Consider the following 142,544-nt stretch of genomic DNA (forward strand, 5'->3'; position numbering starts at 1 on the left):
GGCATTCTTATACCCCAATCTCTCTCTCCCTTTTTCTCTCTCAGTAACAAAAGCATTCACTGCTGCCAACTCGCATTTACTGGTCCTGCACGATGTGCCCTTAGATGGAAACCTAACTCCCCAACAGCTCTGCTAGGAAAACCACCAGTAATGTCAACAACAGTCCATATTCAGCTCATCTACAAACAAAATAGCAGAATAGGTTCATTAATCTGAATTCTTCATAAAATAAGGAACTGCTTATTTCTTCTTTTTTATCTTCTTCTTGCAAAGAAGATAATTCTGATCTCCAAAGTCTACATGTCATGCTGACTGGCACGGTCCGTCTGTGCGTTTTCCTTTGGTACAGGCTCAGTTTTGCTTGGAGACCATTTCAGGAACCATAGCACAGGGCATGCTCTGTAAATCTCACAGTACACACACAACACACTGCAAAGCACAATTCAGAATAGTTTGTGCACCAGCAAACCCACAGTAAGGACAAGCAAATGCAGGAAGAATCTGCAAACTCCATATGCACCAAGCCAGGGTTTGGGCTCAAGGCTGTGAACATTAAGTGTGAAGCCACAGTGCAACTCACAGAGCCATCGTCCTGCCCTCTCTTGTAATAACGCTGATGTTTCATATAAAAAGAGAAAATGTGCAGTTTGATGAGACTCACACAGCCCCTGTGTACATGATTTAACTCGCACTGTCACCCCACAGAACGTGGGAAGACGCTGGTGCAGAGGAAGCCCACCATGTACCCAGCCTGGAAGTCCAGCTTCGACGCCCACATCTACGAGGGCCGCGTCCTGCAGGTGCTGCTCATGAAGACAGCAGAGGAGCCGCTATCTGAGGTCACCGTGGGCGTGTCTGTGCTGGCAGAGCGCTGTAAGAAGGCCAGCGGGCGTGCCGAGTTCTGGGTAAGTGTCTGTGCGTGTATGTCTTTGTGTGTGACCTGCTTTTGTTAAGCATTATTATGCAAAATTGTTTTTGCCTGTTTTAGTATTAATAGCTTGTCTGCATGTTCAGGTTGACTTGCAACCCTCGGGGAAGGTGATGATGGCAGTGCAGTACTTGGTGGAAGACTCAGATATTGGTAAGATTACGGAAACAGACAGTCTCTCTCTCTGTCTTTCTCTGTCTTTCACTCTCATTCACAGCTGCACGTACAGACGCAAACCTTGCATGAGTTCAGTTAAGGTCTTCCTTGCTCCACCAGCCTAATTTTACTTTATTTACCTTTATTTACTCTGACAAAAATTTTTGAATACTGTGTTTTGTGGCAGATTACTTACAAGCAGTACCATATACAACAGAAAAGGTACAAATGGCAATTAAGGAAAAAATAACATATGTAATACATTTTTATGGAATACATAATTACATAACCAATGTAATTAAAAACTGAGCTGCACTCATCAGTGTAGGCACCTTTTGTACTGATTACAGCTAAATGAACTCTAGGCATTGTTGTAGGGACTTGCCCACACACCATCTGCGTAGCTGGCCATGTAGCCGTAACCTTTCTGTTCTTTTTATCCCAAATCACCTCAGTGGCATCAAAGATCAGATGATCATACAGGCTGTATCATGACTCTCTTTCTTCCTTTTGTTTGATATAGTCCTGACAGCGTATTTACAATGAGTGCATTGTTAGTTTAACCAACAACATTAAAATGTAGGGCACTGAAAATGTGTTGACTGACAGTGTACATGGCAAATTTTGTATGCTCACTCAGAAGAAAAACTTAAGCTTCTTGATCTGAATCAATTCTACCTCATTTTTACTGTATGGGACACGACTAGAAATAGATACATTAGATGAAAATGACTCCATAATCAGAAATGCAGATCTGTAAGGATCTTAGTTTGTGCACTGTAAATGTAAGCATGCTGCTTACAAATATTCCCACAGCCTTAAAGTTTGCTGACCCATTTCTGTTCTGACTGGTATTCATTTCTCGATAAAGTCATTGCCACCTCTACAGAGCAGGGCCAATCTTGGTGGTTCAAACATGAAGCTGGTACACTATCCAAAAGTAAAAGAACAAATTGGATTCAGTGAGTAAAGGCACGCTCACTCCCTGGGGAAGGCAAGTTTCCGAACCAAATTCTGACCAACTCCTTGAGTTCGCTGTAAGCTCAGGAACTCTGAGGAAGGCCCTCAGCAACGTCAGTGACCGGCAGCTTTTTCTGAAATGCGGCCCAGACTGGTATTTTTAGACCCCTGTGTGTGAACATGCCCGGGTTGGCACCTCCTCTGCATGCAGCATGTTTTGCATTGGCAGGCCACTCCTAGTGGACATTAAGCGTAGGAGTTGTGTGAAAAGACCTACTACAGCAAAAAGGAAAATTAGTGTCTCACACATAGTCTAATCTCACTTAACTGTTTTCTTTTTTTGCTTAAAATTACAGTTTATGTTGTTCGTGTAACTTTTTTCTTTTTGCAATACGCCTTCCCTTCGCCTTGTCACCTTGTGTTTTGCCTACTGATTTCAGTCAGTCAATTTGTTTCAATATCAGCTATTCGTTTTAAGCTCCATTAGTGCCAAATAAGTCTTTAGTCCTTGTGTCATGGGAATCGTGGTGGTGGCTGCGATATGGCCACCAAGAAGGCTGCGACCCAACCATGTTGCTGTCCTCAGAGAACAAGCAGCCTGCCAAGGAGCAGGAGGTCCTGACGCTGAACCGACGTCGTGGTGCCATCAAGCAAGCCAAGGTTCACAACATCAAGAACCATGAGTTCATTGCCACCTTCTTCCGGCAGCCCACCTTCTGCTCTGTGTGCCGCGAGTTTGTCTGGTCAGTTTCAGATCTGGCAGACCTGATCATACTCACAAAGTTAGGCTTTTAATAAAGATTTTTTATTTTTTTTTGTGGAGGTGGGGAGAGTGTGTAGGGTATATTTGGGCGGTATACCACAGTGTTTTTATGTGGCAAAATTTATTGTGGGTGTGGTATAATGAATGGACGCTATGAAAAATGAGGTACTGCCTAAGGTAGAGGGCTAGAGACAGAGGTTGAGGGGGTGTTGGGGCAGCAGTGATCAGATAGGTCTGGGGAATACATTGTTGCATTCCAACAGCATGTAATTTTTACTTGTGCTCTCTCATATCTGCTTATACTGAGATATTTCACCTTCATTTTCTGATAGCATTGGGGAAGCAGGGCAGCTAACATTTCTCCTGTATTTCTTTTTCTGTAGGGGGCTTAATAAGCAAGGCTACCAATGCAGAGGTAGGTATTACCCACAATGTACCCGTAATACAAGTCAAAATCGTGAAGTAAGATTGTTTCCTCTGCAGATTTTATACAGCTGACGTAAATACCCATATCAATTTATTCCACTTACTCAATTTTTCCAATATCATCATTAGGCCACAAACACAGACTGTGCATTACATACAATCCATAAGTGAAAAGGGGAACAGGAAGAAGAAAATGGCAAAATAGTTTAATTATTTTAAATGAAACTTATCTAACTTGCGTGGGGATCTCTGTTTCCAGTGCCGGCATAATCTATAGTATTATCTGTGTCACAGTCTAGTATTTCAGTTGCCAGTGTGAGTGAAAATGGTTTTCTCTATCTCAGAATGCAATGCAGCTATTCACAAGAAGTGTATCGACAAGATCATTGGGCGGTGCACTGGAACCGCGGCGAACAGTCGGGACACTGTGGTAAGCAAAGCATAACACCCACTGTGCAGTGAGGACATTTTAATATAATGATGTAAAAGATACTGCCACAGGTGTTTTTATTGATTGGCATGTTTGAAGCACTATATGTGGATTTTTAGGTGTAAACCTCCAGTTTTTATTATAGTACAATGAGGTTAGTATGTATCTTCTACAAAACATTGTTTTTAAATTACTATTTTGAATGAGGATTGTATTTTTCAGTGCTTTAAACTTGCATTTTCTCAAGAGAGACTGCAGTAATTGACTTTGCCTGCACATCTATACTGGGCTCCCCTTACATTGAACTTGCTGGTAACAAATGTCAAATGAAACAATGGAGATAGCTGTGATGTCGTCGGGGGAATGACATCACTCAGTGAGTGTGAGATGGAGCAGACAGGATGCTCTGAAAAAGCCCCATCAGGGAGGCCAGATTTCATCAAGACAATGGAGATCATTATGTGTGTGTGTGTATAATTTTATATATATATATATATATATATATATATATATATATATATATATAAATTCACACACACACTGATGATATTATGACCACCCCCACATGAAGCAATTCACGTTGACTACATATTAGCCAGTAAGCTAACGTTTGGTATTCATAGTCGACGTGCTGATTGCAGAAGAAATGGTCAGGGATTTGAGTGGCTTTCATAATGGCCAAAGGGCCAGAAGAGTGGGTCAGAGTATCACAGCAAACCGTACTACACAGAACCATGAAGCTGCTAAAACCAGCAGAGAGTGGGCTGAGATGCCAAATTCCAGTAGCGATTCGGCTGCTCTGTCCAGCTGAGGCCTTGCACATGTTTTCAGTTTCAAAAGGAGCGCTTCAAGATCGACATGCCACATCGCTTCAAGACCTACAACTACATGAGCCCAACTTTCTGCGACCACTGTGGCAGCCTCCTATGGGGTCTGGTCAAGCAGGGCCTCAAGTGTGAAGGTAAGCAGGCTAAGTGTCAGGCTGCTTCACAGCTTCTCCCAGACCCAGCTACTCATAGATACACTTGCATCACATTGGGTGTTCCACACTCTGAGCGCATTTAATGTCCACTCACACAAACTGCTTGTTCCCCACTCACAACCTCTGCGGTCTCTTACCACAGATTGCGCTATGAACGTCCATCATAAGTGCCAGACGAAGGTGGCCAATTTATGTGGGATCAATCAGAAGCTGCTTGCTGAGGCCCTGACCCAAGTCAGCCAGGTGGGTGACCGGCAGCCCACTCCTCCATCCCAGGGATTCCAGGAGTATTCCTACTTGTAATCCTTTGAAGCAGAAGTACATAACAAATGGGGATTATTTTTGTTTGAATAAATGAAGGTTAAATACTACAATCACTGGAGCATTTTGTGTTACATTTTAAATGTATTTTTGACAATGAATTTATTATTGTTATGGTTACACTCAGAGGCCACAGTACTTTTGTTTATTGAGCCACCATAGTGGGATGAGAGTGGGTGGGGGAAGGTGAGAGGCCGGTGGGCCTCCGAGGGCTTCCACACAGCCTCCTCCTCAGCTCCCCACGAGCACAGCACCCTCCACTCCGTGGCAGAGAGAACTGGGGGAAGCCTCATTATGGCAAGCACTGGAAATATGTCTCAGTGATGCTGCTGCAGTGTGATGCTGCTGCAGTGTTCTCTCAGTTATGAATACACATGACTGAATTCACAACAGACTCTTCAGGGGTGTAACGGTATAAACAGTACAAACTTCATTTTTGGGTTCACGGTTAGGTGCAATTTCGGTACAGCAATGAAAACAAAGTTTGTTCTGAAATTATTTATTGCTAAAACCGCAAACACAATTAGGGATATTTGTAAACCAAAGACAATGTGTCTGTGAATGTGTAGGAATAACACAACCTAAGGGATGCTTATTTTTACATTGTAAAGATAAATATGTGTAATTTAAAAATCAGAAATATAACATCATAATCTTAATAATCTAAATCCCTTGTTCTCTACTACTAAGTGTGGTCATATCTGCAGCGATATAGCCGTGATTATTATTGTTTTTTAGCTCGGACTGCATTTCCTGGCAAAAGCATCTTAAGTTCCACAGAGAGACTAACTTGCAGAGACTACTGCTACTTTGCTCCAGTGGTACAAACACTAAGATGATATCATCTCAAATGAGTTAGCACGTTGTATGTGTTTCCAGCAACATATCCGATTCGGTATAACACAGGTCTTATCAAATACTCTCTCTCCAGTGTTGGTGAAATATATTGGGAAACCAGAATGTTTTCCGTGTTGAACACCTGCTTGTGAATTTAGGTTCTGTCCAAGTCAGTCAATGTATTCATCCGTTTCACTGTGCATACCAAATCTAAAACGATGTACTGAATGGCGCGCAATGAATATGTGTATCATTGCAGCCTTAATTTAGATTTGCTAAGTTTTCAGACCTGGACCAAATTATTGCCACAAAGCCATCCCTTTTTGTCCAAAATCAGAACCATTGGTGACTTTACTATGTGCATGTGCATGACTCAGTGTCTCCTCTGCTCTTCCTCAACCCATGTGTCCCTGAGATTAGAAGCAGAATATAGTGGTAAGCCATAGTGTGTGTGTGTGTGTGTGTGTGTCATTTTGATGTTGTGAGGACCACTTTTTCCAGTCCCCACAAGGAGAAACTCAATTTTATAAAAGATAAAAAAGCGGAAAATGGCAAAAGTCTTGGATTTCATTTGGTAACTTACAGTTAAGGTTAGGCTTGGGTAGGGGTTAACGTCGTCATTGTTGGGATTCAGGTTTTTCCCATAGAAATGACGGGATGGTCCCCACAAAGATGTGTGTCTGTGTGTGTGTGTGCGCGCTCGCGTGGTGATTGCTTGATGTCTTTTGTCTGCCTCTGCAGCAGGAGAATGAGCAGATTCCCAGCAGCATTTGTCTTCCCTTCCCCGCAGCCTCCTCCCTAACCTGCTCTGATTCACAGGCGTGCGTCCAGAACACACCTTTCTTGGTGTTTTGGTTTAATTCTCTGCTTCCCCCCACTACAATTCCCCAGAACTCTCTCTTTCTCAGCCTCTCACTGAACAGCAGGAGAAAAGAGGCTGAGGGAGGGACAGGATGAGCTTGCGTGTGTGTTGAGTGACATGGTTTAACAAAGCATGCCATATAAAACAATACATATCCAATATGACAGCGGATGGAATTTCTTACAAGATTTAATTTCTTTTCAGAAATCCACTAGGCGCTCTGACCCTAACCTAGCGAACGATTGTGGGATCTACCAGCCTTTCAACAAACCCCCTGGTCTGGATGTCAGTGGTGAGTGCTGTAAGCGGTTTCATTTCCACGGGCAAATAGATTGTCACAAAACACTGATTTCGTACTAGTCTCCCCTGGCTTTATTGGGGAGACTTCAAGGTCACATTTTTAACAAAGCTGAAGAATTCTGAAGAAGTCTAGCAGTAGTTACAGCTGGGGTCTCTGCATGAGCTGTGGAAGTGATTTAGGGGGATGTGCTGTGAGCAGCAACTCGCTGCCGGGCCCCGGACACATTAACCGCTGCTGTCATTGACGACGGCAGTCTGCCCGATCCTATCCCGCTCTTCTCTATCTCCATTCGTGCGTGTCCTTTTAGCAGATGGCTCCCAGTATTGCAAGCTGTGGGACAGCACCACACCCCCCCGGCCCCCCTCCCGCATCACGCACCAGACACGAGTTAACGTGGAGAACTTCATCTTTCACAAGGTGTTGGGAAAAGGCAGCTTTGGGAAGGTATGACTTGGCATCTGCTTGTTCTGCGTGGTACTGATTACTGTTACTGCGCAAGGAAATGATGTCAGATAGCAGCAGTGTGTGTTCAGTAACTTCTGGCTTCTTAGCACATTCTGGATAATCTAGGTCTCTTGAAGGTGACTTGAAACAGCGCTTAAAGATCCCCCTCATCCTAGGTGCTGTTAGCAGAGCTGAAGGGGCACAGTGAGTACTTTGCCATCAAAGCACTGAAGAAGGACGTGGTACTGATGGATGATGACGTAGAGTGCACCATGGTGGAGAAGAGAGTACTGGCACTGGCTTGGGACAACCCCTTCCTCACACACCTGTACTGCTCCTTTCAGACCAAGGTAACCTTCCTCCCTGTTTGGCACAGGCCCAAGGTGTAGCGGAGTGCGCTGGACCCTGTCCCCAAAGCAGGTGTGTGTCCAGCTGACTCTCAGTCGCACTGTCTGTATCCGCAGGAGCACCTGTTCTTTGTGATGGAGTACCTCAATGGAGGAGACCTAATGTTTCACATACAGGAGAAGGGACGCTTTGATCTAAGCAGAGCCACGTGAGTACCCTCCCCAGCCGAAATGAGCCCAGCTCCTCCATTACCTCTCTATCAGTCAATAGGACCTGATCTAGTACTACTCTACTCCTGTAGGAAGGGGTGTGGTCTGGTCTGAGAGCCGTATATCAACTTTATCCTAGAGCAGGGGTGGCCAAGCTTATCTGCAAAGGGCCGGAGTGTAGGCAGCTTTTTGGAATAACCTGTAGGTCAGCTGTTCAAGCCCAGGTGTGAGGACTCTTCAGCCAATCAGTCCTCTAATTAGCAATCTAGGGAGTTGCAGCAAAAACCCACATACACACCGGCCCTTTGCAGATAAGATTGGCCACCCCTGTCCTAGAGTGATAAGAAATAGCGATATGGTTAGTGTTTACATAGCTGCCAACATTTTGGTCCCCAGCTATAAAATTTGCCGAGGGGGCGCATTCTCAAAATCATAAACGTGTAAATGCGGAATCTGGAGTTTATCAGGAGAAATGGTAAATTAGGAGCAGGGATCAACACACTGTCAGAATTTGATGGACTTTTAGACCAAAATGTATTTTTTTTTTTTTTTAGAAATACATAGTTTTTTTTTCTCAATCAGAATGTTTTGGCATGGATACAGATCAGTGTTGCATATGGACATGTTTGTCCGTTAACGAATAGGTTGACTATCCCTGATCTGGAGAGGGTATGGAATAATATGAGAAACCCATGCTGGCAGGTATGATGTTTGGTCAGAAGATTATGGTTGTGGTCATCTATCCTCTAAATCAAATTAAAATGTCTATAAACTCTTTCCACAAAAACAAGTCTAGAGAAACAAAATAAGATATATGGTGTCTGCTTCCCTTTACCCTCAAACCCATAAGGATACCAGCCCATTTTCCAGTCTGTCTCTCTCCTTCCATATTAAACGTTGGAGCCTCTGCACTTACAGTAGCGACTGGAAAACCTCTCGTCTTTTGTCCTCTAGCTGTTCTCTAGTCTGGTAAAAGATGATGTTTCAATATATTCACTAAGAAAATTTGTTTCTATTCCTGTCTTGGAAAATCCCATGTTTCTTGGTTTTGGGTTTTCTTTTGTGTCTTCATCAACATTGTGATGTGCTGACCTCTAGAGGCAGAAGACATAATGACCTCAAATCTTGTTACCAGTTGTGCGGGTGAATGCACACATTCTTTTTTCCGTCTCACCTCTTTTCACCTAAATATACAACTTCTGACAATTGTTCACCCTCACAGATTACTTGTTTTTAATTTCACCTGACTGGCAAATGAACGCAAGGCATTACCTGTCCAGCAGGTGGCCAATTGTGCGCCCATTAACAATGCTCATTGTCAAGAGAAGTCTTACCTGTTCACTGGAGGAGATAAACACTCTCCTGAATTATTCATCCCATTGGGGTCAAACCCGACACCAGCAGTGGCCTGGTTGCTTTCCTCTGCTTCTCATGTCTTGCATGTGGACTAATCTCTCCTCTTCTGTTAGGTTCTACTCAGCTGAGATCATCTGTGGTCTACAGTTTCTCCACTCCAAAGGCATCATCTACAGGTGAAATGGCTATGTTTTTGAACCTTTGGTGACATATAAGTGCATTCTTTGTGTTCAGCCTAGTGTGCAGGCACACCACACTGTGAACAGCAGGTCTACATCATACTCATTTATTGTCTGTTTCTCTGTTACTGTTGGTTTCAACTTCCCTAATGCATCTACTCAATTCAATTAGGCACCAAACAGCTGCACTTCTGAAAGTCTGTTTGTCTTCATTTTCCTGTTCTTTGTGTTTACTCTGCCCTCTCTTTGTCTCTTCCCTTTTCTTCATCTTCTTTCCCTCTCTTTAGGGACCTGAAGCTGGACAATGTAATGCTGGATCGAGATGGACACATCAAGATAGCAGACTTTGGCATGTGCAAAGAGAATGTGTTTGGGGAGAATCGGGCCACAACCTTCTGTGGAACACCAGATTATATTGCTCCTGAGGTGAGGAAACGTTTTATCCTTGAAATATTCATTTACAAACGTGCGCTGAATATTTTACTTAAATAATAAATTTGTTTCTGCATTACGCATAATGTAAATTGTCAAATAGTTCCATGATCCTGCCATGTCTCAGGAGTCTGTAAATCTGTTACCGTGGAGATGTAAGAAAGACAGATTATGCTTGTGTGTCGTCAGATCCTGCTGGGACAGAAGTACTCCTTCTCAGTGGACTGGTGGTCATTCGGTGTGCTCATGTACGAGATGTTAATTGGCCAGTCCCCCTTCCATGGCGATGATGAGGATGAACTGTTCGAGTCCATCCGCATGGACACTCCTCTGTACCCACGGTGGATTACAAAGGAGGCTAAAGACCTGCTGGAGAGGGTTTGTCCATTTTCTGTTTTTCTCTTCTGCATGCTATCAACATTATATGAAATAGCTTTTATAAATCAGCATCTTGGTTTCTACTCAGTTTGTCTTTTTTTTTTCCTTCCCCAGTTGTTTGAGCGTGATCCCACTCGAAGACTTGGCATTGTTGGTAACATACGTGCCCAGACTTTCTTCAGGACCATTAACTGGTCTGCCTTGGAGAGGAGGGAGATTGAGCCCCCCTTCAAGCCTAAAGTGGTACGTTCCCTTTTATTTGTATATTTAGAAGTCACATTATTGCAATCTAGTTTGAAATCGATAGACCGATGTGATTCAAAACAGATGTCACTCTTTTACTATCAGTTTAAAATCTATACAGAAAAAACCCTCACATTTCTTTTATCAATTACAGAAAGCTCCCAACGACTGCAGCAACTTCGACCGGGAGTTTCTTAATGAGAAACCGCGCCTCTCTCACAGTGACAAGAACTTCATTGATTCTATGGACCAGGCTGCTTTCTCTGGCTTCTCATTTATCAACCTTAAAATGGAGCACCTGCTGGAGAACTGAAGGATGACCCAAAGTCCCATTGTAGCACTCTGTGTTTCAAGAGAAACATGAAGCCGGTGTTCCAGTCAATCTGTCAAGGTCTCCTCTCCTGTGATCAAACTTTCAGCTGATGAAAATGTTTAGTGTACTCTGTTTCATCATGCCTTGACACACACACCCTCCCTGTTACTTCAGATAAGAAACAGGACTTTGTACAGGTAGCTGTTTCATGTTTATGTTTGGATGTGCGACGTTTATGTTTCCTATTTGTATTCAGGCATGTGTGTGTAAGGGAATTGGGTGTTAGAGAACACCGCTTGAGCAAGAACTGTAAGGGGCCCGTATCTGGGGAAATGGCTGACCCCAAGGTGATGATCTCCCAGGTCTCTGCTGGGAAAGCACAGGAGTATTCAGTATAACTGTATTCACCACATCATGTAAGGAGGCCATCAGGCCATGTGGAGCTCTGCATCATCAGGGGCCCTATCTTTTTCCCCCATCATGCCTCTTCCCCATAACAAAACAATGCAGGCTATCCAAAATGGGATATGTAACAAGCCTCTTGTTTACAAACCTGACACTTTCTGTACACAGTGGATCGTTCCTTTCCAAAACTTTTAAAATTACACCTGAAATACCAATGTTTGCGACTTGTGAAATCTCAAGCTAAAATTTATATATAAATGTGGTTATTTTTTATAAAAGAAAAAAAATTAACTATTTGCTACTTTCATGTAGCAATGTGCAATACCCCCTGGACAGAACCTGGAGTTAGACTTTGTGCTTGGGATATGAGTATGTACGTACATTATTACTTGAATGTACTTATTTTAATAAGATACAGTATAATATGTATATATGTGTTCCAACATGTATTGTTTACCTACAGATGTTCTTTTTATTATTCCCCATCTTTTACATCTTAATAAAAGTCTAAACTTTAACTTGTTCTTTTGCTTTTAAAAGCCAACTACAAACTGCGGTTGTATACCATACCCAGTCATATAACCGCAGGGACTTTCTAATTCCGAAATTTGACAAAGCCTAAAACAGGCTATGACTGAATGTGGGGTAACATGCAGACAGCCATATGTACTTCCTTTTGTAAAACGTTCATTGTACGGTTCTCTCTTCAGGATGGATGGAAAGGTTATGATGACTGGTCAGAATCTGCTCCAGTGGCTAATGGAGGGAAAGTGAAAGCCCACAATTTATGAATCGGTGTTTAAATGCAGTGAATGTCCTACCTGCCCAACGGTATCAACAACTGTATGACTCCAAAACGACCTGACAGTGCCCCATCATATGGAAAATTCAGCAGTGCAAAGCGTTATTCTAAAGCCCTACCTTGCACTGGCTGGTGGACAGCTGGTGCTGGTTGCTCGTTCCTTGAGTGTTCATTCGTGGACGTTCTGCCCCCACCCTCTCACTGCCATTCTCCTTTAATACACACAGGGGTGCCATCAGGATAGTTAAGACGATTTCAGGGGCCCTAAAGAAATTGTAAATGAACTGGATTCGTCTGGACTTGGGGGCCCAATATAATATGCCTTCATGGGGCCCAAAATTTTTAGCGATGCCCCTGAATATCGTCGCACTGAATAATGCTGCGTGTTAAGTGAATAAAAACGGCTGGAGGTACATCTATGGTAAGTATGTTGTTGAACTGGCATAAAGGATGATGCCAGCAGAGAGTCTTAAAGTCCAGGCTCTGCATGTAATGCTGTCCAGCTGCAGGGTCTGAGGGTCGTTAGTCCACCAAAACTGAGACACTTCGCATAGCCAACAGCATCAGTTACCTGAAAGAAAACGTATTACTAATTTCAAAAGCCAGATGAGACGGGAACCTCTACAGATGTGTAATCTAAATAAAGAGGCGATGGAATTTAAGACCTTTTTTTAATTAAAAGAATTGCCAGTACCAAGTACAGAACTTAAATTCTTTCACTTAATTTACATAATACCATCACAGTCCCACATGGTGTTTCTATATAATGTGCCCACAACTGCGTAAATGAACATCACATGTTAGTGTTTCTAACATAAAAAGTCATGAAATGAAATTGCTAAATAAACCAATAAATGGTTCTTTACAGCGGCTATGAACCTCTGAAACAGGCCAGATAATGGCGCTGTAGAGCAACACGACGCGCATATGTGTGGAATAAACGCGGACTCCCTTCGCTAATTTGTTTCGTCTTATCCGCCGAACCATCGAATTTCTAACCGCTTTATTTGGTCAGGATCGCGGCGTGTTTCGTGTTTGTTAATTAAGAATCTGCCGTTTACTGTTAATGCCCATTAAGAACAAGTTGTGAAAGATGAAAGCTGTAGTGTTAAATTAATGCAGACCAAGGACACTGTAAATAAAATGGTTCTTAAGGAGTGTCACAGCATGTGATATACATGGAAATACTAATAGGATACATGCTACCCTTCGTCACAAAACCCCGTAAGGAAGAATATCGAGTAAAGAAAATGAATAGATGTAGAAATTATGTATAATTTAAAAGGAGAACTTAAATTTTTATGTGGTGGCTACAATTAAAAAAAAAAAAACTATTTTATCCAGATCATGCTGAGACCGTATACGGCAGTTTGTAGGCCAGTAATCAGAGTTAATGCTTTTATATTTGCACACCTCTATCATTTGCATCCTATAATTAATGTATTATAGATGCTTTGATTAAATGAAATGTAGAGGTCGAAAAGAAAGATGCAATCCATTCTGTGGTAAGTTTCTGCTCATAGGCTACTCGTGTTTTGTAGATGATGACCAGGACGATTAATCTTTCTGAAAATAAGATTACGTTTTTGCGTGCCACCATTGCAAGTCTAAATACCAGTACGTCATGCTAGTATCTCTGCCAGTTATATACTGCGTATATTATACCATATACATTATTTAAAACATTTACAGAGTGCTGATATAGTATGGACAAAGCGCAGCATTCTTGTACAATGGGAAGCAATATTTATTGTTTTGAATCAATGAGCAGCGCGGCATCACAAGTCTGCAGATTTCCTTCCAAAATCGGTTGCATAAAAATGGCCGCGCGCTTCTTAGTGTGTTTGTCATGATTAAGTTAAATCATTCATTTTTCTCTTCTTAAAAACTGTCTTGCCTGCTGGTGCAAAGTAGGGAATAGGTGGTAATAAAGACAACACATCACGCGGTACCAAAACTAGATAATATTAACATTATTAAGAGACGATGTTGCACTTTACTGTAGTTGAACATAAATATTTTATCAAATACTATTGCAGGAAGTTAATTATAATAGATGAATGTCAGCAAGATGAACTATTACGATTGTATTCTTGCCTGAAGCTAGGCTACATTTGTGGATTGTAATGAATTTCATGTCTTTAAATTTAAAATATTACTTCTATAATCCCCGGCCGTGGGAATAGACTGTGTCCTATATAACACAATCCAGAACACTCCATTCCAGGGATAAGATTAACCGCAAAATTTCAACTATTGCTGCAGTCTTTACTCCTAAAGAAATAACAGACCCCTGAAACAGCCTAACAATGTAGGTCCAAGGTGACAAAAAACATTTCAAATTGAATTTTACACCATGGATGTTCCCTAGGCCTACATATCTTCAGCATTTATAGCATTATACTCCAACCATTTGTGGTGCATTTGATTTGGTTTAAACAAACCTACAAAGTCTCTGCCGTTAACCCTTGGTCTGTAACTCTCAGAAACCAACATCTGATGATGCAATCCTGACTTTGAAGACAAACAACCTAAAAGCTTGGATGCCTGCCCCCTGTTCACCAAGCGCAGCTGCCCTCAGCAGCAACAAACAGTTGCGGTTCTAGACCATTTCAACTGGGGGGGGAGGAGGAGGCTGGGGACACTTGATTGTTCTTTTTTGCGGGGGGGCAGATTCATTTGACCTTAATGTCCTCCAAGTATTACTTAATTACCCTAGATTGCCAGCATTAAGAAGCAAAACCGATGTTATTTATGCAGTGCTTTGCAGTTACATTTTACAGTTTCCACAAGTCGTCAAGTGTGTAACTCAATCTGATTTCTTGTTTAGACTGTCGTGCTTCTCCAAGCTTGATTACCTTGCCTCTCTCGTTAACTTCGCTTTCCACCAACTGAGGGCACTTGACCACCCGGCGCACCCGCATTAAGAATCCGTCAAGAAAATGTCCTTAGAGTTCGTGTTTCGCCTATTCCCAGCGCACAAAATGTTAGCCCACATATAAAATGCATGCATGTTGTCACGGAGGCACTGCCCGCCCCCCAGAAACCTATGTATATCATAGATTTATAAGACCAATTCTTTATTGTGTTTCCTCTGAATATAGGGAAAAAGTACATTAAATTAAAGCTCACGAGCCCTAGGCGCGCATAACCGCCCCCCTTCCGTTCGCTGAGTGAAACTGGCAACCAAGTCGGCACCCACTCAGAAGATGGTGCCCTAGGCGGCCGCCTTTGTCGCCTATATAGGTTATAGTCGCCCTGAGACCATAGATGAGGACAAGGAAATGAACCCCTACAGTTAATAATAAAGACTAGCAGTTGCCAACTGACCGTTCACAATTGTCTCATATACGAACATATACGACGCTGTGCAGACAAAAATTCGTATATTGCAGTTGTGGCATGCAGACATGTTTTTTTGTTGTTGTTTTTGAAATATCTGACAAAACATGTTTATGGAATTTACTGCGCTTTGCCGTTTTCGAGTGTAAAGATTGTTTTAGTAAATGTATGTATAAATGGTTCTGCAGGGGGCGGCGGTGCACGGTGGAGCAGTGATTGGCTCTGTTGCCTCACTCCTGTGGGACCAGGGTTTGAGTCTCCGCCATGGCTCCAGGCGTGGGGGGTCTGCATATCCTCTCCGTGTCGCTGTGGGGTTTCCTCCGGGTAATCGTAGGTGTGCGTGTGTGACTCTGCCCTGTGATGGGTTGGCACCCCATCCTGGGTTGTTCCCTGCCTTGCGCCCATAGGTTAGAGAAAATAGATGGATGGGTGATTCAGATGCAAACCACGTGCGTCGTTTTTGGATCTGCTAATTCCATGCAACGTAATGGGCTGGCTTGTGCAGCAGTGTATCTAGTTTGACAGCAGGTGGTGTTGTCTTTCTGTTCGCAAGAGATCGCCATTGAATAAGTAACGCTGAGGGCACAGACCAAAAGTTTGTGTACCCTGAGTGTAAATTTTATGGCTGAATATTTGAGTTTGTGAAACCAATAAATAATAAATAAAGTTGACATACTGTACAACGACATTTTGGATCGTTTTCAAAGATATGACTGATTTTTCATTTGTTTCTGAAAATTTTCTGAAAGTTTCCATAATAGGCAATCAATTTGATAAATACCCGATTCTCATTTATATTCACCTATCTTTCAGCCATTTCTTCCGCTCAGTGTCACGGGGGGTGTTCTAAGCAGCATAGGGCAGTAGCCTAGGCTGAAGGCCAGTTCTTCACAAAAGGAAATATACAAATGATCATATATTTAAACCTATTCACCTAAATGCATATTTGTGGGACTGCTGGAGAAAACACGCATGACACACAGAAAACTTGCAAACCCAATGAAGTGGAAGAGGTCCTCACACCTCGAAGCCAGGATGTGTGCTGCAACAGTGCTGCCCACTGAGCCGAAGTCCTACTCCTCCTCTATCTTTTTAATCACTATACACTTGTAGTAAGTTAAGTTGCCATGCTGCATAGTGTTGAGAGAGCTCATCTGGCAATATGCAGAGATCTGGCCCGGAGAGGTTTTCAGTGTTGACAAATTTCCTGCGTGAATCAGAGGATGAATCAGGCGTGTTGTTGTTTTTTCAGTCAAAATTTGATTTTTTCCCATCAAATAACTAAGCAAAATAAGATATGCATTCACCTGAGCTAGTACAAGGTGACAGTCAGCCTATATCATAAAGGACAGAGTACAACACACACTGCATACCAGGACATTAACGAGCACACATCCAACTGCTGCCAGCGGTGTGGAGACTCTCCTAACTGCATGTTTTTAGACTGTAGGATGAAACCAGAGTATCCAGAGGGAATTCACAGAGGAAGTACAGAGAAACAGCACACACAAACAGGGGAGGGATTTGAACCCAAAGCTATTTGGGTGTGAAACTGCAGTAATACTTTATGAGTCACAGTGCTACCAAAAGACATTCCTCAATTAAATTGATAGCTTTGAGACCGTATTAGCGACCCAGTTTTTTTTGGAAAATATATGACCATGAAACAATTTTAAGCTATTCCGCCATAAATTTGGTAGTAAATTGTTGCATATAAAAAGTGGATGGCATGCCTAGGGAACAGGGTTGAATATAAATCATATGACCCCAGGAGACCTGTACACACGACGTTCGTGTCGTTAGGGATCCGAGATATGTACGCAAGGGTTAATAATGCTAAGTAGTCATACCTTTTAAAATCGACATTCAACCTTACCTAGTGCAACATAATTTTATGAATGTTTAGGTTTTAGTTATGCATTCACACTAAAGCATTTCATTTTTTTACTATCTGAAAAATTATCTGAATTTTTAATGTTTAACTAAACGGGGATATTTATTTTGGCGCAGAAAGACAGAAAAAAACCGGAACACAGAAAACGGTTTTGAAAGAGCGGTGCCAGAATTACTCATCGTTCAGTCTAAGAAAGTCTCCAGTATAGTCACATTTATACCACTGAAGATTATATATGAGCATTCCTGGCCCGATCTGTAATTGCTTGTATACCTGAAAGTATTCGAGCAATAAATGTATATGGTAGTTGATTTCTAATTAATTATCCTGTTTATTGATCCCATTGTTCTGCTTAGCAAAATATTACAAATGAAATAGATATAATAATCCTTAATGTATAATAATGTGTTTTCGGTGCGAATAAGTTACCGTTAAAGCTGAATTGATGAGCCTGTTTCATGTTTGGTGTGAACTGGGAGAACAGGTGCTGTGCAAGGCGATGCACGCGCGGTCCTGCTTGTTTGAAATAAATAAACTGCATAATGTGCAGCCAGCAGAGAAGATACGGGACAGCTGCTTGCGTTAGCATACCTGGGAGTGCACGGTGCTGGGGGCAGCAATTTACGGGACACCTAGCAGTCATCCGTTGGCCTATAGGTGGTGATAAGATCACGAGTTCATTTGTGGGCGATCCTGCAATTTGTAGCGATCTGAAGTCTGCCAGTTCTCCCGTCTTTATTAAGTTTCCCAAACCATGTCGTAGCCACTGACTTCGCAGTAGGTATTGAATAGTTATAAGTGGATCTATCTGAACAACCTGCATTAAAATTCACTTGGCTGGATGAAATACTATATTCAAAACAATAATGACACCCGGCCTATGTTTACAAAACAGTTTGAATTGTATAATATTTTGAACAAATGTGGCCAATTGCATTTTACACATAAGGCTTTTGATCTTATTAATGAGTGATTTGTATACGTGCAACCTTACATTTTAAGACAACGACAAAGAGATAGGCCTACTTTTTCTGCCAGACATATCCATTCATCTAACTAAAATGGTATTTCCATTAAAATGCCACGTTATTATACTGGCATATACACATATCCTTAATTTATTTTGGGGGATAGCCTGTTTAAATACTGCAGTTTCATTATTATTAATAGAACTAGCCTGAATAAAAATGTTCAGTTCTCAAGCATTATTGGCCTAAAAATAGTGACAATGTGAAATATAGGTTATTCGTAAAATGGACTATTCCATGTGCGAAAAACGAGATTTGGTTATGAATTAAATTATTTGTAAATAATCCTTTTATCACCTTATCCCCGCATATTGGTTACCCTGAATGATCGGAAATTGTTTGATTGAATGGAAATTCAGTCTCTAATTAATAATTAAAATGATACCATAAGTCACCTCCCACCTTAATTAACTTCAGTGATTCAGATATTTGGTCATTTTAATTAAGAAAAAAAGGCGTTTATGTATGCTTCACGATTTTACTAAGAGGTGCGGTTATTGTCTCACGACAACGGCAACAAAGCGGAGAAGTACCGCCGGCACGCAGCGCAGCCTCGAGTTTCCCGCCTCCCCCACCCCCAACACACAGTACTGCTCATGATGTGGTTGCCATGGAAACGGAACGGTCAGACCTACTTCCGCTAATATCTCTCCAACTGACAGTGTGCGGGACTCCATGAAAAAGAGTGGAGGGCTGCAGTCTTTGTAAGTGATAACGAAAAACAAATTATTAGATTAAGCACTAAATAAAAATGCATGGGTTATTTTGGAAATAATTAGACGCACAGCTGGGTCCAGGTTTATTATATGCAAAATATATCCCACGCAGTAATGGTTTCAGTAATAGTTCTATAATACCTGCAGAATGTACCATTTGGGTTATCACAAATGAATGTTAAAACCAATTACTCACATCATATGATAATGTTTGACACAAAAGTACAGTACATCAATGTCTTTATCAGAATTTGGCAAACAGTGAGAAGCAGTATGCTTCACTTAAATATTTCCATATAACAAAATATTGTGGTGTTCTTGTGCATGTAACTTGGAATGTTGGAACAGCTACTTTTAATGATTGAATATACATTGTTTTAAAATTGGACAGGTGACACAAAAATCGAGCTGCGAGTGAATGTGTGAGTATGCGTGCATGTGTGTGAAACTGACAGACACCCCATCTGAGCTGTAGGTTTGTGTGTGTGTGCGCTGTGTACCTTTGATATGAAAGAGAACCAGTTATGGCAGATTTTGATGTTTTGTTGTGTGTTTTATAACTAGCTTCTTATTGCTTTTCGCTTGATGTTTACATATTTAATTGTAACACACCCACAGTTATGTGCCGTGCACACCAAGACAACCTGTCTCCGTGTCTTTGAACCTGACCAGAAGTGGATACGCACATACGATCCAAATCGATTTCCGCGAGCCTGATGACTATTAAGTAATCATAGCCTATTTTCTAAGGCTGAATATAAAAAACTAAATAAAGCCCCCTCAAATTCACAAGGAAAACCCGACTTACTCCAAAAGTATTTTTACAACATATTCATCTATTCATGTTATTTGTCAACAAGTACGGACGTTCTTTTGCACGTTTGCATACGGTGCGTAACATAAGTCAAGTAGGCTAATGTTTTGTTTGTGCCTGTATAAATTTATAGACGTTCAGAATACTTATAATGGCTTTAAGTGATTAATGTTTGTATGTTACATTAAATCCCTCTTCAAAGTTTAATTTATGACATCTGATATGCAAAATGCACAAACCAACATGGTCAATAGTTACGCGCTCAATTTTTCCTTGTTTAAGTATGCAGTACGGATTCTTAAAGCATAGTTGACCTGTACGACAAAAACGTAATGAATCGAAGGTTCTAGAGCAGGGAAAAAACGAGCGATTATAGTGAAAACGAAACACGAATAGGATCTTCGAGACACGTGTTATGCTCGACCCACATTTTCGTGTTTGAATAGTTAATCCCTATAGTCTGCAAGCGCGCCGTAATTGCATATGACCTGTGTGTAATTGTGAGTGTGTGTAATATATATATATATATATATATATATATATATATATATATATATATATACCGTATTCACAAGCGATGTAGTACAATGGGGAAAATATTACTGGCGTATATCATCCATTATGATGATTATAGAGAACATTTGTACATTATTGCTATTATTCACGAATTGCACCATGAGAAACGAAAGCACTTAAGTCATGCGCACACTCGCCTAATTTAGGCTGTATTGGACAAAATGAATTTTAAGTTGCTCGTTTTATGACTTTTCTAAAGATTTATTTTCAAATATTCCGGGAGAGGCTGGCCAATGCGGAATTGAAACCAGAACTTAATGACAATAATAATAATAAATGAAAAAACAAAAAACAGAAAGGAAAAAAGGAACAAAACGCCTTGCAATATTTTTATTCACCAAAGAAATAATACTTTACATGTAAAATGTTGTTCTCTGACTAGACAATCTTAATTATATCGTGCAACACAAGTATGTGTTAAAATTACGGTGGATCTTGCATTTGTTCTTAGTAGAGCAATGCACTTGACGTGTGCTTTAGGAATAAACGACACTGAAAGACAGTGCACTTGTTTTTTTGTTTTTTTTTACTTCAAAATACATATATGCCCTGCCACAAGCAGTGGGCATCTTTTTCCCTTTGTTTAAATATGGCTTACTGATTTGCTGTTTTATTGTGCGTAATTGGACGTAAGGAAGTCCTGCTCTGCCGCGCGAAGCGGAGTGTGTTCCTGGCAGCCCCAGTTTCGGAAAGTGGCTGTGTATTAGAGGTTGCCCATGCGCAGTGACGAATTGTGCCATATTGAAACGAGGCAGTCATCGGCGAGGCGAGCGGAGATACAGCATCTGAAATCTACTTGGAAAAACTCAGAGCAGGTCAGACACGCGTCGGAGACGTAATTATTTCACTAGATCACAATACGTGCTAACTGGCGAAAGCGATCTTTAGCGTTTTTTTTGAGCGTCGCGTCTTTTTCCCCCCGTTCATAAATTAACGATGTTTGGGGTTTAAGCGAGAACAAGCGCCCCTATCGCCAAAAGCAGGAGCTCTGACGTTGTAGTAAGTTGGTCATAAGCGCTAACTGTGAGCGGTGTACCGGGGGGACTCCCCATCCAGCCGCCGCAGCCGCTCCCGGCAGTTTCTCGGGTTGCGATGCACGAACAGTCATGTGGGAAAAAAAATCATAAAAAACGCCAGTCGTTGAATACGCGACCATTTTTTCTTTTAATCGCTTCGTGCACGTTGCTTGTAGGAATATTATGGTGTGAAAGTTGCGCGATCGCTGTCTGTGTAGCTGCTGTATGGCACTGAAATCAAGCAGCCGCATTTACGCTGTTACACCCCGAATGTGTCATTATTTACCAGCGACTGGATGGTTTCTGTTTTTCCAAATTTGTATTCAATTTTACTTTAAATCCTCCGAAATAATTTGATAAACGGAGTGCGGCCAACCAGCTACGCTGCCTACTAGCACGTCTGGGTGACGAATAGAATAAATTCCATAGTATTTCACTTACTGGCATTTCGGGTCGAGTAGTTTGTTGACTACTAATGATTTAACTTTTGATATCACACCTGCTACGTATGCACTCTGTGCGTGTTATGCAGAAGCACCGACAGCCAACATGAAATAACTTTATCTTATGTTGTACTAGCATTAAAATGGCGGCGTAAGATATTATTTTGATAGTTTATCGCTGAGAATAGTGTGTGTTGAGATTAGCGCACCGTGTCAAGATCTTATCATCGTGTCTTGTCGATTCGTGCAGCCTTTGAGAGCCAGTAAACTTCTTAGGGACGAGACAGTATCCTGCGGTAATTACCGATAGAATCAAGCGCTTTTCCTGTAAAATTATACAAACACTTGACACAATGCCATGTCATTAATAAAGGAATTAATAGTTTATAAGAATAATCGTTGTTTCTTCATCGTTACAGTTAATATTAGGTTATTAAGTGAACGTTCGGTAATTTCGGATTGTATGCATTTTTGGATCTTACTGTCATGTTACTGTGTTGAATCGACATGTTCACTCCTTGGGCGGAGGACAGATTTGGTAGGACGTTAATTAGGGCAGTAATTTGGATCGTCTATCTGCGTCGGGTCCTGCTTCACTACAGCTCAGCAAACTCCGTGCAAAGTTCGTCAGTATTTATTGCACCGAGATAACAGACATTTTCACGAGCTGCGAGTTGAACAAAAAAGATTAAGATTACAAAAAAATTCGTAACGTATAACAAAACAAGATTTTACAATCTGTGAGCTAAAGGTTATATGTTTGGTTTGTTCCACTTGACACTCTTGGAGTCTGAAGAATCATCGAACAATTTCACTACTTTTCCCACAGTCTTAGATTCTCTGACACATTTCTGAATACCTTTTGACAGATTTTTAAAGTAATGATTAAACTTTAAAGAAATCAAAAATAACTTAAAATAGTGAACATTCTCTAATGTAAATATGATGTTTCTTTTTAGTGTATATCAACTGAAGAGTTAGATGACTGAATTATTGAATGATACTTATTAATATCAAAGTGCACTGCCTGGATGTGAAAAATTAACCAGATTCCGTTAATGGATTGAACTTCTAGTTCCATTGTACTGGTATTGCTCTTTTTTTTATGGCACTTATTAGTTACAGTATTCTGCATCATTATTTCTTATTGTCTCAATCAAATCTCATTAAAGTGGAACATAAGTCAGGACACTACATGTGCCAAGTTTGAGAATTGTGGCCTGGGTCACACGCGTGACTTGTATTTTGTGTGAAAAAAATTATTTTCTCTAAAATATTCCATCTTCATTTGTGTGCTTTTGTAGAAGTATGTGTTTCAAGTATTAGTTTTGTAGGCACTATGTTTACATATAGGGCGACATGGTGGTGCAGTGGTTAGCACTGTTGCCTCATGCCTCTCGGACCCGGGTTTGAGTCTCCGCCTGGGTCACATGTGTGTGGAGTTTGCATGTTCTCCCCGTGTCATTGTGGGGTTTCCTCCAGGTACTCCAGTTTCCCCCCAGTCCAAAGACATGCTGAGGCTAATTGGAGTTACTAAATTACCCATAGGTGTGCATGTGTGAGTGAATGGTGTGTGAGTGCACCCTGCGATGGGCTGGCCCCCTGTCCAGGGTTGTTCCCTGCCTCGTGCCCGTTGCTTCCGGGATAGGCTCTGGACCCCCCGTGACCCAATAGGATAAAGCAGGTAGGAAAATGAATGAATGAAAATAAATTAATGTTTACATATAGTTGAATTACAGTTGGCAGAATTATTTAGCATTTCCATGCAATTTTAAAGCATTATCTAAACCAGGGGTAGGCAGCCCTGATCCTGGTGTGCCGCTGTCCAACAGGTTTTCCATCCTACCTGGTCTCTGATGAACCACACCTGATCTCAGGCAGTAACTCATCAGATAGGCTGGAAAACCTGTTCGATACCAGCATTCTAGGATCAGGGTTACCTACCCCTGATCTAAACTAATTATTTGGAATATATTGTTTGGAGATACAGTTTACCTCTCTATCAATCCATATTGTTTTTAGTATTAGGTTACAATGTTAACCTATTCTAACTCTGTATGAATGCATGAAGGTGAATTGAGTTAACTGACTGTGGCAAAATTCAGTAGTTTAATGTGTTCACAATGGCCCGATTCTTTGGTAAGCAGCAATGTCTCAATGACTATAATGTAGCCTTAAGGTTACTAGAATGCTTACACTTCTCATAAACTTTAGGCTGAACAGTTGGCATCCATTTTGATCAGAATATTAGCAGTTAGAATATCAGGAAGTTCGTCACACAGGGAAACTTCAAAATCAAATCCGTAAATGAATAAGTGCTTTCAGAAAATCCCCCACCTTTCGTAGATTCTTTTAGGAACTTCTCCTTCATGCTGAAAATCATTTAAGCTCACTGTCTTAGATTTGCTGATCACACATATATTTTCTGATGTTTTAGATAAAGTGGATTTGGTGTTACTGCATAAGGCTGTTTAGCCTACCTGTCATTCCACTCCTTCCATATAAATCATACTGTCCTCCCTTCTTAATGAAACTAAGTTTTGTCTGGTTCTCTTTTTGGTGAACCTGAGTAAACAAGCTGTTCCTCACCTGTGACACATTGCTTATTCATCATACCATAGTTATATCTTATCATGTCAGATGTAACTTGGTTAACTGTTCGATGTTAACCTAACCATACCTAATTGTAAATGCAGTCCTTCACACATCACTTGGCATGATGTTTGACCATTTATGCTAATGTCCTGAGAAAAAACAAGGTTTCAAAGAAAAAAACTTGACTCTTGGTCACAAAAATCAGTTAAATAGGCAGGCCCCAGGTAAAGAGAGCCTGACATACGGACAACTCATACTTATGAATGGACTATCATAAAGCCTATTATATAAAAAATTCAGGTTTAATAAAATGGTTCATGATAGCGAACGCACACGCTACTTTGTGACGCTCGAGAAAACATTGTGTGGGTTCAGCAGTTCGTCTGCTCGAGGTACAGTACAGTGCCGTATGTGGATTTGTTAAATTACTGTATTCATTTTTTTATAATAATAATAATAATAATAATAATAATATACATTATAATTTTACCAACTTACTTTCAAGTTTGACTTAAAGACCGACTTGGTGATTGGATCTCGTTCGTAATCAGTCGACTGCCTGTATCTTTCCCTTGATATATGAGTTTAATTCCTTCCTTAAAATCAGGTCGAAAAGTTGAAATATTTATATATCAGGAAAACTATTATTGTTATACTAAGGGGGAAAATTGCTGCCCGATTCAGCTTAGCCATAGGTTCATTCAAAAAATAAACTTAAAAATATACAACCATTACAAAGGTTTTGCTGTCCATTGTAAAGAGTGTTATTCCAGTAAAACTAGCAAACTAGTGATACGAGTTCAAAAAACTGGTCCCATGGTGGTGAAGGGAGGGGGGACTGAGGCAGTCAGCTGGTATCGGGGGGGTGCGGAAAAGATTTCCTTTTGGAATTGGGCCACTTTCACACAAAATTTCAGACATTTGAAACTTGCATTCAAAAACACAGAGGTTGGATTCTGAGTCTTCTGCTTCAGATAAAGGAAAATCAAACATTGTGAATGGCGTGTATACCATTGCATGAGAGGCAGTGTATTAGCCATTTGTGGAATATTTTAAGATAAGAAGGAGATTTGCATATTGAAATCTGAGTAACTGCCGGTAACAGTTTTAATAGTAATATATATGCATTTCATGGGCAGAACGCAGGATTCTCTGCGGTTGTGAAATGTTTGATGGAATCGCCTGTTTGTCTGCATCTCCGTTCCTCCTTTTGTGTTTTCTGCAATCGGAATGGGGCCTAAGTTTTGAGCACAAAGAAAGTTTTCCTGATGTGGTTCTGTTGTTGTTTCTAATCCTGGCTCATTGTTTCGAGAGGATGGGTTGAATGAGAGGCTAGCAGAGACAAGCTGCCTGAGGCTCATTTCAATATTAATAAAGATATCAGCAGTGACAAAGACAGCCTGACAGAGAGCCTGAATGGAGCAGGTCTGAGCTTTACATGCAGCCTGTGACCACTGGCCTCTCTCCCTCCTCCCTCCTCTGCACGGGAGTGTGCTGTTGCATAAACACTCCGTCCCCCCCCCCCCTGCCTTTTTTTTTTTCTTTTTGTATTTACTTTTATTTTTACTGTGGTTGACGGGCAGTGTTTTACGTTTGTTCTGATGGCTGTGAGTTTTCTGTGAGTGAAAAATGGAGGTTGATGTGTCAGGGTATGATGGATTTGTATAGGGGAAATTCAAGAGAATGAGTGTCAGTCTAAAACCTTACGTAAGTCAAAATGTGCTCTTTCCGAAAGTGCTGGCATTAACTGTGGCCTGTGTCACAAATGTGCCTTTTTAAATCTAATAGTGTGACCCTAGTTTTTGAAGGGGGTGGGGTGCCTCCCTCTGGCTTTAGCTCTCGCTTTCCTATAAGAATGCCGGGGTCTCTCCTCTTTTTAGACAAGAGGTTTGGGCTGGGGTGACCCCTCCCCCCCCCCCCCTCTGGTTTTGGGTATTTCACGGGGTGCCTAAAGACCCCCCAGAGGGCTGAAATTAGCAGAAAATACGGACATGTTAGTTGAAGCTCTGGAAATGAGTCAGTGGTACCTAATCCTGTTCCTCTTACTCTTAGAGCAGGGGTACCGAACTGCAGTCCTGGGGGGCTGCGGCCCTGTATAGCTTAGTTCCTTCCCTGTTCCACCACAAATGATTCAGCTCAACAGCTATGTGGTAATTAGCACAAGAAGTTGAATCAGGGGAAACCCAAAAATGTGCAGGGCTCCGGCCCTCAAGGACTGGAGTCTGACACCTGTGTCTTAGAGGATGCTGGGAAATTGCAAAAATAAAAGGTATCACTTGTATTCAGGTGGTCATCAGCCCCCTGCTCACCTTCCTGTGTCGTCAGGCCCAGCCTTCTCTCCTAGCGTCCGTGCTCATCCATCCCGCCTTTGTTGGTTAAGTTGCTCGTAGCCCCTCAGATTTCGCTGGCCGCCTTTCCCCATGAATACTAAGCGTATGCTCGCCGCACCCCCTTTCCTCGGCCCGCCTGTTTTGTCTGCACACCCATGCTTCTGTCCCACAATGCTCAGCCCAGGCCTGGCGGGACCGTGCACCTGTTGCGTTTGTCTCCCCAACCCATGTCTGTGGCTCGCATTCTCTGTGGAGTCTTCCGCCCCCCTCCCCCAGGGAATTGAATTGAACTTGGAATTAGTTATTATTTCTATTATTTCTGTGGAAGCTCTGGGGGGGTACAAGTAGGAGTGTGACTGATGCAGGTAGCAAAATATGTTTTGACAAACTGACCTGCAGTTTGTAGGCTGCAGCTGGCAGCGAGATTCCCTCTCATTCTTTGGTATTTCCAGGTTCTTTATCTCTGCATTAATCCTGACCCTTCATCCCCTTTCAGCACTGCTCCTTGGCGACTGAAGCCCAGGGTCTAGGCTCTGGTTGCCACCTTCTCTGTTTAGACCATTTTCCCTGCTTCAACTCAAGCAGCCATTTGTGTATTTCAGAGCATCAGTCACATGACTATAAAAAACTACAGCTGTGGGTGACAACTTGACAGTTTGGCACTAGGGGCAGGTTTGTGTATAACACAGAGTTTTTAATTCCACCACAAAAGGATTAGAAAAAGGTTAATGGTGATAGAGTGTACCAGCATTCTTTTCTTGCTGGTTTGTAGTTGCCCCTTCTATCAGGCTAAAGTGCACGTGCATCCTGGGAGCGCCGATTACCCCGGCTGCCAGGTTAAGCGGAGCCTTCCTGTGCTTCTGTGCAGGCTGCTAAGCGGGTTCTTAATCCCCGCACTTTAGGAGATGGGCTGTCTGCTGATCGGGCCTGACAGTGAGAGCAGCATGTGTGCCACCTGTAACTGAGGGCCGGCCTGTTTCCGTAAAGCGGCCTGTTTCCGTAAAGCGGCCTGTTTCCGTAAAGCGGCCTGTTTCCGTAAAAGCGGCCTGTTACCGTAAAGCGGCCTGTTTCCGTAAAGTGGCCTGTTTCCGTAAAGCGGCCTGTTTCCGTAAAGCGGCCTGTTACCGCAAAGAATCCAAGGTGCTCTAGTCACGCAGGGTCAGGACGTGATTTCTTACCGATGACAGTAATTGACGCTGAAAGGGGGTCAGAAACCATGAACTGATCATGCAGCCTGAAAGGCTGGAAGGACACACCTACAGAAATGGCAAGACAAGACGAATGCTCCTTTAGCTCAACAAGTACAGCTGTAGTGTTAACAATGCAATGGTTATGGGCCCAAATCCTGAGGAGCGCATATAAATTGTAACCCTTTCCTCTACAGTGAGTGGCTTTGAATAAAAGTGTCAGATAAATGAATAAAATGTAAACATAAGGCAGGTGGAGGTTTACAGCCATGACTAACTCCGGTAACTTGTTGATTTCTCCTTCCAAACACCTGGAATGACCACAATGATTGGATGAAAGGAAAAATGCACCACTTCTTTGTTCCTCTTCCATCCCTGTAGCGGTCAGCTGTCTGTGAGCGCACTGCTGAGCCAGGTGTGAGGGGGAAGGGGGTGCCGCCAGGCCTGGAACAGTAAACATGACCACCAGGGGGCGGGCCACCATGAACCTTGAACTACTGGAGTCTGGTGAGTAAAGTAATTAGGGCTGTCGCTATCAGTCAAGTAATTTGACAATTCATCTGACCATTCATCGAGAAATTGTTTATATACATAATACAGACGCTCCTCTACTTACGACTGAAATACGTTCTGAACGGCCGTTCGTGACTTGAAATGTTCATAAGTCGTTATTCAACATCATTTTAAGGGCATACGCAAGTACAAAGAACTGGGATGCTGGGAGTACGCACGCTATGCTGCTGCGCGGTGGGAGTAGCGGCCAGGAGTCGTACTAGGCGGAACTGGCACGCAGAAAAAAAATTTGATGTTGCGGACAGGAAACAGGAGCCCAAAGAACACATTTTTGACTTTCAGTCCTCTTCGTTCGTATGCCTGAAAGTTCGTAAGTTGAAAGTTCATAAGTAGAGGAGCGTCTGTATAACATAATTACATTGTATTTGGCACTAGGCAGGAACCAACTAACCAGGGTGCACATTCAGTCTGACACATACGGTCAGTTTAGGCACTGCAGTTCACTGAAGTTGCACGTTTTTCAGCAGTGGAAGGATACGCCAAAAAGCCACACAAACACAGAGGAAACTTGCAAACTTAGCTGAACATGCAAACACACACAAATTCTCGGCTCTGTTCAAGCCATCAATAAGTTGTGTTAAAACATTTTTACTCTGTCATAGGAAACAAAAACTTTAGCAAGCTTTGCAATTTTAATGGTTGTTCCTTTTCAACATTATCTAGTTCTATGTATCTATGTTAAAAAACGAAAAATCAGTCTGAAGTTTTCCATTACTGCTTATGCATGAGCTCTGCACGGGCTCTCCAAGACAATCATAATCATTCCCGTCATTGCTGTTGGGCTCACAAAAATGAGTCAAGAGGATGAGTGAATGAGTGAAAAGCGAACAACTGGTTATGAAAAGACATTAATCTACCGATGTATGGAAATATTTTCTATTCTATGGAGACGATATTGAGCAAAGCAGGTGATTTGTCGGCATTGCTTTGTGTCTATTGGCACAGCTCACAGTGACACCAACTTATTTGCAGACTGTTGACAGGGAATGAGCTCTGTTTGTTTATATGGTCAATGTTTAACTCCTGAATATCTCAATGTGAACTTTTTCCAATATCATTCAGCCTCACAACACACAATATGTTCACGGAAAATAATTACTATTATATGGTTATTATGTACAATACCATGCAAGCAGCTAAGCTAACCGGGTAAGCTAACCTTCATTTTTGCAGATTATTTTAAGTACAGGATTCGTAGAAAGTAAATTAAGCAAAATGATTTAAGTCAAAGTGATGACAGACAGGCTAAGCTACTGCGAAAGGCTAAATGGCACATATCTGTGGCTAAGCTCACATTATTGGGCGAGTCTGTCAAACCTAAATGTCGTCTTTAAAGATAGAGTTGCGTTGCAGTCCCGCTGTAGTGATATTTAAGGTATGCTTTGCGATACTGAATTTGGAACCTCATCCTCTAAGCACCATCTTCCTTCTGTCATATTGTCGAGTAACCGAGAAGGAAAATTTGAATTTATGCTTTTTAATAGAGTCATGGACTTTAGCTGAGTAATTACCTGTTTCTGAAAACAGTGAATGCTGCCAGTGTTTTAGTGCAGTGCTCATTGGTGCTGCCCCCATAACACACCCCCCCCCCCGAACACATCCTTCTTATTTTGATCACCCAGTATAAGCGATTAAGCGTATATGACCATGTTTGCCAGATGAAGAGAGTGTGAATTCTTGTTCTCCTGTTCCCTCAACATGGTACTTTAAGCACAATCCACCATATATGCAATAAACACTAAGTAAAGCATTATAAAACAAAGCCTTCTTTAATACAATAAAGTCCAAGTTCATACGATAAAGGCAGACTGTATTATGTACTATATATGAGCAAAATAATAGTGGAGAACAAAGAGTGTCAGTCTTTGTTCAAGTTTTGGACTTTAAAGAGGGTGGTCTGGGCTGCTTGAGATATTAAGAACTACATTTGCTGTTTGCCTGCGTTTGTGTCTGAGTTTGGCTGAGTGTTTGCATGTGAGTGATGAGTTTTGAGATGGCACTGCTGCTCCTGGGATGAAAACCGACTTCTCTTGGGGGGGGTGGTGTCTGTTTTAGACCAGGGTTCCGGGCAGGATGACTCCGACTTCAACTGGGACGAGTACCTGGAGGAATGCGGCCTGTCGGCGGTGCCTCACCACGCCTTCAAGCATGTGAGTGGAGCGCCACGGCACCACGTGCTCACACAGGGGCCGTTTATAACGGCGTGTCAGGGCCACGCACAGCCTGATGGGGATGTTGCCCAGAAACTGCAGTCTTTGGCTGCCGTGCTTCATGCTAACTTCTGCCTTACTGGCTGCTCCAGGGCAGCTGGGCGGTGCAGTATGTTGGGGACCAGTAATGGAGAGCGGATTTCAGTAAGGGGCGGGCACAGCCTCGCAGAAAGGTCCCCCTTGCAGTTATGGGGGTTACACTCTCCATCTGAGAGAGCTGTATGCTGAAACTCCCTGGCCGCCAGCCAAGCCTAGCTAGATACCATCCAAATTGCACTTTTTACAAGATTCTGAGTGAATTACAGTATCACACTGCTGGAATTTGTAATACCACTTGGCAGAAATGAAAGGACCTTCCTAGCTCACGCTGCCGGATCTACCACTAGGATAAACAGATTAGGCTTTTGTGATAAACAAAGAGCTCGGTTAGTTTCCCCTAAATTTGTTTGTGAGCGACATATCTTTGTTGATTACCACAGCGAAGGACCTTACAAAGTTCTGTGGAGAAGTTTGAAAATAAACAGTCGTCAGGGATTCATGAATTGACAGGTTTATGTTGAGTTTTTGGTAAAACCAGTTAACTGTGCTCAGCACTCAAGCTTTCACTTGATTTTACACCTTGTTGTGTAGCATATCCGGGCATTACACAGGCGTTGTACTGCTCATGCTGTGGAACCTTTGCCCTCTCACCAGGTTGACCTAAGCCTGCACACAGGCCTCAGTCCCGGGATGAAGCTGGAGGTATGTGTACGAGGCGAGCCGAATGGCAGCTACTGGGTGGCCACCATAATCACCACCTGTGGCCAGCTACTGCTGCTGCGCTATGAGGGTTACCACGACGACCGCAGGGCGGACTTCTGGTGTGACATCATGACAGCAGATCTCCATCCTATTGGCTGGAGCAAGCAGCATGGCCGAATTATGAAACCACCCGAAGGTACAGACAAAGTTTCAGTTATTTTATTTAACCATAATTTCCATTATAGCCTTAATGAAGAAATGTGACGAGTAGGGATGGGTATCGAGAACCAGTACTGAATTGGTATCGGTTCTGGACTGGGCAATACCGATACTATCGATAAGCTCCTGGACAAACGGTGCCACTATCGGTATTTTTGCCGTTAATTCATTCTAAGAGCGCTTTTCTACTGCACCAAGTACCATACTTTTGGTACTTAAAGAATGTGTTGATTTTCCACTGGTGTAAAAACTGGTACCGGCACTGAATAACATCAACACAGGGCGGGGTATTTTGTACTGAATTTGAAAAAAAGGCTACATTAAATTAGATGGCTGGACAGTGTGTGATATTAATATCAGATGCACATGTAATTCTTACATCGCTAGTCAGGCTTTTGTTTACTTTCAGTTCTGTACGTTCAATATAGAGTAGGGAGTTTGTTTCGTTAAAACATTTTTACTTTTCATAGGAAAAAAACTTAGCTTTGCAATTTTAATTATTATTCCTATTATAGATGATCTAGTATAGGTTTAAAAATCAGTTTAAAGTTTACCTCTGCTTTTGTATAAGAGTTGCATGTGTTCTTCGAGACAATCAATCATTTCCTTCCTTGCTATTTAAATCACTCCTAGATGGATTTGTGAGAAATTTATGTCAAACTCCTTTTTGCTTTATAAATACCCCAATAATTATTACAACAAAATACTGTGCCGCCCTAGTATATTATACAAAGTACTTTATTTGTCCTTATTCTCTGACTTCGCAACTTTCTTCAAGACTGAGGTTGTATTGTGTTTCAGAGGCAGGGGTATTTGCATAAACAATCAACAAAGAAAGCATTTCAAGTCCCTCCTCAAAGTACCAAAAAAGTATCCCAGTTTAGCAGTTTCGGTACTGGAACTTTTGGTACTGGTGCGCGACCGGTCAATGGAAGCCAACAGAAAAGGGAAAGTACAGAAAGTACCGTACCATAAGTACCATAAGTACTGTACCTGTTGCAGTGGAAAAGTGCCCTAACATATAGTAACGAATAAAAACATATTGCATTCAATAATACTTGAACATTTTGGGGTTGTAATTTAATGTGAATGTACATTTAAACATTGAATATTTCAATTGACAATATTTCTATTGTAAATTCATTGGGAAAATAATCAATGCAAAAATATTTGTTCCAAAATATACAGTTTATTAAGTTAATTTTTATAGTTTTGTCACCTGAATTCAGCTCATTTACTTTCGCCGCAAAATAAATTTCAAGGCAACAAATTCAGTTGTAAACACTCAATGTGTATTTATGTCATCTTCATAATTCAAGAGGTAATATTCAGTCCCTTTGTTTTCGCTTTGCAAATACGCTGCCAAAATTTCAGTGGTTTAAAATACGGTCTGAAATTCAATCCTCTACATCCGGGACTAGCAGGATAGTGAAGCAGCACTACAGGAATACAGGAAAGTAATTTTGCTAAAAAAATTATGTTAAAATAACTGTTAAATCTCTTCACATTGTGTCATGTCTGTTTTTTGCACCACATTATAGAGAGTATCTATAATCAGTATAAAAGAGTATCGATAAGCAGTATCGGTATCGATGTCTGTATCAATAAAATCCTAATGATACCCATCCCTAGTGACGAGTATCTTTTACTATAGATATTTCCTTTTTGTGGATGTGAACATTTTCTCATAGAACCTAATTATGATTCATAATAAATAAATCACCACAGAGATTTTTCAGTCTCCCTGGCACACTTGCATTGAGCAAATACAGTTGCCCATCTGTAGTCAGTCCAACAATTCCCTTCTACCCAGAACACCAAATGATAACTGTAAAAAAAAAAAATGTAAATGTGAACACGGTTTTGTTGTATCGTCAGTGGGAATGTGAAAAATAGGGATATAATTGCTAAGCTGGCTTTGCTCTTAGCTCTTACATTTAATTCATAAACAGCACGGCAAGCAGGCACTAGCTACCTCACTGTATGGCGGCCAAATCCTTCGTATTCCTGGCTAATTTTCAGTGCTACAGTAGAATCTTTGATGCTCTTTTGCTGCTTTTTTTAGAGTTAGGTGTTTGTAGACTTTATCAGCTTTAAAGGGTTTTGGGTGAACCTATGTGGCGTGAAAACCATCTCAGTTCCCGTAGTGAGAAAAACAAGCTTTCAGCTTTGATCCAGCTTCCCTGTTAGCAATGTTCTGCTTCACAGAAGTAGCCCTCACGTTTGAAGTCTTGGATTTTAAACTAATTTTTATTGGCTTGTTTCTTGATACCTCTCGGTTGAATATGGTGACAGTTGGTTTGTTTTACATTTCGGTCACACATTTCATGCTGCGTGAAACTGTCTCTGCTCACACCAGGACTAAGGGTGTGTAAACCTGCAAAAGTTGGCGATACATTTTCAGATACAGTTAGCTAGCTGTAAGTCTCCCTTTCTTCCACCCCCATGTGACATTGCGTGCTGTTTTGACCAGAGCAAGTTTTACAGGAGTTACCCTGGATGACATTAAATCATTAGTCAGGATGCTTTGGTGGTTTTTGCAAACTGGACACTAAAATTTTAGCCATATGTGAACAAGGATGTTGACAACGGTTGTCTGCAACTAAAAATTATATGCCAATGCAACAATGTCAGCTTCACTCACACGTAGCACCTGTGTGACGTGTCTCCCTCCATCTGCAGTATAAGGTGAGTCGTGGGCCTTGTATGGCCAAGAACTTTCCCCGTTCTCAGAGCTGGGCATCTGCTCAGGCTCCAAGCACATTTGCAGTTTGTAGTTTCCTCATCGCCCTCTAGCTGAAAACCAGAGTCACTGATGCCTTGAATCAGGTGTTGCTGTTTATTAGCTGCACTCGCGGGCTGCTGAGCTCTTACCCTTCAGCCCTCCCCCATCATTCTCCTAGGTGTGCGAGAGAAGCATGAGAACTGGGAAGCTCTCCTGGAGGATGGCCTACTGGAATCCTGTAGTGCACCGGCCAACCTACTGGAAGGGGTGAGTGAGTGAGTGAGTGGGTGAATAGGTGAGTGAGTGAGTGAGTGAGTGAGTAAATAGACGAGTGAGTAAATAGGTGAGTGAGTGGGTGAATAGGTGGAGGCTTTATACACAAATTAGATGAAAGTGTCCGGATTGTACTGATAAATTCTTCATCCATCCGTTCTGTACCTGCTTATGGAGTTCTGGGTCTGGGAGGCGGTTAATGGAGCCCATCTTAGACATCAGAGGTTACGAGGCTAGAGAAGACCATGGTGTAAATGGCAGGCCATTGCAGGGTGCACATGCACATGATCATGCACTATTAGCGGAAACCAGAGTACTCACAGGAAGCCGCTGCCGCACATACACTGTGGGGGGGGGGGGCTTTGAATAGCGGCGGTGCTATCTGGTGAGCCACAGCATCACCTTAAGTTATCTCTCTCTTAGCCGCACCGTGGGAAGAATCTGTTGGACCTCCTGTGCCCGGGTACGAGTGTGGAGCTTCAGGACAGCGAGGATCCTGGAGTGGCCTGGGGGGCAGTGATTGAGGAGAATGTAGGGGGGCGCCTGCGCCTGCTGTACGCAGGAGCCGAGGGGCTACCCCAAACGCTTGCCAAGCACTGGGTCTTCTACCTGCACCCATTCCTGCACCCTCCTGGCTGGGCACTGGAAAGTGGCTGTACACTTGCCCCCCCTGCTGGTGGGCATCACATTTACTTAAAATAATATTCAAACGTGATCTTCTACTGTAAACATTTCCTTTATAATGTGATTATAGCTAGACTCTGGCAAACGTATTTTGTGGGTATCTTGATTGTTGCTAATTTGAAATGATGGCAAAAGGTGACCATCACCCTTCTGCTCTCACCCTGTGTGAAACATGTCACTGCAATTGTATACGCTGCTCTGACTCGGTTTCTCTGTCCGTGTCCGCGTTTGTGCTTCAGCGATACGTGTTTTGCGGAGTGAGGCGGAGTGGGGTGAAGTCCGACAGGGAATTAGCTGCCAGGCCACCGAGGAGACCGTCCCTGAAGACTTATTCAAGGTACTCATCTGAGGCCATGAGCTGCATAAAATATGTCTTCTCACTGTTTGTTTCTCTGCATCCAGCTCCTGAATAGTCACAGCACAGGAAATAAAGTAGATTGTAGCTTGGTGATGTTTGTTAAAGTCAGCTGGATTTCACCCAGCCAACTGGAATCGAGGTCTCGGTCACTTTTAACTACTGTTGCAAAGGTTCGGTCATTGTTGGCCATTAAGTAGGATTTGACTGGTCAGCACCTACCTATAAAATGCTGTTTGATCTCTTCCGCCTTGCTTTTCCGCAATAAAATTGGCTGTTGACATCAGAGGAGTAAGTTGACCTGATGTAGCCCAAAGCATCCCTGTCTGTGCTTAGGACAAGCCCACAGTCTCCACTCACTGCTTCAGTGAAGGCATGAAACTGGAAGCTGTTAATCCCGCTGCTCCCTTCTGCATAAGCCCCGCTACCGTCACCAAGGTAACCCTGCGCTGTCTGCCCGAGGCCCTATTCTGAGAAGCATGCCAGTTGTATAATATATCACGTGTCAATAGATCATCGAGTTCCTTACAGCATTAAATCTTAATAAGAGCATTGTATGTGTTTTATATGAAACGCTGTTGCCGATGGTGACTGACCGTGCCTCGCCAGGTGTTCAGTGATCAGTACTTCCTGGTGGAGATGGACGTCCTGCAGGGCAGCGCGGTGTGCAGGGGGGGCAGCCGCCCCTTTGTGTGTCACAGCGACAGCTCTGGCATCTTCCCTGCCCAGTGGAGCCTCAAAAACGGGGTGCCGCTCAGCCCGCCGCCAGGTCACTGACTCCGCCCTCTGTAGCCAGTTTAATGTGCGTTGCGTAATAAATGAAAACAAACCACTGCTTTTATTTCCATGTGCACAACAGGGACAAGTGCTTTTTCTGCTCATGAAATGACTGTCTGCCTGTGTCTTTCTTGGTCTGCCTGTGTCTGTGTCTTTCCTGGTCTGCCACTGTCTTTCCTGGGCTGTCTGTGTCTGCCTGTGTCTCTCCTGGTCTGCCTGTGTCTGCCTGTGTTTTTCCTGGGCTGCCTGTCTCTATCTTTCCTGGTCTGCCTCTGTCTTTCCTGGTCTGTCTGTGTCTGCCTGTGTCTCTCTTGGTCACCTGTGTCTCTCCTGGTCTGCCTGTATCTGTCTGTGTTTTTCCTGGCCTGCCACTGTCTTTCCTGGGCTGTCTGTGTCTGCCTGTGTCTCTCCTGGTCTGCCTGTGTCTGTCTGTGTTTTTCCTGGCCTGCCTGTCTCTGTCTTTCCTGGTCTGTCTGTGTCTGCCTGTGTCTCACCTGGTCCGCCTGTGTCTCTCCTGGTCTGCCTCTATCTACCTGTGTCTTTCCTGGTGTTGTCCGTGTCTGCTGGTGTCTTTCCTGCCCTGTGTATGTGCGTACCTGTGCTCACAGGATACCAGGGCCAGGACTTCGACTGGGCCGACTACCTGAAGCAGTGCGAGGCAGAGGCTGCACCCCAGCACTGCTTTGCCCCAGTGAGTAATCTCAGACTGAGGAGCAGTGTGCTGGCTTCCTGTATGACACACACTCCTTCTGCAAAGCCGCTCCGCCGCGCCTCACAGATACCGCCTTGTGCTGTCCAAAGTGCTTTCGCACTTAATCAGCAGAGGCTTAAGTAAGCAATTTGCTAAATGTTTGTATTCATTCTCTGCCAGCACCTGTAGCACAGGGCAGACCGAAAGCATTCACAGGCTGGTCTCTTGTCACAGCTTAGGACACATTTTTTTTTGGGTAACTCGTGCTTTTGTTCTATTGTGAGCGGCATCACTCATGCTCACAGTTGATAGGTATGCATCATGTTGCACATTTCCAGTCCTTGATGAGTTTGCAGTGGTACAGTTTGCTGCCGCATTAGCCCGTGAACATAGCCCGTCGCGGTGGTCAGAGGAGATCAGCAAATACTTTTTTTTTTTTTGCTTTCAGATTAGCGGCTATAAACACTGATTGTGGTTTACCTTCGCCCTTAACCACAATTGAGGAAAATAGCTGCAGAAATCAGCGCGACCAAATCTCCTGCTCTTTGCTTCTGTTTTTACTTTGCAACTTCCAGCTGAATTTAATAAGTGATCAGCGGATGACTCAGGCAGCCGAACATATTTTTGGAGAGGCAGAGCCAATGCAATGGTAGTTTAAATTAAACAGCATTATGTAATGGCAGTAAGCAGCAGTTATCAGGAAAACAATAACAACAGACTGGTTGTCACATATGTGATGTTGCATCATGTTTGTAGAGTGTAATTTACTGTTTAGCAGCTTTCTGAGGCTTTTATAGCTGAAACGCAGAAGGATTTGAAAGGCTGAAGCTCAGACGGATCACTTTGCTCATTTCACTTTTTAACCTTTACTTAAAAATATGGATCCTCTGCAGTCACCATGTGTGTCAGTGTTTAAACTGCTGTTGTATTCATGCCCTGTAGGAGCTGCGTGACCATGACTTTGTGGCGTCCATGAAGCTGGAGGCGGTGAACCCGCTCTCCCCCGAGCACATCCACGTGGCAACTGTCACCAGGGTCCGGGGGCAGCACATCTGGCTGCATCTGGAAGGTGGGGGGGGGGGGGAGTGCAACTGAGACGCTGGAGGAGAATCGAGATGTTACACATCTGTGTACTATCGAGCCCTGGAGGGTTTTCTGTTAATTTTGTGCACACAATATACTCAATTATGAGCATAATTTTCCTTAACGTGGCCACAGAATACTAAATTGAGGTCACAAAATCCCCTCAAAATTTTTTTAAGAACAACCGTTTGCGCTGCCTCCAGGTTTCCATAGAATTCATTATTGAAAATGTCTTGGTTACTGACAGCCTCACCCCTGGCTCTGCTTTGTGCCTCCAGGGGTGAAGCAGTCCATCCCAGAGGTCATCACGCATGTCAATTCCATGGACATCTTTCCTGTCAGCTGGTGTGAGACCAATGGCTACGTCCTCAGACACCCCAGTAAACCTCAAGGTGGGTGGGTCACACCAGGGTTGTTTCCCCCAACATGGATGTAAAGATCAATTTATTAATGTTTTGGTCCTGTTATGTATGCTCATTGCCAACTTTCCCGCACAGAAGCAAGTGTTCCTCTACCAGCTGGTAACATGTAAAGCTGCACCTGTCATGTTTCGTCGTTTTTTACTCTCCATCCAAACAGGTGGATTTCAGTTCTTGTTTCTGTTTTATGTTTTCAGTTCAGAAGCAGAGGCGGGTTGCAGTGGTACAGCCGGAAAAGCAGTAGGTATCTCGGGGAAAAGAAAAAAACTGTGAACAGCAAGCGATTTATGTTGGGGGGGGAAAAAACTGACCTGTTGTATGTTAACCCTGCAGCCGGACTCCAACCAGAGCCACGCCCACCGATGCCCTGAAACAACAGGAAAACAACCAATCAGAGAGCGGTGAGTGCCGTGTCCCTGGTGACCAGCACCTCTGAATAAGTCCCTATTGTACATTTCTCCCCATTGCTGTAGGCAGTATTATCTGCATTCCCGAGTAAATTTCTGTGTATTTGAGGATCATATGTAATTTGCATTCTAATCCCGTACCTGCTGACCCCGCAGGACAAAGCAACGGAAAATACTCCTGCCCCAAGATCTACTTCAACCACCGCTGTTTCTCCGGGCCGTACCTGAACAAGGGCCGCATAGCAGAGCTGCCGCAGTGTGTTGGGCCTGGCAGCTGTGTTCTGGTCTTAAAAGAGGTGCGATCTCAGCCAGGCTGAAGGCAGAGGCTGCTCTGCGTGACTCGATGACTCCAGAGAAACGTTACTCTGCCTCCGAGCCGCCCTCTCTCTCTCTCTCTCTCTCTCTCTCCTGCTCGCTCGCTCTCTGTCTCTCGCTCGCTCTCTCTCCGTCTCGTCTCCCTCATCTCTGCACGATCTTCAGACGCCCACCTGTCCTTCCTCCCCAGGTGCTGACGCTCCTGATCAATGCGGCCTACAAGCCGAGCCGGGTCCTGCGGGAGCTGCAGCTGGATGAGGAGTCTCGCTGGCAGGGCCACGGGGAGACGCTCAAAGCCAAGTCAGTGCCGCTAACGGGGGACCCGGAGCGCCGCATGCTGCCGTGTCATATCGCAATGTGGCGAAATAATTATACACTGGGCTGAGGCTTCACCTGGTCTGCCTTAACGCACGTCACGTGCTCCCGACTCGTAGGTACAAGGGCAAGAGCTATCGAGCCACGGTGGAGATTGTGCGAACGGCAGATCAAGTGGCAGAGTTTTGTAGGAAGACCTGCATCAAGCTTGAGTGTTGCCCCAACCTGTTTGGGCCGCGCATGGTTCTGGAGCGCTGCTCAGAAAATTGCTCCATCCTCACCAAGACCAAGTACAGTGAGTGGCTCGCCGTCTGCCCTCGCCCAGTGTGTCTCTCTCTTCTTATCACGAGCTGCTGGGCATCTTATAATCATTTGGCTTTTTCTTGAAAGCAAATTAGCAAGCCGCTCGTTATCAGTTTACCCGAAATGGAAGTAATTCTCATCACAAAGAGATTCATATCTCCATCCAGGTTCCATGCATCTTTCTTATGTATTAATAACATGCTGTGATATCAAAATCACCAGATCTTGGTTTATGGCATGTGGAAGCCAGGCTAAAATTCACAAAGATGTAGCCAAATATGACTGAGGGGTTAATCGCAGATCTCCATTAAAATGTTGCCATTTTAAAGTAACAATGTCTTTAAAATGGCTTTGAAGCTTGTTATCCACAGTGAAGTTAAGGCAGCAGATTTGCAGTCATCAAAGTCAAAGTATCTATTATCATCTTTAGCTGTAGGATCTAGGGGTCATACACCGAGATGAAATTACAATCTCGTTGGTCGTTGGTCTTATTGCTGTGTGTGTTTTTTGGGAAAAGCTTGTTTGATCTTTAAAAATATCTGATTTTCCCCAGGGAAAATAATGTAGTGTTGGATTATTGTAGAAAGACCATTTTAGAGCTTTATTAATTAGATGGACATGGGCTCATAAACGAGTTTGCTGAATTCAACAGGCTCCCCCTTGTGGTGGTTTACTGTAATACTGTTGAATAAGGTTCTTACTCTAGTGTGAGCATCCATCCTCAAACTTCTTATCCTGGTCAGGATAGTGAAGGGACTGAACACAAGGCTGGAGTACATCCTGAACAGGATGCCAGTCTGTCACAGGGCACATACATATGGGCATTCACACTCTATGGACCATTTCGAGCCACCAGTCATACTAACTGCGTGTCGTTGCACTACAGGGGAAACCGGAGAACTCAGGGGAATCCCCCACCCATGGAAATGTGAGCAAAGCCTGCCACCCTCTGAACTAGCCACAGTGTAAAATATCCAGTGACGGATCATGCGAGATAACAGCATTAGCAACCTTCACATATAACTGCTTATAATGCACAGGCAAGAATAATGCAGAAATTGCAGGCGAGGCAGAAATTCTGTACGGATAACTAGGTTTCATTTCACTTTAAACACATATCATTGTACTGGCTGATTGAAACACAGGTGGTCTCTGTTCTCAGAAGTGTGACCATCAGTCTCAGTCATCAACTGGTTTAGCGTAACACCTGTTCGTGGCGGGATGTGACAGGTGTGCATGTGTTCCACAGCCCATTACTACGGCAAAAAGAAAAGCAAGCGGATTGGCCGACCCCCGGGGGGCCACACGAACCTGGAGGGCGGCATGAAGAGGACGGGAAAGAGGAGGAAGAGGAGGAAGCACTTCTTCGTTCACAAGAAGAAACGATCAAGCTCCCTGGATAACACCCCTGCCGGCTCACCCCAGGTATGTCGAACATCGAACATGTGACTCCTCGGTAGATAGAGAGTCAGCTGATTCCCGACTCTCTCACTTTTCTCATCCTCAGGGCAGCGGTGATGAAGAAGACCTGGATGAGGAAGACTCCCTGAGCGAGGACTCGGGCTCAGAACTGCAAGACGAGCTGCTGGATGACTCGGAACACTCCGAGAAGAAATCGCAGCCTCCCTCGCCAACGCCCAATGAGACGGTCCGAACCCGTCGCAGGCGCAAGGCCCGTTCGTCCTCCTACTCCGACGATGAAAACCGGCCCCCCTCCCCAAAGGTTAGCGAACAGACGCCCTGCAGGGTGTGAACCCTCCGTGAGAAGCCTGGCTCCTTGAGAATTGCGAATTGGCTGCATCTGCTTTAGGCTGATCTTACCGAATCGATCCGCTCTCAGACGCAGCGGGGAGACGCACCAGAGAAGCTGCGGCTGGACAGCAGCCCCCTGGAGTGGAGCGTGGCGGACGTGGTGCGCTTCATCAGGACCACGGACTGTGCCGCCCTGGCACGCATCTTCCTGGACCAGGTAGTGCAGGAAACACACCAAAAAATGCGACATTATGTGCATGTACCTGTTAGTCGCTTGGTTGAAGCTTGCAGCCAGCACTTTTTTTGTTATGTTATTCATTTGTACGGCTGCATCTTTCATGCAAACAAACTTGTGATTCCTGGACAGCCTTCAGGTTACCGGTCTGAGTCATTCACGCCCCCTGCTGGCCCATGGAAAGAACTGTCTGTTTATGTAGTGTTTATTTTTCTAAATTTACAGCTGAATCCACATTTGTATTTCTAGGAGATTGACGGACAGGCCCTTCTCCTCCTGACACTACCCACCGTACAGGAGTGCATGGGTCTTAAGCTGGGACCGTCCATCAAGTTGTGCCACCATATCGAAAGGGTGAAACTGGCCTTCTACCAGCAGTTTGCTAGCTGAGATTACTGGAGCGAGTGGGAGGATTAGCTCAGACTGTCGGCCAGGAGTGGCGAAGTGTTTTCACCGCTCTACAGACTACAGCGTACATGCACTGGAGCTGCGCACTTGCAGCTAAGGTCACTTTCATCCATGGCGTCGTGGATTCGCGAGCAGAGTGGGCGTGGCCGTAAGGTATCTTTCTGTCTGCAGTATGAAGCCTCTTGTATCAGGCTTTTCTCTGTTTGGTGCGAGCAGCTGATGGCTTCTAATCAGCAGTCAGTTTTTTATTATTATTTATACAGGCACTGCAGGTGTGGATTTCATATTTATTTTATGTTTAATCAGCTTTGAAGTGTGAAAAATAAATAAAATGCAAAAAGCCAAGCACAAAAGCGTACGCTGAAGCAGGTAATATATTCCTGTGAAGGGAAGATCTTTGGTTTGTTTTTTTCTTCAAATCTGTATGTATTTGTTTGTCACTGTAAATATATATGCATTGTACATTTAAGCCGATATTTAATGGTAGAAACAAATTCAGTTTGTGTTGCAGCATGAATGTGATTTCACACTTGAAACATTTTAAATCCACTGTTACTATAGTGGCAACAGTCGGTTATCAGGGTACACAGCAGAAAGGTCGGTGGTGCTTAGCACTGAATTCTGGGAAAATGAGTTGAATTCTGAAAGCATTCATCGTGCTCATGCCTTACATTGTGAAATGCTACTGGCTTTGGAGAATAATCCAAGGGATTGTTTTTGCAGACTGAACAAATCTCATATGAAAAAGCAAAGGTGAATTTTGTATGTAGTACCTTTTACTCTGACCCAAACTTTTGTAAAATGCCAGTATATTATTTTAAAGAAAAAGCAATATGAATCATAATTAGCACAACTTATCTGTTGATACTTATTGGTCTTTTTTAAACACCCAACTGTGCAATATTTTAACAATTGGAATGTTTATGTTAACAGGCGTGGGATTTACTGGCTTCAGCTTTAGGTGTAACATTAATTTTCACAAAGTGACATATTTCTTTGTGTCCAGTCAGAGGGTTAATGGATTTTCTCCTACAGGCAACAACTTATACTGTTAACCTGATTAACTTGAAATGAGATGCCCTGCAGAAGCAGGAAAGGGCAGAAAGTCACATATTTGTTTTTATTCAGGTAAAAGTGATGCAGAAATTGTAAATAACTTCACAGTAGGCAATGTCTTATGTTGTATTATTTTTTTGTATGGATACCTTTAATATGTTATTTTTTGTTTGTTCTTTTTACAGTAACGTGTTTTAAAAAGTCATTGAACAATCTCATTTTTCTTGCATGTTCCTTTTTCCTGTTCTAATGTTTAAGGGTGGGAAGAAATCCAAGTAATTAAAACAAAAAAACTGATTGTTGATTTATTGATCTGTATGTAAATTAAATTGTATATACGTTTGTGGAATATGATTGCTATTTAAAACCAAAACGATGATAAATAAACCACATTTTCATTAATCAATCTTTATATTTTGATATTGTTTTGGGTCATTTACTGCACAGATCTTGTGGCGACGTTCCGCTAGTTATGTAATGGAATATAAGCATATGTGTCATAATTTTCTTCACCTAAAGAAGGGGTCCACATGTGCAACTTAAAGACAAATTAAGAATTGCCGTTAAATCGAGGAGGATATTTAACTTAAACACGGAGATGTTCTTTTTTTATTTTATTGTTTACATTAACCCCATAATATTGAGATACTCGGTTCAGTTTTTTTCTTCCAAATGTAGTTCCGCTTTTAATTTCATGTCATACAATTCCTAGAATGCACCTCGGTCGACGGCGTGTCGTCGAACGTCATCACGTCAGGAGTTGGTAATGAGTGGGCAAGGAAGCAGCTGGAATGGCTGTTTTCGAACTCGTGAAAAAGATGAAAGACGTAGACGCGTATAGAATATTCTTTGTATGTAGTATATAGGGTAAAGAGTTTCGGCGGCTCAGAGTTTAAGACAACGGATTATTTTGGTTGTTTATTATTCACTGTGAAATCTAGCTAGCCTGCTAACCTACGTTGTTATCTTGTCGGTAGAGAGGATGCTGATGTCGGAAACGGTGACTGTGGTAATTTCGTCTATTCAGTGTGTTTGAAACAAGTTTACTTCTGCGGAATACATGCCTTCCTTCTGCGATCGAAGTCGTAATTGGTGACACGACTAAGCGGTTGTGGAGACAGATGTGAAACCATATTTGCCAGCGACAAAATTTAAAGGGACGAGGAAACACGAGGGCGACCAGAATAAACCTGTTCGTGGTCGGACGGTGTCATATGAAACTTTAAATTGTACATCTAAAATGTTAATGAAAAAGTTTGTTACCTCGGGAATATTCGCAATTTATAGATGATGTAACTATTTAGAAAACGTTGAAGCAACTAACTGAAGCATATGGACGTTGTCACCTGAAAACGACTTATCTCACAAGCAGGTGAAACAAACAGCTTTCTTATTATCGCAAGTGTCGCTCAGATCACGATGTTTAAAAACTCAATGCATGACAGTCCTATTTGACAATTGACATAAATTAACCGCAACGTTTATCAGTGGCGTAAACTTGCTATTTCACTTTCTAAATGTAATGGGAAGAGCCAGACAGCTGTAGGTGACCAGCGGAGTGCCGCTTTTGACCACCATGAGATTTGCTTCAACTCGCCTAAGTTGCTTAAACGTAGTTAGAGAAGCCTTTCGTCAAATATTGTTGTCTGTGTGCTTTTGGAATATTTGATATTGAAGCAGTCACATGATCTTAAAAGCTGAGAAAATGCTGTTTGGAGATGATGTGTTCCAGCACACCGAAGACAAGTTCCCGGAAAGGAGAGCATCTCACCTGCAAATAAGCGTATACTAGTCCACCTGTTCTTTGCTTCACTGGGATCCATGTGCTGTCAAACCAAAACGAAGACCGTGGTACGAAGACTCGACGGTTGGCGCGGAAACCAGACATTGACTTTTCCGGTCGTGGTTTAGTGACCCGTTTTTACGTCTTGTTGACCTCCCTACCATGGTAGATAATGGGGTGAGAATGATGTCCCGCCCTGGGGATGGGGGTGGTCCAGGTGGCATGCTCTCCGCAGCTTCATCTCTGAACTCATCCTCGTCAGCTGGCTCTACGCCAGCCTCAGACAACCAAGGCTGCAAGAATGGTGCATTGATGGACTCTTTTGGCATCTTCCTGCAAGGGCTCCTTGGAGTTGTGGCCTTCAGCACCCTGATGTGTGAGTATCATGTGGCAGAACCTCTCCTGCGTGACTTTGCAGGTACTGGATGGTTGGCCTTGAACTTAATTCTGTGAACGAAACAGCTGCATCTCCTGATGAATTCTCAGGCATGAATATCATTTATTTGTATGCACTCTAAATAGCAGTAACTCTGTTGATATCAACAAGTTGTCCTTCTAAGTACAGGACAGACTCTGGGTTAGCTGTTTATTTCCAAGACCATTATCCTGCTAGAGTTTAGAATTTGTGAATTTGTAGTTTATTCTGAATACAAACATCAATACAGTTTGACAGTTTTTGTAAGTTAAGCAGCTGTCTAAATTTATAACAGTGAAATGGCAGTAACTGGCTAGTTCACACTATGTATGATTTAGAATATAATAGGATAAATTGTTTAAACTGTCTTGTTGTGTTGTTCCAAAACAGACTGCAGCTATTTTTCCGTGCCTGACAAGGTTTTTTTTCGAGTAACAGAGTTAAATAAGACTGATGAATGATTTGCGATATTAGGTAGTTTGCGATACTTTTAGGGAAGTCATTGACAGCAGCCATTTTGGGGAAGCTCTGCATGCTGGCCTTTGACCTAGACGACCACATGCTTCATGCCCTCGTTACTCGGTAACTCTGCCTCTTAAGTAACTCTTATTACTGGCCCAGAGGGCTTCTGCCCATCTCATTTTATTGAGTCTGAGTTTCACATCCTCTGTCTAAATGTCTACTTGGCCTGTCATTTACACTGAATTTCTATGGGCCGTTTCACGCTCTTGAAGAGTTGGGACTGACATACAGGCAGTATTTTCCGCTTCCTGAATAGTCAGTATCAGAAGAAGCTTCTAACGAGGATCAACTCTGTAGGAATGTAGGCGCATGTTTACCTTTCATTCCAACCTTTTTAGGGTTTGTGCTGCATCTGGAATACCTTTTAAAAATATTGGTACTGAATTTCAGAGTAAAATATGAAGACAATGGGCATTAGATATCTGTTTGAGAAAATGAGACAGTGTTTGTTCTCTCTAAAGCTCATTTGTATTTGTCCAAAACTTGACTGTGCAATGTGTGTCTGGAAAAAAATGTCAGAATTGACTGAGATCCCAGAATTGACTGAGATTTATGGGTGCTTCTGCTTGGTTATTATATCATAATTGAAATGAAAATTCCAGAATATATTCATTGTTCTTCTGAATTAATTGCACATTGCACTGTCAACATATTGTACTATGTTTTTATTAAGTCAAGAAAATTGAGTGTGGATAAATTTGTGGAAATTTTACTAGCACCTGTAAATGTAACTAAGGAAATGTCTGCAGGGAAGAGTGGAAGGTGTTTTCTGCAGTGTTTGCTTCAGCAAAGCAGTATGCAGACCTGCACTGTGAGTGAATATCTGAGGAACAGGCTCTGCAGGAATGTGGTCACACTGCAGTGCCTTCTTCCTTGTCTGTCCTACCCCCTGCCTTTTCGGCTACCTTCCCCTAACCACATGAGGCCCCCTCTGCTATATTGTACGTGATCCAACTTGCCTTGTCTTTCTGCTGCTTGTTCTTGGATCAGCCTTCAAATGGCTTAATGGAAATTAGAAAAATATCTTAAAACCACCTCAGTTTTACACTGTTTTCACACCATGATTTACATAAATTGGTTTCAGACTTGTATATGGTATTTACTGTATGTATTTTTCTAATTTTTACTGGACAAGGGTTCAGGTAGTCAGCTACACTCAGGCTCAGTAGGTCAGCCACCGTATTCAGTGCTCATTCCCAGAAAAAGTCCATGTTGTTTGTCATCCTGGTCTAGTTAGTGCCTGATAAAGTTGCATTTTTAGCTGTGCATTGCACCCATACAGTCTCAGCATAGCTGTGTAAATGCAGTCAGCTGGCTGACACTGAAAATGCACAGGTATCCGCCCTCAGTGGGCCTGCTTGGGTATGTTAGGCCTCCGAACCCCACAGGCCTCCTCCCACTGCTGTTCCCTCGTGAATGTGTCCCTGCCATGTTTTGTATACCTCTACTGAGCTGTACTGCATGATTTGTAGGCTGTTTGGCTGTATGCTGCTTTTTAAATTAATGAACGCTGTCAGAATAACTTTTGATTGAACACTAAAGTGTCTATTTACCTTTTTGCCAGCCACTTATCGAGTACTTTTCCTTACTAACAGTACTGAGGAACAGTACTGAGACTTAATAATAAGACACAATGTCATATTTCACTAAATTCTGAATTATTTTTGAACAAAGCCTGTTTAGGAAAGTTTCTATTAATTTGTGGCCTTTTATTTTGCCATATTGCCCTTCAAACTCTTGTAAATAGAGTGGTGTGTGATTCTGTGGGTTAGGATGCTGTGCCTCTTAAGTAGAAGGTCACTGGTTCAAATCCCATGGCTGGAAGAGTGATTTCACTGTAGGGCCCTTGACCAAGGTCCTTAACCCAAATTACTCCAAGAACACTGGCCGACCCTGCTCTCTGATCCTCAGTTGTATGGTGCTTTTCACAGAAGCATATTCTAAATATATAAAATACTCAAGTTCTAAAAGTAATAGATTCATCCATCGTGAGGAGAATTACAAAACTCAAGCTGTTACCAATTGTGCTGTGATCAGTAAAGTCAATGCCAAGGCAGGAAGGTCATCCAAAAAAGGGGCAGACTGAAGGGAAAGTGTTTGCTTCATGAGCAGGACACTGAAATGTTCCAGGTCACTTTCACAGGCTAAGTGCCAAGTGCTTCCCATGGCTTGACAACAAGGTAAACCCTAGACTATTTCCATATTTTTATGTGCCCATGACCACATATGACATGCAAAGGTAATGAATTGTCTGCTCTAGGGTCGCGCGATTTGGGGAAAATATCGAATCGCGATTTTTCTGACAGAAATTGCAATTACGATTTGATTTGCGATTTAATTTTTTAATGTCAAGCTTCAGTTCAATATTGAGTGTGTAGTAATTTTAAAACATATGACGCAGCATGAGATACCATCAGTATTAACTGGTCTATATGTGATGTGTCAAGTTAAATAAAGTAATAATGAAAACAATTGCAGCAAAAAGAAAAATAGCGATCTTGCAGGTAACGCTTATTACCCTCCTAATAACACTAGAACCGCCTTTTCCCACGCCAATGAACAAGCAAGAACTACTTTGGTGTATGCAGCCCTTTTGTTTGCGCTATTGTGTTGTTAGCTGCTGTTAAGACTAATAACACTCAAAAAACCGTAATGTTCATAACAGAGTGGCTGTTCTGTCCTGAAACCGTAAAGCTGGAAATTTTTAAATGTAGTATGCATTTTATAAAATGTAAATAGAAGTCGTTTATTGGTGATTTCATGTTGGTTGAAGTTTCCGCTTTTTCACAACTGTATACGGTTATTTTCTATATAAATCAATTCAGGTGAAACAAAAAATGTACGTATTCATGGTTGCAAACTCTTTCAGACTCGCAAGAAATCCTGGGTCCGACGTGCTATATAATGTATGTCCTAAATCGCAGCCTTTGCGATTTGCTAATCGCGTTCTTTCAAATCGCGATTTCGATTTGAAATCGATAAATCATTCAGCCCTAGTCTGCTCATCAGTTTTTGGAATCTACCCTCTATACCGGAGCACCATATTTGGCTTTGGTGTCTGTAGAAATGATCTTTCAGAGCAAGAAAGCAGGGGGACCTGGTTCATGTCCGTCCCAGAGTGATAAGAAGCTCTTCAGATTCATGCCTCTCAATGCTTTATGCTTTTTAAAATGTTCTGTGTACGTAGCACTAGAGCTGTCATGGTTACTCGATTAAACCTGTTTACTCAGTTCTTAATGCACATCAATTTAAAATTTGGTTTCTTGATTCCTTAGCAATATGGCAGAAGGTAGATGCGGCATAGCGGATAAGGGTCCATATAAAGAACGGAAGCCTCAGATGTGCGGAAGCACTTCAGATTAATAGTGAATGAAAATGCACACATTCAGAAGACATTCAGGTTTGAGGGACTTGGCCAGTAATGCGAGGTTAGACAGATGGCTATAAACTATGTGCCCTTCAGCCTCTTCTTGTAGTCTAGCTTGTCTTTATTACTTTGCTTTAAATCATTTGACTTAATTTACTTCCTATGATTCCTCTATCAAGATAATCGCTGCTAAAAGCTAGCAACATCTTACATAATACATAATATGGTACATTAGGGCTGGGCAATTAATCTAAAATTAATCAAAACCAACATTCAGAACCTCTAATCGACGTAATCTTGCCTAACTCAGTTACCTTTTTTTTTAAAAAAAAATTCAGTTAATACCTTGTAAAACCTGTTAACACTTTCCCCAATTTGTGCTCCCCATGTCTTGTTTCCTTAAAAACATATTATTGCGTATGTTGTCACGTGACTCCGCCCCGTCCAGTCTGCCACATGGAAGCAACATGGAGGAGAATTCAAACACCGAGCTGACGGAGCAGCTCCAGCAGCGTGTACCAAAATGCCGTGTCCGTCGTTTGCACACACTGTGGCTTTGGTGAAGATGACACCGAACAAAACGAGGTCAAATGTAAACACTGCGAAAAAACAGTTTCAGCTACCAAAGGTAATACCACTAATCGGTTTCAACACTAGTAATATTTAAAATACAGTGGAAACCGCTCGTATGGATCAAAAAGCTTGGGACAGAATCATTCCTGTATAAATACTGTTTAAATAATTTGCTTGTAGTGATCAAGTAGTCTGCTTACAGTGTTCATGCCTACTTTGCCTTGCGGTGACCCATCTGCTTCTGACTAGCTACCTAAGGCTAATGTTGCATACACAGAAAACATGACAGGAAAAAGAAAGTCCCACGCTGCACCACACTGTCTATGAGTCAGTCAAACATCAAGGACGAGAATGATTACACTGGCATACAGTGATTTTGGTGCCAACGATGTCTGAACAGTTTTATATTAGATTTATGGTGCTGATTAAGAATATGACTTCGTTTTTTTTTGCCAGATTGGCTCTAGTTTCTGAGATATTTAACAGTTAATTAATGCAACACGTTTGAAAAGCATTCAGAATTGCAAGAATATTTTTATTTTAGTTACAACTAGTAAGTAAACAGTCTAACATCATACAAAAAAGAAATTAAAAATACCTAACAGTGACTGGAAAAAGTTATGTATGATTTGATTAAATAATACAATATTAATTAGTTATTAATTGTTATTAATGTCCATGCTTCAAAAAAAAAGTACTGTAGCTGGTTGAAAAAGACGACTAATGTCTACGAAGCGCGATGCGACCTTTGTAAAAAAAAAAAAAAAAAAAAAAAGTCATCAAACTGGCAACAATGGGCTCTAAAGCCATCGACTCATATCAGGGGAGAGAAGCACAAGCGTTTTGTCGAAAGTTGGACAACAACTGTCCCCATTCAGCTGTTTGCCAGTCCTGCAAGTATAACCTCTACAGATAGGCCTACACCCGCTTTGGCAGTGTCTCCGGATCCCACGACAAGCAATGCCTTCATACATTCTCCTCAACCGACACACTGAAAGCAGTAGTACTATGGGCTTTGCAAACGGTTAGCCGACATTACTCCTATACGTCCAATGATGACATTCACACTGTGGTGAGCAATTTGCTGGGACACAGTTAGTAATTGTAGGACGTTGTGGCCTACATACCCATCACAACTCATTCAATCATCTCAGTGTGGATGGTGAAGAAAGTGCTCAAAGCACTACATTTTCTTTTCCACTCCTCACCAGCCAGAAGTGAGAATTTCACAGCTGCAACATCATCCTCAAGATTCCCTCCACCTTTCTGTGGCCATCAGTGGCTCGAAAATTTGCCAGCTGTCGAACGAGCATCGGAAGTCTGGCCCTCTATTGTGAAATATGTAGACTTGGTGAAGTCAAAAAAGTGAAAAACCCAGGGACATCTTCTTTCGACTGCATTTGTGAAGTCAGAATGGATCCCCTTCTTCTGGCCAAACTACATTTTTTCATGGCCCTATTACGAGCATTTCAACTATTTCTGGCTAAATACCAGACAGGTGTTCCCATGATGCCCTTCCTTTGGAAGGACTTGGCAGATTTCATCTGGGCAAATATTCACCACCACATGTACAGTAACAACAGCAATAAATGAACATGCAAACACGCACATGAGAACTTAACTCTAATTTTATTTTCAGACTTTCCTTCAACACTTCATCATTCATTTCATTACCTAAGACACTGTTAAAGAGTCAAAAGACAGACCAAAAGCTATTGCATTTGTTGTCACACACAAGTCGCATTGGGGGAATGCATTATTTCCATTGATGTCCATTATCTCAAAAACTAGAACCAATTCAGCAAAAGTAATGGGATTTTTTAATTCAGCACCCTCAAAATACCCTAAATCCATTAAAAAAAACCATGGCACCTGAAAAAATGTTTTTTTTTTTTTTTCTTTTTGTTTTTTTTGTAGACCTGTGTTATGATTGGTTTGAAGAGCACATGCATAGCAAATATAGTGGAGATACTTTTTTAAACATAAACTACATGTTGAAAAGGAGCCATCAGTAAAATTGCGAAACTTAAGTTACTTGAATACTAATGTTTTAGTGTAGCTTACTAATGGTCTTGACCTAGCTGTCTGTTGTGGTATTTGCAGTGTTACAATTCCACGTGCGTAAAACGCAATGTCAATATTAAAATCACACATTGTGCCCGCCTAGTATTGCGAATGGCACAGTGATGCAGTGGGTAGTGTTGTTGCCACGCACAGCTGCTTTGTGTGTGTGAAGTTTGCACGTTCTCCTCGTGTGTGTGGGGTTTCAGCTGATCTTCCTGTTTCTTCCCACAGTCCAAAAACATGCAACTTCAGTAAACTGGAGTACCTAAATTGACCGTATATGTGGGTGTGTGTGCACCCTGCAATTTGGCTGACTCCTCCTCCAGGGTTGGTTCCTACCTCGTACCAATTTCAATATTATAATGTATAAATATAATATTTAATTATCTGTACGTCATATTATAGATCAGGGCTATTCAAATCACGGACCTCAAGGTCCGAGCCCTGCTGATTTTCCAGCCTTCCTTTACCCGTGTGCCAGGTGTGAAGCCTCTGACCAGTCAGATTTAGTAAATAATTATTAAGCTAGCTACCTAGGAGAACTGAAAACAGGTCCTGGATTTGGAATCAAGGTGCAGATTTGGAGAGTCCTGTTATAGATAACCGATTACTCGATTAATCATCAATTTAAATGGTAGATTACCAAATTATTAATATAATTGATAGTGACAGCCCTACATAGGACAATGAAGTTCTCAATCCCATGGTTTTTGTAGACCAAAGTGTCAAATTAAAGAAAGGAAATAAATGTACCTGCCAATGATGCGTAACAACAAATAATGGAAAATAACCTCACCATAAACGAACACACATTTTTCATGTGAAAGAGGTAGAATTTGGGGAATAAGGTATCAGAGCATTAATTGCTGTTGGATTTGGTTGGCAATTGGCTTTTGTTGAGCAACCTAATTGTCTGCATGCAACAAGTGTGAGGCTGTTTCTAAGAATCAGTGTGATAATAATCAGCTCTCGCAGGACGTGGAGAGGCAGGAGCAACGCTTTGACTGGGTTCTCCCACTCGGAAGAATATTTTAACGAACGTGCTGTGAAAATGCCGGCGGACAGTCGCTGTCTCGGGTCTCCAGCTGGATTGAGGGAGTGGTCTGCCTGGGTTCCTCTTTTCGGGGTGGCAAACAGCCTGGCCGTGCCTGTTGATTTGTCACCATCGATAAAAGGGCGACAGCTGAGTGCAAGCTAGTCAAAGGGCCCGGTGGACAGCAGGGGCAGGAAAGGGGATATGCTGGATGAAACAGCACAGCGCTCCGGCCTCGGCCCGCCGGAACGGGGCCAGCACCCGCCGAGAGCGTGCTCTCTCCAGCCGACATAGTTACATGATTGTGGTTTGGCAAAAGACATCTCTGAGCGGGATCGATCCATTTGTAACCACGGGAGTTGTTAGGCTAAAACGCCGGAATTGAGCCATTTTATTTGTGCGAATGTGGAGGCGGGACCGTGCATAATCTTGCTGTCTAATATGTCCAGTTTTCTGCGATTTCTCTCCCAAGGCTGTGATGAAGTCGATCCAGCTGATTTCAAGGCACCGTTGTGAGTTTTTCTGGTTATGAATCCCTGCATAGCGTTCCGGACATGTTTGTGCACTTGCTCATAGTCCGTGTCGACGGGACGTTATGTGATAACGAGACCGACATATCAGCCATTGCCTAAATAGGTCAGCTGGAGGTTATATGTGAGTGACACATGGTTGCGTTTCACCACTCAGGCAGAGGAATGTCCCAGCGTTGCCCTCCGCCGCCTCATGTTAGCTCCTTGCTTTCTAGGCAACTCCTGCTTGCCGATCTGTGAAGAGTGCTGTTGCCGTTTTGGTATTTCTGCATGCCGGAGGATGTTTTCATCCTTGTTTAGCTCAGAGTAACATACAATCTAATCCTTCCATGCCCACTTTCAGGGGAAACCTCCCTTTGCCAGCATAAAAATGACATGAAGGGGTTGAGGGGGTTGGTGCCCTTTTTTCCAGATGTTTAGAAACACACAGCAAGTCTGACTGCCTCTGAATAATAAGCGTGGAGTCTGGACTGTAATGTCCACCTGAGGCCCGCTGGAGATGACTGACCACAGACTTGCTCGTCCCGCTAGTGGAGAAGCCCTTTCTGGCCATGGGGTCGGAGAGCATTCCACTTGGCTCTGACACCTGACCACAATGGAGACGTCTTCTCTTTCATCTGCCTCTACTCAGTCCTACACCTGCGGGGTGGGTGGGGGTCATGTTTCTTTTACATGGTGAGGACCAAATGTCTCCAAAATGTGACTGAAACCTGTTATTTTGACATGGTGTGGATCATTTTGTCGGTCCCCACTAGGAAGCTCAATTTAATAAAAATCTATGATTGCAATCAAAACAGTAATAATGCCAAAAGTTTGGTATTTGATTATTTATGGTGAAAGGGGCAATTCACCCCAAAATTAGAAAAAATCTATGTTTTAGAGGGGCTTTAGTGCTATCCATCTAGGTTGTTCTGTTGGGAGTTGCCTAGTTTTGGAAATATCAGTTGTAGAAATGTCAGGTTTGTCTAAAATTATAATAGTCGTGAAAGACATTGTTTCTGTAGTGATTAAAACACCAGAAAAATACATTTGAAAAATTCAGCAGCAAGAATGCCATTCACTCCCATTCTGTTTTAGAGAAGCCTGACATTTCTACAGCTGATATGTTCAAAACTAGGCAAGTCCCAGCAGAACAACCTAGATGAATATAAGGCACTAAAGCCCATATCTTTTTCAGTTTTGGGATGAACTGCCTTTTTAAGGTTAGGGCTGGGTAGGGGTTAAAATTGTCATTGTTGGGATTAGGGTTTTTCCCATAGAAATGTCCCCCCAAAGATATGAATCCAAACGTGTCTGTGTCTGTCTGAGATTCCTAGTCACTTTCCAGTCTGTTGGCTGGTGCTGAGTATGGGGGGGGGGGGAGTTTAGTAGTCTCACAGCCTGGTGGATGAAGCTGTTGCTGAGTCTGGTACTGCGGGAGCGGAGGCTCCTATACCTCCTTCCAGAGGGCAGGAGGCTGAACAGATTGTGTGCAGGGTGGTTTGCGTCGCTCACAATTGTGATGGCTTTGCGGGTGAGGCGGGTGGTGTATATATCTTTCAGGGAGGGAAGTGGTGCACCAACGATCCTCTCAGCTGTGCTCACAATGCGCTGTAGGGCTTTCCTGCTGTATTCAGTGCAGCTCCCACCCCACACAGTGATGCAGCTGGAAAGGATGTTCTCAATGGTTCCCCTGTAGAAGAAGGTCATGATGGGTGGTGGAGCTCTTGCCTGCTTGAGTTTGCGCAGGAAGTAGACGCGCTGCTGGGCTTTCTTTGCCAGTGTTGCAGTGCTGGTGGTCCAGGAGAGGTCTCCCCCAGGAATTTGGTGGTGCTCCTCACTCTCTCCACAGCAGCACCGTCGATGGTCAGTGGCAGATGTTGGGTGTGATCTCTCTGGAAGTTGACAACAAACTCCTTAGTCTTGCTGACATTCAGCAGGAGGTTGTTGTTCTTGCATCACATGGTCAGAAGGTCAACCTCTTTCCTGTAGCGAGTCTCATCGCCCTTGGTGATGAGCCCCACCAGAGCTGTGTCGTCCGCAAACTTCACAAGAAGTTGTAGGTTGGTGTGCAGTCGTGTGTCAGCTGGGTGAAGAGCAGAGGACTGAGCACACAGCCTTGTGGGACCCCCGTGCTCAGAGTGATGCTGCTCGAGGTGTTGTTTCCGACACGTACTGCTTGTGACCTTTGGCTGAGAAAGTCTAGCAGCCAGTTACAGAGGGAGGTGCTGAGACCCAGTTTGTCAAGTTTGCAGATGAGTTGTTGTGGTATTATGGTGTTGAATGCTGAGCTGAAATCTAAGAACAGCATTCTCACATATGAGTCTTTTCTGTCCAGGTGAGTGAGAGCTGTGTGGAGGACAGAGCAGATTGCATCCTCTGTGGATCATTTAGATCTGTAAGCGAACTGGAAGGGGTCCAGGGTGGGGGGGAGGATGGATTTGATGTGTGACATGACTAGCCGTTCGATGCACTTCATGATGATGGGCGTCAGTGCCACAGGACGGTAGTCGTTGAAGCAGGATGGTGATGATTTCTTTGGCGACTTTGAAGCATGATTTGTACGAACGAAGACAGAAAACTGCTCAGATTTATCAAACCTGGCGTATGGACCTGTGTCTGCAAGTTCCCCGTTATAGATGTAAATGTGCATACAAACATATGGCTGAGATCCTGCCCAGCTGTCACCCTCAAATAACCATAAATGGTCAATGCAAATGAGCTGTCTGCTCAGATAATATATTAAGGCAAATCAAGCCTTTCTGGTTGCAAAGTCTGACTATAGCGACAGTAAATTTAAAAAAGAAAAAAATTATTTTGAACAGTGTAGAGGCAAGGTAGAGGCAAGACGTGTTATTGGCCTATAGCTGGGGGCCTAAGCACGTTTATCACAAGAAAACATATGTTTTATAATTAGTATGCATGTATTCATTGTACAGCTGTTTCTAGCACTTTTGCACTATTTTGCACTTTTGGATTAGATGCCGAATCGCATTTCATTGTCTGAGTACTTGTATTTTGTGCAGTGATAAGCTGAATGTAAAGCAGTGTGTGGAATGGCAACACAGCACCACTGCAGTACAGTCCGTCTGCTATACGGAACACACTATGCCCGAAATAAAATAAAAAAAGAACTGAAAATAGAGGGATGGAAACAACTTTTTGCACACAGGATAATAATGATGAATAACTGTCGAGAGCTAACCTGAATCTTTGCCCTTAAACTTCTACATACATGAGGCATCTGTAATATGGGATGTTCTATCATGCTGTGTTGGGCCGAAGTAGTCGGGAGATGCTGATGTGGTACGTGAGACTCAAAACAGATCCTGAATTAACCCAGGCCATGGACTTGTACATTAATAAAATGTATCTGCTTTTGACTGACAATAGCAGCTTCATTAGTACTCATGTTGTGTACACCTCTACCTGAATTTCCAAAAATGATGCATTTTTTCCCAGTTAAGTATTGTTTAATAAATTTGGAATAAAATGTTGTATATGCACATTCCAGGCACCGTTTTGTGTGGACACAACTTTGATATATAAGGCCCTGGGTTCCTGAACTGCGGTGGGAAAGCAACTCATGGTGGTTCCCCTTTCCACTCACTGCAGCAGATTAGAACCCTGCTTCAGAGGACCAATGTGCTGTGTGCGGCTGTAGGGGCATTGGACTGCTGCTCTGACAAGTCATTTGCGTATTAGCCTTAGGATGAGGTGTTACAATGCATGTACTCTGTCTTCTCTTTCTCTACTAATTTGCTTAGTAGTGGGGACTCCATAAGAATATCATTTTACTATGAAAAGACTGTGAACCTTAGCTTAAGTACAGAACTGCCAGCCACCCACCTTTGAACAGAAATAAAACACTGAGCAATGAGATGCACAATATATCGGTATCAACCAATATTTGTTAAAAATCAAGATATCTGTATTTTTCCGATGTGTCAATCTTGGCTGATATTGCTGGGCAATATTTAAACTTACTATTCAAAGGTAGCAGCACCAGAGCTGAAGACAAAACTACTAAAATAATGAGATGATTGCCCGTTTTCCAAAATGGACGACAAGGGATTTTGTCAAGTCATTCGTCACTTTGAAGCAGGGTTGTGACTTTCAATCTGAAGAAATAAGGGACGTCACCCCCCCCACCCCCCACTCTCCTGGGTTCCTGATGATACCATTTGCCAAGGAGGGGAGATCATATGGTTAGAAAATAAAGACAGATTGCGTCCAGTATTGGCTCAAAACAAAATGCAGCATTTAAGATGATCCCATATAAAACAGAATGGGTGGCAGCTGTACTTAAGTCATCTCAGAGTACCAGCCTGTGAGGCAGTTTTATATGGCCTGTGGCATATTTTTAATTTATTATTAAATCTGGCCGGCAGATCGATCTTTCATTTTTTCCCCAGAATGAAACAATGTTTCACCACCAGCAATAATGAGAAAAGATTTGGGGGGGGGGGTCGCTATAGTGGAACACAAACAAAATGAACCCCCAGCTAGATGTTAGAGCTTGGGGCTTTACGGTGATTTATACTAAGCATCTAGGACAGGGGTGGCCAATCTTATCCAGAAAGGGCCGTTGGATATGCAGGTTTTCGCTGCAACTCCCTAATTAGATTACTAATTAGAGGACTGATTGGCTGAAGAGTCCTCACACCTGGGCTTGAACAGCTGACCTACAGGTTATCCCAAAAACCCGCATACACACCGGCCCTTTGCGGGTGATTGGCCACCCCTGATCTAGGGTATTATGATCATAAATACTCATCTCTGTACCTGCCTCTTGCATTTCTGCTATGAAGTACAATGCTGCACTTACTACAGGTAGGTCTGCTCACTGTCGGTGGGATGGTGACCCACATTTCTCAGGTGTGTGTTCAGCCAGTAGTGACCTCGTGTATGTATACGTGCTGTATGTGGAATGGAGCAGTGTGTCTGTTCAAGAAGGTGCCTCGTCTAGACTTGAGCTAGCAGCTGTGGTGGATGCTCATCAGAAGGCTCTGCTTTTGACTGATGTTTGTTTCCTTGACAGTGAAACGCTTCAGGGAACCCAAGCATGAGCGAAGACCGTGGAGGATCTGGTAAAGCATTGGTGCTCCTCTATCACTTTTAGCTCCATACATTCTTTCTGGCCTGCAGGAGCTGCTCTGTGACAGCTGGAAATCACTGTCCTCTGCTGTACCGTTTTTTTTTATTACATGTGCAGCAAGGATCAGTAAGATGTGCTGTGTTCCTCATTTTATGTAGAAATAGAAACCCAAAGCCCCTTCTCAGATCAGCCTATCTGCTGCAGATGCAGATACCCATTCACAGCAGGAACTGCATTGTCACTGTCACCTTCAACACCAAACCAAAGCCAGCCATTTCCTTACGCTGCGGTGTGACACCCCATTTTCTCTCGCTGCCCAGGTTCCTGGATACCTCCAAGCAGGCCATCGGAATGCTGTTCATCCACTTTGCTAACGTGTACCTGTCCGACCTCACCGAGGAGGACCCCTGCTCACTGTGAGTGTCTGCCTGTCTGTCCCCTCCTCTCCTGCATGTTTCTGTCTCTGCTTTTCATTTCTATGCTGCTCCAAAACACTCTTCATTACCCCAGATGTTTCCAGTCACAGTTGCAATGAGTGACATAGACCTTTGATGAACAGTATGTCTGTCAGGACACAGCAGGATTCAGTCACTAAATGGGTTCCTGGTCTGTTTGCAGTCAGTTGTGTGTGTTTAACACTCCATTGTAGTTCATACTGCAGTTCCAAAATTAAAACCACTTACCCAGAATGCATCACAGTGAGCCTGTATCCAGAGCGCGAGGATGAAACGTAGACCCAACAAAGACTGTAGTCCTGTATCAGACAAACTCATTTATCATATGGATCAGTTATTTTGTGAGTTATATTTAGTTTTTACTTAGTGAAGTTGTCCCCTAAACAATGTTAGTCATATTTTAAATGATGAAATCTTTATTATTCTGAAATATATTTTTTAATTGTCACATCCTTTAATAATGTGAGTTTGCACGTGTGCCTATTGCGATATTAAGATATACACCAATCCCAGCCCTGCTGCCGGGGTAACCCCCCCCCCCTCCTTCTGACGCACTCCACAGCCTGGGAGTGTAGGGCAAGGTATGCCCTGTTCAGGTTACAGTCCATCAGAGGACACACACACACACACACACACTAAAGTCTACCAATTTAACTCTCATATCTTTGCAGTATATATGAGTTTCTCCCCATTCTTCGGACCTGACATAATGACAGTCACACACTCACTCAGGCCGCAGTGCTGGCTGCTCATGTCCACCTCGCCGCCCCTTTCTCATCATTTCATTCACCTGATTGGTTTCACAGTGTTTGTAGATCAGCATCTGCCCGGCTTTGGTCCTGCAGGTACCTCATCAACTTCCTGCTGGATGCATCCCTGGGCATGCTGCTGATCTACGGCGGCGTGCGGGCGGTCAGCGTGCTGGTGGAGTGGCGGCAGTGGGACTCGCTGCGATTCGGGGAGTACGGTGAGGCTCACGGGGCCAGGGGCCAGGGGCCGGGGAGGGTGGGTCATCCCCTGGGACGCACGTAACTGGTACTCAAGTACGCATTCACCTTTAAAAGCGATACGTGCGGCAATGGATTGATGTAACAGCGCGAATACGTACGTATTTTATATGCATATGACAAGAAATTACCGTGAATTTTAACCTTTATACTGCAAATGAAGTAAGAATCAGCATATAGTTATACTCATACATAGCAGTGTGCATCCCTGGTCATTCCCGAAGGTGTCAGGATAAGTCAGGATCAAAGCTAAAACCCAGCATTTGTAAAACAAAGTAATAAAAAAGTACATTTTTAAAACATATCGGGATCATATGATGACCAATTGTAAAGATGCAGAGTTTAAAAAAAAAAAAAATGTAATATACCCCAACATTTTAGGTGGCTTTCTCCAATACTATATGTGTCCACTAGGTGGCACCAATGCATTCTCAGTGTGTGTAGGGGATACTTTTTGGCGGTGTTGGGTCCTGTTCTGCAGTCGAACTAAAAAATGCAGTCATTGTGAAATCTGGAGTAGTGGTGCTCTGCCATTTTCTCACTGAAAGGGTCACAAAATGTGACAGGTCCTACAATGCATGAAACGGTTCACTGCGCACTTATCGTAGATCTCCATAGAGTCAGAATTTCCTCAGCAAATTGGTCATTAACGTTTGAAGAGATTTATATTATGATACTGAATATGAATAATTAGGTTTCAATTTCAGAGAGATCAGCTTTAATTACTATGTGGTGTAAAATGTGAGGAATCTTCCATCGCAGTGGTAAATCAACATTCACTGATGAATAGGTTGGTGTCCTTGCATCTACTCAGTTTGACACAGTGTTATATTTAAGGTAGCTAAAAGAGCCAAATTTCTTTGTGTCAAATAACATGAAGTTGCAAACAAATCTTACGGTTTAACGTTAATAGGACAGCCGTGCAAGGCTTCCTCTTTTTCCTCCTCTGCTTGGGAGCAATCCTGAGAATGCTATGAGAATATTAAATATGAATTTGTATCAAACGTGCGCGTCAGCCTTGCTCAGTATCCACGGCCGTCTGTGTTCACGCCCACAGGTGAACCGGCTCAGTGCTCCGCATGGGTGGGCCAGTGTGCCCTCTACATCATCATCATGATGTTTGAGAAGGTCCTCATCATCCTGGTGTTGCTGATGCCTCAATGGAAGCAGGTGAGAGAGGCCGCCATGGCCCGAGAGTCCCCCCCCTGTCTGGCTGTGGGGGAGGGCGAGCCACGGCATCAGTCAGCTTGGCTCTCAGTTCTTGCACATTATTTAGTATGACCCCCACGTTAACGATATGCAGTAATTTTGTGTTTTTCACATATCCCGTTGTCTAATCAGTCTGCATGTGGGTCTTTGTCCCTTGGTGTGGTCGTCCTGTGTGTGGGTGCGCATATTCCAGCTAACCCTTCTGAACCCAATACGTAACCCGGAGCTGGAGCTGGCCATCGTCATGCTCATCGTGCCCTTCTTCGTAAACGTGAGTACCTTAGCTGCCGCCAGTGTCATGGGCACTTCGTGGTGGTCTGCACTTCTTGGTGGTCTGCATTTTAATGTATTTAAATGGAGATACAGGATCAAGTCACAAACATAGTAAGAATAAGGGGAACTGTACTGTATAGCTGGTAGCACCATCTCCTCGTGCTTTTAGGGCTGCAGGTTCGAACCCCAGTGGCCTGACTGAGCCTATACTTTTTTTTTCTCCAAGCATAGCCTTGGAGACTGTAATTCTGAACACAGATGCTGAAGATTTTGAAAGGTGGATTATGCATTTCATACTTTGTTGTCCTAACGAGGGTGTGTCCCTCATGTGTCCCTTATTCATTCTCCTCATAAGTTGTGTATCTTTGGTTACGTTCGAGCAGAAGCTTCTGTGTCAGCTTTGTGTTTTGCCTTCAGGCCCTTATGTTTTGGGTGGTGGACAACTTCCTGATGAAGAAGAGCAGGACAAAAGCCAAGCTGGAGGAGAGGGGGAGCGGAGACGACTCGCGCGGCAGCAGCAAGGTGCGCTATAGGAGGGCGCTCTCCCATGAGGAGTCGGAGTCAGAGGTGAGGCCCCGGGCTGTATGACTTCCTAGGAGGTCACTGCTTCCACAGTAACCCTGGGGCTGCAGTCACCAGGCTGATCTGCCAAGATGTCCAACTTTACGAGACCAAGCTTGGGCATATTGTGTGGTGAATGTAAGATGCTCATGGAAGTTTTACTTACACAAAAATGTTCTGAGGGCAGAATGAAAAAATGATTGGTTCAGAAAGATAACCAATCAGATTGTAGAAGAAGTGGGTCAAAGCAACTAGAGGAGGCAGGACCAAGACATCTGATTGGTTGGTCCCACGTCCTCTACTTGCTTTGACCCAGTTGTTCTACAATATGATTGGTCATCTCTGTGAACCAATCATTTCTGTTTTGCCTTCAGAACATTTTTGTGTGTATAAAACTCCCATGAGCAGGTTGGATGGAGAGTGACTGATGCCTCCTTGACCCGGCCCTCAGATCCTGATCTCAGCTGACGATGAGATGGACGACTCGGATGTGGAAGAGGACACGCGGCGGCTGACCAACCTCAAGCCAGTCAAGAAGAAGAAGCACCGTTTAGGGCTTCCTGTCTGAGCCCTGCTGGCTGCTCCCAGACTTCCCCTTGACTCCCAAACTTGGTGGAAACCGTAGCCTTTTAAAATACAAACTTATTCCTCTAACAGATCGTCCCGAGGAGGTTGTGTTGAGGACTGCTGATGATCAGCACTCCTCGTTCTCCAGCTGCTAAAACGGAGCTGAAACAGGACATGCCATCAGTGCAGTGAAAACGTAGAAGCGGAGAAGATAAGGACCATTCAGAATGTGCTGTTACTCTGAAGCTCGCTGGTGTCTGAGCGGGGCACTACATTTGCCTTAATGTCGAGTGTTCTTATAGAATTTGTAAACTAACTCCTGTGACTGTTTTGAGTGATTGCTTTTGGCGTGTCCCCCTGAGTTTTCCTGGGTCTGGGGTCTTTCAAAGAGCCTGTGTATTAGACTGTGACAAGACTGTAGTTAAAAGGGAAAGGGGGTGATTAAAACTTCCCTGAAATCCTTGCACTTTTCCTTAATCTTAGAGAGAGTATAAAAGTCTGACATTCTGCTTTTTCCCATCCAAAGGGAGCCCCCACAGCCATCATGCACGGGTATTTATTTGCTCACTCTGACATTTGATCCCTTATGTTGTTGTTTTTTTTTTTTTTTCTTTTGCATCCTGGGTGTGTTTCATTCTAAGTCATGCGCTGAGGAAATGGTATATCCCTTACTCATCCTTTTAGAGTAACTGATCCACGTGTCAACAATGTAGCAGAGTCAGTAACTCATGAATATGAACAGTCTCATCAGTAGGATACTCTAGGTCTGGTTTCATTTCCCAGCAGACAGGCTCTAATAGAGCCTAGACACTAAAATGGAAATGGCCAGGTGACACGGTGGAGAAGCTCGCACCAGATAAAATGCAGTGATTTTTTTTTTTATATATATATATATTTTTTAAGATAGGTCATCTAACGCCCAAAACTGCAAAGGTCATGTATGGATTTGCTGGCTGTTTACTTCTTGGACTTGCAGGGGTAGTCTGGCTGAGGGTCAGTGTCAGCTAGGGGTCAGAGGTCATGGTGGACTACTGTCCGCTCAGCACGGCTGGAGAGTGGCCGTGCAGCTGCTTTCCTGTAGACAGGCCCCGCCCTTCCTTCGTCTGATTGCTGTTGAATGTCGGTGTCACCCTGAGTAGAGCTTGTGGTGCTTTTTGTGTCGTCTCGTTTTGTTATATTTGCCAAACTGTGAGAGATTCCGAGGCTTGCACCCTCTGGCCCAGAAAACTTCCAGTTCCAGTTCTTACCTCCAGCAGAGGGCGATCATGACCCAAATGTGATACTGTCTCCTTTTGCACCCCCACCCCCAACAGCTGGATGCCCATGTGTCAGGGTGACTTGCGCTTTGCAGGAGTGTGTGTGTGCACTGCCCTTTTTGTGGGGCGTTTGCACAGGCTGCATGGGTTTAATCCTGCTGCCTTAATTGGCGTTTAAACACATATTCAAAGAGGTGAGGTCATTTACAGGCCCGTCTTAATGGGGTATAAATCCAGGTGGCCAAAGGGAGGAAAAGCTCAGGCAAGACTAATGCATGTCACTGTAGTGATGTCACCCCGCAGGGATCCGCTGTGTCAGAAATGGCACCGAGGTCTTGCTCTCATTGGCTGTGCCGCTTTTGGGGGCGGATATAGCTGATGGTATTAGTTTGACACGTTCTGTGCAGAAGAATATTCTCTGCATGAGTGGTGAGCAGGGGCAGGTATGTGTGTATCCACTGGTAACGTGTGTATCCACTGGTAACATGTGTATCCACACAGTCATGCGAAGTGTGGCAGGATGAGTGGACATGGGGCCTGTTTGGGATTGTTTTGTCCCATTCCCTTTAACGGGACATCATATCTAAAAACACTAACACACCATCCAGACCTGTTCTTCCTTTGTTGTGGTTAAACTGTATTAAAGGGACCATGTTTCTTACGTCATCCATGTTAACCTTAAGGACTGTACTCAATGAGAGCAAGGTCTGCTGCAGGTCAGATCAAAGGACCAAAAGGGTTTTGTGGGGATCATCATGATTTCAAAAAATTGGACTCATGTACTTGCAAACCAATTTACAATAAAGTTTCTATAACATCGAATCATCTAGCAATATGCTGTGAAATCCGTGGCATTTTTTCAGTTATCAGTCTGTAAAACGAGGTTCTGCTTTGTGTTTTTCCCATTTCATTTTTGTTTCTCTTGTATGAGTATATTTGGGCGCTACATCCTGACATTAACCATTAATACTACAGCCGCATTTTAACCCTTTCGTCTTTCTGTAATGGAAACACAAATGAATCTAAACTGGTTTGTTCTCAGTCAGCCTTATTCTTGTTGGCCATGATAATGGAAAAATAGCATTAATGAATGACGTAGCCTTGACCTATAAAATAAATGTTCCGTTACATCTATTTGCATGTGTTTATGTGCTGATAACTCCCCAGGGCATGTTACTAGAATACTGTTCCTTGTAAGTATGTCTAGGTCAAGTTCATGTGCCCCCTCCCCTTCATTATTGGATGAAATAATGACAGCAGACCTAGAAATGGTAGCTGAAATCTGTCTCCCCCCCCCCCCCCCCAAGTCGTTCACTGGGTCTTGTTTTTCTCCAAAACTCCCTCGCTGTTCTTGTTATGGTATCTAATGCTGAAGGAATGTGGGAGTTCACAGACAGGGGGGGGGGACATTAAACAGGCTCACAGGCACTGCTACCACTTTACAGCCTGTGTCAAGAAGAAAAGAGGGAGGGAGTTTCAAAGGAAGGAAGGGTGTGTTGCTAATGGGGGGCAGAGGGGTGCATGTTGCTGTTGCTTTTTGTTGTGTTTTTTGTTTCTGGTTCATCTGGAGTTTGTAGAAGTTGATCCCGCTCCTAGCCATTTAGCCTCATGTCTAAAAGTTCCCTGGGAGCAGTGGGAGAGGAGGCGGGGCTTAAGGGCCAGGCACAGAGCAATGGGCCTCCTGGGAGTAACTGTGTATATAATGGGTTGGACAGGGAACTGGTCCAGAGGAAAAGGAGTGGCTGAGAAGCTTGTGCCTTCGTTTCTGACACTTGTGGAGATCCGCTGCAGAGCACACAATGTCTCAGGTAAGGTGTGTTTGTGTTCTCTGGGAAAGGCAGGACTAATGTCACTTTAGTTTACAGATGCATATATATGCATTCAAGTAACCACTTTATTAGGTACGCCTGTTTTCTAATGCAGCCTGCTCTTCTAAATAAACTATGTGGTTTCAACTGAATACATATAGAACACAGACATGTTCAAAGTTCATTTACTGACTAAAGATTGAAATGACTAAGTCGCGTGATCTAAGTGATTTTGAACATGGTGTGGTTGTTGGCACCAGACGTGGTGGTTCCCAAATCTGTGTCGACAGTTTACAGAGAATCTTGTGATGAACGAAATACATTCAGAAGTCAGGGGAGAACAGCCCAACTCGGTAAAGTAAACAGGAAGACCACAAGTGCAAAAATGAGAGCCCAATACATTTGTGGTGTGTAGAACTGGTCTACTCTTTAAATTGTTATGAAATGGTGAAAGTGGATCCTTCCTAGTACAAGCCAGGGGCCACTGTGTGTATTTTATTTATTTGGAATTAATAGGACCCTAAGAGGCTTGTGAAACAAATATGTTATTGCAGAGGAAAATTCTGAGTCCCCAGACAAAATGGCACCAACTTTCACTTTCTGAAGAAACACTCGATTATAATGTGGCCCTTTTTGCCAGTGCTGGACATTCTGAATTTGCCAGGGTATCCAGGCCCCCTACAGCCCCTCTGGTTACTGAAATGATAGAATAGTGATGTTCCAGTGAAAGAGATTGGGGCAGTATTGACGATTTGTCTCTATTACCTACCCTACCAAGCCCGACGACCAGCTGGAAAAGCAGAATCGGCCGGTGATGAGGGAAGAGGACCTGATTGGAGCCCGTGAGACTCTGGGGTCAAAGGATCCACTGAGGAGCAAGACTTTTGAAGTCATGGATGAGTGTGGTGAGTTCATTTTGTGACCACCATTTGAAATATGTGATATCACCGTTATTTACACTAGAGTTCGATTTTCCATTAACGCCAGCTAGCTAGTCAGCAGCCAGATACCCTGTGCTGCCGAAGTGTTTTTAACATAAATGAACAGACCGATTTTATTTTTTGCTGGGGGGGGGGGGGACTCTTCCCTAAGGCGTCAGACCACCCAGGGCCCAATGTGGTTCATTTACATGTTTGTCTTATTTTGAATTTAAATTTTTAGACTTTCTATTAGTTTTTCTACAAACATGTGGTAGAGTCACTCGCTGTATTCATTCCCCTGTAAGCCGACCAGCTGCCGTTGCATGTCAGAGAGGTTCCTTACCTGCCACCCTATTGATCTCCAGAGCGAGCCGGCAAAGCTGCGCCCTCCGTCTTCAGTGCTGTGCGCTCCGGAGCGGAGACCGCCCTCCAGAAGCCGCCGGCTCACAGGAAGAAGACTTGATCGAGGGATGTGAACATTGTTGCAGCAATCTTGGAAATCGAAAAACAAGTGGAGTTAATCATTTCCCTTTTTCGTTTTCTGATTGATTCTTTTTTCATAATTTTTTTGATTCAGCGGATTCAGTATAACCTATAATTCTTACTTTTCCATTTGCTCACAGCGGAGTTTTATGAACGTGTTCCCATTAGGTATCATCCCCAAGGGCGCTGCAGTGACGAACTTTAACGGGGTCTGAGGCTGCTAATGTCAGGTGTAAGTCCGCCCTCTTTCCCTATAAGGAGCGCAAAGCCTTGTTCACTCTTTACCTGAACTATTTGCACACATGCAAAAGAAAAAAGCGAAGCTCTTTTAGCTACTTAACAAAAATGGGTTTTGATTCATTTTTTATTAGTTTTATGACAGCTGACTCCAGTGTTGCCAACACTCATGCATCAGGCGTAACACTCACGCTTTCTGTCTTTCACGGTCGTGTAAGAAATCTTAAGGCAAATCTATATTTTTCCATTATAAACCTAAAATTAGCTGCATCAAAAGCATTGTGATAGTTTGCAAACCTAACAGACTATTTACAAGGTAATAAAACTGTTACATACGTGTAAATGTGTGTGCACACTTGTTTCGAACTGAACATCTCACGCCAAACTTTTCCAACACCATTTTAACCTGCTATGTGCACAATCGCTTATTTTTGTTTCACATTATGTATAGATTGAAACATAGAGGGTAACGAACCACTGTTTACACAATCATGTCTTATAATGTTTTGTGAATAAATGTTTAAATACAGTCATGCGAACCCGGTATGTTTGTTGGCAATTACTGTGGAGTTAAGCACCACTCTCCTAATGATCAACCAGTGTATTTAATCACAGTGTAGAATGCAGAGCTGTGCTGAAGTCAGTGGAGCGCTAGAGGGCAGAGTGGAGCTGCAATGTTTGAGCCAGCAAGTGATAATTTTTGGGCTTTGCAGCCCCATGTCTGTTATGGGTCTTATCAGCATTGCCTGTTCCAGGATCTGATTTTTAATAATGTTGTTATGATGGTCATGTGTAAACTTATTCTGTTATAATGATACATACATGGTTATTACCATGTTTTGTTAATGATTATAAAACATTTCTGAGATTTCATGCTAAATTCTTGGCACAATTGATTTTGCCCTCATTGCACAAGCTTTAAACAGAAACGGTGTGTCAACACATAAGTAAAAATTCTCCATTTTATTACCTTAAATTCCAACAGTGTGATTGTGTTACATGAGCACTGCATGATGCCTGAGATGTCAAACACCTTGTACCTTAATAAATTTAATTACTTAAATTTCATTAAATTACAGTCTTGTGGCCATTCAGTTTGCATTTGGTGTCTATGCACTGTGTGCACGATTATTAGGCAAGTTGTATTTTTGAGGATTAATTTTTATATGGATCAAATACAGTGCTATCAGTTAGTCCAAAATTCATATGGCAAAATTATTTTACAATTACTAATGTGCAGAATTATTATGCAACTAAAGGAAAAATGAAAAATTTACCCTCTCACTTGTATATTCTCACCTATAAAGTGAAAATTATAACTCAAAATTTACAAATAAAAATGTCTGACATTAAAAAAAAATCTGTGAGCAGTACAGCCACCCTTCTTTTCAACTACAGTCATAAGCCTTCCATTCATGGAGTCTCTCAGTTTCTGGATCTGTTGACGATCAACTTTTTTCTGCAGTAGCAACCACAGCCTCCCAGACACTGTTCAGAGAGCTGTTCTGTTTTCCTTCCCTGTAAATCTTCTGTTTAAGAGCCCACAATTTATCAATAGGGTTTAGGTCAGGTGAGGATTATTCTTTCAACTTTAAGACCTTTACTGGCTAGCCACGCAGTATAGTACTTTGATGCATGCGACGGAACATTGTCCTGCATAAAAATCATGCTCTTCTTGGAGGATGCAGACTTTTTCCTGTACCACTGCTTGAAGAAAGTGTCTTCTAAAAATAGGCAGTAGGTTTGAGAGTTGATTTTGAATCCATCTTCAACCCGAAAAGGTCCAACTAGCTCATCTTTAATAATACCAGCCCATACCAGTACGCCAGCTCCACCTTGCTGGTGTCTGAGTCGACGTGGAGCTCTGTGCCATTACTGATCCAGCCACAGGCCCATCCATCTGGTCCATCAAGAGTCACTCTCATCTCATCAGTCCCTAAAACCTTTGAGAAATCTGTCTTCAGATATTTCTTGGCCCAGTCTTGATGTTTCAACTTATGTGTCTTGTTCAGTGGTGGTCAGGTTTCAGCCTCCCTTACCTTGGCCATGTCTCTGAGCACCGAACACCTTGTACTTCTGTGTGCTTCAGGTAGGTTACAGTTCTGGAATATGGCAGCACTGGAGGATAATGGGCTTCTGGTAGCTTCACGTTTGATTCTTTTCAAATATTTGGCAGTTAATTTGCGTCTTTTTGTCTCTACACATTTCTTGTGACCCTGTTATGTATTTGCAACAAATGTTTGATGGTTCTGTGATCACAGCCCTGTATCTTAGCAATTTCAAGAGTGCTACATCCCTCTGAAAGACTGTTTACAACTTTTGACTTTTCAGAGTCAGTCAGAACTTTTTGGCCCATTTTGCCTGAGGACAAGCTGCCTAATAATTATGCACACCTTGATATCGGGTGTTGATCTCCTTAGGACACACCCTCCCTCATTACACAAATACACATCACCGGATATGCTTAACTCCAATAAGCATTCAAGGTTATACAGCTTGGAGTTGGAATATATGCATAAAAAATGATGATACGGTCAAAATTCTCACTTGCCTAATAACTGTGCACACAGTGTATTGTATGGTGTCTACATCATATCTGGGTATGTAAAAAGGGTGGATGGAGATCAATCAGGTGACAAGTACTAGGAGATGAATAAACTGGTGTAGACTGAGAACACATACATCTTCTACTGAAGAGGAAAACAGCTGCAGTACCACGGACTACGATACTCACAGCAAGAACATAAGAGACACCACATCTGTTTTTTTTTTTTTTTTTGAAATGGCAAATCAGTTTATTCACATTTCAGGAGATTTATCAAACGCATCCAAAAATAAAATTTAATAATATGATACAACTTACTAGCCTGCAAAAAGCATTGGGTGCAGAGCCAGAAGTAGCCACTAATGGTGAGAAGGAGCAGAGAAATGAAAGGATGATGGAGGGAGGAATATAGGAAGGCAGGGAAAGAGGAGGCCAGTTATTTCATGAACTTGTCATGTTGGTCTTGCAGGATCTTAGCGGAGGACTTGGCGTCATAGAAGAGCTCGTTAATCTCCTCCACCTGTTCCCTCTCCACGGTCTCCTTGCCCTGGACACGGCTGAGTAGGCTGGCTGGGGTCAGCAGCTGTACAGCGTACCTGAGTGCACATGGGGGAAAATCATACTCGATGAATATATACAAATGGAGGCATGGGACTGTGTCCTGGTGAGGAAGGAGTTAAACGGAGGGAACTGAAGAGTGGAGGATGATGGGAGCCGTGAATCCTAACTCACCTCAGTGTGGTTTTGGTGCCGATCTCTCCCAGGTGAGTTAGGGCCTCCTCGCTGATCATGATGCCCTCTGTCTGAGCCCGGATCTTAATGATCTACAGACACAGGAAGCGTCTTGTCACTCTGAGTGCACAACCCTGGCCACCAGACAACCAGATACCTCAGATGAACACTGAAGCAGGGGGGGGGGAGAATGGAAGGGGGTGCGGTAGGGGCGTGACACCTGTTTCATCTCTTGAGGTGTATATAGCATGGTGCGAATGATCATCACTCTGTCCAGCAGGTCTAGGGGAATGCCGTGTGGGGAGGAGATATCCTCTGTGCCCCTGAAAGAAGAACAGAGAGTCAGCGGGTAACTCTGCGCTCAGGGCCAGGTGCCGTCAAAGAGAAGCAGCTCACTGATATCAGAGAAGAGGCTCACCTGACGAGGCAGTTTCCGCGATTGGAGGCAAACACCACGATGGGAGAGATGGAGCTCTCCAGGGCTCGGTGCAGGTAGGTGAAGCATTCGATGTCCAGCATGTGCACCTCATCCACGAAAAGCACGCCGGGCACCAGCTCTGCCACGCCCTGGTCGATGTAGCGGTTCACCACCTTGTTGATCTCACTGCGCAGCTTGTCTGAAGGAGGAGAGCCGAAGAAACCATGTGATACATCGCTCCTGACTAAGGAGGTCCAGCAGACAGACGACGCCATTATGGCTCAGGCCCACCTGTGATCTCAGTCTTCTTGGGCTTCATCAGCTGGCCCATCATTGACAAGATATCCTGACCCCCCTACAATGAAACGCATGTGGTTTAGTAATTACACAACATTGGGACAGCAGCTCTGGAGGATGTGCAATACTGTGCAAAAATCTTAGGCTTTTACACCAACTCATGTTGGTGTGAAACTGTGCTATTGTGCCTGTCAAAGCTTAGCTATTTCAAAACCTCTCCTAAAGTCACCCCAGTATTTACGGCAACCATGTAATACCCTGATGTGTTTGTTGACTTGACCACTAACACACCTTGTTTGGCTAATCAATATCTCTTCAAAATATTTAACTATTTAAGTTAATTAATTAATTGAACTGGTGGTAAAAATGAACAAATACATGGAATGGTTGGGTCTGGGAACTGACTGATGGTTGAGGTCGGGTCTGGGAACTGAAGTGGTGTTCGTCTAGCCGTCCAACAAGATATTAGTAACTTTTTGGAGAACAGAAGAAATTCCTTTTATTGTGTTGCTGTTAATTTGTACATGTTAAATTGCTGTTTCTGAGCACATATACGCTGACTACCCAAATAAATAGACTTCAACATTTTCTTAGACGGCCTAAGACTTTTACACAGTATTGTATGCGAGTAAAATATCAGTCTGCATTTTAGAACATACCCTGAAACTACCGTGGCCGTCCAGAGTGAGCAACCTGCATCAGTGTAACCTTTCATTGCTGTGGGAACCTGAGAGGCCGGGAGGCCAAAGCGAGCTGTACCTGAGGTCGGGCGTTGGCTACATCCAGGTCATGCAGCGTGACGTCCTGGATGATCTCCTTCTTCTTGTGCACGTCCCCTTTGGGCAGTGGTACGTACTCCTCTGCCTCCAGGTCAAACTCTGTGGCGAAGGTGTCACAGCGGCCTTGCCTCTGAGGAGGGACAGAGCACGTGAGTCAACCACCATTCACTACCCATTCACCACCGCAGTGAGCGGTCCATAGGCAACTGAATCAAGTCAAAACCAGTGCAGCCAAAGTGTTTCAGACATTTCTCCCGTAATCCTCACAAGCAACCATTTATTGAACTTCTCCCACCACATTACATCACCACCATAATTTATTATTTATACTATTATAACTTAAATCTAATCCCAGCAGCCATTGCTGACACACAATAGGTTTTTCTCCAATTCAAAGTAGCATCTGTATTGTAAATCTTTCAGGAAACGATCAAATGATCTTATAAGCAATTCTTAAGAAGCATTTCCTGCACTACTACATATGTAATGCAAGAAAATTCCTGTAATTTCGACTTTAATACCTGTAATTTTACTGAGAAAATGTCAGACAAGGTCAAAGATCATCAGCTCCAGTCTTCACAGTGTTACAGGTTTTCACTCAAACTGTTACTCGATTCATTGTGGACTGCAAGTCACCTCATCTGGCTACCCAGAAGTAAACCTGGCACTAATAAATTAACTGGTTATGGACGCCTGGTCAAAGCGAAAGGCTGATTGGCTTCTTCGCTAGCAGCCGACCCGTAGCTGTAGATATGTGAGGGGTGCCGGCTCAGTGTCTGACAGCATGCGGACTCCGGAGGAGGGGGAGAGAATGAAAGTGGACAGAGGGAAGTTGTAACAGGGCTGTCAACAGCAACAAATGTAAGGGGGCCTCCTTCTCCTTCAAGCCTCCTACACAGCACTCGGCCACCTGCGCTGATTAAAGGGCCTGTCGACACGCTTTTCAACGGGCGTCACGGGGGAACGCAGCAAGAAGAAAGAGCCGGCCGGCCAGATGAGGAGATAGGGGGAATGAAGCCGGGCAATGAAAAACGAAGGAATGAGGGAGCCGTTCCAGAGCACAACAGCGGGCTCAGAAATTCAAAAAAAAAAAAAAGTAAAAAAGGGAAAGATAGGAACGCGTCAGCATCTACACAGGCCGGGATGTGTCCGGAGAGAGGCGAGGCTGAAAGCGAGAGCGCTGTGTGACCTGGGCACATCACACCATGTGGGGTGTGATTCGGGGAGCACAGGTGGCGCACGGCCTACACACAATACCCCTACTGTACAGGGGGGCGCGGCAGACTCCCCGCACACGTGACCAAACACAGAAATACACTGTTCAGTCCGACAGACGGAACGCACTATAACATTTATACTTTTGGACAGAGTGTGTGGATGCGCCGCATGCCGCATGTTCTGCGCCAAGCCTGCGAGTAGCATGTATGCACGGTGCAGGTTTTCCCCTACCTTTACCGCTCCGCTGTTCGCTTCGATATAAATGACATCGCCGACCTCGACCCGCTCCTTCTGCAAGCTTTCATAGATGCTGGGATCCAGCTGTAGGGAAAACAGCATCAAACGGAAGTACCTGTGTTAAACTCAGGGGAACGGTTTCCTTGGCTTGCGTTTTATTTATTTAGCAGATGCCGTTAACCAACGTGACAGATCCTGGAGCGATTTGGGGTTCAAGGCCCTGTGGTTGAAATCAGTCTGCTAGCCCTGGTATTCGAACCCGCGACCTTCTGATCACAGGTGCAGCCTCCTAACCCCCGGAACCACACACCTCCTCCATCAAGGATCACATCTCTAATCATGTGAAGTACGACTCTTCACCGAACCTTGAGCTGCTTGGTGCCCTTGGCGGTCTTGAGTCCAATGACGACATGGCTGATGGTCTTTCCGTAGCCCCCCATGGGATTCTCGGTCTCGCACGGAGTCAGCTCCGTCACCTCGCCCTCGTACACCTCCTTGGTCTCCTTGATGCGCAGCCCTGACAGGCAGAAGGGAGCAAAACGAGGACAATAAATGGACACAAACGGAAACGTATAAAATGGGGTCACTGAGTGTCACTTTTATACTTTTCAACCAGATTCAGAAATTACCTTATGGCCCCTTAATCAAAGTATAGTAAATATTGAGCGTTAGCAGCACTGCACGTCAAAGGTGAAAACGTGGCAAATACCCCATTATCATGGGCATTATATCCCAGTCCCTGCCTGGTCAGCAATGAAGGACGACCTCCCCTCGGAAACACACACAGCCCTGTGCAGCACAGACGCTTGATCTGTCTGCAAAAGCTCCACTTCCACACACATGACAGGTCACATCAACACCCACAAAAGCTGACCATTATTCTCCCCTTAGATTATTACATCCCCCACAGTCACTCCCTCTTTGACCAATCGGTAGAGTGTAGAAAAACAACATGACAGACATTCCCTGTGACCAAAAGGAGGAAGCATTATTAAATCTCCTCCTACCCCCGTTTCTGATGAACCCTAAATCCCTCCACCTCCTCGCTCCCAAAATTCTAACCATGGCTGCATTTTTTCATCATCGTGAGGAACTCAACTCCTGTCACCTACCAATAGCCCTTCGGAAGTTCTCCATCAGCACCTCGGTCTTCTTGATCTCAGAGGAGTAGACTTCGCTGCCGACCATTGGGCAAAACGGCACCTTGTTGCCCAGCTCCTGTGCCATAGCCAGAGCTAAGGCTGTCTGGAGTATCAGAAGACAGTCATGACCGTTGCCGTCAGCTCAGCGACAGACACAAGCCAAGTGTTTCAATACCACATCACATATCCATAGATGTGTCAAAAAGCCATATATTATTATTAACTCCCCAGGTAAAGGTAATAAAATGTTCACCTTGCCAGTTCCAGGAGGTCCTGCAAGTAAAACTGCCCTCCCTGCCATCTTCTTTGAACGGATCAGGTCCACGATAATACCACAGGCCTGGAATACAGACAACAGGGATTCTGTCAGCCATGGTGTGTTGGTTACAAGGGTGTAACAGCAAGATCTGTGACAATATGAAACATTACAATGCAGCCACATCCAGTGTCATTGTAAGGATTGTTCACATTTCCATTATGCACATGTAATATATATTGGAAACGTGATATCAAAATTCCAACAGTACACTGCTATTAATTACTCCATTTATCGGTATTTTTATTAAAATATTAGCATAATACAACTACGGCGGCTGCTACTACTACTACTACTACAAATAATAATAACAACAATAATAGTAATGATAATAATAAAGCAACGTTATATACTTCCGTCACAAAACATTTAAGTTGATACGAAGAAGCGTGTCTAATATCCTTATCACTAGTACAGGCGCACAGCATATGCCCTCCCAGTCCCCTGCCCCTTCCCCTTCCCAGCACATTACACCCATCGGGCTGTTTACCTCTCTGGCCGTCTCCTGCCCCACCAGACCGGACGCGGACTGCTTGGCGTTGCCGGCCTCATCCAGCCCGAGCCCCTTAATGTGGCTATGTGATGCGATGCGCTGGGTCTTAGTGGTACTTTTCACCTCTTCGATCTTCATGGTTGCTCTTTAAGACGTTTAGGGATATTTAAGAATAATTTAAAGGTAACACTATATATCTAAATTCTCCTTATCTGTCCAAAAACCTCACTTCACCGTTACAAAAATACGTGCCTGAAACACACTTTAGCGCGTTTCCATGTGGTTACTAGGGAAATAGAGGAAATCCCGCCTTACACCTTTCTTTTGAAATCCATTGGCTAATGCTTCGCCAAGCGGCCAAGTGATTGGATAGTGCCGTATCCATCCAACGATATATTCTGAGGTTAATTTCCGCTAGTGTTTCTAACATAACTGACTTTAGGGAAACACTACTTTATTTCCTCGCAGCCTCAGTGTACGAGTTACAAATTATTTTATTGCAATTAAAATGTATATTATTCCTGATACGACATAGTTTATTTATTTCAGATATAATAGCAATGCGATTGCTTTTTTTTGTTTCCCAGCATATTGGTCATAGATAATTTAACCGATATTTTATGACATTTGGAAAATAACCCCCTCACTTGAACGCATGTTAGGAGGGCCAATGTTCGTATATAAAAATAAAAAGGTCTTATTTACTGACTATTTGGAAATGTTTTACATAAGGACCTTATTTCTGTTGCACCGGAAATACGACCATTTTCTCTGAACTGTGAAGTTTGCTGTTTATTTGAGTTCGGTACGGATTTGGGTGACAAACTGAAATTACCCTAAAATGCGCGTTATATATTAAAATGAGGCTCCGGTGGTTTATTTAGTGACTCTGAACAAACAGTTGATCTTGTCATCAGATAACGGACTGTAAAGATATAAAACGATAAAGGCCCATGTTTAGGGAAAATGTAACGTATAATTAAACTTCTGTGACCGACTTGCTAGAGCGTCACATCAAACTGAAAGAACGAAGTGGACAAATATTGAAAGGGAAGATACCGGTCTGATACTGTTATAGAAACTTAACACACGGGTGTTAATAGCACGTCACCTTCATTTAAGGCATCGTCGCGTTACTACAAACAGTACAGATTCTGGCTCTTTGGAAAAGGTTGTATATTTGTTATTGTACAGCTGCAAACTAAACTAAGAAGTGGCAGTGCGGTACTTTATTTACAGACAGGATGACGACCCACATGATCGTTAAATGGAGATCTAGCTGTTACGTCCTGGCTGACGAGCTTCTGTAAATATTAGTTATTAATCTTAAGATGACTATGCAAGTGTTTATAACACCACGGAGCACTAATGGCCTTGTGCATTTAATGACAGATATTAACCTCAAAGTAAATGCGGCTGCTAAACAGAAATAAAAAACGCATAATGTTTTTTTCTCTCTGTGTGAGCTAGTAGAATCCCCTGTACACCCAGCAGATGGCGACAACTGAATATATTGGATTTTACTGTTCGGCCCTTCAAAAGGGCCGTTATTCTTACTGATAAAAAAAATTGAATTCAAAATGAGATTAAAATATCCATGACGAATTTCTGTAAATGTAAATAAAACGAGACCTTAACTTAATGGTCCTTTGTTCTTCAGGGGATATAAAAAATACTGTTATGTATATATTCCATGCTTATAAATTAAAGATGTAAATGCGGGAATCTCTAATCATTTATTTACGTATTTTACGGGGAGTCACTGAGGCAGCCGCTTTGCTGAAAAGACGGGAGGGGCAGGTGGGGTTACGTGAACCACGGAAAGGAAGGGAAAGTGGGGCGACCAAACAGGAAAGAGAGGAGCGCAGTGAGCCCTGAGGGAGCAGAAGCACTTCCTCACCGGCAGAGCCCTGCAAATTCAATCCTCCTTCTCCCCTCGCCCCTTCCTGCCGCTGCAGAGCTCGCCTGCCCCTGTTTAATCCACTCTTATTATTTTTATTAATGTCAGGAATAGACAATATATCCTGTAAGGGGAGAAGCATAGGCGAAGGCGCAGACTGAGAGCAAGGGGGGGTGGGGGGATGCGATGAAAGAGAAGAAAAACTGAGAAGTGGACAGAGAAGTGGCTGAGTGCAGGCGGCCGCTGAAGTGTGAATGGCTGCCTGTTACTCTGCATGGCACATGATGTTGATTAAAGCGAGGAAGCCGAGGCTGGAGCTCTTGGGCTCGGGGCCTGTAATACACTTCCTTTGGCGTCCCCGATGGGAAGTGTACAGGAAGGAGAGATTGCCAGCGAAGGAGAGCCGGCGGAAAGACATCCAAGGGAGCTTGCTCTCTTTTTCTGCTGCATTTTCCCCTTTTTTCCACTATTCTGTTGGGGTTTGGCACTCTTGCCCTACAGCCCCTTTAGTCATCAGTTCATTCTCTCCCTGTCACTTAGACTCCCCAGCATAACTGATTTCTTAGCCCTAATTGCAGGTTTCAGTTGACACATGCCCTTGAATGACAAAAGTGATTTACTTAAAGTAAATGTGTTGTAACACATCATCCAGTTAAACGGGGTTTTTGAGCCCCAGACTTCGGCTTCCCCTGGGAGTACAGGCTGTGATTGAGTTGTGCAGTGGGATGGAAGTAGGTGGTCCAAACCTGGCTCTGTGACCTGAACTGTGGACGCCGCCAACTGGGGACATTTCCAAGAAGCACTTGGATTTCTGCTGTGAAAGTGTTGCTTGCAGTGTGTCTCTCATTCAGTATCACTGTGATATGATTACTCTGTATGTCCCCTTCCTCAGTGTATAGATATTGGCCCAATTAGTATGTTTTTCTGGTAAACACAAAGAATGCTCGATATCATTTTATGTTCACTCTGTGTGCAAGGGTTACTAATTTCAGTAAGACCGTATTCATTTGTGTGTGTGTGTGTGTGTGTGTGTGTGTTGGGGGGGGGGGGGGGTGGCAGTAACAGTGGAATTAGGAACTGCTTATTGTAACTGTATTCCTAGCTGAAAGACATTCCAGTCAGTTCCAAAGGCATACAGTATTTATCTCAAAACTCCTGCAGTTTGTGACATTCTGTTTTCATTAAATGAATGGTTTAGCATGACTGCTGAACTAGTTTTTAACTGAAGTTTATGTTTTTCTTGGGTACACCATTGTTGGGGCTGGGAATGGAAACTAGCTGGCGTCAGTTCTGGATAAATAGTACTGTTGTCACAAGTATTTGGCATCCTTGTTCTCTACTTCTAAATGCATGTTTCTGAGCACTGATTAGTAAAGTGTGTGTGTGTGTGTGTAGATTATGTGGGTTGGGGTTAAGTTTGTCATGTTGGGATTAGAGTTTTTCCCATAGAAATGAATGGAGAGTCCCCACAAAGATGTAATTACAAACCTGTGTGTGTACACATGAGCTTATGAGTGAGTTCCCATTTCGATTAAGAGTGCTGAGGACATGTTTTCTAATGGACCAAAGGCATGAGCTCTAACTCTGGTCTTGTCGGAAGTTCAGGAGTTGACTAGAACTTTGAGTCAGGGTGAGGAGGAGGTGGAGGAATCTGTGTGTGTTAAAGCAAGAGAGAGAGCTGGGGGTGCAGAACTAATTCAGACCAGATGCAGTCCTACAGACACACAGGACAGTTGACATTAAGGAGCAAAGTCAGTTTGTCTGTTTTCGGGCGTCTCCATATCAAAGTCTTCCCTGCTAGAGTAACCAACAGGCTATGATTCTGGGAGTATGTCACTGAGTCGACACGAAGCTTCTTCAAGTGTCTTGCACTAACCGTTCACCACAGGGGGAAGACCCAGATATTCCTGACCGTTTGTGCAAGTAAAATTGCACTTGTGGACCACCGGGTGGCAGCAAAAGTCTTGAAATTAAGTTCTTTGGTTTTCGATAGCTCGAGTTACTCTATACAGTAAAAGAACACAGGCTTAGAGCACAACTCTGTGAAATTCAGTAAAACCTTACTAATCTTTATAAAGCTATATATTATAAATCGTGGTCTGTAGATATGTAGATAAGGGTGACAGTGTATGTTCTTGGGTATAAGTGTGCGCACACTGCTTGGTGCCAATACCACAGGTGTGCCGGTGAGAAAGCATCCAGGTCTATGGAACCGTTATCACCTTACTTAGGTAACGGGTTGCCAAGGACCAGACCTCTAATCCCCACAGATAAACCTCCGCTTGGTCAAGTAACAAAGTATGAGCGCGTAACTTTACGTGTACGTGAGCGCGCTCTCCAGGCATGCGCATGCTAACGCGGATCCCCGGCGGATCTGCGGATACGTGCCGCGTGCGGGCGCCCGTCTCTCCCACGCGGCATTTACACGTAAGCATGCATGTCCACACATGTGCGTCCGCTTCGGATGGGGGGGGGGTCAACTTTAAAGCCCCGGGCACTTTCGGGACAAACTTTAGAGCAGGAGCACCCATGCTAAATCGAAATCCATGCAGTGTTTATTCTGATTACAAGTACTCTTTGTCTTGTAAACATATGGGGTAAATCTCAATACTCCATATGGCACACTTACTCATGCAGGTAAATATGTACAGTGTGTTCCTTGTTTATTTCCATGTAGCTGGCTGAATTATTCCACCAGAAATATAGTAATAGAATAATTAAGCATTATAAATTGTGCTAATGCTGTAAAACTGGCTCCAGAACTAGTGAATAGAACAAACATTCCTGTAAATAAAAAAATTAAACCACTGAATATTTAATCACTTTATTTTACTTTTTGAAACAGATGGTAACTTTAAAAAATGTTTTTATAATATTATAACCACGTGTATCATATTTTATTATGCTACAGTAAAGCATTTAGGAAAATTTTGCGGACCCAATAGTACGTAAAACACGGTCGGCAGAAGGTCCTGTGAAAACGCTGCCAGCTTTGATAAAGTCCAAACAGGAATTCAATTAGCTGGGTCCTGTAACATGTCTTGGCATAGAAATGAGGCTTTGTGGGAGGTAGCTTAGCCTCCGAGTCCTGATCAGGCGTGGAGAGTTTATTAATTACTTCAGTGCCAAGCGGCTCGGCCAGTCTAGCTACTCCTCCACCTGCTTAGCTTTGTTGTGATGTATGATTTATAGATAGGGTTTGTTTTAAGGAGAGCAGCAAAAATTTGAGCTAGGACCCAAACATGCTGATGTTGCCTAGGTAGCTAAGATGTAAACAAGTGTGCTGAAGCTCTGCAGATAGCTTCTGGTGAATGACTGGAGCTTGGGTGAGGAGGTCACCTGCCCATCAAAGCATCCAGGGGCACCGGCTTCGAGCTTAGGAAGATGATTGTCATACTGAGGGCAGTCTGAATGCGTGAGGTCGAATGCAATGAGATGCAGGCAAGGGTAAGTGTTCGAGTCTTTGTAGGGTGGGCAACGGTGAGCTGGAGGCAGGATCACGTGGGAATTATCGCACAGGGGCTTCGGTGCAGGACGGGGGGGCGATGGCTGAAGTGCGGACGGCCGTAAGGTGCCTCGGCACTTTTAAGGACATTTCGTTTTCATCTTTTTCTCCAGATGGGTTCTAGTGACCAAAATGACTTACAAAAATGCAATGTAATAAATTGCTTTTGGCTGGTCCCATTTTTCATTTTGATCACACTGTAACCTCTCGCCCAGCAGAGAGATGGCTGCGTGTGGGGGGCTGTGAGGGCGTCCACAGCCGCTGCGGGCCCAGAGGCGAGCAGAGCCACTTCAGTCAGTCCAAGCGGCGGTGCTGCAGTTTGATCTGTGGCCAGCAAGCCAGGTCCAGACAGAAAAGTGTGACGGTGAGCATTCTGTGAGGACTCTCTGTGCCGGGCCCGTGCCGGACACCCCTGCCTGCCCGCTCCCGCGTGTCTCTGTGCCAGGCCTGTGCCGGACACCCCTGCCTGCCCGCTCCCGCGTGTCTCTGTGCCGGGCCTGTGCCGGACACCCCTGCCTGCCCGCTCCCACGTGTCTCTGTGCCGGGCCTGTGCCGGACACCCCTGCCTGCCCGCTCCCGCGTGTCTCTGTGCCAGGCCTGTGCCGGACACCCCTGCCTGCCCGCTCCCGCGTGTCTCTGTGCCAGGCCTGTGCCGGACACCCCTGCCTGCCCGCTCCCACGTATCTCTGTGCAGGGCCTGTGCCGGACACCCCTGCCTGCCCGCTCCCACGTATCTCTGTGCTGGGCCCGTGCCGGACACCCCTGCCTGCCCGCTCCCGCGTGTCTCTGTGCTGGGCCCGTGTCGGACACCCCTGCCTGCCCGCCCCCGCGTGTCTCTGTGCCTGGCCTGTGCCGGACACCCCTGCCTGCCCGCTCCCACGTATCTCTGTGCTGGGCCTGTGCCGGACACCCCTGCCTGCCCGCTCCCGCGTGTCTCTGTGCCTGGCCTGTGCCGGACACCCCTGCCTGCCCGCTCCAACGTATCTCTGTGCCAGGCCTGTGCCGGACACCCCGTGGCGTTTAGGGTCATTTCAGTTTAAGGCCTGTCAATTTGGAGATGCCTTTGTTACCCCTCGTGTCCCGTTCCAGCCTCGATCACCTCTTGCCCCCCCTTCCTCCTTTGTCATCTCTTTATCTTTGTTTGAATTTTTCACATTTTTGGTGCCGGTGGTGCGTGCCCCAGACACTGAGCGGCCTTTGTGTGTGCGTGTGGGAGCGGGCCCGTGCAGGAGGCGTGGAGAGGCATGCAGCAGGACACGCGTGTGGCCCCCTGACGCCAGCCAGCTCGCCCGCCTGTCTCACACCGCCGTTGTTTGGACACACCTGAGCACCACCAGATTCACTCCGATGTCCTTTATGCCTCTTTCTTTCTCCCCTTCTCCATTCTGCAGTGCCCGCTATCGCCTATCTTCTATCTTTTATACCTATCGCTTATTTTTTCCTTTTTACGCTTTTTCCATTCCTGCTGTCTCTCGCGTTTGATTTCGTTTTCTTTCTCTTTCAGAAATAAAAGAAATGCATATATTCCTGGCATGTCAAGTCAAACATATATCAGCAACTTCAACACAACAACAAAACTTGTTTAGTATTTTAACATAAATTCCTTTTAACAGAATCAGGACGTGTTGAATGAGAGCTGGTTTGATCAGAGTACTTCCGTTAGGGGTGTTTGCCGTCAGCTATACAGTCAACAGTGTTGTTGCCACGGTTGCGGGTATAAATGCAGCCCTGGTCCCTCAGCGTGGACTTCCACATCTCTGGATGCCCCTCTTTCTTCCTATAACTCAGAAGGCCTATAACCCAAGGCATTGAATCCATAATGGCAGGCATCCAGAGGTGGCCTCGATAACAAGCTCGTTTTAACTTTGCTTCCATGTCATTCCCGTAAACCTCATATGATTTGTGAGCGCACTCAGCAAGCGGTACGTGCTAAGCTAACAACTGCCCCCTTTATATCATTGTCCTTTGTGAAAATGTCAGCACGAATCCCATGGCTCTTCATGAGGAGCGTCATTAAGAAATCTGTGTTTGTTTGTGGAATCAGTCCATGTGAAAATCAGGCCCCACAAGCAAAACACCGCTCCAGTAATAAAATAATATGTTAATTTATATACTGTAGGAGGGGATTTGCCACATCCATGAGGCTTCTCCACAATATAGGTCATTATCTGGAGAAACATTTAGAGATGTTAATGTCAATTGACTTGTAAGAGAACGCAAGTTCCATGGAAATGAGATTGTAGTGTCAGCAGAAGGTACCAGTCTTTTCATGTTGCCCCGACCTTGAAAAATGCTCAGGGTCACAATTAAAGTCATACTTTTATCAGAACTATTAAGGGAACCCATACAGTTATCTCTAAAAGAACTCTGTGAAATGAAAGAGAAAGTAGATTACAGTGTGTGATGATATGAAGTATTTTTTTACAGTCTTTTTCTGACAGTCTGCATTTAGAATCGTGCTGTATGCAGTCTGGGGGTCAAAGTTCAAGTGTAGGGAAAACAGAGCATAGGAGAGTAAGTGCTGCTTTTATTGCAGGGGACACCTGAGGCGGCTTCTGGCACGGCGGGCATGAGGTAACGTAAACCATCATGCTGACCTCGAGGCCAGAGGCTGAGCCGGACTTTGTGGGATAACACGCCACTTTGGAATCGCTCCTTCCAAATTTCCTGGGATCCAAACTTCCCAGCTATTGATTGTCTGAAGTGGCCCTTTATTCATAATTGTATGTGTGTGTGTGTGTGTGTGTGTGTGCGGGGTGAGAGGTGAGAGGGGGGGCAGGCATGCAGCCCGGAGGAGGGAGACTCAGCGGTGCCCTCTGTTGTTTATCTGGGCCACAAGGGCGAGGGAAAGTTCCAGACGGAGCGATAAGGTGAGCTAACAAACAAAAACAAAAAAAAAAAAAAGCAAAATGAAAGAGACGAAGCAGACATGCAGACAGACGTCAGGGCAAACTGGAATGCCGGCTGATGGGCCAGCCTGAGGGTGGGGACAACAATGGCCTCTACTCAGCTGCTCATCGCCATGTGGGGGGGGGCGCACAAACCAAACATTTGGGTGCCCGTGTGCCTGACAGGTTGGAAGGTCTTGCTTAAAGGAAAACAAAAACATGGCGTTGTTTGTTTGCTAAGCAACTGAATGCAGTGTGTCTTTTTGGGGGCTGGAGATGGGGTTGCCGTTTGGAGCGGGTGGGCGAATAGCTTACGGTGATGAAGCTCTTTTATCATATGACAGATTATATGGTGTTCTGATTGGTCAGACCCGTTTAAACTTATTTTGGTTTTCTTTGGAGGTTAACAGGAAAGACCGGAATGATTGAGGGTGCATTTGGGAAAGATGTTTAATGTTAGAGCATAGCCGTCGTAAATCACAAAGAATAATAAGTATGTGCTGTCTTTGAGCAGTCATGTGCTCTGTTAAAAATGGTGGATGCTGATGTGTTGGCTGTATCGAGCGCCTCTCCACTGTCCGTCTGTGCTCCCGACCTTCTGCTGTGCCGTCCGCCTGCCTCTCGTTCCCCCGCTCTCCCTCGCTCACCATATCAACTCCCCCCCCTCCGTCTGGGTCACCAGCCTGTATCAGGATGTGGTGAGGCTAGTGGGCTCCTGATCCGGACAGGCATTCGGGGAATGCTGCTGAGGCGTGTTCCTGGTGCAGGGGGAAGTCCGGCTTGTGTTTATTTTACATTCTGTCTCTCTGTGTCTGCATCAGGATGAGGGAAACGGTACCAAAACCCTCTGCACTCGTCCCTCAGAGCCGGGTCTCTCCGTGGGGTCTGTCAGCCTCAGCCACAGCAGGCATGGTCCTTCCCGGCATCTGGGACTGCCGCCTCATCGTCATGGAGACCAGCGGCGTCGCTGTTGACGGAGCGGCTCTTTTAAAGTCGTAGACTCAAAGGATGTAGCAGGGCTTCATTAAGTGAGCCAGACATGGAAGGCAATACGCGGCCGGGCTTGAGGAATGACATCAGTGCCGCTGGCTGTGAAAAGGCCTTCGGTGCTGTGTGTGGGCGTGTGTCTGAGGGCGGGAAGCGGCACTGATCACCGCCGCATGTGCTCTTCGAGGGACTGACCTGCAGATGCGTCGTTGGCCTTAGTGCAGAGCGAGGAGCCAAACGTAGCCAAGGCATCGTGCCTCTTTCCAGACCGTCTGCCGTGGCTTTCCCTCAGGAGAAACAGTAAGGCCGAATGACCACCCCCTCCCGCTTTGCAGCACATTCCCACACGGGCTGAAGGCCCCCGGCACGATGGCCCCTAATGACCCCCGGCTCACCCCCACAGACCGAATCGTGTCACAGCAGCGAAGGCGGCTTTGCACACCAAACCAGCCTCAGTCCGCCGTGTGGCTCTGACGTCTCCGCTTACCTGCTGGGGCCCAAACACTGACGCTCTGTCCTGCGGCTCTGGGGGTCCCTCTGGCTCCGGTGGGGGCCCCCGCCTATCTCCAGTCACTATCTCTGTCCTGACCTTCTCTGTTTGTTTTCTCTGTTTTCATCTTCTCCTCAGTCCTTCAGGGCATGCGATCAAAAGTGGGCCCAAGCTGCCAGGTTTTACTGAGCCTTTGAGGTGCAACCCCCCCCCCCCCCCCAGCCTCGCCACCCAAACTCTTATTTCTGGAGAGACATCCCTTGTCCCACCCCTTGCGACCTACTACTGACCCCAGCTTCATCCCCCCCCCCCGAACAAGCCCTTGGGTCTAGCCAGCTGGCACCAGACAGTCATTCTAGCCCCACTGTAGGTCACTGGGGTGGGTGGGGGGGGGTGGAGTGACATGCCTTGCTATTTAATGCGCTCCCGACTGTCGCATGCAACCTCGTTTATCCGTCTGCCAGTGTTTCAGTGTCATGCGCCTGGATGCGAGCGGTAGGTAAGGGATCCCGTCCCTTGCATTGGGGGGGGGGGGTCACATGCACATATGGCCCCGCCGCTCCGAAGGGTCTCTCCATTCACTTCTCTCTGCCGATAAATCAATAACGGTGTTTATTTCCCTTCCGTGTGGTTTCATGTAATAAAATGAGTCGTAATTAATTTGAAGATCTCCGAAGAGACAGGGGAGGCAGCGAGGCAGCGAGGCAGCTTTTGCGGAGCAGCACAAAGGCCCGTTCGCCGTTCAACTCATTCCATGTGCAATTGTCCCCCCACTAATACAGCACTCAGAAACCGGCGACTAGAGAAAGAAATATATTTTGAAAATAAATTAATTTTATTTAGGACAGCAGTGGGGGGGATGAGGGGGGTGTTAAGCAGATTAAAAGAGTTGGCTTGCGTTTTGATTGAATTAAATTTCCTCTTTTTAAACGTTGACCCAAGCTTTTGACAGCCTCCTCGTCTTCATGTTAATTAAGCGTTTGCAAAAAAGAACAAAGGAAACATTAAAAAGAGGAATTCATTTATTATATGGCTTTTTATAGGGAGACTGTGTTAGTGGGTGTCTGTGTTGTTCCACCATGTCAATACAGCTTATACCCTAAATCTTTTACTTGCAGGAGGAGAGAGAGCGTGTTTCGGGGGGGCTGCGTCTGTGGGAGGAGGCAGGAGAGCGTAGGGGCCGCTGATGGATATGTAGCAGTCACCCTGCTAGTGGGGCAATATGGCGGAGAGCTGTCCCACCTGCTCAGGGCCTTCACTGGGCCTTCACTGGTCCTTCACTGGCGCTCGAATGCCAGCGACCACAAGCAAGTGGCTCACGGGTAAAGGTTCATAGGACGAATCTTCCATAGCCTCCATCGAGCTGGCCGAGCCAGCGCCGGATCTCTCAGCCCTTTCAGATCCAGCCGCAGGACAGCTGAGGCCCGAAACTGGCCACTGATGGATGTACAAGATTCCATTTCCATAGAAAGGTCAGCCTCAGCATGAAGAAGACCGTGGGTATTTGCAGAGTTCTTCTGGGAAAAGACAATAACTGGCAAACTGATATATAAGTACACGTGCATATATGTGTGTCTGTTCAATATATGTGTGTGTAACATATGTCAGTATGCTATGTGAATTACTGACTTGTATATCGGTGTCGATCAGTATCGCTGGCTGTCCTGATGATCGAATGGTGAGCCTCAGTCACATGGCAGTATATGAATTCCCTGTTACTCCCCATATGTGACTCCCTAACATTGCTGCTGCTGCAGTCTTCTGTGTAACTAGCTCCTAGATATTGGTGAATGGGTAATCCCAGGTCCAAAGCAACAGATGGTTTTATTTTGGTGAACCTGTCAGTCAGAAATGCTCGCGACCAAGGTCTCTGTCGGTGTTTCTCTGCCAGCAGCTGCAATGGATTGTGTGTGCGTGTCTGTGTGTGCACATGTGATGTGTTTTTTGTGTGCATGTCTTTGTTTGTACACATATGTGTGGATTAGGTTTATATTACATTGTAGGGACCAAATGTTCCCCACAATGTGATAAAAACCTGTTATTTTGATGTTGTGGGGACCATTTTTCAGGTCCCCACAAAGATCTATGAATGCAATAAAAAAAAAAAAACTAAAAAGTCTTCCATTTTGTTTAGTTACTTATGGTTAAGGCTAAGGCTGTGTAGAGGTAAAGCTCGTCATGTTGGGATTAGAGTTTTCCCCATAGAAATGAATGGAGATTCCCCACAAACCTGTGTGTATGTGTGTGTGTGTGTGTTGCAGGTGGACGCTTTTCCCTCCTCTTGCACTTCCCTATCCAGTTTCACTAATGGATAAGACTCAAAGGCAACCAGCTCCGGGTGGCTCTGCGGGGACAGCAGCAGTACAGCGGGTGTATGGATCCATTCGAGTGGCGCAGGTACGCGGGCAGGTGCTGATGTAGAATTCAAAGGAGATTCCCTTGGTACGCTTGGGAAACGTTCCCAGAGACATGCAGCTGGGTATGCGAGTTAAAATTTAAGTCAGGTAACAATAAAAATTAAGATAACAGTGAGTCACTCCTGATAAGAGCATTTTCTAAATGAACTATAAATGAATTCTTTCCATGATGTGACGCACCTGCTCCCTGGTGCCATCGTGGCCTGTTCCTCTTCAGCAGGCTGCAGGTGTCAGTTCAGGCTGCATTCAGAGAGCAGAGAATCGCCAGGCTGCACATCCCTTGTTACCGCGTCACGACCCGCTGAGCTACACATCGGCCCATTAAGGGATGGTTTTGAGTTCCGGATGGATAAGTTTTCACGTAGACGCATAAGTAAGATATCCGCCAAAGAGATGTTCTACTCATTCTCAAACACTGCTGAGTTTCTGATATATTTTATCTCATTGTCTGAGGTCACAAAGCAAACATCAAAGTAGCATAAGTTTAGGAAAGGAGTTAATGGCAAAACATAAATGAACAAATAAGGTGAGAAAAAGTAGGTACATTGCAGCATATGGCAACGACTTTATGTGTATAAAAAGTAATCGTGAGAAGTGTACAGGGTCAGTGTAAGGCAGTGGTCACATCATGTTAACTGTGAGCTAGAAATAGCTCAAAGAGAGCTAAGAAGAAGTCCGAGAAGCTTTTACAGTTATTAAACCCCAGTTGTAGGAATTGCTCTCGCTGTACAGAATTTTGGAAACCCCTGGTGTAAAGGATCTATATAAGGTAAATGTTGTGTACAGTACTGACAGTGAGTGTGTAAAGTATTAGTACAGCGTTGTAAAGACGCTGTGGAGGGCCTCTGGTCTGAGTGCATGCGGTCCGACAATGAGCGTCTGTAGGGCAGGTGTACATCTCCGGCGATGTCAATAAATCGTCCCCATAGACGCTGGCTGTATTAGGCCCGAGATCGCTGGAAATCTGAGTTATGCCATTAGCCATAGCGAGACAGTGACAGAGAGTGGGAGGGAGCTGCAGTATCAAAAGGGGGGACACTGCTGAGATTGTTCCCGCAGACTGACAGTCCTTTTAGCCTTATCTTCCCGAGTTACTCTTACAGAACATGAAAGAGGAAAAAAACAGTCTTTCTCTCTTTACTCTGTCTCTTTCTCCAATTTCTCTTTTTCTCCCCCATCTATCTCCGCAGACTTTATTCCAGCCTCTTTCGGCCTGCCTGTCACGCTGCCGTCCTTCTTTCCCTCTCCTCGTGGGTCTGCCGGACTCTCCCAGCAGCACGTCGGCCATCGCGGATCCTCTTCCCCACCGTCTTTCCACACTCACTTTCAGCTCCCGTAATTTTCCGTTTAGCCTGCTCCGATCGTCAGGCCGAATTGTCCGCAGTAGCGTGGCGGGGCTGTGGGTGGGTTAGCGAGTGCGAGTGGTGCGACTGCATACCCAGGACACAGTGCTACAGTATGCGCGTACGTTTACATGGATCTTATTTTTTTGTTGTCGTGTATTAGCATGTGAGGGTGCAGTGTGTCGGGGGGGGGGGGGTTGTTCTTTGGACCAACGGAAAAGGACCGATTGTATAAATGAAGGGATAATAGAACTGAGCGGACGCTTCTGACCCCGGACGTCTTGAGAGCAAAGCACTCCTTAATGAGGCTGGGCTTATCTGTCCTTGTGGCTGGAATTCCAGCTCTGATGGACGCCATGTTGGCTGTTAATATATTTGATTGATAAGCTAAAATGAGAGCAAGAAAGAGAGCTGTGAAGTCTGTGGGGGGGGGGGTAGCCTCAGAGGGAAGAGGGGGGCGAAAATACGATCCCCGCTTGTAGCAAAATGACCTCCGATAGAATCTATGGTCCTCCATCCTATCTCACAGATAGGCTGGGAACACGCAAATGTAGGCAAACAGATCACACATGACACACACACACACACACACGTGTGTGGCGGCCACATGTACAAGCGCCCCCTAGTGGTGAGGGGCAAGAGCAACCTGGTAAAGAGAGTAAAGAGAAGATAAGCAAGACACTGAGACAAGATGTGAGATGTGCCCCGTGAGTTATGGCCACGTCTTCTCCTCTAGTCTTGGCAGTACTGTATTCCGGGGGGGGGGGGGTGTCTGTGATACTGGGGTGAGACGGAGAAAGATAAGACTGCTTCCCTCAATAACACCAGTCTAAGCTCATCTGCACAGGCGAGCGGGGACACATCAAGTCATATTGCGTCCAGTCAGAGGCACCTATGATGAAGTGTTACAATTACTGCTGCGTGTCCCTTCAGAGCGAGGCTCTGTCACAGTCACGGGGAAGTGACCGCGGCGAGGTTTACGCTGCCCGCGAAACAGAGCCCCTCTCCCACTGATCACTGCAGCCATCTATCAGCTGCCCCCCTGCAAGCCACACAGCCACACGGCTGTGAACCCCCCCCCCCCCAGTGCAAAGTGTGCCCGGCAATCATTAATCAATAATATCGATGGAAAATTCTGATGCACCACCATGGAATAGCGTAAGATATCACATTCTGCACACGGCCATTGGGAAGAATGTCCTGCGTCCCACCCCTGGAAAACTCAGGTGCCATTTCACGGTAGCTGCTGCCCCAAGAGACAGTTTTCCAAATTGCACCTTCTGAATTCTGCCCAGGATAAAAGAAAACAAAGGGGGAAATGATTAAGCATTACGGAAAGCGACGGAGACAGAGGGACAGGTGGGGGTGAGAGAGGATGGAAAAGTTATCCCTCTTGCTGCCCACAGCCTGCTGATAGGAATCTCCCCATTTCGTTAAGAGAGGCAGAGAGGCGGCAGGGTGGGGGACGTCCTGCCTGCGGGGAGAGCCGTCCGTCTTCGCTGCCAGCAGTGGCGTAGCCCCGTCCGAGTGCAGGTGGGTGGGGGTGGGTGGTGTAATCCCGTCTTAGGGGCCGTGTTTAATTAGGCCAAGAGACAGACGTGGTGGCAGTCAGGGAGCCATGGAGTTCGGTCTGGAGATGTGGTGCGTTCACTTGGGAGAAACGGAACCAGCATCCACCGCCATGCCGGAGTAAATGAGGCCGCTCCTGGCATCGCCTTCCGAGCGGCGTCAGCACCCATGGCCAGCGTGTGGAGACACCTCTCTCTCCCCAGGTCCCCCCCCCCCCCGCCCTGCCCCCATCCCCCGCCATGTTTAAGGCGGAGGAGCGTGACCTGTGGGGAACTTAAGCATTGTGTGAGACTATAAGCGCTGCCGTCTGGGCTGCGTGCTGACATCATCCACATCTAATATGCCGTAGCATTCCCCGCTAATCCTGTTTGTCGTGTGGAAAATCCTGTTTCTTTTTTGTCTTCCTCAGACTCAGATCTTTGACTGTAGGGCAGAAGGGAGGAATAGGGGTGAAACACTGCACTTCACACCCCCAAAACCACCAACAATAACACTGTATGCCACAGAACATACAGAATATTACACATGCAGCGGCCCGGCATCCCACCTGCACATCCCCTGAATCTCGCCTGCACACCCCCTGACTCCCGCCTACACATCCCCTGACTCCCGCCTGCACATCCCCTGACTCCCGCCTGCACATCCCCTGACTCCCATTCAGTGATATCCTGACAGAGGCTCCAGCCTGATGGTGGCTCTGAATGCAGATGGATGGATTAAATATCAGAGAAATTATATTACTTATGATTTTTGCTGATTGTGAAAGTTGTAATGTAGTGATTCTGAATAACCTTTTCAATATTTTCATATTCATAGGTATGAGCTTATTATTTCAATCTAATAATAATAATAATAATTGTATAATTGTACGAGGGTGGACAAAATGACAGAAACACCATTTGAAGAGGGCTGTACCTTTGAAGTAACTAAATCACAATTACAAACACAGATACAAAGGTGGGTCATATTAAGCTGAATGCCAATTAGCAGCAACTTAATGGCTGTGAAAAGAGGTCTGACAATCAGCACTTTGAATTTTTCATTTACATTTATATATTTTATAGACACTTCTGTCCAATGCGATGTACAGCGAGGTAAATAGCACACTGCAAACATTAATACTGTCAAGGACTCAACCAGGCATTAGTGCGGCTAGGCTGAGCTTCCAGTGAATGCCCAGTTACAGCTAGGCTGAACTTCCAGTGAATGCCCAGGTACAGCTAGGCTGAGCTTCCAGTGAATGCCCAGGTACAGCTAGGCTGAGCTTCCAGTGAATGCCCAGGTACAGCTAGGTTGAGCTTCCAGTGAATGCCCAGGTACAGCTAGGCTGAGCTTCCAGTGAATGCCCAGGTACAGCTAGGCTGAGCTTCCAGTGAATGCCCAGGTACAGCTAGGCTGAGCTTCCAGTGAATGCCCAGGTACAGCTAGGCTGAGCTTCCAGTGAATGCCCAGGTGCAGTATTAGAGCAGGAGCTACTTAACAACTACACAAATATGAACTACCAAAGTATGAACCTAATAACACAATTCATGGACTAGGAGTGCAACATAAGCGCATTCAAAAAACATAAAGGGTAGAAGAGGAATTCATGGAAGAGATGGTTCTTGATTTGTTTCTTGAAGGTGGAGGAGAATCTGATGACTGATCGTGGTTTGGCAGCTCATTCCATCACCAGGGAATCACACATGAGAAATTTCTGTTATTGCCAAGTTTACTATGAACCTAAAACATACTGCACCTCAATCAGGGAAGAAGATAATTTAATAATAATTAAAATATAGATAGTTTTTTCCTCAGTCATTTTACATGGTAATAAGCCAATGCATTTTAAAGTCACATTACAGCAGCTGCTTTCTTTATGACAAGAGGAAGAGTTACGCAAACATGGGCATCCACCCTCAGAAAGAATGGGGTGCTCACATGGAGATCAACCTTCAGAAACAATGGGGCGCTCACATGGAGATCCATTCTCAGAAAGAATGGGGCGGTCACATGGAGATCCATTCTCAGAAAGAATGGGGTGCTCACATGGAGATCCATTCTCAGAAACAATGGGGCGCTCACATGGAGATCCAGTCTCAGAAACAATGGGGCGCTCACATGGAGATCCAGTCTCAGAAAGAGTGGGACGCTCACATGGAGATCCACTCTCAGAAACAATGGGGCGCTCACATGGAGATCTAGTCTCAGAAAGAGTGGGATGCTCACATGGAGATCCAGTCTCAGAAAGAATGGGGCGCTCACATGGAGATCCACTCAGAAACAATGGGGCGCTCACATGGTGATCCACCCTCAGAAATAATGGGCCGTTCCAACTGTCAGATGGAAGGGGAGATGTACGGGGGGGAGGAGGCTTGTTAATTGACAGGGAAAAGGGACAAAAAAGAGGAGGGGGAGAAAAGGAGCATGCAGCAGAGGAAAGAGATTAAAAAGAGTAATTAGCAGCCGGGTGACTGATAAACGAAAGAATCATTAATTACAGTGGTATAACTGGTGGGGATGTAGTCAGGCTCCCATTGTCCTCTCCTCTCTCCGCTTCTCTCAGCCCATCAAACCGTCTCTTCTGTCTTTTGGCCCCCTAGCTGTGCCTGTGCTTCAGCTCCTTCCCCTCTAATCCACCGACTTGCCTGGGATCCCCCCTCCCCCTCGCACCCTACCCACCCCACGTGAATTCGGATCCGGCATATTGCCCTGCCGGGGCGTCACCACGGCCCGTTCTCCTCTATGCTGGCCGAGTTACGAAACTCACAATCCGCAAAGAAATACATTACTATTCCAGCAATGTTTTTTTTCCCCATTATCAGTTAATTTACGAATGTTAATATAGTAGATAATATTAAGACAGTAATATTGTTTCTGTTGTCGGCTTCTGCCTTGTGCAGATGCGCTCCAGTGATGAAATAATGCTTGTGTCGCGATAGCATCGGCCTTCCCCTCGTTCCCTTGCTCTCTTTTGCCTGTTAATGTAATTAACTCTGATGAAAATGAGCTATTTTTAATCACCGCGGTGCTGCGTACTTTGTTCCCCTTCGCTTCTTGCCACCCCTCGCTCGCCAGCCCATTGTTTCGCCTCCGCAGCCTCACATCCCCACTCGGCGCCCGCATGGACGCGTATTCATGCGTCCGTTTGCACAGACCTGGTAATAAAACAAGGGACACAATATATTGTTGTGTGAAGGCCGGCTGGTAGACAGCAGAAGCCCTGCCACGCTGCCCCAGTGCTGCAGTCAGAGCAGAGATTGCCAGGTTGCAGAGGGTGAAAACAAAGAAAGCCCTGATACTGAATAATACAAGTAGCCGAATAAAGGGGTTAAGTCGCAGTGCCAGTGAGGAGCTTGAGAGGGTGTGAGGCCTAGCGAATGTAGCATCTTTGTAACACTGACGTGCTGTTCTTGGCTACGTCCTTCTTAATGTTTTTGATAAATTAGGCTCTGGGCCAGTGGAAGGACTTATGAACATGAATCAGAGTGAAGCAGTAGATTCTCTATATCCTTGATGTTGTTTCCCCATGTTCCACCAAATAAATGGTTTCCATTGCCTTGACTGGCACTTCACCCTGGAATGCAGCTGCTAGTTTCAAAGGATAAAGCAGGTCCATCCAGGATAATGCTCAGAAACACGACAGCAGTGACTCTACTGAACTGGGGCTCAACGACACTCAAACGAGTTCCACGGACTCTGCCGGGGTCCGGACTCAGAGGAATGAGGGAACGTGGACGAAGGTAGGGCTGAGTATGAAGGGACGAAGAAGTGGAGTAAGAAATGGCTGATGTGAGGTGATGAGCGGGGGATCGCTGTAGACGGAGGAAAAGGCAGGATGCAGAATGGAGAGCTGAGGACTGAGCCGAGTGTAAATCATGTTCATGGATGGAGTAGCGCGGAAAAATCTGCGGCATGGTGGCCAGGATGTGTCTCATAAACAAGGCGCTGACAGCACACTCATCACCGGGGACAGCCCTGCCTGCTGCCATGGCGATAAAGTGAGTCGGGGAAGGCAGGCTGGCCACTTGCTGTTCTCATATCAGCACCATCATCCATCTCCACCCTGCCTCTCTGCTCCATCTCCCTCCATCATCCCAGTGCCCCTGAACACATGCATATTAGTCCTGCCTTTTATTCAATCCAATTTTTTACCCTCCAACTTTTGATAAATAAGACTTTTGATAAATATACCTACTGCGTATAACAGAGTGCAACAGTATATACAAAAAGACTACTCACTTCATTTTGGATGCAATGCTATACATTTTGGTGGCTTATAAACACTGACCTTAGTGCTTTAACGATCAAATGTTCAAGTTTGCATGCTTTGGAAAAATTTCAAGTGTAACCAGATAAACTATATGTAATACAGTATATAAGCATAAGGTTTAAGCATGCAAAGGTTTTGAGACAGTATACAAATCTGTAACTATTTTAGTCTACTGGCGTTGGAAATCAAATATAATAAAAATTAGCATGAAACTCTTCAATGTAAAGGTCTTAATATATGAAATTATATGAAATAACATTTTACTTGATTAGATTCAATATGCTCAGTACACTGTTTCTCTACAAAACATATAGTCTTTACACTTGTTCTAGGTAATCAGTTAAAAAAATGTAAAATTTTTAAATGAGCCTTATTTCCAATAACCTAATTATATAATTGTATTTTGGCTCTGAATTGCCATTCAACAGGAATACACTTATATTCATGTAGGCCATAAACAATCCACAAACAAGCAAATGAAAGCAGCTGCTTGACTAATTTCAGTTATGAAATATAAGTGTGAAGTTTTGCAGGTAATGAAGTACTATTGCCAACAAACAATGTGTAATTATCCATCCATCCTTCCAACTGCTTATTCTAGACAGGGATATCCCAGGCATTATAGGGTACAAGGCTGAGGTACACGCTGGGCGAGATACCAGTCCAGCACACGGCACGTAGATATGCTCACACGCTCATTCACAATCACTCTACGGCAGTGTTTCCCAATCCAGTTCTCGGGTCCCCGTAGCCAGTCCATGTTTTTGCTCCCTCCCGCCTCCCTGCCAGGTAGTCAACATTTTTGCTCCCTCTTAGCTCCTGGGTCAAAAACCTGGACTGTCTGTGGGTCCCCGAGGACTGGATTGTGGAACACTGCTCTACTGGGAATTTAGCTTAGCCTGAGTGCTTTGACTGGGTAAGAAACCTGCAGTAGCCAGAGGACACTAGTGCAACATGGGGAGGAGTTATGGTATTATAGTTGAAATGGATGTGCTCTCCATGCATTTCAGGAGAAATTTCTTATCACTACCCAATGGCCATTTATTAAACTAAGTTACTGTAGCTTCGACTACATGCTTAGCTATACATTTGCACTTAAAGGGAAGCTTTGCTGTAGAAGACTCACCAGACATGTTCCATGTTTTTTAATAAGTATTTTCGGTTTAATATGTCTGAAATGCTCAGCACAGTAAATCAGGGTAAAATAAAAGTGGGGTGCCACACTGTGGTGAATATTTCTGGAGTGTTGTCATATTATGGGGAAAAAATCCAGGTTACATAATGATAGAACATGCAGCGTGACTTGGAGGCTTGAAAGACGGAACCGTGTGCAAAACATTGTCTTGGGTTTGTTTTTCATAATAGCGTTAAGTGAGGCACCTCTAATGGGAGGCTTATCAGCACCGTTGCAAAAGGGAAGCATTCAGCATAAATCTGAAAATTAAGATTTTTGGCAACAGATTTTAGAAACTTGCCTGCTTTGTTCTGGGAAATAGAATTTTAGTGCCGCCTGATTCCCGAATTCGTGTCTGCTTCTTCCCCTAACAGTGTCAAGGCAAAGGCAGCAGCAAATGCACTTTAAAATTTAAACATGGCACGCGGATTGATAAATATAACGTATGCTTATTATATGGCACATTTCTATATTTGCAGTTCTTTTTATGGACGGTTATAATTTCTTTAAAGCGAAGGCCAAAGTATGACTTGCTGAAATTTAGGTCATCTTTTTTTCCTTCTAGGTTATTTGAGGGCTTCCGTGCATGAGGGCCGTCACGCTTGCAGCCGAAGACGATGTCAAAGAACGGTTGGTGTTACATGTAACATAATTAGTGATTTAAGTGTAACATCGACGTAGCCAGAAATTCACTGCCGTTTCACAATGGAAACGTTACACCTCAGGGGTGGCAAGGTGGCAGCATGGTTGGCCTGGTCACCTCAGGCCTGTGGAGACCCGGGTTCAAGTTTCTGCCCTGGAGCATGTCTGGAGTTTGCGTGAATTGGATTTGCTAAATTTGGTGCAAGATGGGTTGGCACCCCATCTTGGGTTATGCCTATCATTGTAACTGTAGCTTCCTCAATAGGCTATTGGCCCCCACAATCCTGCACAGGACTAGCAGTCACAGGAAATAGATGGATATTGTACGTAATCCTAATGTCTTACCTAACTAGGAAACTTTTATCCAGCCTGATGTCACGGTCATAGGCTAAATAAAGCTAACACACCGTGTACATAGTGACAGGATCTGCCAGAAGTCACCGGCCTCATGCACTTCACAAGTCCATTACAGTCTGGTACCGGTCCCATAATCCCCAGGCAGGCAACCCTGATCTGGGAGCTGGCTCACACATAAAAAAACATTAGTGCATGTTTGATTCCCCCAAACTTTAAAAGAAATATACAATATAACAGCAATTGTGGCTGCTGGAGGTGGTGGTCAACAAGTGTTACATCATTGGGTTCAATCTCAAAGGGGTGTGACATCATTAGGTACAATCTCAGAGGGGTGTGACATAATTCGGTAGAATCTCAGAGGGGTGTGACGTCATTGGATACAATCTCAGAGGGGTGTGACATCATTGGATTCAATCTCAGAGGGGTGTGACATCATTCGGTACAATCTCAGAGGGGTGTGACATCATTGGATACAATATCAGAGGGATGTCACTGAATCAGGTAGCTTTTTGCAGTCAACATGTTGAAATTTCAGTATTTTTTCAGAAATGCACAGAGAATATGTAATGTCCAAGTATATTTTTTTTAATTATGCCAAATATGCATTTTTAAAATATGTTTTATGAAATTATACAGGAAACTTGTGAGCCAGAGATCTGTGCAGTGTATTTACTGACAAAATACCCTCATCAGCTGTTTGTGAATGAAAGTGACATAAGACAGAGAACCACCCTGACGAAAGAAAAGCAAAAGACCCTTCAAGGCCACCATTGTTCCCTCATCACAAGCGGCTTGTTTGCATATCTCTCCCTGCCTTATTATTCACAAAGAGAAAACATTTATGTAAATTTGCACTGACACCCTGGTAAAGCAATATATTGATATCCTGTTTTTGCCTGTGTCCTCCCCCCCCCCACCTTTCTGTGGGGCAGCATTGTGTTTCTGCCCATCACTGCATATACTGCACCTGTCAACAGGCCTCAACCATCGGCCAGCTTTACTTTAGTCAGACAGCAGAAGAGAAATGAATGGGAGGGACAATAAAAGGGTAAAGAATGAGCGCCAATCATGGGGCTTAAGCGACCCTGCAGGCTCCGAAAGAGGCCAAGGCATTAGGGTCAGAGGACGAAGATGGCGGGGCCTGGAAGGAGGCGCAGAGCGGCTCCCCGTCACCGGGCCGTCCGGCTCGCTGTCGTCCATCCTGACAGTGAGGAGGTGCGTTTCACAGGGGCTTGTGCGTAGGCGTCCATGCCTGCGCCTGCCTGGCAGAGATTGGGGGCCAGCGGCCCGTCGCCACAGTGTTGGCGGCAGCTCTGGGCCAGGGTGACGGTGAACCCCTGTCAGGCGTCCATTGAAGCCCTCGCCTGCGCCTCCTCAGCCGCCGCACCACACGCACCTACCATCCTCTTCTGTTCCCGCCGTTTATTACCCCCCTGACCTGCACCCACAAGAAAGCATCGTGACAACTTGACAGCAGCGCTGCGGAGATCCCTCTTACCCACCTACCCACCGGAGATTTGGCGGGAAGCAGAGAGAGGAAGTGGCAGCAAGCGACAGAACCAATCGGACGTACTCTTACCGGTAAACATTACATCACTGTGTTATTGTTCTGTGATCCCAGCTTCACCCAACAGGTTTTCAAATGCAGTGCGCAAATTTAAAAAGATGTTTCTTCATATTTTTGCATCATGAATCTCGTCGTCAACCATCCGTGACTTTGATGTAGATAATATTTAATAGAGTAATATTTTACTCTTTCTCCTGAATCATCTTTGGGGTTTCTTGCATTTGAGGAACTAGTTACAAACTGTACTGTAGATTATATTGACAGAGCTGTTGTGTAACCTTACATCCCGTTTGGTGTAAGAATGGTAGATCAGGATTGTGGGAGTAAAACTGGGGGTTTGTTTCTGGTTTGGACTGTGAGCTGTGCCAATGAAAGGTCATGTACATTTGTACATTTGTACAGGTATAATGTAAATGTTCATATCTTTGTGGGGGTGTCTGTTTCTTTAGTAAGTCCCCTCGAAGTGCGTTTCATTTACAAAGTAACTCCCCACCCTAGATCTAATAATATGTGCTGTGAAAATGGTGTTATTTAGTGTCTTCCTAATCCGGTATCTTATTTGATTAATATTATTAGCTAACACATATTTAATTCTGTATCTAAATACTGAACTTCATGGTGACTGTATATAGATCATTAAAACATAGTGATCCATCTGATTTTGTTAGCTGTGGGTGACTCATGAAGAATGCACAGTCTTTGCAGAGATAATGAACAATAACTAGCAGTTAGCATATATTTAACTTCAAGCATTTTATTTAGCTTGTAGTGTAGGATTGTTATACCGAACCATTTGCAAAATGTTATGCAGTTATTTTGATTCTCCCTCAGTACATACATTAAACAGCTCATTAAATAGTAACTCAAAATTAGAGTGATGCCTCTTTAGATTTCAGGTCTACATTAAAAAAAAAAAATAAAATCTCTAAAACCCAAATGGAATTTCACAAACATGTACAGCTTCCACTTGTCACGCACACACCCTGTCTGTCCTCCGCGGTCCCTGGTTGTCTGTCCCTGTCTGTCCCCGGCTGTCACTGTCTGTCCCCGGCTGTTACTATTTATTCCGGGCTGTCACTCTCTGTCCCTGTCAGTACCCGGCAGTCACTGTCTGTCCCCGGCTGTCCATCTTTGTCCCTGTCAGTCCCCGTCTGTCCCTCTCTGTCCCTCTCTGTCCCCGTTTAGCCTCAGCCAGACCTGCGCAGCATCACCGGGGCTCCTGCAGTGCCAGCTGATTGAGTTACTGATTCCAGCTTCTGCTCACTGCAACGTAGGACCTGCGATGTCGCGATGCAGGATGAAGCCTGACAGCACTGCATTCCAAAGTGATTAGGCACCTAAACTGCTTTCCCCTGTCCCCCCCCCCTCCACCCACCTCACTGTCTGAGCTCCGCTTCAGATGTTCCCCATGCAGGAGTTTGTCCCCCTGGCACCTGCCACCACCTGCCCTCCTCATCCCCCGCAGGCGGAGGGAGCCCCTCTGCGATTAGTAAGCCAATAGCCCTTTGTTGGCCGTGTAAAACGAAATGTTGCTAATTTGCCATAGACATGTATTCCCCGGGGTGGGGGGGGGGGGGGGGGGACCAGTCCCAGCTCACTGCACACAAACCACAGCCTCCCAGTGGAGTCACAGCGCTTCTGGCCTGGCACTGAGGAGTGGAGAACGAGGGGGGGACAGCAACGAGGGAGGGGGGTCAGGAGAGAAGAGGAGAGGAGGGATTAAAATAGTGTCCGGTGGGCTGGAAAAATGTTTTAGAAATTCAGGAATAGAATTAACTGCTGGCCATAAATGTATTGTGCATGGCCAAAGTATGTCTTTTCACCACAGACCAGAAACATGAATGATGTTTTCTCCGAGCTTGTGAAAAAAAAGCACAATAAGTACCACTGTGGTTTTTGTTTGAACACCAGGTCCTTGTGAAATAAGCGATGAGAGCAGGTCTTGTGACTGTGGGCCCACAGCTCCTAATTAACCTCCTCACCCCTGCTGCTAACTCCATGTAATCACCCAGACACAAGGCACTCTCTATCTGCCGCTCTATATTGAAACCAAGATCGCTGAGCCGGACTCGACTTACATGGGATTGTTTAACTACTTAACCTTTCAGTCGAAGTATCGAGGACATGACAAAATGCTTAGCCTAAACTGCAGTCTGATTCAGTGCCACCTTTGAAACAGACACTCAGCCATTTTCAATAATGACCAATTGTTACATCATCACGACATCGTCATTTGGGACCACAGACGATTGATGTGGTTTTGATGCGTCTGGCTCTTGGGCTGATGATTCATTCTTACTACCACGGACTCCAAATATGTTTGAGGTCTTTGTCACAGTTTAACTCCCTCAATTGTCAGTAATTTCTGCAACCTATCTAATGTGCTACACTTACCATGTGTGTAGGGCTGTATGAGTGGAAGCTGATTGGCTGCCTGGTTTTTTGCAAAGTCACACGGTTGGCTGCGCTGGTGCTCTTGTTCTTGGGCTGTTAAGGGGCTTTTAGAAGGAGACACAGTGCATAGGTTCATGTCGATGGGGTCATGAGAAAATCCCACACATAACATTTGAGCTGAGATGATTGACTTTGATGTGGTCATGTCACAAAATATATGAAAAATCCTTGTTTATGGGAATTGTGAGTCCTGATTAATTTTTCTGTAATAGCCTGAATAAGCGACTGTAATAACCGGACATCAGCATAAAGCAGATAATTCTGAAGGGAAAAACCCATGGAAATAGAAGAGAATATCCTTCTGTTACATGTCACCTTGGGTACTACAGTGTATGAGCAGCACAAGAAAATATAGAACTTACAAAATTCAACAGCGATCAAGTACACTTTTATACAAGATGGAAAATGAAGTGGAAAGCAGATGTTCAATGAAATCAATATATGGGATGTATGTTTCAGACAGGAAAGCCTGCTGTGTGTGTGTGTGTGTATTTGGATGGCCCATACGATGTGATAAAAATGTTATTTTGACGTCGTGGGGACCATTTTTCATGGGTTAAGGTTGTCATGTTAGTAAGTTTTCGCCATAGAAATGAATGTAGAGTCCCCACAAAGATATAATTGGAAACCTGTGTGTGTTTGCGTGTGTGTGTGTATGTGTGTGTTTGCATGTGCGTGTGCGTGTGTGTTTGTATGCGTGTGTGTATGTGTGTGTGTGCGTGCGTGTGCGAATGGGTTTACCTATCCTTATGGGGACATAATGTGAAACATGGCAAGCGGATAATTTTTTATCCGGTTTCCTGGTCCCCATAAGGGAAAACTCTATTTTATAAAAATCGGTGACTGCTATGAAAAAACTAAAAATTTCACGCAATTTTCCCATTGAAATGAATGACCGGTCCCCATAAGGATATGTTTACCCTACATATGCGTGCGTGTGTGTGTCTACATATGTGTGTGTGCGAGCGGGTTTACCTATCCTTATGGGGACATAATGTCCCCATAACGTGATAAATATCCGGTTTTTTTCCCTTATGGGGACCGGTTTCCTGGTCCCCATAAGGGAAAACTCTATTTTATAAAAATCTGTGACTGCTATGAAAAAACTAAAAATGCAAAAACTCTTGTATTTTGTTAGGTTACTTATGGTTATGGTTAGGGCAGGGTAGGGGTTAAGGTTGTATTAGTTAGCGTTAGCATTTTCCCCATTGAAATGAATGAGCGGTCCCCATAAGGATATGTTTACCCTACATGTGCGTGTGTGTGTGTGTGTGTGGAGGGTGTCCCCATTACATGCCTCTGAGCTGCCCAGGTCACATCAGCCCTGACTTCATAACTTCATAAGCTGACATTGAGTATCACTGAGGATGAAGGTACATCACTTACCTCCGACTTCCATTCTTTTAGAAGCATGTTAGCCTCTGGCTGAATTTGATTATTAGGTGCTTTGTTAGTAGCTGTTGTGTAGCTCCTGCTCCTATACTGCTTACACTTGTACCTGGACATTCATTAGAAGCTCAGCTTTGCTCAACTTAGTCAACTCCAAGACAGCACGAATGTTTGTAATTTGCTATCTGCCTCACTTGTACATTGCTTTGGACAAAAGCGTCTACTAAATGTAAAAACGTAAATGTAAATATGAGTTGATTGTGTGCTAAAAATGTTGCATGTTAAAATACAACATGCAAAGTGTGGCTGGATTCTGGACATGTATGAGTTGTCAAGGGCAGGGATTAACAGAAAAAGCCAGCAGACAGTGATGGGATTGCGCCGGGAAGCTGTGCTTGGCAGTGCTGTGCCTTGGCTGTGCTTGGCAGTGCTGTGCCATAGCTGTGCTGCATGCTGGGGACTCAGGTTGGAGTTCGAGGGGCAAAGGTGGCAGGGAGGAAATGCAGGTCATCGTGCACGGAAATGACGGACACGCCGGGATCCGGGACGGCCAGTGAAGCACTGTCTTTAGCCCGTGGGCCTTAATGCATAGGCAGAGCAAACACGGCGTTGCGTTTGTGCTGTACATAAACCGTCTTAAAAGGGGAGGCTGTCAGACATATTTAAATAAGCCCTCTGGCCAGAAATTGCCAGGCTTTTAAAAGTGCAGCATGATTGACGTTGGTTTAGGGAGCTGTGACACGGGGGTTTGAAGTGCCGGTGTTTATGTATGTATGCAACCCCTAAAAAATTGTGTTTATGAAAACAGTGGCCGGGTTCCAATCAGATAGCGGCACAGAGCTGGATTGGCAGCTGGCCTAGCCTCTGCGAGGGGGCAGGGGCAGGCGGGGGGCTTGAGCGATACATCTTAAAGGCTAGGTGACGTGAACAACCGGCAAGGGAAACACAGAACACTTTAAAGCAACATCAAAAACCTAATAGAAGCAACATGATAGACCCAAATGTACTTTAATGCATGATCATGATGGAATACTTAAGCATCCTTAAGGAGAAAAGACCGTCGACTGACTCGTGCACTTTTTTTCAATCCCTGTCATCGCTTGCTGATTTCTTGATGGCGGTTCAGCAATTAGCAGGCTGCATGTTGTCCTTCTGTTCGTCCTTGTTTTGCAAACTTTTTCCAGCAGATAATTTCAATGGAAAGGGGGAGAGAAAAAGGGAGAGCTTGGTGTAATGAGGAGGAAGAGTAGGGGTTGCTCATCTCTGTTTCGCCGTCTGCTGCGGCCCAACGCCTTCACTCCGCCTTCACGCTACCATCCTGCCAGCATGCGGCCTTCACTCCGCTTTCCTGTTGCCTTCACAACACCTTCAAGTCACCTTCACAGTGCCTTCGCTCCACCTTCATGCTGCCTTCACACCATCTACATGCTCCTTCAGTCCACCTTCACATTGCCTTCACATTGCCTTCCCGCCGCCTTCATGCTCCTTCACTCCACCTTCACATTGCCTTCCCGCTGCCTTCACACTGCCTTCACGCTCCTTCACTCCACCTTCACATTGCCTTCCCGCTGCCTTCACACTGCCTTCACGCTCCTTCACTCCACCTTCACATTGCCTTCCCGCTGCCTTCACACTGCCTTCACGCTCCTTCACTCCACCTTCACATTGCCTTCCCGCTGCCTTCACACTGCCTTCACGCTCCTTCACTCCACCTTCACATTGCCTTCCCGCTGCCTTCACACTGCCTTCCCGCTGCCTTCACACTGCCTTCACGCTCCTTCACTCCACCTTCACACTGCCTTCCCGCTGCCTTCTTGCCGCCTTCATGCTCCTTCACTCCACCTTCACGCCATTCCATCCCGTGGGCGGCTGGGCATCCGCTGCCCTCCTCCAAGCAGGAAGGGTTTCATGAACCACAAGCCGAGAAGCATTTAGCGCTAATTACCTTCATAATAACAGCCCTTTGTCCCCCCTCTGGTGGTGACTGCCCCCGCTATTCAGCACTTGCTGTTCACTCAACCATTACTGATGTCCTGTCAGCCGGCACTTTTAATTTGCTGGGTTCGCTGTCTTTTTCCTGCTCTCCAAGCAGCACAGAGTCCCCTGGCTTGGCGCGCCAGGGTTACGGCGCTCACACTCTCCCTCGGGGGAGCCTTATAAATCGGCCTTTGTCAGCTCAAACAGGCCCCAAAACAGGGAGCCAGGTAAAGCAATGCCCATCCAGAGCCCCACTTCTGCTCCCGTCCGGCTCTCAGGGCGACAGGCGTCTGGCCTCCTTGGCATGAGCAGCCCGGTTGCCAGGGCAGTGTTTCCACCTGGGGAAGTGGGCACTGTGGGAGTGTGCCATGCTGCCTGCTCCTGCCCACACCGGCCAGCCATAATTACCGTGTGCTGGTGATAGACACACCAACCAGTGGCGAACAGACTTACGACCCATTGCCAGCCAGGCGGATGAGCACTGCCAAAGCAGGTTGGGCATGAGGCAAATACCTTCTTACTAATTTTACCAAGATAAACATTTGACTAACTGAGGCTAAATAAGAACCGCATGAACCTGTTTCGACTTACCTACAAATTCCAAATGGATCTAGTTGGTAACTGGGGGACTGCCTGTACTGCTATAGCATTGCAATTAAGTCGGTGTTATCTGTAAATCAAACCCCTATTGTCCCAGATTTCAGAAGAAAATATTGCCTGTATGTTTTTATCTGTAAAAGCAATGGATCATATGATTGCTCTGTTTTGATATATCCATTTCAGTCCGCCCTGTTCAGGATGTTCACCAGCCTGGTGCTCTGGTCTTCTTGGGACGCTTTCTAGATTCACTGCTACTCTGTACTTAATAAGTGGTCATGAAACACTAGCTGGTGGGTGGATGGATGGATGGATGGATGATATATCACCTTCTGACCAGAAAAAAGCTGAAGATCATTGCCAAGGTTGTTGAGATTTGCTGTGCAGAGTGACTGATCCTACTGAGAGGCTAGCTGACCACCAGACAGTAAGAGGTGGGCATGGTCAGAGACAGGTGGGCTGGCTGATGAGTGGTTAGCTGACCACCAGACAGTAAGAGGTGGGCATGGTCAGAGACAGGTGGGCTGGCTGATGAGTGGTTAGCTGACCACCAGACAGTAAGAGGTGGGCGTGGTCAGAGACAGGTGTGCTGGCTGATGAGTGGTTAGCTGACCGCTGGACAGTAAGAAGTGGGTGTGGTCAGAGACAGGTGGGCTGGCTTAACTTGACTGCCATAAGAGGCTGTCTCTCCTTGCCATCCTTCTCCACCTCCAAGGAAACTTCTGTACTTATTACCAGCTGGATACCTCGACTCCAACTCTCACATCACTCCTGTGGAAGAAAAAGTTCTTATAATCCATTTACTGAATTTGATTTGTTTCTCTGTTCTTTGCAACCCCCCCCCCCCACCTCCCCCCTCAATTAGCTTATTTCATTTTGTTTTTGAAGATTGGGAGACCTGAAGTGTTGACTGGCAAATGGCACCGCCCCAGATCAACTATATCTATTAAACACCACCCAGCCAGCCAGCCAGCCAGCCAGCCAGCCTCATACTCCTGCTCCTCTTTGGGAGACAAGGGCATGTCGCAGAGCTGATTTGGCCCTTGCCTCCTTCCCACTGGCTCCATCAAATCCCGTTCCTCTCCCTTTGAAGTGGTGCATGCAGAATGGAAATTCTTTGCATATTAAATTTGTCCGTTGCCTACAGCATATCCATTACACAAGTTTAAAGAATGCTGGGGAGTATCTGGGAAGCACGCTTTTTTCCCTGTGTTTTGAACTTAGGCAGTCATGAGCCGTGTAATCTATAAAATTTGCCTTTCTTCTGAATGTTTCTCTCATAACTGGAGTGTTTGATGTACAATTATTTTACTCATTACAAGTTAATTTTATTGTTATAGTTCGCAAATGTTTCCCGGGGTCATAATGTTAAAAGTTTAAGAAAAAAATGTGAGTGAGAGATGGAAGACGTAAGGGATGAGAGCAAATTTGGATTTCTTCCCCTTTACTTTGGGCCCTTGTGCACATCAGAGATTGGGGAACAATTATCAGGTTGTGCTGAAGAGATCTGTTGAGTTTTATGCATTTGTATTAATTGGGGGGGGGGGGGGGTTGATTGTGGTGCCACATCTATTTAGATGTTATTGCCACATCGGGCAGTTATTGCATGAGATGATCAGTGTTGCGGGGGTTGACTATCATGACCATGAATGTCTTCAATAATTGGTGCTTTTTCATTTCGTCATAGATGGAGGGGAGGTGAGCTTGAACATCGCTGTGCTTCTGGTCTCTGTTCATTGTTCATTCATCAGTAGCTTTCTTGAACAAACCTGATTGGAGCTAATTGAAGTTATGATTATGTTGTCTCGTGCCACTTCAGAGCCGCTATACCTGTTGTATTACACCCAGTCATGTTTGATTTTGAACGCTAGTAAATGTCAAATGGCCTGAATTTCACAACAGCGCTTTCAAAACATCCTTCCTGAATCAGGCAAACTGAGATGGCACAGCTCAGAATTAGGAGCCATTTCATGGCCTTGCATTCTGTAGACTGCACTTATCATGACTACTATTCTGGCAACAGAAACAATAGCAAGTAGATTGCTATTGCAGATTGCCATCAAGATTTGTGAGATTGATTGGTCTCACTGAAGTATTTTCAAACATATGGAAAACCATAAAGGCTAAAGTAAGGCTCAGTGTACCATAGCAAAATGCTCAACAAAGTATGTCAGTGTGAAACGAGCAGTACCCCCCCCCCCACCCCCAATATCAGATATATCCAAATGGTTGGGTTTTGTAGCATGTTAACTGAACTATGATCTGAGACTCGCCGATAGACCGACCCGGTTGTGGTCCCGCCCTGATCCCACATTGCTGATATCTAAGAAGCCAAAATTTCTTGTGTATCAGTGGAGAGGTTTTTAAAAAAAAAGCAATAGAAAGTAAAATAACACAAATTCCAGAAGAAGCCAATGATTGCATGTCATTGCGGGTTAGAGAGGGGCAGCCTGAAGCTGCCTCACAAGGTACAGTGCCACCGTTACCTTTGCTAGAATTCATTTTCTTTGTACTGCTACTGTTAATTAAGAATGAAAAGGGCCAGCCTGCATGCAAACACACAAACACAGACACGCACAGGATTTATTGTGGAACTTTTTCATCTCTCTGTGATAGCTCATCCATTTAAATACATATATATATATATTTCTTCCCCCTCATGGTAGTTGTCTAAGCTATCTCTCTTCAATAATTTCTTTTTAATTTTCTTTAAATGGTTTAATACCATCAACACTTACATTGCTTTGTAGCATCATAATAGTGTTCTTTTAAGCCTTAGCAAGAACAAAAAGACGACAGGTTCAAAAGGAATGTATCTCTCTGCTTTTTACTCTTTACGACGAATCCCCCTCTGTCTTTAAACTCCTCTCTGCACCGTGAAGATCACTCTGTCATCTTCTTTTTTTTTCCTGGCCTGTGTTTTTTAAGGCTTTTGTCTGGTAAAATGTTACATCGTTTTGATACAGGCACTCATTAGCTGTTCAATTTAATTAAAAAAGGCCATTCATATGAAAATGTGAGACTGATAGTGATTTTTTTTCCTAGCAACAATCATCTACCTCTTGCAGCAACTTTTAATTAGAACCTTGCTTGATTGACGTCAAGCGTTCTGGCTGCTTGCTAAGTCTGGACACACACCCCCATAAACACACAGAGGCACGCACACACACGGCGCATTAAAACGCTGCAGTAACCTCCCCATGCTTCCTCCGGGCTGCGCAGACATATAACACAGTATCAGCCGCTCACTCTCTACTCGCACGCATGCATGAACACCAGAGAAGAGTGAGAAGGTGCACACGCGTGTAAACATGTGCAGGACACACATGTGCTCAACATCAATATGAAGAAAGGGATAAAAGTGGCATTTCCCACATACATACATGAAATGCACATTGAGCACCCCACCCCACCCCCCCCAAGATTCTGAGTGGGAAAAAATAACAAAACACCAGTACTGTGGATACTTTTGGGGGGGGGGGGGGGTGAGGGCGATTAAAACAAATACCCAAAATTACCCTCAATCTGTAGATTTATACATCACAGAGCACTCAACGGAAAAAAAATATATGGACAGAAACTAGATTAACAAGAGGTAATCAGCCTTACTGACCTACGTGTCGGACGTAGTTACTCTCTGTGTGTCGTTAGCCTAGTAATTGATTGAAAAAATGTAAGCTTGGCCCTTCTCCACCAGCTACTCATTCTCAGGCCCACTGCCTAATGAGCCCAAATGCGGCTACAGCAGAGCCAGCACAGACCTCTGGGGAGAGGTGGGGCGGTCAGCCAGCTCACTCTTCTTCTTCCTATCTATCTCATTCTGCCTGCCTGTCTCACTCTGCCTGTTTCACTCTGTATGTCTCTCACACTCTGCCTGTCTGTTTCACTCTGTCAGTCTCACTCTGCCTGTTTGTCTCATTCAGCCTGTTTGTCTCACTCTGCCTGTCTGTTTCACTCTGTCTCATTCAGTCGGTCTCACACTGTCTATTGGTCTCATTCTGCCTGCCTGTCTAACTCTGTCTCACTTTTCCTGTCTCACTCTGCTTGCCTGTATCTCTCACTCTGTCTCTCTCACACTTTGTCTCACTCACTGTCTGTCTGCATCACTATTCCTATCTCTCTCACTCTGCATGTCTGTCTCACTCTGCCAGTATCACTCTTGTCTAATTCTGCTTTCCAGTCTCATTGCCTGTTTCACTCTGTCTGCCTGTCTTACTTTGGCTGTCTGTCTCACTCTACCTGTTTCTCTCACTCTGCCTGTCTGTCTCACTCTGCCTGCTTCCAACACTGTCTACCTTTCTCTTTCTGCTTCATTTGTCACTTTATTTCTGTCCATCTGTGTGTCTGTCTATCTCTGTCTGTATGCATTCATTTGCCTCAAACTGTCTGCCAGCTTTTCTGTTCATCTACCTCTGTGTGTATTCATCTGACTTTGTGTTTGTCTGTCCCTGTGGCTGTCCCCGAATCCTGGTGCTGCAAATCTTCGAAGGACATGATCTACGAAGGCATAGCCTTTGTGGGCTGCATTCTTCAAAGGTCAAACAGAAAAGTGTCGTCAAATGGGACATTCTGGCCTACGGATTATTTCCTGTTTGCACCATCAGCTGTTCATGTCCTAACCCTTGAGTCACGAAGCGCCGCTCTTATCACCTAGGACACACCCACTTTTTCCTCTGCACAATGAATTTTGGGATATGTTGGGCTGTGAAGAACCCATCCAGTGTATCCTTCATGGGGTGGGAAAAAACGGATGCATTTCTAGACTGACTTCGGGGGACAGCCTTGTTGCGTCACTGTGACACATTGGGTCTTTGAATGCAGCCTAAGAAGGATACAGCCCCTGCTTTCGGTCACAACCTGTATGCCTGCCAGTCCGTCTGAAACTCTGTCTATCCTTTTCTGTCTGTTTGTCTCTGTCTGGGTGAAACAGAATGAGAAGGGAAGAGCAGGTTGGGGACATAAAAAGTGTGAATAGGTGGGGAATGAGGCAGAATCACCTGTTAAGTTACTGATGTGGACTGTATGTAAACGTGTGGAATAAGATGTTCCTCAGGGTGTGAATTGGAAGAAAGCAGTAGAAAGGGGATAATATACCCAACAGAATAAAGAAATAACAGACAGTGGCAGAATGGGGATGAAGAGTGGGGAGCTGGGGGGGGGGAGGGGGGATCATTCTGGGACAGCCTCATAGCTGTCCAAGCTTTCAGTGATGGGGTGCCACGGGTAGCCTTACCAGCCTGCTGTTGGGCTCCCATTAAACCGCCATGAATGCTCACGTGCATAAGAGGAACCGTGAAAGGAGAGGAGCAGCAAGAACAGGTCAGGATTCACTGTGACTGTGTTGAGACTGAGGTCTGTAGGGGTTCTGCACACCTGTTCTGCACAGAGACCTGAAACTGGCCCCAGTCTCACCAGACTAGTAAGTAATTCAAATATCCGTCACATCTCTTTATCTTTGAAATGGCTTATTTTGGTTTGGACACTTTAGTTTTAGTTTTAGCAGTTTATCAGTTGGGGGAGAGGCTGTTGATTATTTGACATTAAGACCCTCCGCAGCACTCCCAGAATCCCCATTTCCCCTCCCATGGTCTGTCATTGCTGATGCTCCCAGAATCCCCGTTTCTCCTCCTATGGTCTGTCATTGCTGGTGCTCCCAGAATCCCCATTTCCCCTCCCATGGTCTGTCATTGCTGATGCTCCCAGAATCCCCGTTTCTCCTCCTATGGTCTGTCATTGCTGGTGCTCCCAGAATCCCCGTTTCTTCTCCCATGGTCTGTCATTGCTGATGCTCCCAGAATCCCCGTTTCTCCTCCTATGGTCTGTCATTACTGGTGCTCCCAGAATCCCCGTTTCTTCTCCCATGGTTTGGGTGTGGGCTGCTCCTCCACTCTGCTACCTGCTCGCCTGCTGAGCAGCTCATTACGATGTCACTCAGCCAGCCACTTCATTCTGTCTGTGTTACAGAAAGTGGGAGACCTTCTCCACCTACTGCATCTTAATCAGATGTGTATGAATTAATCAATTGCAAACAAAACAGAGGATTTCAGGGGGAACCAGTGGATGTATTGGAAGAATGAGTCAGTGTGTGTTACAGATGAGGTAAGATTAAGGACCAACACTAACCCAGAGTGGCCCAAATTTTCTGCCATAATCGCTGTCTTTTGGGTCACATGACCACACTGTCATGCATCTAAATCAGGGGTGGCCGATCTTATCCGCAAAGGGCCGCTGTGTATACCGGTTTTCGCTGCAACTCCCTAATTAGATTACTAATTAAAGAAGTGATTGGTTGAAGCGCTCTCACACTTGGGTTTGAACAGCTGACCTAAAGGTGATCCCATTAACCTGTATTCACACCGGCCCTTTGCGGATAAGGTTGCCCACCCCTGATCTACATTGTTGACAACAGCTTTTCATGGAACCTAAACTTGTTGTTCCTTAGCTCTAAACCTCCTGTTGTCTTGTTTCTTTGCTGAACTTCAAAGCCACAACTCTCCCTCCAAAGACTTGCTTTTGGTGCTTCAGGGATGGTGAGAAAGTCGCTCTTTTGTGTATCTGTTGGTGTTTCTTGAGACCTGTAGCCAGTGTATTCAGATAAATATTTGCTAAATCCATCTGAATCAGACACACCGTTCTCAAGCCTGCCACTGCAGCCCAGGTCCTCTTAGCCGTTTTTGATTATGGGACTGCAGGTTTGTAATGTGTCAGAAGTAAAGAAAAGTCTGGTCAACCACTGTCTTTGCCTCCCAGTGACCAGACTGCAGACCCATGAAAAAGTCAGGTGTGGCCGTGTGACATCACTGGCGATGCTTGCATCACCTGTCTGGTTGTTCATTTTTCCAGGCACCAGTATGCATCTCGTGCCGCAGGATGGGAAGCGCGGCAGGAAATTCAATTGGACATACTTGGATTCACATTCATTAAAGACCAAGAATGCATTGTGACTGCCCCCCTGAGTAAGACCTTGGGGAAAGTGTCCCACGGAAATGGCCCATCAGCATTTATTTATTTCACTATTTTCCTTTTCCTTTTTTTTTGAGGGGGGGATTTGGGAATGATTTTACAGACAACCCCCCACGGCAACTGGATGTCGGACTGGGGATGTTGTGGGTGGAAATGTTGTTCCTATTACCGTCTTTATTATTTGATTAGGAGTTTGTCATTGACGTTTCCGACCCTTTGCCTAGGGTTCAGGGCAATGCAAACACAGCGGCTGGGCCCTTTAATGCGGGCCTCCGCCAGGCCTGCTGTGAGCACAGCACTGGGAGACTGTCCAGTGGGACAGGCAAGGTGGAAAAGTGAATGAGTGACCCTGCAAAAATATCTTTTTTTTTGGTCTGTAACATGACCATTTCTCATTTACTTTCTGAGAATTCCCCAGCATCAGGCCCCTGGCAACAATACAGAACTGAACTTATTTTAGAATGTGCTCCGAAAAATATTTGCTCATTTTCTCCCCATTATTTGCTTCATCTAGCTATGATTTTACAGAGAGTGACAGACACTGAGGCGGGAGTCAGTCTGTGTTTCATGAAGGATCTTAGAGATGATTCACATGTTGAAGCCATTCATATGCTGTTGTTTTTCTCTCTCTCTGTTACCCCAGCAGTTCTGAGCTTTGAGCTGGCATAGCTTTTGCTCATTTACCAGTAGACCAGAGGCTTTCCCAGTTAATGACTCTGGCCAGCTCTGCTTTCACCTCAGATGGAAGAGCAGCTCTCCTTCAGCTGAGAAAAGGCCACTTCTTCCCGGAGTACAGAAGGCCTGGCTTTGATGCCAAGCTCCTGCCTCGTGCCGGGGGGCCTGATCTGGCGGAGTCCGGGCGAGACCGGGGCCCGAAAGCCGGAGTCGGCACGTCCCAGTCCGCCGCGCACTCGGGGGCTGATGCAGAGGATAAGGGCATTTTGGAGTTACGAATGGAGCGGACCCTTATCGTGCGGTGCAGGTCTGGAGTGACGGCACCGTGTGAGGTTATGGATGAAGGAGACGGAGCCACTTCCTACTCGGCGTCAGACTGAGTGATGGTAGGCCGTCCGCCGGCCGGACCAAGGCCCGGCATCAACCATCCTGACAGCAGCCAATCGCGTGGCGGCATGTCTCTCTGTCACAGGGGCGCTGTATCCAGCTCCGACTGCAGAGGAGGCCCAAGCGTGCCCCCACATCCTGCCCCCCCCCCCCTATTAATACCCAGGGTATTAATATTTACAATCAGGATGCTACTGGCCAAACATGCAGTACACTGGAGGTATCCGCTAAACGCAGAAATGAAACGGAAAGAAAGAGCTGACATGGGAACAAGTTTCATCTGGAAGTTGTTACGGTTCTGGCTGCTCATCTGGATGTAGTTTTGTGTTATAGAATACAAATTTTCATTCATTCATTCATTCACTCTTCTCTTTCGTTAATGCTCTTTTTTTGCTCTTTGGCTTAATGAAACAAAAATGTTTCTGCACAGATGGGCCTTTTTTCTCGTTCCGCTCATCCCTTCAACAGCTCTGGACATTTTTTTTTATTCCATTTTGCCTCTCATCTTCTACAATTGTGGTTCACTCAGCTCTCCCTGCCCAACTTCTTCATCCCCTTATCTGCTCTGCTGCCCTACTCTTCTCCTCCTGCTTCTCCTCCTTCCTCCTATCCACTCATCTCCATTCCCCTCCCTCCCCTTGCTCTTCCTGCCAGAACATCAAATGAATGCATTTTAATATTTGCCTAACTGACATGTGGCTTTCACTAATACATTTCACAGTGAAGTAAAACGTAGCGTCGCGCTAAAGCGTTCTTTTGTGACGCCCCAAGGATTTTTTTTAATTGAAATCTTTTGGTCTCGTAATGATTCAAAGTAAACCCCCCCTTCAGCTTGTCAGAGGAAGAGAATGTCCGTAATGTCAGGACTAGCGTGACATCGGGGGAACATTTCTTCTGCGTTACGGCTGCAGCGTAGGCGTACTGTCACAGGGCCGTGTGTGTGCCGCGCTCTGTCTCGTGCTAGGAAGCTTGCGGTGCCACGTTGACTGTCATTAGACACCTCACAGCAGCGCTTGGATCGCTGGGATACTGGCAGAGACAGACTGAGCCCCGACGGGCAGACTGGCTTCCTCTCTTCAGTCCGTGGCCGTTTTTGATGTTCCTGTGATGTCGGTCCAATTCGGCAAGGACCGGCGCTATCAGAATGGGTCGTGTTTAAGCGGCGCCGAGGCAGTGGGGGTCTGGTGCAGGAGTGTGTGTTAATGCATGCAAATGTATCTAAGGAGGTAATTGCACTGGATCCTTTGCGTTGTGCCTCTGGACCTCTGGGGGTGTAGAAGGATTTTTTTTTCTTAAACCCCCTTGCTAAGAAGATAGGAGCCCCACTGCCCAAAGGGGGGGTCTCAGAGACTGATCTAGCCAGCTCACTTCACATGGATGGTATGATGACAAAGTTTATATAGTGTGGAGCAAGTTCTGAAGGTGAACCGCGTCTCCCTCACTTGCCCCCCCCCCCCTGGGTGTTAGGGTCGGGTCAGAGCTGCGGTCCAGACCTTCTGGAATGCATTGGCCGGAACCTTCGCTCAGAGATCCGTTCCTGTGTGCCGTGACTGGGTTCCTGAGCCCGTTCCCCTGCAGGGCTCTGCCTTTCCTGTGACTTGGGTATAAATATGAATGCATTGCTACAGTTCAGGAAAGTGCAATTTCATTAATTAGAACATGTTGAGTAAAGAAACCTGGTTTTTTTTCCCTCTTCACCCCTTAAATAAACACTGAAGGCAGGAGGGGTGTGCCCCTAACACACACGCACTCACGCACGCACACCAAATAAGTAAAACAACAAAAAAAAAACAACAAAGGACTTTCCTCTGTGAATGTTCCAGAAGATCAGGGCGTCTCCGTTTGTACAGGCTGCCCCATTTGTGCCCCTGAACATACCTAAACACAGCATTTCCAGCGGTCAGAATGCTGGTCGATTACCACTGTATCCAGTGAAAGGGAGACGGATAGTTATGGGCTTTCTTGTGGTTGTGGCTAATTTGAACTTTATCAGTGTGATCCCTTTGAGGATTTGCCTGAAGCCCGCTCCACGCAGTTGTGTTCAGCCTGATAACCAATGCAGGAGCGCAATCTGCATGGAGTGGGGTCACGACCTCCCCTGCTTCGCACACTGTCATCGCTACCGCTCAGATAAACATTCCCAGGGCTTATGCACTGCAGAATGGGGCAGCTTTGCTCAGCAGGTTGGTGGAAGCTGCAGTCCGATGTCAGCACCCTTGACACAGGAAAAGGGTGCAGCCTTGACAAACAGCTGACGGGTGAATCCGTGGCAGCTTGTGGACCACAAGTCATGTCAAACACCTGCCGGTTGCTCCTGGTGACGCATGGTGATCGGAGGCGGCCGGTCGGTAGGGGTGGTGGAGGTGGTACTTAATGAAACAAGCAACTTGGAAATGTAAACACATTTTCTCTCTTTGGAAAAATTCACTATCATGAAATGAATTATCGTCACAGCACCAGCCACCACTGATGGCGATGCACTTAGTCTGTCTGCTGTAATGATTATGCCTGTGTGAGGGGTTGTATGGGGGGCTGGTGTCTGAGACAGCTGGCAATGGGAGAAGCAGTGAACTTAAATGGGGCGATTGCATTGGCTACTGATCTGTCGACGAACAGGCGGTACGCCGGGGAAGGCGCCTGGTGGGAGAGTGTGAGGAAGGCCCGCCTGCCTCACCCCCCCCCTCCCAGCCCGCAATGGACTCATTAGCGGCAGGACGCTTAGCGGTAATTTCCCAGCGCTGCCGCACACCTGGAGGACTTGGCTTTGAACGTCCGTCCCGATTATGCACGTGGCAGAGATAAGCCAGCCATTAGCTCTGATAATTTCATGGCTACTGCTGGGGAACAGAGGAAAACGGTCTGTCTTCTCTTGCTTTTGAATTCCAGTAGCTGATTGTGTGAGTGCTTCACGTGTGTGTGTGTGTGTGTGCGCGCGCACATGTGTATGACTATAGAGGACTACAGGCCTGTCCACGATCCCGTATTACTGGCAGCCCTTAATCCTCTGACGTGGGCAAATGATCTCATGGACAGTCCTGTCTCTCCTTACTAGTGGACAGTGCTGTATCTCCAGACTCGCAGCCAGTCCTGTCTCTCCTGACCTGTGGACAGTCCTGTCTGTCGTGACTCATGGCCAGTCCTGTCTCTCCTGACTAGTGGACAGTCCTGTCTGTCGTGACTCATGGCCAGTCCTGTCTCTCCTGACTAGTGGACAGTCCTGTCTGTCGTGACTCATGGCCAGTCCTGTCTCTCCTGACCAGTGGGCAGTCCTGTCTGTCGTGACTCATGGCCAGTCCTGGCTCACCTGACCAGTGGACAGTGCTGTGTCTCTGGACTAATGGCCAGTCCTGTCTCTCCTGATTCATGGACAGCCTGTCTCTTCTGACCAGTGGACAGTGCTGTATCTCCAGACTCGTAGCCAGTCCTGTCTCTCCTGACTAGTGGACAGTCCTGTCTGTCGTGACTCATGGCCAGTCCTGTCTCTCCTGACTAGTGGACAGTCCTGTCTGTCGTGACTCATGGCCAGTCCTGTCTCTCCTGACTAGTGGACAGTCCTGTCTGTCGTGACTCATGGCCAGTCCTGGCTCTCCTGACTAGTGGACAGTCCTGTCTCTCCTGAATAGTGGACAGTCCTGTCTGTCGTGACTCATAGCCAGTCCTGTCTCTCCTGACTAGTGGACAGTCCTGTCTCTCCTGACTAGTGGACAGTCCTGTCTGTCGTGACTCATGGCCAGTCCTGTCTCTCCTGACTAGTGGACAGTCCTGTCTCTCCTGACTAGTGGACAGTCCTGTCTGTCGTGACTCATAGCCAGTCCTGTCTCTCCTGACTAGTGGACAGTCCTTTCTATTTGGACTCATGGACAGTTTCTTGCTGAATTTTAAATTGATCCCAGAGTGCCGTGGTTGACAGTTTTAGGATCCATGGCCAAGCAGGTCCAGGTTGCGTAGGGGAATTGTGGGAGACAGAGATGAGGGCAGCACACAAGTGTCAAGGCATATGTAGTATAAAAGGGAAAGAATGAGGCAAGACCAAATCTGAGTCCTGGCTGGGGGTCAGTGGACAGAGGCTCTCACAGTGTAGACACCCTGACTAGGTAGCTTACTCTGAGGTTCTCTGATCTTCTCTAGCGACACTCAAAGATGGCTTCCATACATTTCTTGGCTCACCTCGCAGCATTGATATATTTCTACTCCTTGAGCAGGTTTGGCACAGGGCCAGAGCAGCATTTTAGCATTACCCTCTAGCAAAAGACCCAAGTATATTATCCTAATGATCCTTAACCTGAATTAGTCCAGTAGAAGATCTGGCTGTTTCAATGGGTATATAGTGCAAGTCACTTTGGACGGAAGCATCAAATAAGCCACTGAATGTGTCAGCCAAAGTGATGCATCAGCAGCACGCTACCGGTACTGTGTATCCGCACACCGCTGTAGCTCTCAGTCACCTCACTGCTGCCCCTCTTTTCCTAAACACTTCCCCATCGTATAAACAGGTTATCCTTATTTTCTCCGATTCTGCCAATTCGCTACGCTGTAGCTGTTCTTCCAAGCTGAACCACCGTCTCCTCCTATTGCTAAATTAGCCATATTCTGAAGGACCCAGATCCTTCTGGTCTGCCAGTTTATACAGCATCCATTCAGTTATAAATGTTACATATATTTTTGTATATGTACGGCATATTTTTTTATTAATTCTTTTCTTAACTTTTTTCTTTTTTTCCTTCTGCATTGTCACAGGAGCGGCCTAGCACATTCTACGATCACAATAAAGATATACCATTCGCACAACTCTCCCTTGATCCATCTATGTTCATGCACCTATGTGTAAGTATTTTTTATAATATGTTTGGCTGTTTAACTACTTGTGGCCTGAGTGCTTCACATCTGTCACGTTCCGAGGGCTGTGGTCATTTTGTTTGTTTTCCCCTTTCTTCAAGCATTAGTTGGCATCAGATTTCTCCCCATGCTATCGTCCTGCGTTCGCCTATTCAAACGTGTTCCCCACCCACCTCCGTAATAGTCTTCACCCCTGTGTCAGTTATCAAATTGCTGTGAAACTAGTGACCATTTCCGTTGCATTAAGAACATCCTGAGTGACGATTAAAATCTGAAAGCTCAGTAAATGGCCTCGCTAATGATGTTTTGAAGACTTTTTGAATTTATGTCTTGCATTTGTTTAACTATTAGGAGCCACTGAAATTATGTTAGGCAAGGTAGATGGTTATATATATTGCAGTCTGTGGGTGTGTATAATGTAGTCTGTGGCGTACAGGGTAGGTGTTGTACGGTTGGACATGCTCAAAACAGCTCCCCAGTAAGGCATCCTAAATCCTCAACTGGCGAAGGAGCAGTGGTGCTACTTTGAGCCCCTCCTGGATGTCAGTGCAGTCTATGATTTTCTTACAGTGTTTGAACAGTGCACTCTGTTGTTTTGTTGTAGTGTTTGGACACTGCGGTCTGTTGTTTTGCTTAGGTGCTAGGATACTTCCGTCTGCTGTTTTGTGGTGGTGTGTGGACAATGTGGTCTGTTATGTTGTGGTGTTTGGACACTGTTGCGACTTGTTTTGTTGCAGTGTTTGGACAGTGCAGTCTTTTGTTGCATTTTGTAGTTTTGTTTTGGTGTTTGGACATTGTTTGTTTTGTTGTGGTTTTTGGACATTGCGGTCTGTTGTTTTATTGTGGTGTTAGGACATTGCGGTTTATTTTGTTATGGTGTTTAGACAGTGCAGCCTATATTGTTATGATGATTGGATACTGTAGTCTGTTGTTTTGTTGCACCGTTTGGACACTACAATTTGCTGTTTTGTTTTGGTGTTTGGATACTGTAGTTTGTTGTTTTGTTGCAGTGTTTGAACATTGTAGTCTGTTGTTTTATTGCAATGTTTGGACACCGAAGTCTGTTGCTTTGTTTTGGCATTTGGACATTGCAGTCTATTGTTTTATTGCAATGTTTGGACACCGAAGTCTGTTGTTTTGTTGTGGCATTTGGACATTGCGGTCTGCTTTGTTACGGTGTTTGGACACTGCGGTCGGTTGTTTCGTTTTGCTGTTTGGACACTGGAGTCTGCTGTTCTGTAGTGTTTGGACAGTGTGATCCCTCGTATTCCTGCCATCCCAGCAGCAGCGACTGTGATGCCTCCCACATACCTGTCGTGCTCCTGTCTACTTCCTTGTGTTATATTTTAAGGGAGTTTAAATATGCACAGTTTGAACTCTCCACTCAGCTGGAAAAAGAAGCTGAGAAGAGAGAGGGAAAGGGATAGAGATGCCGGTGACCTGTGTCACTTTGTGATGGGAGTCGGGAGGAAATGGGATGATGGCTCCTGCGGTGACTTCTAAGCTTCTCACTGCCTGTAAGTAGGCCAGTAGCCTTTTGTGTCAAGGCACAGCTCAGAATTTCCTCTCAGGAGTCCATCATTATCCTGGTCATTATGACTTCATGGTGAATGTACATCAGTCCGAAGGGGTTTTAGCAGTGGGACAAACAGTCTGAGCGCCGCCCAAGTGTATGACTGCCGAGGCCATGGTGACACTATAGAGGGAAAATGCCTTTAAGTAAATAACGAATATACATTAAAGATAAACATCCTGACATTTTTGGTATCTGTTACTTCAAAGTGCATGTAGCAGAAAGCCCAAATTAAACCTGGAGACAGTAAGAAGGTCAATAGGGCTGAGATGAAAATTGAGTTGTGCTCTCTGATTGTACAGATTATTTGCCAATGAATGATCCAGGCTGGTAAATATTGAAATGCAGTCACAAGACTTCAGTCATGTGAAAACTGAGTGTCTAGTCGAGTCGCACAGCTCTCCATTTGTGCTTACAAAATCAATAATGCACTTGCCTCTCAAATGCCACATTTAAGGGCTCACAATCACTTAAGCTCAGAATGAACATATTAAAGTCTCCAGGACTGCCGCGGAATACAGCTCAGGTTCAAGTGGAAATGAAAGGCCTGTGTAGATCCTGAATGGACTTAGAGTTAAATCACTGATGCATTTGCTTTTCTGCCCAGAAAACCCTTGTATCCAGTGTGGTTCTGCATCCAATCACATTCTACAGCACAGCCATTAAGTGCCTTTTCTTGGGAGCGCCCCCATTCGCTGCGGTCTCCCAGAATCCACCACTGCCCACGCCACGACTAATTAGCAGCGCAGGCGGGGCAAAGGAGCATGGTCAAGATACACGGGGCCTGATGGGGAACACTGATCTGTGGGATTCATTGGGACAAGGTGTGATGGGAAGGGCAGATTTATGAGACTGCCTGATTTAAACCTGCTGATAAACGGGGGCAAGTGAACCTCGGTGCAAATCTGAGTGCCAAAGCACTGGCCGAGAACAGAGGGAGGATTCATTTACAGCCTTTGTAAGGAGCACTGATGCTGCAAAGAGCAAACCTGCGAAGCTTATTCACTTCCTGCTCCCTTTAATAGAAGCAGCATGTTGCACAGTCCAGTCTGCATCATGGAGTAACTGATGAGAAACTTTACTTACCATTTATATAAGCATATAGGAATTCCTTGATTATCATATACGTCTTCTTTCTCGACTGTGAGACACATAGACACAGGTAAGAGTGAAGTTTGGGCTCAGAGCAGAGGTCAGCTGTTCATTCAGCACCGCTAGGGCAGATTTTGGGGTTACAGGCCACAGGATTCAAACCAGTACCCTGCTGCACACTGGTATAACACAGAGCAACGCACTGCATCATAAAGCAAAAAAGTCACTCTCTGTTTGTACACAGTCAGAGGAGGGTAGGTGTGGGGTCTGGACCTCTTGCCGGGAAAGCGGCAGTGCAGTGCCTTCCGAACATGCAAATGTAAGCAAATGCAGTGTGTCTAATAGCACACAGACTCCAGTGTCTCCGTCAACCGGGGCCGGGCATGCAGGTGGCCCCACCTGGCACTGACTTCCCCTTTCTCTCTGCTAACTGCCAGGAGAACAGAGACCCCACAGGGAATCTCCATCTGGGTGTTTGGCCCAGAAACAGACACTGTCCTGCAGACATTTAGCCTGGTCTATTTGAAGGTTTGACCAGAGCGGTTCTCCATCAGCAGGGATGCAGTGCTTGCACATACACACACACACACACACACACACACACAAACACACACACACAGAGGGGTAAACATATCCTTATGGGGCCCGCTTATTCATTTCTATGGGAAAAATGCTAACGCTAACTATGACAACCTTAACCCCCACCCTGCCCTACCCGTAACCATAGGTAACCAAGAAAAATACAAGAGTTTTGCAGTCACCATTTTTTATTAAATAGAGTTTTCCCTTATGGGGACCAGGAAACCTTATAGGGACATACGCACACACGCACGTTCACCTTCAACGGAGATACTTTCTCCAACTTCGACTTGAACTTGGGTTTTTATTTGCAAATCTTAATTCCCGTTAGCGGGTTGATTGATTAGGAAAGTCGGTCGGTTGTGCTGCCCCAAACAACATGAATGTGCGAGAGATACAGTAAATAACACTTAAAGCAAAATTAATTATTGTAATTAATCCCCCCCTTTTCTTGCGCACAATGCTAATGCGCTACTCCTGCATTGCACACGGCCATTTTAAATTAGATGAATAAATTTGAAATGTAATTATTTTTGGAGCTCAGAGCTATTATTTCCCATTATGAAAGCGGGGCAGCCAGCTCTGGCCGACGCTCCGCAGCCCGCCTGGCAGACGTACCCACAGATAGACGCATCTTTGTATCTGTTTCGGCTGCCACGCACATGGGTGCCCCCCCCCACCCCCACCCCCACCCCCAGAACCCAAACCGCATTAACCTCATTTAGCTCCCCAATAACCCTCACCCTCCGCACAGTCACCCAAACATAATGAAGTTTGGTAAACATTCCCAACTTTATTTTTCTAGTTCGCAATGAAACGGAACCAGTGGGGGGGGGGGAGTTGCAGGCTCCCTGCAGACAATCAGGCTACAGCGCGTCACTGGAGCTGCAGACACCTACGTGTGCTGCCTGCACATGGCACAGACACGCAAACCGAAAGGAACACGCGTGACTGGACGCGTGAGCGAGGCGTGCAGTGCCCTCCCCGCCGATGCTATCGTGTGGCATTCGGCTGAAGATCTCTAACTTCTGAGCGGCCCTCCACCTCCCCCTGAAAGGCTGCCGCTCGCCTCTAATTTAATTAAAAGCTGACAGAGGGTCATGGTGCCCCCCCCCCCGTCCCCGACGTGTCCCCGTCACTTTGAAGCCTGTGTTGGAGACAGCCTGTATTAGGCCTGTCTGCCGCTGAGCCCCCGCCCGCGGGACCCCAGGGGGTATAGGGGATGTGGCTCCCAGCAGACACATCGCCCCTGCCCGCGGGACCCCAGGGGGTAGAGGGGATGTGGCTCCCAGCAGACACATCGCCCCTGCCCGCGGGACCCCAGGGGGTAGAGGGGATGTGGCTCCCAGCAGACACATCGCCCCTGCCCGCGGGACCCCAGGGGGTACAGGGGTTGTGGCTCCCAGCAGACACATCGCCCCTGCCCGCGGGACCCCAGGGGGTAAAGGGGATGTGGCTCCCAGCAGACACATCGCCCCTGCCCGCGGGACCCCAGGGGGTAAAGGGGATGTGGCTCCCAGCAGACACATCGCCCCTGCCTCCTTGCCTCCACATCTCACCACTTTTCGCCGCTCCTCTGCTTACATGTAACCTTCTGCATGATAGTCTGCTTCTTGACCTGCACGTTGCCTTCACACACAGCACAGTGTGTAATGCTCCAGTCCTAATGTATATTAATAGTAACCCGGTCGCCTGCATCTGCACGCCTCTACGCACTGTGCGTGCCCTTGGCATTTAGACTTGCTATTATTTGCCTAACGTTACGCGTTTTTCTTTGGGCCATGCAATTCAGGGTAGAATAACAATAATATTTTTTTTTCACTCAGAATCGACATTGAGATTTTCTCTCACGATTCTCGAACGATATATATTTCACTCTTTATTATTATTTTGCATTACATGTCGCCTTTATGTAGACAGAACAAACAATGCGTGAAGATGCACGATGTCAGGTAACATTCCGATTTTGCCGGCCGATATTTAAGTGTGGTCGATATTTGGCGGCGCCCTGAGATCAGCGGCGGTAACCGCTCCTGACAGTCGCCAAAGTCTGAGTGGACTTTCACCACATGGGAACCAACAGCCCACTGGACCCTGAGCGCCGCTGTGGATACAGCAATATGAGTGTGGCAGCAAGGCAGGGCCTGCAGGGGGCGCTCTGGCTAACATGCTACTGATCGATACTCCCTCAGACCCCCGTGTTGTACATTAAACCTTTAGCTGGTTGTACACGAGGTGCGCCGTGGCTCCTGGCCTGGGTGTATGTGCTGTTTAGTACGCCGTCCTGGGAAACAATTACAAACTCCCTAACCCACCCCCTCTGTCCCTCATTCTCTCACTCCACTGTGATTTCCATTCAAGTCTGCTCCTCAGGCACAAAACCCTTCTGTTTATTTATGTATCCAGAAGGAGGATGTGGGCTCGCAGCCAGGAGAGGTGGGGGGAGCGGGAGGTAGAGCTGGCCTCGTGCACGCTGCTCGTGGGGCTACGTGTGCATGTGTGCGTTTGGGGTAGCATGAGCAGCGTGTGCCCCGTCCTCGCTCTGGAGGGAGGCAGAGTGGTGTACGTGTCTGGGTGGGGTCCCCTCAGTGTCCCCTCAGTGTCCCCTGCCCTGGCATGTGAGGTGCGGCGCCTCTGAGCTTGGTGGTGTAGGTCACTGACCCGTGTCGCAGGCTCTACGTGTAACCAGACCCGTAGCCAGAAATGAATTTCCGGCAAATTTTGAGGAGGGTTAGGGTTAGGGTTAGGTTTAGGGTTAGGGTCCCGTAATCTTACTACATGGCTACGTGCCTGCATGAAGCGCATTTTAGCTAAATCTAAATACCCTCTGTAATATATATAGCTCTTCTCCTCCATATGAAATGTTGTCATTGCATAGGACACTGAGGCAGCAGCACCTTACAGACGATCACCGGCGCTGTGCTTGTTTCCAATCCGGCACGGCTCTCTTGCTCCGTTAGCCTCCACCTCAGACCACGGGCCTCTGCTAGTTTCACGCTCAGTAGAGGAGCCCGGTCTCTTCAGTGCATTACGCCCCCCCCACCTCCGCACCTCCCCCCACCCCCCTCTCTTCCTCTTTGCCCCCCTGACTCTCTCCCTCTCCCTCGCCCAGTGTTTCTCCAGGCCTGAGGCAGATAGGCATCTCTGCTGGAGTCTGCCAGTCTTTCTCCAGACAAAGTGTTTTCATGCGAGCCACTTCGCTTCCTTGGGAACCTTCTCCAGCCACCAAAGGGCCGCATAGCCCCTCTCCCATGGCTGGGAGGCACCAGCAGCCATTCCCCCCCCCCCCCCCCGTCTTCATTCACTGGGTGTCGTATTCTCTGGAGGTCATCTGTAATTTCTTTGGACCTCCACTCAAAAGTCTATCTGCAGCTTTTGAACATTACCTCATTAAATTATATAAGTTTTGTCTAATTTTTGCTGAGAAGTAGGTTTTTTGGCCAGCAGTTTCCTTAGCAGAAACCTTTTTTTGTACAACGTGTAGTTGAAAAACAGTAACTGAATCTGGTAAACATACTGTGACTGGCCATTTTCAGCTGTTGTTCTCGAAGCCCCAGTCTGCTCTGCGTGTGGGGGGGGGGGTGTCCCCTGAACTGTCACTCGCATGTTAAACCATGTGGGATTTCTATCGCCGCGCATTGTACCTCGGTCGGTAATTTTCTGTGTTTTGCGGCATCAGACACAACAGCGGAAGTCCATTTCCCAGCCAAGTATGCTGGCCCAGTAGGCGTTGACCCACCTTTTTTTTTAAACCATGTCGTGATTTCATGTTGCAATCGAGAAAGAAAGAAAGCAAAGAAAAAAACTGAGAAGGGAAAGGAGCCCGATTAGGAGGCCTGGTGATTATGTCCTGTGCTCCCCAACTCCTTCCTGTACCTGACCCCTGGATAACCTCCAAAACTTTCAAGGATTTGAAAGGAGTCAAGCAGTCTATTCTCTCTCCGGGCCCCAGTGTGTACATTCCTCACAAGCTATCGCCACCATCACTTGACAAGAATTATATAATTGCAGTCTGTGATCTCTTATAGGCCAAAATGCACTCATTTTCCTCAAAGGCCATTTTGAAGTCGTTCTCTTTTCCTTTCCTGCTTCTCTCTCTTGTTCCCTTTCTTCTGAATGTTAAAAATAAACACATTAAATCATGCCTTCCCACTCAGCTTAGCCTCCCTGTGTCTCTCATCTCCTCCTCCTCCTTATTTACGATTTTACCGTTTTATGATTCTCACTCAATGAAATGGATGCTCCATGTTGGCTGATGGACTTTATGAGCCGTACCGATGTGTTCGTATCTCATTGCGGTAAGAGAGAAACCCGCCCACAGGGGCTACACGAGCGGAGCACTGCCAAAGCCATCTGTGTCATTATCTCCACCTTTGGTGTTGTGGTGCTGATCGGCCACTTCCCAGTATGTTCCTGGTTGGGAACCTCACACCTGCCGATTGACTGTGCACTGGTCCGAGAGCACCGGGGCATAGTGAGCAGTGCGCTTCACTCCCACATATTCTGAACCTTGGTACTTCTGCCATATTTCTTGGAAAAAATATATAGTTGGCCCTGTGTGACCCTGTGGTTCAAATATCATACACTGTACGATTAAATAAGTAACCGGAGCAACCGTTGAATAAAGTTCTGCAAACTGGAAGTGTATCCACAATTTTGGCCACTAGTGTATAATCACTTGTGCACTTTCCTGCGACTGTATGACAGGTCAATGCCATCTCATGAAATGTTTATAACCAGAAAGCATTATCAATCAGATATTTACACGTGCTATGGACTCCAGTTTGAATTCTAAGTGGGTTTGACTGCTCAGTCAAGGCTACTTTGAATACAGTGTCAGTGTAACTTAAGTAACTCTTTGCAGAGTTGACACATCAAGTGAATCAGCTACGTCCTTTTTTGAACGTAGTACTTAGACTCAACATACGTAAATGAACTGACACTGCTAGACTTACACTACAATCACGTAACCAGATGGTCAGCTTGACCATTTTTCTCTGTTCCTCACTTCAGTCTGATGGCCCTGTGAGTTATGTGTTAACCTGCAAGAAACACTCTTTAGTAACATGTCAGCTGCAGAACGCTCATTCTGAGGTTTGTTCTGCGATGAAAAAAACAAGCCCAGGCACAATTGCAAATGTTACTGTTCCGTTCAACTTAATTTGAACCAGACACATCCGTAATGTGTTTGGCTAAGAAAATATTTTTAATTCAGCATTCCAACTGGATAATTGTGCGTTTTGAGGTCAATTCATTATATCAAGTCAAGATTGCTGTTAAATGATCTATGTTAAGGTAGAGCATGCTGTCTTTTTGTAACTTTCCTGTACTTGTATGACATATTTTAGTGCGTTGTGTATGTTGAAATCTCTCTGGCTGTTTATTGGGTTCCGTTTGGCATTGCCTTCACATCACTCCTCTTAGTGTGTATATCATAACGATCATTGCCGTCGATCGTCTCCCTTTCAGTGTGAACCCACCTTTCTCTCCATGCCTCGTCTTTTGTCCCGGGTAAACAGGCTGCCAACAAGCAAGCGCGCAATAGGGGAAAAGTGTCCAGATGTGTCTCAGGTTCCTGTTGAACTTCAGCCAGGCATGATGTACATTTGGAGAAGCCAGGGGTGCCAAGGCTCGGTGGAGTTTGCCTGTGCTTTGCATGGGCCCCCATCCAGCCGGCGCTCATTTGCAACAAAGTGGAGATTCTTAACTCACCTGCAGAAAACAAGCAAACGCCTTATCTGAGCGTCGACTCTGATTCGCAGCCGCAATACCTACAGTAATGGAGCGTGAATTGCCCGATAAACAGAGATATCTTTTTTTTATTTTGCCAAACAGCTTTTGATAAGTAAAGTGATATCGACTTCATTGCGCTAAACTCTTGTCACTTCCCGTCCTCCCTTGTCTCCTGTGCTTTGGTGGGAAATAAAGGCATTGATAAAGTATAGTCTACAGTATCAAATCCACTTCTAAAAGGATGCATTTCCCCATATTAAACGGTCATCTCTTTCTAATCTGAAGGAAACTGAAACAAAAATGAAAATTAAATGCATTTTATTTATGTTTTGTGTGTATCAATGGTCAGACATGATTTAATATTATTAGAGTGGTTTAGATTGTACTGTTTAGATATAGCATTGATTTATTGCATGTTTCCGGCCGAATCGACACCGCTCAATAAACAGTTTACATTTTAATGCATTTTATAGCCCCTTCAGCTCCTGTCTTGATCTCACATTGTGCTATATAGCATTTTGCTTCTCAAATTCAAATAAGATTTCCATAGCTCCAGAGAAAACGTTAAGATAAAAGCTAAATAAATTCTGTCCAATTTTTTATTAGTGTCTTCTACACATTACGCCACATTAATATGCTCCCTCAAAAAGTACGACAGTTTTCGGGGGTGAGGAAATATGAGAGATTTGCATTTCACATTTTCTGCAAAAACAATTACTGTTAATTAGGCTCGTTTAAACAGACCTGTAGGCTGTTTGAGTAATAAATACATTTTTGGATTTAGCTAGGATGCAGGAGGGAGGACTCAGAATGCAGGAGCAGGATTCTCAGGTCACCCGCCCGGTCTGCGTTCCACAGGAGACCTATTTACTGGACACTGCTAAGCTGAAACTACAGCATCCGCCTGCTCTGTGTAGCAGTTATTAAAAGCACTTTGCATGCGCTTTGAAATCATGATGGAAACGTGGCCTGTGTCACGTCGAGCCAAATCAACACAGCTCATGCCACAAAGCTGCTATCTTTAGCATAATGCTGTCAGAAATGACACCAGAGAAGCCTTTTGTCTTTGGGGCCATTTTTCACATTTGCATCACCGACTTGTGCAGGGTGATGGCGATCGTCACCCGGATGAGTCTCCCTTTGCAGCTGTTCCTTTGATTTCATTCGACTAATTACGGATGATTTATGACGACGGTGCTGCGCTGCAGTGTTATTCCCAGTCCTGTGGAGTGCCAAGTGTCCAAAATCACCAGAAATGTGCGATCGGAGTATCAGAAACTCCTTTGCTGTGTGCTTCTATTCCTACGTTACACATTCTATTGTTTATATCGCATATTTGCACTGCATTCCCATCACTTGTTAAGGTTTGATGTCTTTTGTTCTTGTGCAATAGAGTATTTTTATAGAGAAAAAGTTATCTTATAAAGTATGAATGTCATGAAACATTCCGTCTCTCTAAATAATTTGCGAATAAACAAGAAGCACGAAAAGATGGCAGCAATATGACGTATAAATTGTGATGCCTTGCAGAAATCTGTCTCGCACGCTCTGCGTCCTTTTGGCCCGAGTGTCTCAGAGCGGACACTGCAGTGTTCTGCTTCACAGGTGCGATACACGCATGTCCATCAGAGGGCAGTAGTGATCTGCTGTCTAATACTTTGTTTGGGGGGGGGGGGGGATGAAGCTGCACTGAATGGCACAGCTTTGAAGACCTAAAGCAACAAGGGGGTTCAAAGATTTATAATACAGGAGCGACCATTTTAGCTTTTTCTCCCCTTTTTAGGATGGCAGAAAAAGAGTGAATCTTCGTAAAAGCCAGGGTCTGGTCAGTGTCTGCCGGGCTTACAGCACCTCTGTCAGGGGCCCCCGCTCAGTACCTCACTTTGATTCGGCCCGACTTGTTGACGGGGGACCTCCGCCCGGCCCCTGACAGTCCGCCGGCGCTCACCGGCACCCGCCAAGGCCACCGCCCACTCTGAGTCATGGGGGGGGGGGTTTGGAACTCCCCTCAGACGCAGTGGCTGCGCTGACTTCACATGGCTGCATGCTCACACGGCGGCGTGCACGCAGTGTGTACGATGACGCAGGCGGAGACCGCACCTTATCGGCAGATGCGAGAGATTTGGTGTGAGCGACAAATCCACAAATGTAAGAGAAAACAAATATGAGAAAAAAAATATTAATGTGGCAACTAACTAAACTTATTTTCTTAGTGCGCGTGGCAATTCTGCCTATATCTGGCTCATTCAAAAAGTCCAAATTTGAATGTTTTAAGTGAGGCGCTGGATTTATTGGCTTGATTTCATTTAAAAATAGTGGAATTAGAGTTCAGGTTCATACTAGCAGCCTAAGTTGTGTGCACTACAGGCATGGTTCTGCAGTGTACCTGCGTCATATCGCAACCTGGTGAGGACCGTTGTCTGACTGCGGCTGTTTTTAATTGACCTTCAGGATGCTGTCTGCCTGTGACTCCCAGACTCTGAAGTGCGATAGGTGAGCTCTGAGCTTCGAAGTGGAGCATCTCATGCGTTGGGGGGGGGGGGGGGGGGGGTCTCTGCTGAACCTCCAGCACCCCCCAGTACCCTTCAGGAGACCTTGAGCCAACCAGTGGAGATTCATCATGCAGGGAGAGAAGAGCCTTTTTTTCAACAAAAAAAAATAAATGTTAAATGACCCCAAGGAAAGATAGCAAAGTGAACGCATAAAGCTCGAACGAGATTTGGAAATAAGAGTGATGAAGTCTGTGATCTGGATTACAGTATGTGTGTGTGTGTGTGTGGGGGGGGGGTGTTGAAGCCCCGCCCCTCCTCCTTAGCTCCCAGTCTTCCCCACAGTGGTCAGTCATGTGACAGTTGGTTGCGGGTGCGAGAGGGAGGTGGGAGTGGCCTGTTATCTCCCGCATCCCACTGAGCTGCCCGCCAGCCCCCCCCCCCCCCGCCAGGCTGCCCCCATCCCTCGCTCATTACCGCTGTTATTATTCCACTGCTTAATTGAGGAGCATTTCATCAGCGTTAATGAGATCCCGGCTGGTGTCGGAGCGCCTATGGATCCTACCGTTCCTGCCGTGGTTTATCAGGAGCTCTGCAGCCCCTGGCTGCCGACGGGACCCCCCCCCCCCCCCCCACCCGCCAAACACCAGAGCGAGGCCGACTACAAAAGCAGAAGTGTCCAGAAAACATATCAGTGTTGAGGAAAACACGGGGTGCCGAATCCGCCTGCTGATAAGGTGACACACCCTCGTGCCCCTCCCCCACATGCGCACAGCCCCCCAACACAGCACCAGTTGCACACCTCAAAGATGGTGCCTTACACGCCACCAGCTAACAGTGACGTCCCTGCTGTGTGATGTGTTGACGGATGCATATACTGTATAACTGTGCTGGTGGTGTATAACTACAAATTATGAAGGTGCAGGAACGTACTCATGGTGTTTCTGTGTTGATGTAACGATGGCTGGGCAAAGGAACACCTGGAGTAATATTTAGCATCTTTTCTTTTCTTAATGCCCTACTGATTGTTCCCTTTTGCCATACCTGGCTGTAAGATTCTTTTGTGAAGTAAAGGAGGAAGGTCGAATCTTCAGTTTGAAGCTGGTTCCTTCCTAATCTTCTGTCTTTCTGTGTTATTGCCTTTCCCCATTCAGACCCACCTGCATAGGGGAGCCTCAGGACTGCATAGGGGAGCCTCAGTACCGCATAGGGGAGCCTCAGTACCGCATAGGGGAGCCTCAGGACAGCATAGGGGAGCCTCAGGACAGCATAGGGGAGCCTCAGGATTGCATAGGGGAGCCTCAGTACCGCATAGGGGAGCCTCAGGACTGCATAGGGGAGCCTCAGGACTGCATTGGGGAGCCTCAGGACCACATACAGGAGCCTCAGGCCACATACCGTTGCCTCAGGACTGCATAGGGGAGCTTCAGGACCACATCAGTGGATCAGACGGAGGCCTGGGGACACTGAGAAAGCTGCCGCCGGTGCCTCTGACCTTGAGGGTCGGGCCCTTGCCGACCTCTGGCCCTCATCTGAAGCTACTGATGTAAAGCACTTGTTTAAACAGAGGGGAGTCGGCCACTGTCTCGAGGCAGAAGGCCTGAGCTCAGGCCTGTGGTTTGAAGGAGGCAGGCCCACAGCAGATGTGGCTGGTCAGCTGAGCAGAAACCAACCAGACTCTGTGTCCAACTTTCCAATTATCCAGACAGAGAAGAATGGCAGGTCAGCACCACATTATCAAGAACTGTGCAGGATTATCTCCCTGCGGGCTGCTTTGTAAAGCATGCTCAGGTTTTTGGCTGCACTGTACATTGTAAATATGTGTGACTGTTGGCAGTGTGTTTATTATATTCTATTCTGACAATTTTCAGTTAAAACGCTCATTGTTTGCTCGTCTGTTTGTGATTGGCAGCATTGTCTTCCAGCTTGGAAGTGTAACATCTTGTAATGTTCTTTCTATAAAAATCTTAAGCACTAAACAAGATCCAGACTCTGCAGTGTACTGCTCCAGACACCACAATACAAATGAATGCTTCAAACGACAGTCTGTGGTAGGCAGGTCAGGACACACCCAAATACTGAACATGTTGTGTTCAAATGATGCTTCGGAAATTCATTTAGGATACTCAGTATCTTGGTCAGGGTTCCTCATATTAACATACAGCATGTGCTAAGACTAGGTTGGTTATCAGGCCAGAAAAATGCTTTATTTCCTGTCATTTATCACTGGTTCATTCTTTAATGCGTTTCCATGTAATAATTAATGTGTTAGTACTGGCCCGTATTTGTGGCACCTGTCCTATCCATTATTTACCTGTATATCTTGTTTTTCCATCTGTGAAATGTTATCTTCTGATGTCAGGGATGCCTTGTATAGGGACAGTCCTTTGATGTTATGGCTGAATTTTCGATTTTCTGTTCCGTTCTGTTCTGACAAATGAGTAGTTATAATGCAAGTTATTTAGTCTTATCATTCCATCAGCTTCATTGATCATCCCACTGCATGCAATAATGCAAATGTCATGCGAATATGCTGTTAGATTTATGAATGGAATAAAATGCCTGGAAATAGCCTGTGGTTTCTATTACGGATACTGTGATGCTGCAATAAATTTAAGATCCTTTTTTACATTTGTACAAAAGCCTCAAGCCATTCTGTTACGATCAGCCCGAGACCCAGGACAACAGGGAATGACTTGTTGGTTCTTTGAATACTGTTTTTAGGTACCTTCATGCACTTTGATTATCTAAGCGTTTTTTTTTCTGTTCTTGGGAAGTTGTCTGATACATTTAGATCATGTAGGTCAAAAAAACTGATGCATTTCAAAGATCCTTTGTGAGATTTGTATTTCCCTTTTATAAAAAAATGCAGGCTTTATCAAAGTGGATTGCAAGTTTTATATAGTTCATATTTCATCGCTTTTATCCTTTAGAATTAAGTTTCAGGATTACTTCTGCTTCAGAATAATGATCAGGACAATAGCCCCGCAGCTGAGTGATAGACAATGCAGCATAAGATTATGCATGCGCTCGATTCACCGCGCTGTGTGTTTAGCCCGTGAACGTTATGTCATGGAGTCACGGGCCACTGAAAAGCAACAGTGGCCCTCATCTCCATGCGCACACAGAGATGCTCTGGTGCCGAAAAAAGGCCGCTTGCAAATGAGATGAAAGTTAAACATGCAAAAGAGGGCAGAGAACAGATCTGGCCTCCATCAATTTGTTTAATTCCATTAACAGAAGATCTGGGGCACAGAGCCACACCGAGGTGCGCATGCACACACACAGAGGCACACTTGCGCACGCTTAAACACGCAGCATTCTGACACCTGCAGTGGCCAGCCATTGTTTAAGCTCTTATTGCAGCCTCCGCCCCCCCCCCCCCTCCACCCCCCCACACTCCCTGTGGAGAGCAGCTTTGCGAGTTGCTCTTTTCTCCTGGTATCAGTCTTTCTTATGGCCCCCTTGTTCCTTATGTGCCCCCCACCGCCACCCCTCGCCCATCACAGTGCAAACACAGCTGACAGGGGGCCGGCCGCGGACGGCTCACGTGCCGCTCGGTAAATCCCTCCACGAGGCGCCACTCCGCCACCCCGCCCAGGGGCCACGCTGCTTTGTGTGTGTTTGCAGAAGTCCCTGTTGCTCATTGAATGCGTCTGATTATCAGTGTGTGTGCGTCTGTGTGTGTGTCGCTGCTGTGTTCCTTTGCCTGCGTTTGTATGCCTTTGTCTCTGCGTGTACATATGTGCCAGCGTGTCTCTGTCAGGGCGTGTGAATGCCTGTCTGTGTATGTGTTTGTGTCTGTGTGTCTGAATGTGTGCGTGCGTGTGTGTGTGTGTTTGTGCATGTATGTGTGCATCTGTGCATTTGTATGTGCAACTGTCAGTGTGTTTGTGCTTGTATGTGTGTCTGCGTGTGCTTGTATGTCTGTGGGTCTTTGCGTGTGTGAGCTTGTGCGTGTGTCTGTGCTCCAGAACCAAACTCTGTCTCTGTTAGAGAGGTTAGTGTGAGAATTTTCTGAAACCTTTGCAATTAATATCCATGAGGTCCAAACATTAGAGCACAGAAGCAAGGTGCACCACATCCTGTCAACAAAATGCCACGGACAAAAGACCCATTTCGACGAAGGACATTGCGCCGGCAAGGAGGTTAGCGTCGGTCCGATAGCTCGCAGCCCTGCCGCACCCAATAAGGCCAGATGTCAAGCTGTCAATCCAGCAAACGGTCAATAAATCCATTTTCCATTCTTAGCTATGAGGTGCAACGAGTTGTTGCACAGGGTGCAGATGCTGGTAAGGCACTGCAAGAGGCCGACCAGAGGCTTGTCGAGGCTTCCTATCCAGGACCCGGAAGATCCAGTGATGCAACTGTGCTCTCTATTACAGCTCAGATTATTGCACTGATAACTGCACTCAGAGGAAATGTATTGCTTTGAATAGGGAAGCACATAAGAACATTATATGGAGAATAAAAAATTAAAACAATTTAGGCATCGTTGTGGGACAGTTTCCATCTAGGCCTGGAACTCTGTGTCCGGATTTATTTTTATGGAAATCTGATGTCAGGCAGCCTTTCTGTGATCCCCCAGTGTGTGTCTGTGTATGTGTGTGGATTTTGTATATATTACATTGTGGGGACCATGTGAAATTTTATAAAAATCTGTGACTGCAATCAAAAAAGTTGTGTATTTGGTTACTTATGGGTAAGGTTAGAGCTGGGTAGGGGTTAAGGTCGTCATGTTGTGATTAGAGTTTTCCCCATGGAAGTGAATGGAGAGTCCCCACAAAGATATAATTACAATCCTCTGTGTGTGTGTGTTTTGATCAGATGAAACACAATTTTTCACCAGGCTGGATCCGCGCAGCACATAACTGCACGTGTTTGTGTGTTCGCTGTATTTGCTGTGATACAGACTGTGTGTGTTAGAGAGGAGGAAGTCTCACGTCACACCTGCACTGTATTTGCATGTTCAGTCTTTTCCATTCCTCAGTTCCTCAGAATATCTCAACCTTCCTGGAATTGGCACTCAAAAGAGCAGCTGAAAATGTCCTATTATTTGCATCGGGATCCGTTCCAGAGTTTCCGAGGCTTATCAGTGTGGCCAATGGCATACCTCTCCATCTAGTACTTCCTGATGAAAACTCTCACTTTTTCCAGATGAGTTTTCTTTGTTTTTTTGTTTTAAAAATCAAAGCTTTTTCTTCTGCCTCACAAACAAACTCTGGAGTCTCTTGAAAGTTAAGGAGGTCTTGGTCTTGCATGACGGCCACTGTGCGCCATTTAGGAAATCATACAGATTTGCAATCCTTCCAGTTTTCAGGGTTCCCATAATCCTCAGGGTTTTGTCCCGGAAGCCAATGGACTTTATTTCCTGACGATGATGTAAGTGTGGTGCAGCTCATCACGCCCCTCTGCCATTGGTGCACAGTGGGACCAGGCCCCACCTTTGGTGTGGACGAGTCGGCTCGGCCCATTCGGATGCAGATCTGTGTTCTCTGCGCCATTTGTCCATGCGTGAGCCTCCCAGACTGCTCTGCACAGATAATCGACGGGCTTTTCATGGGCCCAGTCACCGCCGTCCCGGCATGATGGATGGGGCCCGTGCAGACGGCCACTGGTGCTCTGACCTCCATGTGTTTTACTGCCTTCCCTGACAAAAGGCCCCCGCAGCTGCCTGCCTGGGCTCCACACCCCAGGTTAAAACAAACACAAACGCCCAGCCCTCCTCCAGTCCCGGTCCAGCCGTGTGTCCGGGGGGCAATAAACTCGTTATCTCTCCTGTTCAGATTCTAATCTGACAGCAGTTTCGTAGGTTGCCAGGTAACCCAAGAGTCTTATTCTCAGCTCCCCCCCCCCCCTCCCTCAGTGGCCCCATATATGGCACCTTACTCCAGTTCTCCATATTAGCCTGCCCCCCCGCCCCCCAGGCCCTGTGGTCGGGATAATGAAAGCACCAACACCAGCTAATCAATTAATCCAGCCATTGATCTAAGTGCTTAATCTGGGCATGTTTTTTCTTTTTTGGCTGAATATCGTATATGCGGAGCCATTTAGATTGTAATGGGCTGACATGCTTCCTTTTGTGTGGGATTTGTAGAGAGATGGCATGTAGGCGACATTAGAGGAAGATGTGAGTTACAGGCCCGGCGCACATTCGGCTCTGGGAAGCAATGCACTGTGGGCAGGCTGTGTCCCGTTTTGCGGGACGGCGCATTACGGGGCTCGCTCTTTGAACGGAGGGGGGCGCTCACTACGGCCAGGCACCCATGATTTGTTTACATGAAGAGGAAGGGGCTTTGTGTGTTTCACATGTGGCGCATTGCCATGTTATCTGATGTGTGGCGGTCAGGATTGAAGTCTCATTATGAAAGAAAGAGCATCAAAGGAAGGCAGAGCCATCGCCTAGCCTGGACAGGGAAAGCGGGGCAGATACCAGTGCTACACACAACCCATAAATAGTACAGCCTGGACAATGCAGTGCCAAGGACAGAGTTTGGAGCGTCCGCTGTGAAAGCCAGTGCACTGGCTTCGTCTGCCCTGGCGTGAATACATCTCTTTTTCAGGCTGAATGGGACATTATGGTGTGTGGCAAAGGGGATATCCTGGGCTCTGACCCTTGCCCAGAGGTCAAGGGGAACCGGGCCAGATGAGAGACTGCATAATTACAGCGAAACAAAAACTCGCCACCAAACTATTAGCATTGGTGAGATCAGAGCAGGCATTTCAAGAGGGCGGGTTGGGCCTTATCGCGATGGGCACCCTGTCATGTGACCGCCCCCGCTGGTCTCTGATTGGCTGATGGCTTATCTCTAATCTGACTGTGATTGGACAAAGCCTGCAGGCACAGGAAGCTTTTGCCTCTTTCCCACACTTCTGCCCAGAGAAGGAGTCACTGCCAGACATCATGGCTGCAGCGTACTGCACACACCCACTTAACCGTCTGGGACACTGCGTCTGTATGTGTTTCTTCTTTAGGATTATTCATCCTGACGGCTGTTTGTCTGTTTGTCCCTCGAGTCATTACAGTAGCTCCTTGTTGTGAGGATGTTATTAGTTATGCTAGTTCTGAACCGGTGTTGTATAAAGGTCATAGTGTATTCATAATAGCGTGTAGCTATTAAGCTAGCAATTAACTGCAGTCTAGGCAATCTTTTCTGTTCCTCTGTGACAAATGGTCTTTGCTTACTCAACCTGACACAACACCCTAAAATGTGCACCCTTGCTATGCATTGTGAATTCTTGCTATGCATCTTGCCGCTGTGCAGGTTTTGTAATACTGACTTATTCTTGAATTAGTTAAAATCATTCATTCATCTTCTATACCACTTGTCCTATAAGGTCATGGAAGTCTGGAGCTTATCCCAGAAAGAATGGGTGCAGGGCCAGAAATAACCCAGGACAGGGCACTAACCTTCATTGTAGCGAAAATTATTTATCCATCTGTCCATATGTCCGTCTATCCATCCATCCATTTACCCGTTCGTCCTATTCAGGGTCACAAGGTCTCGGACGCTACAGGCACAAGGTAGAGGATAACCTAGGATGGGGCTCCAATCCGTCACAGTAGTTAAAATCACAGTATGACAAAATTATTCTTTCTGAAATTTAAATTACAGTTTCCCATTATGTCGTTAGTTCTGACCACAGTTCATTTTCATATCTGTGCTGTACTCATTTTTGAAAAGCCTTGACCAATTAATTTAAACTTTTCTGTTGTGCTGTTTTTGTTCTGTCTGAGTTGTTTGCGGCTCAGAGCTAGAGATGCAGTGCAAACCTCCTCTCTGGTGATTCCCATTAGTCCCATCAGCTGTACCAAGCTTTGATCTCATTAGGCGCCTCCTGTGATTCTGTTACAGGTCACATTGTTATAAGCGAATGTTTGTATATAGCCATCGAGAGCAGACTCTTAATGCTGAAATGAGAGTTTACTAAGTTGTTTTGCAATATCGCTTTAGAAAATTCTGTTAGTACTGAGCACAGGAATGAGATAGCGATCTGTTTCCCAGATATCTGCCTATTTAAAGCCACAAAGCGGGGCGCTGGACATGGACACCGCGCTAATGAATCAGGTTTTATAGGGCTGGCGCGTGGAGGGGTACAACTGGCCGATTTAGCGTAAGGCCACGCTCCCCCAGGAGTGATGGATTGGAAGGTCCAGCGGTTCCTACAGCCACCCAGGTGTAGCTTTGCGTGGGGGGCTGGTTTCTGGTTAGCCTCACCATTAATGCTCTCTAGAGGATTTATTTCTTCGTTTTTTTGTCAACACGAGTTGACTTGAGTTTGGGGCCCAGATTCCTTGGGCTACGGAACTGGGGGTGGGAGGGGGGGATGGGACAGCTAGAGAAAGCTTAAAACTTGTCCGTCTGTCTGTACATCCATCCATTAATCCATTTTCTGTAACCACTTGTCCTTTTCAGGGTTGCAGGGCTTAAAACTTACCTGAATAGAACGCTTTCTTTACTGCATGACTCTTTTTCAGATGTAAAATAATATTTCTTTTGATTAAAGAAAACATAATTTTTATATTTTGGTTTTCCCATCATATATAAAAAGCATGAATTTTGGTAAATCCAGTCATAAACAATTCACATGCAAGCGTTTTCAGACAATTACTATCGGAAATGTTTGTTTATATTTGAAGTGGTGAAAAAAAGTTCCATGTTAGTCTGTGTAAATGCAAGTTACAAAACCAAATTTTATCCATGTATCTATCTTGCTACTACTTATTCAGTACGGGGTCAGCCTGCTGAACATAGGGCCTGCTCAAGGCATGGCAGCACCCTCAGCAGAATGTCAGGGTCATGGGTACACACTCACCACACCGGGCCATGGTGCTGGGTACACACTCACCACACTGGACCATGGCGCTGGGTACACACTCACCACACTGGACCATGGCGCTGGGTACACACTCACCACGCCGGGCCATGGCCCTGGGTACACACTCACCACGCCGGACCATGGCGCTGGGTACACACTCACCACGCCGGACCATGGCGCTGGGTACACACTCACCACGCCGGACCATGGCCCTGGGTACACACTCACCACGCCGGACCATAGCGCTGGGTACACACTCACCACGCCGGACCATGGCGCTGGGTACACACTCACCACGCCGGACCATGGCGCTGGGTACACACTCACCACGCCGGACCATGGCGCTGGGTACACACTCACCACGCCGGACCATGGCGCTGGGTACACACTCACCACGCCGGACCATGGCCCTGGGTACACACTCACCACGCCGGACCATGGCGCTGGGTACACACTCACTACACTGGACCATGGTGCTGGGTACACACTCACCACGCCGGACCATGGCGCTGGGTACACACTCACTACACTGGACCATGGTGCTGGGTACACACTCACCACGCCGGACCATGGCGCTGGGTACACACTCACTACACTGGACCATGGTGCTGGGTACACACTCACTACACTGGACCATGGTGCTGGGTACACACTCACTACACTGGACCATGGCGCTGGGTACACACTCACTACACTGGACGATGGTGCTGGGTACACACTCACAATAGGTAGTGGACTCACCAGTCCGTCTAACCACACGGTTTCGAACTGGGGGATGAAACCCATTTTAATCTGCGGAGAAAAAAGCAAATTCCACACACACAAATTTTATTCTCCAGCCATGGAAGACTGAGGCTACAACATCACCCCCCACCCCACCCCCCCCCCAGCTAACCTGCCCCACCACTGAATCTTTACACAAAATGAAATACCAGGCAATAAAAAACAGTTTGCATGCTATGCTAAACTCAGGGCGACATAAATGGAGTGGAATCCCTGCAACGATTCTGGGGGCTCAGACATGGACAAAAGCCCTTGGATATGCCATCAGTTTGTGGGCGGAGCTTCAAGGTGGCCTTTTGCCAGGATTTCTAACTACGCCCCTGGCTGAAATGGCAGATAAAATACTAAAAATTGAGGAATAATTAATTAGATTATTTGCACAGACTATGTCAAAATATATTTATGTAATATTTGGAAAAAAAACACCTTCTGGTTTCCAAAACTATGCACGGCTGGCATCAAGTTCAATCATGCTGCAAGCTGATTGGTCAAATTGAGAGCAGCCACTGGAAATTTTGAATGAAATTCTCTGGCATCCATCAGCCATTCAGGGCCTCTGGTCAGTATGGGGACATCATTAAATAGTAAATGCAAATGTCATCTGCCTTGTCTTCTCCCCCTTTCTTCTGGGCATAGTGCTATCAGGTTCTTTTTCACTACTTAAATAGCCCTGGTGCATTCCTGGCTCACCTTTAGACAAAGACGCCTTCTGTGTGATCTCTCCTTAGCCTATTCTGTGATCTTTGGGCAGGATGATGTCATTGTGAGCTGTGTGTGTGTGTGTGTGCGTGTGTGTGCGCGGACTGTGCTCTATCTCAAGTGTGCATGAATAGGAAATATTGGAAAAAATATGATCATACTCCTATGTGAATCAGTAATATCCCTCAATTATTATTAGACATTTCTTTAGTGCTACTTTTCCAGAACCCGGATTACAGTGCAGGTGCTTTCAGAATAATAAGATGTCAGGTGCAGGGAGACCTGAAAAAGCAGCAGCTGCTGGAGTCTCCCCCGTTTACATTCTGCAGGCCAGCCAGTCTGAAGCTGAAAGTCACTGGATTGAAGGGCGGGAATCTGATGGGCCCTGCCTGATATTTGCAGCCATTCCTTGGCATGGATCCCGCTCAGACATACCGCTCACGCTTAAACCACCCCCGAAAACCCAGCCGATAATCACCGGAAAGGACATTGAGCTTACTGAAGGCTAAACAGCAGAAGGGCCAAGTTTTTTGCGGGTAATGTGGCCCTCAGATAGAGGGCGACACGAGCAGGCAGGTGGCTTCATGCGGACGTGTGGGGTTCAGGCTCTGAGAGCAGCCGGCTCCTCTCCTAAGTCGGCGCTGGTTCCAGTTTGGATACAAGACCGGGGACCACAGGGCCGGCGAGAAAGACAGCATAATTTAATGGCTTCATTAGGGCTGGAAATTTACAGCGACGCCCGCTTTCAAGTCATCCTCCTGAGTCGTAAAATAGAGTTTCAGGCGCACTGTGGTCTGGAAACCGGACCAAAACAGGAAAAGATGGTTCTGTAACGTCTGCTGGTGTTCAACGGCGGGGAGGTCTGTGTGGGCAGCTGCGATGGAGGCTGATGAAGAGGGGAAGGTTCTGCTCTTCTGCTTTCCCCCTTTCCAGTCTCCGTAGACATGCTTTATGGGGAATGTCCTCCCTCGCCGCGGAGAGCATGCTCAGGAAACCGCCGGCACGGACATAAAACAGATTTAAAGCCCGTGGAGGCTGCAGAGGAGAAAAGGTGATCCTTAGTCAGATTCCAGAGGGGATTAAGACGCCCAGGCATCCCATGCATGCCCATCCACACCCTTATGCTCGGAAAAACGTGCACACGACACACACACACGCATGCACACGGCAACACTAACTCCGCTACACAAACCAGGGCCCTTGTTATTCCATTATCCACAGTGGTATGTGCTTTACTTTTGACTGTCATAGGAAGCCGTGTTGTTTGTCTCATGGTGCAACAGCCCACATATGTCCATTTTGTAGGTCACGGGGTCAAAGGTCAGCTGTATACTTTGTGGTTCTCTGCTAGTAATGAAGGCCACAATTTACATTCTGGTGCCTGACCACATTGACCACACGTGGTCCTTGGAATTTAATGACAGAACTAGATCTGGACAAGCATGTGATTGATTCCAGGCTGCGCGCTGGTGGTTCATTCTACAGGTCGCTTCAAACCTTATAAAACTCTCTGTGGTCTTCACCCGTCTTAATGAGTGTTGGCAGAGCATTGTGGGATAGATGCGTGCCATCTGGCTGTCCAAGCATCCCAAGCCCTTTGCTGTTTGAAGTCTGTCGGGAGAATAGAGTCCATTCAGTGCCCCGTGTCACTGCTCTGTTATCAGCTGAAACACTACACTCAGTCCGCCCCGCAGCACGGGAAGAGGGACGGAGGAGCAAAGACAGAAGGAAGAATGAAAAATAGGAGGTGACAGGCGAGGTGCTGAGATATCGAGAGATGGGGATAATTGAAGAGGTAAAAGGGAGGAAGTTGTGTGGTGACAAAAAGAGGAGTAATATAAAAACGAGAGGCAACTCGGGTCTTTTCAGGGCAGAGAGATTAGGGCGGCCGAGAGTGATGCAAGAACGGAGGAAACGCAAGGCTGCATTCTGATGAGAACCGAAATTAAGGCAGAATTAAAGCGTGAATGGGAGGGGGGGGGGGGGGGGCAGGCAGCGGGCACGTGTTGCGGGCAGTCTGTCCGCGGGCGCCGGTCTCACCTGTCAGACATTCCTCCTCAGTAATCCCATGCAGAAAGGCGGCCGAGCGCGGCGGACCAGGGGCAGGAGGCGGGTCGGGCTGGGCGGCCTGTCAGCATCAGATCTCCATTTCAGATAGCAGCAGCCAGCCTCCAGGACCTGCCGGCTGGGGCGGCTTGCTGTGCGTCTCATTCAGACGCAGAGGCACAGAGAGACACGCTGGCCCACGCGCTGCCCGAATTCTGACATCACTGCACCTGAGCGCTCGGAGAGGCACAAAAGCACGCAGCCTTAAAAGGGGGCATGCTTCAGAAGAAACCTGCTCCATTATTAAAGGCCGAAAACAGGAACAAAACACGCAAACAGGAATCCACTAAGCAAATTTTCCCTAAGATCTGCCTCCCCTCATTCCTCCACCACACCCACACTCGTTCGTTCTGGTGTCTTTTTTAGTGAATTACAGGAAACACCTCTGCTTTCTGTGAACCTTGGAGAGACAAGAGTAATTTAACAT

The 142,544-nt window shown here is 45.4% G+C and overlaps 5 protein-coding genes and 2 long non-coding RNA genes across 16 annotated transcripts in view; 6 read left to right on the top strand and 1 right to left on the bottom strand.

Moving 5' to 3' along the window:
- LOC111840581 (protein kinase C delta type-like) overlaps positions 1–11,791 on the top strand; it is a 25,283-nt gene extending 13,492 nt beyond the window's left edge. For 3 of the 4 annotated variants that reach the window (XM_023805556.2, XM_072712914.1, XM_023805557.2), the window contains 16 exons: positions 706–905; positions 1,015–1,081; positions 2,631–2,787; positions 3,191–3,222; positions 3,578–3,663; positions 4,495–4,624; positions 4,788–4,888; positions 6,870–6,957; positions 7,274–7,410; positions 7,587–7,760; positions 7,875–7,966; positions 9,437–9,499; positions 9,790–9,928; positions 10,124–10,312; positions 10,427–10,555; positions 10,710–11,791. In XM_023805556.2, the coding sequence (XP_023661324.1) occupies positions 706–905; positions 1,015–1,081; positions 2,631–2,787; positions 3,191–3,222; positions 3,578–3,663; positions 4,495–4,624; positions 4,788–4,888; positions 6,870–6,957; positions 7,274–7,410; positions 7,587–7,760; positions 7,875–7,966; positions 9,437–9,499; positions 9,790–9,928; positions 10,124–10,312; positions 10,427–10,555; positions 10,710–10,868 (1,943 nt within the window). In that variant the 3' untranslated portion in view covers positions 10,869–11,791. The remainder of the gene's footprint in view (positions 1–705; positions 906–1,014; positions 1,082–2,630; positions 2,788–3,190; positions 3,223–3,577; positions 3,664–4,494; positions 4,625–4,787; positions 4,889–6,869; positions 6,958–7,273; positions 7,411–7,586; positions 7,761–7,874; positions 7,967–9,436; positions 9,500–9,789; positions 9,929–10,123; positions 10,313–10,426; positions 10,556–10,709) is intronic. The other variant, XM_023805558.2, reaches the window with a different exon arrangement.
- A 9,345-nt stretch (positions 11,792–21,136) lies between these two features.
- Positions 21,137–43,959, top strand: sfmbt1 (Scm like with four mbt domains 1). Of its 2 annotated transcripts, XM_023805574.2 has the most exons (22): positions 21,137–21,260; positions 28,398–28,523; positions 30,645–30,739; positions 31,493–31,736; positions 34,663–34,751; positions 35,181–35,433; positions 35,681–35,778; positions 36,133–36,234; positions 36,406–36,565; positions 37,182–37,264; positions 38,207–38,333; positions 38,626–38,739; positions 38,964–39,006; positions 39,100–39,167; positions 39,330–39,469; positions 39,679–39,788; positions 39,923–40,098; positions 40,993–41,034; positions 41,356–41,531; positions 41,614–41,829; positions 41,947–42,075; positions 42,343–43,959. In XM_023805574.2, exons 2-22 carry the CDS (start codon positions 28,475–28,477, stop codon positions 42,481–42,483), a joined length of 2,655 nt encoding a protein of 884 aa, XP_023661342.1. In that variant the 5' UTR covers positions 21,137–21,260; positions 28,398–28,474; the 3' UTR covers positions 42,484–43,959. The 2 variants fall into 2 exon arrangements, with proteins under 2 accessions (XP_023661342.1, XP_023661343.1); XM_023805575.2 differs by lacking the exon at positions 40,993–41,034.
- A 341-nt stretch (positions 43,960–44,300) lies between these two features.
- stimate (STIM activating enhance) lies at positions 44,301–65,082 on the top strand. Of its 2 annotated transcripts, none has more exons than XM_023805476.2 (8): positions 44,301–45,716; positions 58,865–58,913; positions 59,242–59,337; positions 60,222–60,343; positions 61,441–61,553; positions 61,786–61,863; positions 62,283–62,432; positions 62,878–65,082. In XM_023805476.2, exons 1-8 carry the CDS (start codon positions 45,503–45,505, stop codon positions 62,992–62,994), a joined length of 939 nt encoding a protein of 312 aa, XP_023661244.1. In that variant the 5' UTR covers positions 44,301–45,502; the 3' UTR covers positions 62,995–65,082. The 2 variants fall into 2 exon arrangements, with proteins under 2 accessions (XP_023661244.1, XP_023661245.1); XM_023805477.2 differs by having other exon boundaries at positions 62,283–62,387.
- Positions 65,083–65,834: 752 nt separating this feature from the next.
- Positions 65,835–68,770, top strand: LOC111840541 (musculoskeletal embryonic nuclear protein 1-like). The gene is made up of 3 exons (XM_023805478.2): positions 65,835–66,057; positions 66,836–66,962; positions 67,343–68,770. The coding sequence occupies exons 1-3, from the start codon at positions 66,049–66,051 to the stop codon at positions 67,438–67,440; spliced, it is 234 nt and encodes a 77-aa protein (XP_023661246.1). The 5' UTR covers positions 65,835–66,048; the 3' UTR covers positions 67,441–68,770.
- A 1,695-nt stretch (positions 68,771–70,465) lies between these two features.
- On the bottom strand, positions 70,466–76,014 carry ruvbl1 (RuvB-like AAA ATPase 1). The gene is made up of 11 exons (XM_023805475.2): positions 75,872–76,014; positions 75,319–75,405; positions 75,036–75,168; positions 74,289–74,440; positions 73,918–74,007; positions 72,449–72,598; positions 71,684–71,747; positions 71,393–71,591; positions 71,195–71,297; positions 70,975–71,066; positions 70,466–70,838 (listed from the first exon to the last, which is right to left on the bottom strand). Exons 1-11 carry the CDS (start codon positions 76,010–76,012, stop codon positions 70,679–70,681), a joined length of 1,371 nt encoding a protein of 456 aa, XP_023661243.1. The 5' UTR covers positions 76,013–76,014; the 3' UTR covers positions 70,466–70,678.
- LOC140591646 (uncharacterized) lies at positions 71,295–72,282 on the top strand. The gene is made up of 2 exons (XR_011991920.1): positions 71,295–71,466; positions 71,587–72,282. It is a non-coding gene; the product is annotated as an uncharacterized lncRNA (long non-coding RNA).
- A 4,127-nt stretch (positions 76,015–80,141) lies between the features above and the next one.
- LOC111840601 (uncharacterized) lies at positions 80,142–99,621 on the top strand. Of its 5 annotated transcripts, none has more exons than XR_011992054.1 (6): positions 80,142–80,201; positions 81,495–81,643; positions 87,906–88,041; positions 88,279–88,434; positions 96,965–97,029; positions 98,331–99,621. It is a non-coding gene; the product is annotated as an uncharacterized lncRNA (long non-coding RNA). The 5 variants fall into 5 exon arrangements; XR_011992053.1 differs by having other exon boundaries at positions 80,147–80,201; positions 81,498–81,643; XR_011992056.1 differs by having other exon boundaries at positions 80,147–80,201; positions 81,498–81,643; positions 98,376–99,621.
- The last annotated feature ends 42,923 nt before the right edge of the window (positions 99,622–142,544 follow it).

This window comes from Paramormyrops kingsleyae, chromosome 6 (genome assembly GCF_048594095.1).
Source record: "Paramormyrops kingsleyae isolate MSU_618 chromosome 6, PKINGS_0.4, whole genome shotgun sequence".
NCBI classification, from domain to species: domain Eukaryota; kingdom Metazoa; phylum Chordata; class Actinopteri; order Osteoglossiformes; family Mormyridae; genus Paramormyrops; species Paramormyrops kingsleyae.

Excerpts from the sequence above, each read along its gene's own strand:
- LOC111840541 (XM_023805478.2), top strand. Across the intron at positions 66,963-67,342 it reads TGAAGTCATGGATGAGTGTG|AGCGAGCCGGCAAAGCTGCG; the intron begins GTGAGTTCATTT and ends ATTGATCTCCAG.
- stimate (XM_023805476.2), top strand. The coding sequence starts at position 45,503 with ATGGTAGATAATGGGGTGAGAATGATGTCCCGCCCTGGGGATGGGGGT. Across the intron at positions 58,914-59,241 it reads CGAAGACCGTGGAGGATCTG|GTTCCTGGATACCTCCAAGC; the intron begins GTAAAGCATTGG and ends CTCGCTGCCCAG. Across the intron at positions 61,554-61,785 it reads TGATGCCTCAATGGAAGCAG|CTAACCCTTCTGAACCCAAT; the intron begins GTGAGAGAGGCC and ends CGCATATTCCAG.
- sfmbt1 (XM_023805574.2), top strand. The coding sequence starts at position 28,475 with ATGACCACCAGGGGGCGGGCCACCATGAACCTTGAACTACTGGAGTCT. Across the intron at positions 39,470-39,678 it reads GTGTTCTGGTCTTAAAAGAG|GTGCTGACGCTCCTGATCAA; the intron begins GTGCGATCTCAG and ends CTTCCTCCCCAG. Across the intron at positions 41,830-41,946 it reads ACCGGCCCCCCTCCCCAAAG|ACGCAGCGGGGAGACGCACC; the intron begins GTTAGCGAACAG and ends ATCCGCTCTCAG.
- ruvbl1 (XM_023805475.2), bottom strand. The coding sequence starts at position 76,012 with ATGAAGATCGAAGAGGTGAAAAGTACCACTAAGACCCAGCGCATCGCA. Across the intron at positions 71,592-71,683 it reads CAAGAAGACTGAGATCACAG|ACAAGCTGCGCAGTGAGATC; the intron begins GTGGGCCTGAGC and ends CTCCTCCTTCAG. Across the intron at positions 70,839-70,974 it reads GGCACCAAAACCACACTGAG|GTACGCTGTACAGCTGCTGA; the intron begins GTGAGTTAGGAT and ends ATGTGCACTCAG.